This window comes from Bubalus kerabau, chromosome 16 (genome assembly GCF_029407905.1).
Source record: "Bubalus kerabau isolate K-KA32 ecotype Philippines breed swamp buffalo chromosome 16, PCC_UOA_SB_1v2, whole genome shotgun sequence".
NCBI classification, from domain to species: Eukaryota; Metazoa; Chordata; class Mammalia; order Artiodactyla; family Bovidae; genus Bubalus; species Bubalus kerabau.
In genome coordinates this window covers 76,715,460-76,832,336 of record NC_073639.1, presented here as the reverse complement: position 1 = coordinate 76,832,336, position 116,877 = coordinate 76,715,460, and the positions used below count along the sequence as shown (strand labels likewise).

The following is a 116,877-nucleotide window of genomic DNA, read 5'->3' as shown; positions in this document are numbered from 1 at the left end:
TTCTAACGCTTTTGCCCACTTTTCTGTTTGGTTGTTGGTCTTACTGAGCCGTGTAGAAGCTCATCATTTCTCTTGATAAGACTTAAAAATTTATTCTCAGGATTACTTGGCAAGTTACCAGCAGTAAGAATCTTCGAATCCTTTTCAAATCAGACATTTAGTTCCTCCACACATCTGGGCCAGGCCCTAACTTACTAAATGTCCTGTCATTTTGCCTGACTAAAATTGTCCTAAATCGTTTTCTTTTAGGGTGTGAATTCATAGTTTGGACCTCCAGAAACCCTGGGATGGTGCCAGGGGTGGGACGGGGAGATGCTGCAGTAGGGGAGGACACAGCACGAATACTGCAGGGCCCTGACAACACTTGGGGTGAAGGGTGTCTGCGGTCACAGGCCTGACTGCCAAGACAGCTTTGGGAAATGCGGTACAACCCACAGCAAGCCCACACGGTCCGAAGAGGATGCTGCTGTTGTCCAACCCGTGGTCTTCGCAGGTCGCTGCTCCTCCTGGAAGGAGATGAAAAGGCAAAGAGGACACTGAAAGAGGAGCTCCTCAGGTCGGTAGGTGCCCAATATGCTACTGGAGATCAGTGGATAAATAACTCCAGAAAGAATGAAGGGATTGAGCCAAAGCAAAAACAAGACCTAGTTGTGGATGTGACTGGTGATAGAAGCAAGGTTGGATGCTGTAAAGAGCAATATTGCATAGGAACCTGGAATGTCAGTTCCATGAATCAAGGCAAATTGGAGGTGGTCAAACAGGAGATGGCAAGAGTGAACGTTGACATTCTAGGAATCAGTGAACTAAAATGGACTGGAATGGGTGAATTTAACTCAGATGACCATTATATCTACTACTGTGGGCAGGAATCCCTTAGAAGAAATGGAGTAGCCATCATGGTCAACAAAAGAGTCCGAAATGCAGCACTTGGATGCAATCTAAAAACAACAGAATGATCTCTGTTTGTTTCCAAGGCAAACCATTCAAATCACAGTAATCCAAGTCTATGCCCCAACCAGTAACGCTGAAGAAGCTGAAGTTGAACGGTTCTATGAAGACCTACAAGAACTTGTAGAACTAACACCCCAAAAAGATGTCCTTTTCATTATAGGCGACTGGAATACAAAAGTAGGAAGTCAAGAAACACCTGGAGTAACAGACAAATCTGGCCTTGGAGTACAGAATGAAGCGGGGCAAAGGCTAATAGAGTTCTGCCAAGAGAATGCACTGGTCATAGCAAACACCCTCATTCAACAACACAAGAGAAGACTCTACACATGGACATCACCAGATAGTCAACACTGAAATGAGATTGATTATATTCTTTGTAGCCAAAGATGGAGAAGCTCTATACAATCAGCAAAAACAAGACAGGGAGCTGACTGTGGCTCAGATCATGAACTCCTTATTGCCAAATTCAGACTGAAATTGAAGGAAGTAGGGAAAACCACTAGACCATTCAGGTATGACCTAAATCAAATCCCTTATGATTATACAGTGGAAGTGAGAAATAGATTTAAGAGCCTAGATCTAATAGATAGAGTGCCTGAAGAACTATGGACGGAGGTTCATGACGCTGTACAAAAGGCAGGGATCAAGACCATCCCCAAGAAAAGAAATGCAAAAAGGCAAAATGGCTGTCTGAGGAGGCATTACAAATAGCTGTGAAAAGAAGAGAAGCGAAAAGCAAAGGAGAAAAGGAAAGATATAAACATCTGAATGCAGAGTTCCAAAGAATAGCAAGGAGAGATAAGAAAGCCTTCCTCAGCGATCAATGCAAAGAAATAGAGGAAAACAATAGAAAGGGAAAGTCTAGAGAGCTCTTCAAGAAAATTAGAGATACCAAGGGAACATTTCAAGCAAAGATGGGCTCAATAAAGGACAAAAATGGTATGGACCTAACAGAAGCAGAAGATATTAAGAAGAGTTGGCAAGAATACACAGAAGAACTGTACAAAAAAGATCTTCACGACCCAGATAATCATGATGGTGTGATCACTCACCTAGAGCCAGACATCCTGGAATGTGAAGTCAAGTGGGCCTTAGAAAGCATCACTACGAACAAAGCTAGTGGAGGTGATAGAATTCCAGTGGAGCTATTCCAAATCCTGAAAGATGATGCTGTGAAAGTGCTGCACTCAATATGCCAGCAAATTTGGAAAACTCAGCAGTGGCCACAGGACTGGAAAAGGTCAGTTTTCATTCCAATCCCAAAGAAAGGCAATGCCAAAGAATGCTCAAACTACTGCACAATTGCACTCATCTCACACACTAGCAAAGTAATGCTTAAAATTCTCCAAGCCAGGCTTCAAGAGTACGTGAACCGTGAACTTCCAGATGTTCAAGCTGGTTTTAGAAAAGGCAGAGGAACCAGAGATCAAATTGCCAACATCCGCTGGATCATGGAAAAAGCAAGAGAGTTCCAGAAAAGCATCTATTTCTGCTTTATTGACTATGCCAAAGCCTTGACTGTGTGGATCACAATAAACTGTGGAAAATTCTGCAAGAGATGGGAATACCAGACCACCTGACCTGCCTCCTGAAAAACCTGTATTCAGGTCAGGAAGCAACAGTTAGAACTGGACATGGAACAACAGACTGGTTCCAAATAGGAAAAGAAGTATGTCAAGGCTGTATATTGTCATCCTGCTTATTTAACTTATATGCAGAGTACATCATGAGAAATGCTGGGCTGGAGGAAGCACAAGCTGGAATCAAGATTGCTGGAAGAAATATCAGTAACCTCGGATATGCAGATGACACCACCCTTATGGGAGAAAGCAAAGAACTAAAGAGCCTCTTGATGAAAGTGAAAGAGGAGAGTGAAAAAGTTGGCTTAAAGCTCAACATTCAGAAAACTAAGATCATAGCATCCAGTCCCATCACTTCATGGCAAATGGGGAAACAGTGGCTGACTTTATTTTGGGGGGGCTCCAAAATCACTGCAGATAGTAACTGCAGCCATGAAATTAAAAGACCTTACTCCTTGGAAGGAAAGTTATGACCAACCTAGACAGCATATTAAAAAGCAGAGACATTACTTTGCCAACAAAGGTCCGTCTAGTCAAGGCTATGGTTTTTCTAGTAGTCATGTATGGATGTGAGAGTTGGACTATAAAGAAAGCTGAGCACCTAAGAATTGATGCTTTTGAACTGTGGTGTTGGAGAAGACACTTGAGAGCCCCTTGTACTGCAAGGAGATCCAACCAGTCCATCGTAAAGGAGATCAGCCCTGGGTGTTCATTGGAAGGACTGATGCTGAAGCTGTAACTCCAATACTTTGGCCACCTGATGCGGAGAACTGACTCATTTGGAAAGACCCTGATGCTGGGAAAGATTGAAGGCAGGAGGAGAAGGGAACGACAGAGGAGGAGATGGTTGGATGGCATCACCGACTCAATGGACATGAGTTTGGGTAAGCTACGGGAGTTGGTGGGAGACCTGGCGTGCTGCAGTCCCTGGGGTCGCAAAGAGTCAGAAACGACTGAGGACTGAACTGATAGTGTGAATACTGAAGGGTTTGTGTAACATTTGGGCTGAAGAGTCCTTGGGGTCATAGGCATTACTGCCAAAACAGCTTTGGGAAATGCGGTACAACCCACAGCAAGAGTCCAGCTAGTCGGAAGAGGAGGCTGCTGTTGCCCAACCCGCGGTCTGCACAGGTCGCCGCGGCTCCTGGAAAGAGATTTAATTTGAAAGTAAACAGCCTGATTTCTTTTTTACCATGCTTTGGGCTGCTAGAATGTGAAGCTGCTGTGCAAATAATTGCATCATCACTGTGTTATTCACGGGGTCCTATTCATTTCTTAGAATCACCGGGGAGCCAGGCGGAGCGCACGCGGGGCCTCGGCTTCCCTAGCGAGCATCCTGTCCGCGCAAAACACCTGCAAACTGTGCCTCGGGACCCGCCGGCCGTTCGGCGGACTTGCCACCATGGACCGAGGCCACCCGTGACCCCGCCTGCGGTGGGCCGCCTGCGACTTTCCCGCCCCCCTAGAGCCAGGAAGGGAGCGCCCTCGGGGAGCGCCTAGCACAGGGCCCGTCACACGGACTCCCCAGGCTTCGTTTGCATGTGTTTGGGCCATCCGTGCCGGAATTTAAGGGCGTGACCGAACTCCACGGTCCAGACCTCCCCCTTAACCCCCATCTCTGCACGGGGGGGGGGGGGCTCGAGCCTGGGGTGCAGGCTCCACCTGGAACCCCATCACTGGAGAGCCCGCGCGCAGACACCCTGGCACCTGCCGGCGCTGCCGGCACCCCTTCACCCGCCCTGGGTACCAGAGGGGCCGCGCAGACGGGGAGCGCAGGCAGAGTCGTCCCGGGCGCGCTCGGCCGTCAGCGCGCATGCGCGCCGCGGGCTTCAAGGACCTTCCAGGTGAGGCCCGGGCTCCGCGGGGCCGGGGCGCGCGCTCAGGCCCCCGCGAGGCTGTGGGCGCCGCAGACCCCGCCCGGCACAGGAGGGGCGCGGAGGCCGTGGGCGCGGCACCCCCCGGGGCTCAGACCTGGACGCAAGCGGAAGGCGAAGGTCGTCCGCACGAGCCTCCCGGCGCGCGCGAGTGTCCGGCCCCGGGCTTCGCGCTCCTCCGGCGGCGGGGGCGGCGCTGCCCCAGTCTCCGGGCGTCGTCCTCCGCCCAGGCCCCGGCGGAGGCGCCTTCCCGGAGCTCCGCGTCCGCTTCCAGTCCCTCGGCGGGCGGCCCCGTGCCCTGCCCCGGCTCCGCAGCCCCCACGCTGGCCCCGAGGCCGCGGCACGCGCCGCTGCCCCGCGTTCCCCGCCCCGGGCCGCTTAGCCTTCGGTTTCTGCCCTGGCGACGACCTCGGGGTGAGGGTCCCCTCCGCGCCCGTGGCCTGGGAGCTTCCCTGAGGACGCCCCTTCCCGTGCCGTGGTCACTGAGAGCCCGGAACCCCGCGGCCTGGGGCGGAGCAGGCCCTCGGATGGGGAAGGAGGGAAGGCGCTCTCCCGGTGGGCGTGAGGACACTGTGCCGGCCGGCTGCGGGGTCCTCTTGGCGCGCGCCGCCCGCCGCCTTCCCCGACCGCACCCCCGCCTTCCCACCCGCTTTGTGTCCGCCTGATCTCCGGGAGTTGGTGATGGACAGGGAGGCCTGGCGTGCTGCGATTCATGGGGTCGCAAAGAGTCGGACACGACTGAGCGACTGATCTGATCTGATCCTCCGCGGACCGGAAACCCGCTGGAGAGGGGACATGCGTTCTCCAGATGGACGCGGAAGACAAGAAACCCCAGTTCTGTCTGTTTAAATAGATTTTCCTCTAGATCTTGGTTTCTGTGCCACGTATAAAAAATAATTCCAGACGCTTTACGAATGATCTGATTGTTAGAATATTGATCTTTTTCTGTTTTTAAAGTTCCTCAGAGAAAAATAATACTTTGTTATAGAGGCCAGTGGGGAAACAGATATCCGCGTGTGGAAACCGCTGCTTCTCAAGCGCAGCGAGCAGAGGCCACGTGAGACACGGCTCCTGCGCGGTGATGAGGGGTCCCCTCCGCTTTGGCTGCAGGCAGTGGCGAGTTCTCACGTCTCTGGGCTTGGTCAGTGCCGCTCCGATCGCTGGGACTCATCAGCACCGCGAGGGGCCACCTCGGGTGGGGGGATCAGAGTCTGTGCTCAGCTGTGTTGGTTTCCAGACAAAGCTGTGAACCTCTCTGCTAGAGGTTTATGGTTATTTGCAGTTAAAGAGAGCAGTTCATGTTCATTTTTCACCTGAGGAGAGAAGATAGAACTCTGAGTGGGCACTGAGCTCAAACTGAAAACCTCTAGCACCCGAGACTGCTGGTGGGTGCAGGGTCCCCTGGGCCCCCAGGGACCCGGTGCTCACGCCCGGGACACGCTTGGTTTACATTGCCCGCTGACTTTGCAGACTCTAAGACACACAGCAGCGGCCTTGCCGAGTCCTAGGGTTGCCTCTCCACGTGTCTCTGAGGCTTTTTGTGAGGTCTTCTGTGACCTGTTGAATTTCACCTAGTGGCAGACGGATGGTCCTTGTGCTGGAGGAGGATCCCAGGCCAGTCACTTACACTAACAAGGTGTGTGTGTGGTGGGTGTGACCGAGCAGCAGATGGATCGAGTTGGGCCTCTTTGGAGCAACCAGGCATCCCTACAGAGCACACGTTCGTGTTCAGAACTGCAGCAGCGTCCCTCTCCTCTGAGTTAATTGGGTCGATGGAGGTATCATGTCCTACGTAATCCTAGCTAAGTTCCCCAGGCTCCTTGGCGTCCTATCGCCGGGGCAGAAGTGTCTGGAAGGAACTTTAAATAAAGAAGCTCCTGTGCCTGGAAGAATCGCCCTCGGTAGACGGTGTGAATGAAAACTACGCTGTGCGACCACGGGGTCTCTCGCCCGCGAGAGGCAATTGACATTAGCGTCGCAACAGTGATGCTTTAGTCCTGCCGTACCCTACTGCTGGGACCCCGTGGACGGCAGCCCGCCGGGCGCCTCTGTCCATGGGGTTTCCCAGGCAAGGATACCGGCTGCCGTCTCCGCTCCAGGGGATCTTCCCGGCCCAGGGGTAGAACCATAGAACCGCTTGCATTGCAGGCAGATTCTTGACTGTTTGAGCCACCGGGAAAGCCTGAGGTAAGCATTATATCTTTCAAAAACTGATTTAAAATATCGCAGTAAAAATACTCTCCTGGCCTTTGCTTTTGTAACTTAACACAGCTTGACGCTCTTTCTTTTAAAGTGCCACACAGATCCCAGCATGTACTTGACAGAGTCGCTTGCTAGCCCCCGCGGGACGGCGGTTGCTGACGCCCGTCACCCCGTCTGGGAGCGTGTCCCCCTGCACTCACGCTGTTCTGCGTTTTCTTGAGCCACCTCTCCTGCCGGAGGCCCGCCGGACCCCCCAGGCCGGGGAGATACCAGCAACCTGGGCTGCCTTAGGAAGGGCGCCCCAGAGCTGGGTGGCAAAGTTCTCGGGCAAAATTAGAATCCAGGCAGATTCTGACAGCCTGGGATCCAAGGAGCTGACATTTAATCCGGATAAATATAGGGTCTGAGGTGTTGGTGTTAAAATAGAGAACACGTGGAGAGGTGTCCTTTGAGAGGCCCGTGAGGCTCTTGCAGACGTAGCTTTGACACTGTCCCGGTGAGCTAGTCCGAGAAAGGCCTCAGAGTCACCGTTCTTCACGGGCCCTCGTTTGCAGCGCTGTCTCTAGCCTCAGAGGAGCCTCGCCGACGAGTGTGACCCGTGAAGTGTGTTCTGAGCCGCATGTGGTGCTGCCGGCCGGGAACAAGGGCCTCTCTGCTGTTACCTGTTTCACTCCCGTGTGCAAGGCCCTGGGTCCTCGGGCGGGCCTGGCGGGGGGCCGGCGCGGAGGAGCGGGCCACCGGCAGCCTGGGCTTGAGCCCTTGGGCGCCTCTCTCTCTGGCAGCAGCGGCAGGCAGGGTGCAGTAGCAGCCCTCCTGCCTGTTTGCAGAGACGGCGGGGTCTGGCCGGCTGGGAACATCGTGTGCTGCGCTCTGGTCCTCGGGCTCTCCGGCTCACTCCTGGGCCCAGGGTGCTCGGGTGATTAAACGCCGTCTTGTATCTGTGAGGCCTTCTCCCTGGTCCGTGAGTGTGTGTGTGAGCTCCCATGTGAGGAGCTGGACTCTGCAGTCGCTGGTTTCTGAGACCCTCGGGGGCTCCGGAGGTTAAGTAGAGTTTCCTGATGGTGTCTGGAGCCGAAATCACAGTACCATCGTCTTAACCAAACATTGATCCCCAAACTAAGAAAAAGCGATCATTTAGAAAACCCAGGCCCCACGGTGCAGCGTCCGTCTGTCCTCACACCCTTGTTCAGAGTCTGTGACTGTGTCGCAGCCCGAGTGGTCCTGCTTTTGGAGGAAGCACTGCTCGGCCCTGACCGCTCTCTCCCCGTGTTTGCAGGGCGGGAGGTGGGTGGCGCCCCCTGGTGGTCACTTTGAGGACCTCGGTCTCACCTGAGGTTGATTCCGCAAGATCTTGGGACCTTGTTTTGTCTCTCCTTTTTGTGGCTAGGTATTTTGTGCCGCAAGTGTAAAGCAGGTTATTTTTAGCCTGTCCTCTGACCGGGATTCCAGCTGGATGACGTTTCCCGCTGGAGAGGGTGGGGTGGAGGTGCTGGAGCGCTGCCCCGTCCTGGACTTGCGCTCGCAGCCCGACCTCTGTTTCGCCTTGGACCGCGTTACTCAGGTAGAGCTTGCAGGCCCCGGAGCTCCCTTATGCTCAGGGGACAGCTGAGCACTTGTCAGTCGGTTTATCAACTCGTGGTGCCCCGGGGTCCCTCTGTTCCTGTGTGGGTCACCCCCGCTCCCCGCCCCGCCAGCCCCAGCAGCTTTCTGCCCCTGCAGAGCTGCCTTTTCTGGGCGTTTCAGACAAATGCACTCGTGTAATATATACCTTTTATGTCTGGCCCCCTTCACCGAGCAGGGGCGTCTGAGGCTCAGGAGTCGGTTCCTTTCTGTTGGTGGATAGTAGTTTACAGCTGCAGCCATATCTTCTGCTCCGCCAGTTTGTGGACATTTGGGCTTGCTCCAAATGGGGGTGTTAGGAATATTGCAGCTATGACCACTTGCTTCTTGCAAACCTTATTGTATTTTTCTTGGGTGAATTGCTGGGCCCATGGTAAAGTTGTTCCACTTCTGAAGAAACCATCAGACTGCTTTCCAAAGTGGCTGTACCTTTTTATGTTCCCACCAGCGATGTGTGAGGGTCAGTACTTGATGTTGTCTTTTTATTATAGCAGCTATGATGATTGTGAACTAGTACCTTATTATGGGTTTCATTTGCAGTTTTCTAACGCCCAGTGATGCTAGCTTTGCCTGGTGGCTCAGCAGTAAAGAATCTGTCTGCCAAGCAGAAGTGAATTCAATCCCTGATCAGGAAGATCCCCTGAAGAAGGAAATGGCAACCCACTCCAGTCTTCTTACCTGGAGAATCCTATGGACAGAGGAGCCTGGTGGGCTACAGTCCACGGGTCACAAAGAGTTGGAAATGACTAAGCAGCTAAACAACAGCAAGTGATGTTGAGTGTCTTTTCACATGGTTATTAGTGATGCATTCATATATCTTCTTGGAGAAGAGTCTGTTAAACCTTTTGCCTGTTTCTTGCTTCTTGAATGTTAAGCGTTCTTTATATATTCTGGATATGAGCTGTTTATCAACCATGTGATTTACATATATTTTCTCCCAGTCTGTAGCTTGTCTTTCCATTGTCCTAATGGTATCTTTTTAAGGGCTAAAGTTTTAATTTTGATAAAATCCATCTTATCAGTTTTTTTCTTTTAATGGATCGTGTTTCTGGAGTCCTGTCTAAGACTTAGCCTAAGAGCACCAGCCTAATCCCAGGTCATGGGGATTTTCTGTGCTTCTTTTCTCGTGGTTTTGGAGTTTTAACACTTACATTTAGGTATGTAGTCCGTTTCGAGTTAAGTTTTGTGTGTGGTGCAAGGTAAGGGTGTCAGGGTTTTCTTTCTTTCCTTTTCCCCACAAAGAGCTGCACGCAGACCCTGAGCTGCCCCAGCACCAGTGGCTGAAAAGACTGTCCTTCCCCGTTGAGTTGTCTCGGCACCACTGGTGAAAATGAATTGACAGTGAGTATGAACACTTATTTCTGGACTTTCAGTTCTATTCCTTTGATCGGTGTGCTCAGCCTTGTGCCGATGACTGACTGACTTTATAGCAAGGTTGAAATCGGATGGTGCTGGCATTCCAAGTGTTTTTCAAAACAGTCTTTGAAACTAGATCCTTTGAATTTCCACGTACATTTTAGAATTTAATTCGTCACCTTTATGAAGAGCCTACTGGGAGACTGATACGGACTGAGCTGAATTTGTCAATCAGGTTAGCGAGCATTATCGTCTTGGCGATACTGAGTTTCTGGACACGCGACACAGAATGTCTTTCTATTTATTTTCTGTGCTGTCTCGCAATTTCAGTGTACAAATCCCGAAGTTCTTTTGTTAAATTTGCTTTCCATTGTGTTCTTACATTATTTTGTCCTGGATTGTTTTATTAATTTCAAGTTAGATTGTTTGTTGCTAGTGTATTGGAATATAATCTGTACATGTTTATTTGTATTCTGTGAACTTGCTAAACGCATTTATTAGTTCTCAGAGCATTTAGTGGATTTCTTTCGAGTTTTGATACACGGTCTCATGGTTGGCTGCATGTAGACAGTTTTACGTGCGGTTTCTAATCTGGCTTCGGTGCAGTTTGTATGTTTGTTTCAAGACTGCATCGACTGGAAAACCCGGTACAGTGTTGAATGGATATGGCGAGAACAAGAACGCACATCCTTGACTTGTTTCTGATCTTTGGAGAAGGATTTAATCTTCAGCATCAAATACGATGTTGGCTATGCATTTGGGTGGATGAGCTCTTTATTTGGCTGAGGAAGTTCCCATATATTTTGTTTAGAGTTTTTATCATGAAAAAGTGTCGGGTTTTGTCACTTTTTTTTCCTGCATTTGTTGAGATGGCCTCATGGTTTTTGTCCTTTGTTACTGTAATGTATTCTGTGAAGTGATTTTTTAAATTATTTATTTATTATTTATTTTTGGCTGCCTCGGGCTGTAGTTTCGGCTCAGGCCCAGGAGTTGTGGTGGGCTGGATTAGCTGCGGCACGTGGGATCTTGGTTCCCCAACCAGGGGTCAAACCCACGTGCCCTGCATTAGAAGGCAGACGCACGACCCCTGGACTCCCAGGCAAGTCCCGTGAGCTGATATTTGGTGTTGAGCAACCTTGCATTCCCGTGCTGAATCCCTCCTGGTCCTGATCGCTGTTTTATGTGTTGCTAGACTTGACTCAGTAATAGTTAAGGGATATTATCAGTCTGTATTTATGGTAGTTGGTTTGTAGTTTCTTTTCTTGTGATGTCTTTGTCTGACTTTATAATTAGATTAGTATTGGCATTACAAAACGACATACGAAGTGGTTCCTCCTATTCTCTGAAAATGTTTGTGAAAGATTTGTTATTTGTAACTGAATACACAACTTCTTGGATTATCTGGCAGAATCCTATAGTGAAAGCCTTCTGAGCATGGGCTTGTCTTTGTGCTGGGTTGGCCAAAAAGTTCCTTTGGTTTTTAAGTAAAAATAAAAGACACATTTTTGGTATTCACCAACAACCTTATTGAACAGTGTATTCAACATTTTGTTCCACTACCTTCTGCCATTTTTCAGGCCGCTTCGTAATTCCATCTTTCCAAAACTTTTTAATTTTTTGAGCAAAGAACTCTTCCCCATGCCTTTAACAGTCCTTTCACAGGGAATTGAAATTTTTTCCATTAAGAGAGTTTTGTAGGGACTTCCTGGCTGTCTAGCGGCTACTACTCCACACTCTCAGTGTAGGGGGACTGGGTTCGATCCCTGGTCAGGGAACTAGACCGCACATGCCCCAACTAAAGGCCCCACGTGCTGCACCTAAGACCTGGGACTGTCAAATACAAAAGAAAGAAAGATGTTTTAAAATTTTTTTAAAGAGAGAATTTTGTAAAGACCAAAATAAGTGGAATTCCAAAGGTGCTATGTCTGGTAAATATGGAGGATGAATCAGAACTTCCTACCAAGCTGTAACAGTTTTTGCCTGGTCGTCGGAGAAACATGCAGTCCTGGGTTTTCCTGATGGAAAATTATGTGTTTTCTGTTGACTGATTCTGGGCGCTTTTATTCAGTGTTCAGTGATCTGACTGGGAGCAGTACTTGTTGGAATTAATCACTTGGTTTTCCAGAAAGAGCTCATAAGACAGGACTCCTTCCACTCCCACCATGTACCCAACATCGCCTTCCGTTCCTGGTGGCTCGGTGGTGAAGAACCCACCTGCCAATGCGGGAGACACAGACACAGTCCCTGGGCCAGGAAGATCCCCTGGAGTAAGAAGGGGCCCCTACTCGAGGACTCTTTGCAAGCCACTTGGACATGTTGGATCAGTCACAGAACCTTCCCCTACACTGCACAAATCTTTTGTGTGTGTTTCAGTTATATTTTTACCTTTCTTGAAATAATAGAGCACAATATGCGGAAAATGTAGTTTCTTCTTCCAACTTCAATATTAAAATAGCTATACAAAAATCCACCAATTGCAATGTTGTTGTTTTTTTTTTAATGCAGGCTGGTATGACAGCTATCATGGTACAATATAACACAATTGTCTCAAATGAAATTAAAGACAAGCATTACTAGAGACATCTTACTGGGAAACCAAATGAACTTTTTGGCCAACGCAGTAAAAAACTTTTTAAATTAAAAAATAAAAATTTAAAAAGAGAAAAAGGGGAGGTCAGTATATACTTGATTTGGTAAAGGGTATATGCAACCAAGCACCCAGCAGGGCAGAAGGCCACTGCTAAGAAGAACATGTTATCTTAGTTAATGGTGTGTTAGTGCTTTTCTAATTACAGGGTTATAACTATTCAGCTGAAGCTGAAACTCCAATACTTTGGCCACCTGATGTGAAGAACTGACTCATTGGAAAAAACCCTGGGCAAGGCTGAAGGCAGGAGGAGAAGGGGATGACAGAGGATGAGATGGTTGGATGGCATCACTGACTCGATGGACATGGGTTTGAGCAGGAGTTGGTGATGGACAGGGAGCCCTGGCGTGCTGCAGTCCATGGGGTTGCAAAGAGTTGGACACAACTGAGCAACCGAACTGAACTGAAATTATAGGAATGGGCTTCCCTGGTGGCTCAGTGGTAGAGAATCCGCCTGCTGAACAGGAGAGACAGGTTCGATCCGTGGGTCAGGAAGATCCTCTGGGGAAGTACATGGCAACCCATTCCAGTCTTCTTACCTGGAGAATTCCATGGACAGAGGTGCCTGGCAGGCTACAGTCCATGGAACTGCAGAGTCAGACATGATTTAACAACTGGAACAGCAACAAGCATGAGACAAGGTGATAAACATTCATAAAAATTTTCTGAAAATGTCTAAGCCTCTTGGGGGCCGGTTCTGCCAGTTTTCCCAGGGCACAAGGTGCCTTGTCCAGATACTTGCCCTGAATTCCATTCAGGCACGCCAGCTACTTGGGTAGCTGACTCGATTCTTGGGTGATGACTTGATTCTTGTGTAGGAGACTGGCTGGTGGGCAGCGTTCTCTGCGTGACAGCCCTTCCCTTCAGTCTTAATTTTGAGCACAGTTTGGGAGGTGTTTCGTGACCATTTTGTCCCGTGGTGCAGTGAATGCTCATTCCCAGGTGGGGGGAGAGGGTTTCCTTGACAGGCCACTCGAGCTGCTGTCCCTGGACAGGGCCCTGTAACCAGCGGTTGCCCAGGGCAACAAGAGAAGCCATGCAGCGAGAAGCCGTGCGCCGCAACTGGAGAAGGCCTGCGCACAGCAGCAGAGACCGCATGGCAGGAAGATGGCCAGCAGGAGAAGCCGGTGACACGGGCAGAGATGCCTGTAGGGACGGTGATGCGGTCACGAGTATTTAGGCTGAGAATTCCGTTCGGTGTCCCCCGGCGTCTCCCCGGGTCATCTGAGCAGTCTTGAGGGGAGACGCTCTGTTGACTTCGTCCCTGAAGCCCACCAAAGACACGTGCACGTCCACAGCCCGCAGGGCCATCGCAGCCCGTCCATCGCAGCCCGTACAGGACTGAGAAAGCGGTGTTGTCTCCCGAGCGGCTCCGTCTGGCGCCAGGAGAGGAAAGTGGATCTTTACGGCTGAGCGGGTAATTCTGCTTCAGGGCGTCCGGATGGTGCATCCGCCAGAAGCACAGGGCACAGCTGGGGAGTGGGCGCGGTTGCCCGGCGGGCAGCTGCGCTGGGGCCCCGGGACAGGGTGGGTGTGGCACAGGCCTCGGCCTGCGGGTGCCAGCCCTGGCCTCAACAGCGTCACCCGCGGAGCTGTCGCTGTCCGCAGGGAGCAGGCCGGGGCGGGGGCGGTGGTCTGAAAGGGAGGGGCCCGTGTCCCTTCGTTCTCACCCTCAGCCCCTGCCCCGGCCTGGCGCAGGCCCAGAGGGTGGAGGTCCCTGGAAGTGGGACCCCCTTCTCTCGGTCCAGCCAGACCCACTGTCCCCCAGGCTCACCCCCGTCTCCCCCGCAGCCTCCCCGAGCCCCGCGTCGTGTCTCGGGTCCTCCTCCTGTGGTTTCTCCCGGGCGTGTCAGGACGGCACCTGCCCACACGACGTCCTGCCGAGCACAGGCTGGCCCCTCGTGCCCCGCTCGCCTTCCTCCAGTTCTCCCGACTGTCTCCTGTCCCCAGACTGACCTTGGACAGCTCGGGCCTTTGCCACAGTCGACTGTCTCACGGTCACGGGGTCCTGTCTGCTGCCTGCCTTGGCAGCCCGAGTGGGTCCAGGAGAGCAGAGCTTGGGGAGGGGCCTGGGCGGGGTGGAGGGTCCCCCTGGAGCCCAGAGTGGGGCGGGACCGGCTGTCTCCAGGGGGCCTGGCGCAGCATCTTGCTGCTCTTGCTGGGCAGTGGGTCAGCGAGCAGCTGAGCGTCCAACAGAGACCCCCATGCTGTCAGGCACAGGGTCATCTGCCCGTCAGCCCGTGGGCCTCGGGCTCACTCAGCCGGGTAGTCTGGGGGCTCACTGCCCTTCCTGCCCTCCTCTGTGGCCTCACCCCCAGCCTCGCTGCACCATCCCTTCTCACTTTAAAGTCGTTGTCAGAATGGTTGTTCAGTTGCTCAGTTGTGTCCAACTCTTTACCACCCCATGGATTGCGGCATGCCAGGCTTCCCTGTCCTTCAACATCTCCCTCAGTTTACTCAAACTCACGTCCATCAGTGATGCCATCCAACCATCTCATCCTCTGTCGTCCCCTTCTCCTCCCGCCCTTAATCTTTCCCAGCATCAGGGTCTTTTCCCATAAGTCAGTTCTTCGCATCAGGTGGCCAAACTATTAGAGTTTCAGCTTCAGCATCAGTCCTTCCAGTGAACACCCAGGACTGATCTCCTTCAGAATGGACTGGTTTGATCTCCTTGCAGTCCAGGGGGCTCTCAAGAGTCTTTTCCAACACCACAGTTCAAAAGCATCACTTCTTCGGCGCTCAGGTGTTTTACTGTCCAGCTCTCACATCTGTGCGTGACGACTGGAGAAACATAGCTTTGACTTATGTGGAGCTCTGCCGGCAACGTGGCGCCTCTGGCTTCGGGCGCCATCACGCTTTGTCATGTTCCTTCCAAGGAGCAGGTGTCACTTAATTTCACGGCCGCAGTCACCACCCACTGTGAATTTGTCCAAGAAAATAAAATCTGTCACTGCTTCCACTTTTTCCACTTATATTTGCTATGAAATGATGGGACCGGATGCCATGATTTTAGTTTTTTGAATGTTGAGTTTGAAACCAGCTTTTGCACTCTCCTCTTTCATGCTCATCAAGAGGCTCTTTAGTTCCTCTTCACTTTCTGCCATTACAGTGATATCATCTGCATGTCTGAGGTTACTGATATTTCTCCCGGCAATCTTGATTCCAGCTTGTGCTTCTTCCAGCCCAGCGTTTCTCATGATGTACTCTGCATAGAAGTTAAATAAGCAGGGTGACAATGTACAGCCTTAATGTACTCCTTTGCCCATTTGGAACCAGTCTGTTGTTCCATATCCAGTTCTAAATGTTGCTTCCTGACCTGCATACAGGTTTCTCAAGAGGCAGGTCAGGTGCTCTGGTATTCCCATCTCTTGAAGAATTTTCCACAGTTTGTTGTGATCCATACAGTCAGAGGTTTTCGCGTAGTCAGTGAAGCAGAAGTAGATGTTTTTCTGGAATTCTCTTGCTTTTTCCATGATCCAACCAATGTTGGCAATTTGATCTGCCTTTTCTAAACCCAGCTTGTACATGTGGAAGTTCTTGGTTCGTGTAGTGTTAAAGCCTGACTTGGAGAATTTTGAGCGTCACTTTACCAGCGTGTGAGATGAGTGCAATTGTGCGGTAGTCTGAGCATTCTTTGCCATTGCCTATCTTTGGGACTGGAATGAAAACTGACCTTTTCCAGTTCTGTGGCTACTGCTGAGTTTTCCAAATTTGCTGGCATATTGAGCACAGCACTTTCACAGCATCATGTTTTAAGATTTGAAATAGCTCAGCTGGAATTCCCTCACCTCCACTAGCTTTGTTTGTAGTGATGCTTCCTAAGGCCCACTTGACCTCACACTCCAGTATGTCTGGCTCTAGGTGAGTGATCACACCACCGTGATTATCTGGATCAAGTATCTGCTTGCTGATGCAGGAGAGGCAGGAGGCTCAGGTTTGATCGCTGGATTGGGAAGATCCCCGGAGGAGAAAATGGCAACTCACTCCAGTATGATTGTGTGAAAAACTCCATGGACAGAGAAGCCTGGTGGCCTACAGTCCACGGTGTTGCAAAGGGTTGGACAGGACAGAGCATGCACACGTGTTCAATATCCAGTAGTTCAGTATCAGAGACTGTCAAGCAAACTCCGGGCCTTCCACGTGCTAAATCCTGCTGTAAGGGTTTACTTTTCAGGCGTGGTTCGTAGGCCAGAAAGGCCGCACAGGCCTGTGCTGCCGTGTCTGAACTCGGAAGTGCTGCACAGTGAATCACGGGCCATGAGCTCACACTTGAGTGGGCTCATTCACCCGGGTTGGATCCCGCCTGCGGGAGCTGAGGTGCCCAGGGTAGTCTGCCCTGCCTCCGGCCGACCTCCTTGGGTGGGTGTCTGCCTGTGGACACTTGGCAGGAAGGGCGCTAGAGGTGGGCCTGACCACGTGCCGCCTCCCCCCACACGCCGGCCCTTCTCGGACCCGCGGGGTCCTGCCCACCTCATGGCTCTTTCTGTGACCAGCAGCCGCACAGGTGTGGCTTTCTGGCATCAGACGGGATGCCCGCAGGCCTATCACCGGAAAGCATGAAATGAAGGTGAAATGTGCGGAGTGCATCAGTGAGCCCCAAGTGAGCAGAGAAGCCTGAGACTCGAAACAACCGCCTGGGGAGGACGCGGGACAGTCCCCGATGAACCGGGCCTGCGGGACAGAGGACACACGGGTGCCCCGGTCAGCCCGGGGGAGGAGGAGGGACAGTCCCCGATGAACCGGGCCTGCGGGACAGAGGGGCCACGGGTGCCCCGGTCAGCCCGGGGGAGGAGGAGGGACAGTCCCCGATGAACCGGGCCTGCGGGACAGAGGGGCCACGGGTGCCCCGGTCAGCCCGGGGGTGAGCACAGCCGTGGTGGCCCCGGCCAGCCCTGTGCCCGAGACCAGGCGGAATGCACACAGGGCTCTGCGACCTGGTGCTAGGCGTGGGGACGGAGGCCCTGGCAAGCCTGCCTTCGCATGGGTTTTAGCAAAAAGTCATGTCTAAAAAAATCCTTCAGTGAAGGTTTCAGGTTTTTTTAATTGACTTATCCTCGGCCGCCCTGGGTCTTCCTCGCTGGGCGCGGCCTTTCTCTCGCTGCAGTGAGCGGAGAGTACTCTCTAGTCGTGGTGAGCGGGGGCTCCTCTCCGGCTGCAGTTCACAGCCTTCTCATTGCGCTGCTTCTCTTTGAGGCCCCCTGTACACACGGGCTACGTAGTTGGGGCGCACGGGCTGAGCTCCCCCGTGGCACCAGGGATCAGGTCGATGTCCCCGGCATTGCAAGCTGGATCCTCAACCACTGGACCCCCAGGGACGTCCGAGGACTTTCATTTAAAATGGTTGCTGACAGGCAGTGCCCTCTCCCCTCTGATTTCTGCAAGAGGTGAACACATATCCTCTTCGGGAGAACCTACGCAGCAAAGCTTCAAGGGAATCTGATGGGAAACGTTGCAGCAAGTGATGAGCTCGTCGTGAAAACACGACAGAACGTGTAAGGAAGCGGGACCCCCGTTCGTAAGGGCCGGACCTGCCCTGGACGAGCGCAGGGTGGGGCAGCGGGCAGAGCCAAGGACCACAGAGAGGGCCACCCCAGCTTCTAAAAGCACGGAGGGAGTTCTTGATGAAGCACTCAAGATGTGTTTGTATAAAGGCTGTTATCCAAGGAAGGCAAAGTGGTTCCCGGAGCTCAGACTCATTGGACTTGACCCCTGGGCCCCGCCAGACGTGGCCGCCAGGACTGCGACCGGTTCCTCGGGAGGCGGGAAGCCGGGTCCTCAACCGAGTCATTGCAGACTGAGGGGTAGATGTGATGAGACCGGATACAGCTGCTGGCCAGGGAACTCCCGTGTTGGCTAAGTGTCTCCAGACGTTGTCTTCAGAGCAGGGAACTCATCAGCGGGCAGAGGCTTCCCAGGGGGCTCAGTGGCGAGGAATCCGCCCACCGATGCTGGAGATGAGGCTTTGATCCCTGGGTTGGGAAGATTCCCTGGAGAAGGAAATGGCGACCCACGCTAGTACTCTTGCCTGAAGAGTCCCATGGACAGAGGAGCCTGGCAGGCTGCAGTCCATGGGGTCGCACAGAGTTGGACAGGGCAGATCACGTGTGCATCGGTGTACACGTGATGCCCACGCGTGAAGCAGTGTCTGAGGTGGTGTCACCTCACTGGCGTCTGTGCCGAGCATGTAGGCAGGTTGTGGAGCCCTCTGCCAGGGATCCTGCGTGTGGGAAACGCTGGAGAAGACGTGCAGTGACTTTGCATCAGTGAATGTCTGAAGCCGTGTGTCCTAAAATGTGCAAACCAAGCATCCGGTCAATAGCGAGACTTTAGCTAAAACAGTGTAGGTGTCTGGAGTCCACCTGCTCTGCCGTCCAGAATGAACAGAGGAAGGACGGGCAACAGTGCGGCCCCATCTGTGTGTGTGTGTGAGCGTGTGCCCTGTGTGTGTACACGTGTGTGCCCACAAGGGTTCCCGGGGTCTGTGACACCTCACGCAGAAAACACGCAGAGACCAAGCCTCTTCCGTGTGTTTCCTGCCTCTGGGACAGGGAGTGGGGAGGCTGAGCTGGTGGGGGGCCCTCTGGGTCACCCTGAGACGGGCATCCCAGTGGCCCCGTGGGGCCCTTTGGAGCAGAAGCCTCCTCCTGCTCAGGGACAAGGGTCTCCAGGCTCTTGCATCTTCCCACGTGCAGAAAAGTGCGAGCCAAATTCCCTACCTTGGTTACCTGGTTCCGACTCACAGTGACCTTTCGAGGTTCCGACTCCCTGCCCTTCGTTACAGACCCTAAGCTGGCTCCTGCCCTCGCCCGCTCACAGCAGCTCTCTCAGGGTTTCTTGGGATGCCGTCTCTGGACGTGAAGTCCTAAACATTTCCGCAGAATAAAACATAGTTCTAAAAAACAAAAGAAGGACAAGGGGCTCTTTCTTGGCTTCCTGCCAGTCCATCTGTGGGCAGCTGGGCCGGGGCACAAGCTCGTTCAGATCATCGTCAGCGCAGACCCTGTGCCCGGCCCCACCCGCTGACTGGGCCCGAGGCTCAGGGCACTCCTTGGCCCCGTCTCCACCACCCGCCCGGCCTGCAGGTCAGCAGGGGGCTCTGTCCCCCAGCCTTGTGTGGCCCTGACGTTGGCTTGTCCGGGAGCTGCGTGGGACAGCGCCGGAGCTGGTGGTCCCTGTGTGGGGCCCAGCCAGCTGGGATGCTCCGAGGCCCAGCCCTCCGCCTCTGGCAGTGCCCTGGGGATGTCTCCACATAGGCATCCAGGGTCCCCCTCTGGCCGGAGCCCATGTTGCTGGCACCTCAGTGCTGAAAGCATGGGGGTCGTGTGGTGCACAGGTAGCTGAGCCAGCCTGCACCCCGTCGCTGGCCAGACTGGGCTTTCAAGGTGCCCTCCCTTCTCTCGGCTCCGTGAACCTTCAGGAGCCTGGTCGGTGCCCAGGGGGCCACCCTTGGGTCCACCTTTGGGCAACGTGCCGAGACCACTGGGCCAGCGGTGACAGAGCCACAGCCGCCCCTGCGGGGCCCTGGGAACTGGGGCCGCGCCCAAGACCAGGAGGGGCCTGGGATCTTTAGGAAGGTGGGGCCTTCCCGCAGGTGCTGTGCTTGGACTCAGCCTTGGACAGCTGGCCGGGAGATGCCGTGGTGTGCGTGCCTGGCGCGATGGGCCTCCACGGGGCTGTGGTCACGGGAGCAGCCTGGGGAGGGGACTGTTGGGCAGTGTTCCCTGTGGACCCCGAGCCCCAGCCTCCCCGCCAGCAGTAGGGGCATGAGTCTGGAGGGGCCTTAATGAGTCGCAGGGCTCGGGTCCTGTGCAGGTGGATACCACTGAGGTCCGGTGACAGGTGCTTTCCTGCCGTGCAGAAGTCCTAGAAACAAATCATAAAGCAAACAGGGAGGGTGTTTAAGCTGCCCCGAGGCTTTTAAGTGAAACACTGTCCATTCGGCAGTGTTCCAGCCCCTACTGCGTGGCGGGCGTTATTCCAGACAGTGGTTATCAGTGGGCAAAACAGAAAACCCTCTTGGGTCGGATCCGCATTCAGAGATGTTGGCTGACGGGGGCAGTGTTTGGAGGGGGTGACGTGTGCTGGGTCAAGGCCAGAGTGCTTCACAGGGCAGGACTGTCAAGGCAACTCCGGGAGAAATCCAGGGGCCAGGACCAGGGGACGTTCGAGGGAGGGGCTCGCCCCATGTTCCGAGAGGGGTCACTGCAGCGGGACGCGGAGGTCGGGAGGGCCGGAGGTCAGGGCCTGGTGCTGGCCGTGGCGGGCGGGGGCGGCCATCCCCATGTGCACATGGACAGGCGCTGGGGTGACAGGAGCCCAGGTGGACTGTTTGCTCTGGGGCTTGAACGTCAGGAACAGGGTTATCACCAGTGATTGCAGAGACTAAAGGGGAAGCGGCTGGAAAGCAGGACAGGAGCTGCTCTGGGACGAGCTGAGGGGCGGCCAGGCTGACTGGACAGTGCTGAGGGGCCCCGACAAGAAGGCCAGGCCCCTCCTTTGCCAGTGGCGACCCAGGCCCTGGGCCTCCCGCCTGGTGAGGGTGCACCCTCTGGGAACCCAGGGGGGCCGTGGGTGCAGCTCCCGTGGAGGAAGGGCAGGGCTGGCTCTGCTCTGGCGGGCCGGCTCCCTCCCAGACCTGGGCACACGCCGGACGCGAGTCTTCTCACCTGGTGCGTGTAGGGTCCCAGACACACAGTTGCTGTTGCCCCGAGAACACGGTGTGTGTCCACCCCCACCCCAGGCGACTGGTCTCAGGGGTGGGCGGCCTGGGCTGGCTGAAGCCAGGCAGTGCTGCACTCGTGACCCCTGGTTAAGGGGCACTGCTCCGGTGCCCTGGTGGCCTAGTGTCCGCTCGAAGGCCCAAGACCGCAGCGGAGGCTGGAGTTCATCAGGCCGCCACCCCATCTCTGCCTGGTTATGGATGTCATGGTGGGTAGCCCGGGTGCCCGTCCTCTGCTCTCCCTCTCGCGCGGGCTGCATGCTCCTGCGTGCCCCAGGCACGCACACAGCCTGTCGTATGGGCACTCAGCACTCCCCTCTCTTCGCAGATGGACAGATTGGGCACCCAGAGAGCCTGAGGCCCCACCCCACTCCTGCGTGGTAGGTGGCAGCTAGTAGCCCCAGTCCCCTGTCCCTGGGGGGAGGGGAGGGGAGGAGAGTGGGGAAGCCTTTGGCTCTGCCCTCCCCTAGCTAGGCTCCGGGTGGGGCAGGCCTCCCGGAGTAGAAGGGTCAGTGCTCCAAGGTTGCTGGGCCGGCACCTCCTTCACTGTCGCTGACCCTTGTGCCCGGCAGCTGCCCAGCTGCAAGTGCCGATGTTCTGGCCCCGGCTGGCCCCCTCGTGCAGTGAGGCTTCGCTGACCTTGCTCTGGGCAGCTGCCTGGACGGCGTGCCCTCGAGCAGACAGGGTGGTTGTAGGAGGCTGCAACACAGAGGCTGCACGAGGGACACCGGCCAGCTGTGTGGGCAGGCAGCCCGCGAGCCTCAGGCCTCCCACCACGTGTCCTCCCTGCCCAGCACGAAGGTCAGCCTGTTTCTTACTATTTTGATTGGGCATGCCTGGACCCAGTGGGCTCGGCTAAGTATGTGCCTGGGTGGGGCCCCACAACAAGGCCCATGTCCCTGCGGCTTCTGTGTGCTCAGGGCTGGCCTGACACCCTGCTCCTTGGGCCCCTGGCCGCTCAGGGGCAGCAGGAGCTCTGCTCACCACCCGGGCCTCTCCCTCCCCGGCCGCCGCTCCGCTCGCTGACTGCGGGAGCACTGCAGGCCCTGCCTGCCGGCTCCCCCGCTGGCTCCCGGGCTCAGCTCTGCCCTCTACGGGTCCCTAACCTCCCCAAGGAGCGCCTCACCAGGAAGCACAGAGAACTCGGGGGTGGGGGTGGGGGGGCGGGGAACGCCCGGGCGTAGTTCATTTTGCCGGGGTCCAGTGAGTGGTGGCCCCGCCGGAGCCCGGGGCGGCCACAGACTGCTCGAAGCAACCGCGAGGGGTGGACTCCAACCCCCGGGCCCTCTGGCTGGAGTCCGCCCTCCTGGGGAGTGGAGCGCGAGGACTCCCGGGCGCAGAGGCAGGGAGCCCTGCCCACTGCGCGCCCGGGGAGCTCCCCTCCGGGTCACGTTGTGGCCCCGCTGGGCAGTGCGTGAGCCCTGCACGTTAAATGAAAGTCGGCGTGTCCCCGCTTCCCCGTCGCGGCTGGCGCGAGAGGGCGGGGCCCGAAGCGCTGAGGGGCCTCCTCGGGGCCGGGGGGGTTGGCCGGTGAGCAGAGCGTGTCGGGGCCCTGCACCCACAGTGCGCGCCGCCCGGAGCCCCAAGTCCTGGGGGGGCGTGGTGACCGCGCGGCGCGTCGGGTGAGGGGAGGCCCCGCCCTCCGGGCGAGGGGGGCGGATCCTCGGGGCGGGGGCGGGGCCGGGCCCGCGCGGCCATTGGCTGGGCCGCGGGGCCGCCCGACCGTGGGCGGGTCCTAGGAGCGGGGCCGGGCAGGGCCGCGCGGCCATTGGCTAGGCCGCAGGACCGCCTGTCCGCACGTCCCCGCGAGCTCGGGGTGGGCCGGGGGCGGGCCCGCACTCGGACCACGCTGGGAGGAGCCCTGGGCCGAAGCAGCGGCTCCGCCCCGGCCCATAACCGGTGCCGCCGCCGCCGCCGCGACCGAGCGCTAGAGCTCGGACCCGAGGCCGCCGCCGCCGGGCCCCCGCCCCGCCCGCCCGCCATGGCCGCACCCCGCGCTTTGGCGGCAGCCGCGCCCGCGCCGGGGAAGGCCGCACTCACTCACCCGGGGAAGGCGATCCTGGCAGGTGGGGCGCGCGCACCGCGCACTCGGACCCCGACCTCGCTGCGCTTCTGGGCGGGCCCGGGACACCGGCTCCGCCGCGCTTCCGGGCGGGCGCGGCCCCCGGCGCCCCGCCGGGACCGCGGGGGAGGGGGAGGCGCGGGCCCGGTCCCCGGGCGGCGGGCATAGTCCGGGCGGGGGAGGGGGTCCCAGCGCCGTCTGGGTCCCGGTCTTTACTCACAGGCGGCCTGGCGGGCGGCATCGAAATCTGCATCACCTTCCCCACCGAGTACGTGAAGACGCAGCTGCAGCTGGACGAGCGCTCGCACCCGCCGCGCTACCGGGGCATCGGTGAGTGGGGGCGGCCGGCGGGGGCGGGCGGGCCGGCCGGGGCCGGCGGGGTCGCTGAACGTCCCCTCCCCCAGGGGACTGCGTACGGCAGACAGTCCGCAGCCATGGCGTCCTGGGCCTGTACCGCGGCCTCAGCTCCCTGCTCTACGGCTCCATCCCCAAGGCGGCCGTCAGGTGAGGCGGCTCAGGCCCCGGGGTTCGCGGGAGGGAGAGAGCGAACCCCGGCCTCGCGGCGGCCCGGCTCACGCCTCAGCCTCCCGCCCCAGGTTCGGGACGTTCGAATTTCTCAGCAACCACATGCGGGACGCCCAGGGACGGCTGGACAGCACGCGCGGGCTGCTGTGCGGCCTGGGCGCCGGAGTGGCCGAGGCCGTGGTGGTCGTGTGCCCCATGGAGACCATCAAGGTGGGCAGGTCCCCGTAGGAGACAAGGCGCGAGACAGCACTGGGGCGGCGGGGTGGTGGCATTGTGCCCCGCGGAGACTGTCGAGGTGGGCAGGAGTCTGCCCGGGGATCCCGGCGCAGAAAGCCCGCCTGAAGAGCCTCCTGGGGGCTGGACTCTATGCTCGAGGCAGTGGGAAGATAACACTGCCTTAAAAAAACTTAGCACAAAACAAGGTAACACGTGTCTGCTGCCTAAGTTGTTTGAAAAACTAGTAAACATGACGGCAGAGGCTCCTTCGTAAGGCGGCCAGGTGCGCCCGCGCCCTGACCCCTGGAAGCCAGCGCCTTGCCGCCTCTTCCTCAGGTGAAATTTATCCATGACCAGACCTCTGCCAGCCCCAAATACCGAGGATTCTTCCACGGGGTCAGGGAGATCGTGCGGGAACAAGGTGAGCCGCTCGGCCTTGCCCTCTGGTGGGGTCAGGGACCTGGGCCAGGCTGCCCAGGGCCGCCACCGGCGCTTCCTGCCTTGGCGCTCCTGCGTCTGTCTGGGAGGCCGTCGGTGTGACGGCCGTGCCTGCTTGCCCCAGGGCTGAAGGGGACGTACCAAGGCCTCACGGCCACCGTGCTGAAGCAGGGATCCAATCAGGCCATCCGCTTCTTCGTCATGACTTCCCTGCGCAACTGGTACCGAGGTGTGTTCGCGGCCCAAGACCCCCACTCCAGGCCTGGAGCCCTGCCCTCGCCCGCTATCCCCGTCTGACCCCAGCCTTCACCCCCATCCAGGAGACAACCCCAACAAACCCATGAACCCACTGATCACTGGTGTGTTTGGAGCCATCGCAGGCGCAGCCAGTGTCTTCGGGAACACTCCGCTGGACGTGATCAAGACCCGGATGCAGGTGGGGGCGGGGCCGGCGGGGGCGGGGGCGGGGCCTGGGGCGACCCTTTACCGAGGCTCCTGGCTATTGGTGTCCTGCAGGGACTGGAAGCACACAAGTACCGGAACACGTTGGACTGCGGCCTGCAGATCCTGAGGAACGAGGGACTCAAGGCGTGAGTGGGCGAGGGGCAGCGGTGCCTTCTGCACCCCAGGCCCTCTGCACCTTCCCCCCAGGCCACCCGCACCCCGGTGCCCCCACTCTGGGCATCCCCAAAAGGGTCCACTCTTGCTTTCTCAATCTCTGACTCCTCCCCCCCAACACCCCCCAGAGCCGTGCCTTGTGCCTTCACTGGTCCTTCCACCGCCTCCCTCCCCAGGTTCTACAAGGGCACTGTCCCGCGCCTCGGCCGGGTCTGCCTGGATGTGGCCATCGTGTTCATCATCTACGACGAGGTGGTGAAGCTTCTCAACAAAGTGTGGAAGACGGACTGAGCCCTGGGGTCTGCGTGCGGGCTGTCCCCAGCGCCCCCTTCTTACAATTCCAGTGCAGTCGTGCCAAAAGGCCCCTTCCCTGTCCCGCGTACTCCGTGGCCTGGGTGTCCCCTGTGGCCGTCGGGTCCACACGTGCCCTGTGGGCTGTATACCCCCACCTCAGTGTCTGTGTGTCCAGCTGAGACTGTGTCCCTCTGGCCTGTGAATCTGCCCGCTTGTCCACGTGCTTGTGTGCCTGTGTTCCATGTTTCGTGTCCTGTGACCCGGGGTGCCCGTGTGGCCGGGGTCACGTCCCAGCCCGGTGCCTTCCACCCTGGGCAGCAGGGGCAGTGCCCCGGCCCACCACAGCTGCCTCCGGGCCTCAGCCTGGCCTCACTGCATTCCAGGGGCTGCGTGGCCCCCGCTTTTCCCGCCACTGGCCTTAATGGCCCTCGGGCCCTCCCTCCGCCCGGGACAGGGTGGCACCTGCCACTCTCAGGACCACCCTTCCAAGGCAATAAACCGGATCCTGTTGCAGCCTCCTGTCCCTGTTGTGAGCCCACATGTGGGTGGGCAGTGGCGCCCATGCCTCTGCCAAGAGCAGGCCCACTCCTCACCAAGGACACTGCCAGGGGGCCTGGTGGGCAAGCAAGCTGTGGCATGGCGCCAACCCCCGGGATGCCTGGCGCCAGGCCTTGCCTGTGAGCAGGAGGCAAGGTCCTGCAAGAGAGCCGGAGGGTGTGTCCTTGGGGGTCATCTGGCGGGCAGCAGGTGGTTGGGCCTGGAGAAGGGGCTCTTGTCCACCCTGCAGCCTGGGGCCCAGCCCACCTCACTCCCTCATGGTTTCTCGGTGGTCTCCTCATGGGGAACTGCTTTGGGGTGACCATTTTCTGGTGCCCTGAGACTAAGCAAGAGGCCCTTAATGCTTCACCGAGGCTGGGAGGTAGTGGGCACTTGGGGCCCTCACCCCACAGCACTGAACTTCAGAGTAGGGTGTCCCCCTGCTGGAGCCCACCTTCCGCCAGGGCCCAGGCACAGCTGGGAGCCCAGCCCAGCACAGGGGCAGAGAGCCTTGAACCGGAGGGTCCCCCTGGCCCAGATCTGGCTGGAAACCACCTGCGAGCCAAGTGGAGGAGGTGCCTCAGGCTGTGCGGGGGCAGAGGGACCTCGTCCAAGTGACTCTGCAGCAAAAGCCACACAAAGGACTTGGCTCAAGTAGCAGGCAAGCCCCACTCCTGGAGCTGTTCCCTTCAGGGGAGAGCCCCCACAGCACCTGGACCCCTGGCGTCGGGTAGATCTGGGCGCCAAGGGTAGGTTTGAGGGGTGCAAGGAGCAAACTGTGCCCTCTCCTCACAGGAGAGGGAGGAGAAAGGGCCTGGCAACAAAGCTTGACTGCTCACAGGCTGAGGCAAGCCCCGTAAACTCCACTTCCCAACTGTGAAGTGAGAACCCAGCCCTGTGGGCTAGGAGGAGGAATGCTGTAGTGTCTGGAGGGTGCTGAGAACACTCTCTTCAGAGGGAGCCCTCAGGGAGATTTAGCAGGGCCCCGGGGTCCCAGCTAGTTCCTAGACGTGGCGGAGCCCCAGAGCTGGGCCCTGAGGGGACACGCCACAAGTACCTCTGGGAGTGGCGTCTGCTCACTGATGCCTACCAGCACCCCCAGCCCTGTCCCCACCTCCTTTCCTAAAGAGGAAGGGGCCGGGCTGCACTGAGCCGGAAGGAAAGTGTTGGGACCTGTTCCCAGGAGGGGCAGGGCGCCCTCGCCTGTGCCAGAGCACAAGGTGGACGGCAGGGGACCCAGACGGGAAAGGTAGTGGACCTGGGCCTGCGTCCCCTGGGGCTGTAAGCGAGGAGAAGCCACCCGCCCCCCACCTACTCCACCTGTTGACAGAAGGTGGGATTAGTCAAAGCCTCGGTTCTGCAGCTGAGACTTCAGGGGAGTGGGGCTGGGGCACTGTCTGAGACAATGTCAGCAAAGCCGGAGGGAGCCAGTGCAGAGTGGCTAGAGAGGCAGGCAGGTGTCTGCAGAGAGCCCAGTGCACTTAATCAAGGTCTGGAACACCGCAGGGAGGAAAACGACGGCAGGGAACATTGCCCTTGCAGCACCAGGCCAAGGGGCAGAATGACGTGGGCAGAACTTGGAGCAGTTGAGAGGCGAAAAACTCCACTTCCAGGGTGGTTCTCCCCCGCCCCACCCTGGCCAACCTGGACACACAGGTCAGGGCCGGGGAGAACCCTGGGGGCAGCTGTGCCTGCATTATCAGAGGAGTTGTGAGCAGACTCTGGGTCAGGGTATCTGGCCCACAGCCAGAAACGTCTGAGCCCAACTGGAAGCCACTCAGCATTAAGCAACCTTCACCACCTGGCATTGTCTTGAGCCCGGGGTCATTAGAAAGTGTGCCCAGGACAATGGCCTCAGAGACAGGCCGAGGGAGCAAAGGGTGAGATGGTGGCCATCCCGGGGGGCAGGTCTTGGCCAACTCCCAGCCCCATCTCACCACTGTGTGGCTGAGGAGGGGTGTGCTACCCCGCCTCTAGGCAGGGCCCCCTGCCCGACTTATTTGAACCCTCCCCTACTCCACTACCCTACAGGCATCCCCTGGGGTTTTCCATGTCCTTGTGTAGGTGATGAATGGCAATCAGAGCTTAGTACACACACAGAATCCCCTTTTAGCCAACAAAGAGAATTCCCTGTTTTAGGTTGTCCTCAGCCTTCACAGCAAACAATCAGAGCTGAGGACGCCAGACTACTTTCCTCACTGACATTCTACTTCCTACGTGTTCTCAGCTTCCCTGCACAGAATCCGGTGGGTCTGAGGACCTGCGTCCTCAAGATCTGGGAACAGGGCCAGAGAGAGAGAGAGAGGCGGCCACAGCAGAGAAGGGACCGAAAAGGACCGCGGGCGGACCACAGAGAACAGCTAGGACCGCGGAGAGACGCGGCCTAGGCCGACAAAGCGGGTGCCCCAAGGAAAACACGGCGGCCCCTGGCCGTGGCCCGGTAGCTCGCCTCCTTCCACGCCCACCTGAGACTATGCGAGAACCACCTCGTCTGCGTGGACCGGGCCGGGCCCTGAGCCCACCCTGCCCACCACAACCGTCGTCACTTTTGTTTCCTCGGCCGGGCCGGCCACACCTATTTATTCCCCCGCTGGCCGGGCCTGGACCTGAGACCCCACTCGGCCAGAGGGGTGGCTGTCTCCCGAGGAGACCTCCAGGCAAGGGCCATCTCAGTCCGTGTGCTCAGACGCCTGCGGCGGCCCGCCGCCCAACCCCCAGCTGAAAACCGGCCTCGGGCTCAAGCTCTCGGGCCCGCCGCCGGTCGGCCCGCCGCCGGTCGACCTTTAGCCGAGGGCCCGGGGACCTCCCTCACACCTGTGTGACCCGGCGGGCGTCTGCGCCCGCGGGGCCTTCGGCTAAAGGTCGGCGCGGAGGCCCGGAGACACCAGAAGGGCCTTCCAGCCCCGTTCGTGAGGGAGGAGCCCCACGCCCGGGCCCAGTCACTGATGACGTAGGAGCGATGCGCCGGCCGATGGCGCCCTCGGGGCGGGGCCGAGGCTGGTGGGGGGCGGGGCCGCCGGCTCCCGGAAGTCCGGCGGCGCGCGCTGATGGCGTCATGGCGCTCCCGGGCGGTGCACGCCCGCGCATGCGCTCGGCCCGCCGCTGGACCGCCGCTCGCGCGGTACTTGTCGGGCAGCTTCCGACACTCGGGGCTTGTCCGGAGCCACCGCCATCGCCCTCCTCGACGACCCACTGCTCACGCTGGACGCCGCCACGGGCGCTCCTGACACGCTGGACCGGGGCTCGCGCCCATGTCTCCCTCCTGAGCACCCTTTGGCTCCCGAGTCCCCAGTGCCAGCCACGGGACCAAGGACACGGTCACGGGATGGGGCCGCGAGGGCCGCCAGCCTCCCCGCTGCTGGCCAGCTCCAATCCGGGCACCTGCTCCCACCCGCGGGCTCGAGTAGGGCGCGGGGGCCATGCCCCATCCCATCGCCATGGAGGAGGAGGCTGGGGCGGCATCGTGGTGCAGGCGCATCCCGCCGAGTCCTCCACCCCCGGAGCCCGTCGTTAGTGGGTCCGGGGACGCGCCCCTCCAGCAAACAGCAGTAGCACACCCGCACCATTCCTCCTTTCGGCCAGCCCCGCTCCTTAGATGGGGAAACCCAGGCAGAGACAGAGAGCCTGCCTGCGACCTATGAGAGCCAAGTCTGCACAGCCCCCACCGCCTGCCCCCTCAGCGAGGGAGCTGAAGATTGGGGTTGGGGAGGCTGCCGGTGAGACCACGTCCGCCGGGGTTGGGGTCCGTATCCTGGGGTGGGACCGTGGGAGGGATGGTCTGCAGACAGGGGCTCCTTGCTGGCCTCGGGCAGCCTCCCTTTGGTCTGCAGGACCGGCCCCCTGGCCTTGTGGGGTGGGGAGGGTGTCCCTTGCTGCGGAACCACACCTGAGGGCCAGCCGGGAGTGCAGAGGAGGAGCTGGCTGGAAGGGCGGGGGCCTCGCGGATGGACAGGGGCCAGTGCGCCCTGATCCCCAGCACAGGCTGCAGCCAAGACCCACTCCAACCTTCTGGGCCAAGTGCACACGGACCCCGTTGGTCTGAGGAACCGAGGGGTTCATCCCGCCCTCTGGGACTCGGGGCCAGGCTTGGCCCGGTGACCGCTGGGGAAATCGAGACCGGCCCCCGTGCTGGACTGCAGAGGTCCCGCGGCCGCGCCACTGAGGGGTCCACCACGCGAGCGGCCCGCTGACAATTGAGCGGCCAAAGCAGATTAACCCGGGTGCTAATCCCCGCTAATGGCTTCAGAATCCCCGGCGCCCGGCGGCTAAGCCGGCCTTTCTCCGCAGCGCGGCCGGCCCTCCCCAGCGGCCCCAGCCTGCGGCCGCGCGATGCTATCTCGGCCCCGCGGCGCTAATCCCCGCGCTCGCTTTCTTCCCGGGCCCGCTCGAGATCGGCCGATCGGCGCTTGATTATAGCCGCTATCGAGGGCCCCTTTGTGCCGTCGGCCCTAAATCCCCTAATTCCGTGATAAAGGAGGCATTAGCGGGCGTTCTCTACAGAGAAAGGCACCGGCATGAAAGAAAGCAATCAGGGAGTCCTGATGGCCTGGCCGCCTGGCCGGGAGGGGGCGAGGGGCGCGCCGCGGGGAGACGAAGAGGCGGCGTCCCACCCCCGTCCCGGCGAGCTGCGCCCGGGATCCTCCCCCGCCTCCACCCTCCCTGGCGGCAGAAGAGCCGTGCTCGCCGTCTCCCCTCTAGCCGCACGTTGGCATGTGCTGGGACCTGACTCCCAAACTCTCCCTGTGCCATGCTGAGCCCGCCTGGCGCCCCAGCCTCTGACTGTCCGAAGCCAGTGGTTTCTAGGGACTGAAGTCTCGGCCCTTGGCCCCTGGTGCTCCTCCCGCCCCCTCCGCCCTCCCTGGAGGCCCCGCCCCCACCATCCACTCCCTCTTTGGCACCGACCAGTTTGACCAGTCCTGGAAGCAACTTGGTCTGCTCTTCAGTCCGGGAGACAGAAGTGAGGGCGGCCAGGAGCTACTGGGACCGTGGAGGGGGTTGTGCAGGGACAGGTGGGGTGAGCAGGGAAGGCCGCTATACCCGGCCGAGAGCGCTGGGCCGCTGGCGGAGCTGGTCTGCCTCCTGGGCAACGGGAGGGAGGGGGCAGCCGGACAGAGGTGTCGGAGTCCAGGGGCCGGAGGAGCACCTCGAAGAGGCAGGCGGCTGATCCTCTTATCCTGAGCAGGGGAGCGCCGTGATTGGATCTGTGTGCAGAGAGGGGGTCAGGCCAGGAAAGTGGCCAGGAGTGCGTCGGAAGGCCGGTGTGGGGCCCAGGTGGCCGGGCATCGGCACCAGCGCTGAGAGCGGTGTTAGGACCTGCGAGGTGCGGGCGTGGGCGGGGCAGCCTCCCACATGGAGCCTGCTGCTCAGGCAGCTCTGAGGGCAGGGGTTGTCAGGAAGGCGCGTGGGTGGCTGGTTGGACGACTTACCTGGGTGGGTAGGTGTGCAAAGGTGGACCGCAGTGTAGGCGCGGTTTACCCAGGTAGCGAGGTGGAATGGTGGGCCATTTACCAAGGGGGATAGTGGGCGCGTGTGGACCAGCGGGTGGTATCCTGGAGGCGGCTGGGGCTCTGTCCCGACCACTTGAGTGCCCGGCTCGCCCATCCTGCACCTCTAGTTAGCACCCAGTGGCGGCCCAGCAGCGTCCACCTGGGAGCGTTGCCCTGGGTGATGGGGCCACGCGCATCATGGGGACTCAAAGCTGGAGCCTGCATCCTGAAGCAGCCCGTGTCCCTCCCATTGCCTCATGGGGGGCTTCCTGGGACACTGGCCTCTGACCCACGTGCCTTCTTGCCGAGCCCCCCTGCCCCTCCCCGGGCTCTGCCCTGCTGCCAGGTTGGCCACCCACGCCCCCCCTTTTGGTGAGCTTCCCAGCAGGCAGTGCTCTCAGTGTGCAAACCCCGATAGTCACCCCGGGCTTCTGTGTCTCCCCCAAAAGAGATGTTGAGGCCCTCGGCCTTGGTATTGATCCCCTTCTGGTTTCTACTGTTCACATCCAGTGTTCCCAGGTTTTCTTTAAAATACATTGTTCAGAGTTTACCGTTGCTATCCGCGGGGGTCAGTCCACAGCAAGGACTGCCATTACTGGAGGTGCAACTCGGCTCACTCATTTTAAATATCTTGTGAGGCTTTGCTAAATTGGAAAATTGCTACTTTTTTTTTTTTTTTGGCCAATGATGAAGACTGAATCTGATCCCTCTACAATCAGGAACATGAGAGTGCCCCCTCTCCCCGTTGTCCAGCCACTTACTGGAGATTCTAGCCAGGGACCTGCCAATGCAACAGACACAGACTCAATCCCTGGATCAGGACACTCCCCTGGAGGAGGGCATGGCAACCCCCTCCAGTGTTCTTGCTTGGAGAACCCCATGGACCGAGGAGCCTGGCGGGCTACAGTCCACGGGGTTGCAGAGTCAGATACAGCTGAGCAGCACACACTAGCCAGGAGCTTAGGCAAGAAAATGAAGCAGAAGGCATCAGCGCTGTAAAGGAAGAAGGAAAGACTCTGTTCACAAGTGCCGTTCTCTTATATATAGAAAACCTTTTAAATCCACAAAAAATTATTAGAATAAACAAATTCTGCAGGCTGAAAGATACAAGATCAATGTACAAAATCACTTGTATTTCTATACACTTGCAGTGAGCAGTCCAAAAATGAAATAAAATCATTCCATTTACAACAGTACCCAAAAAAACAAAATGCCGAAGGATAATTTTAATCAAAGAAGTGGAAAAAAAAAGTGTACTCTGAAAATTACAAACAATGCTGAAAGAAATTCCAGATGATCTAAGTAAGTGGAAGAAGTCCTGTGTTCATGGACTGTTAATGTTTAGATGGCAAGACTCCCCAAATGGATCCTCAGATTCAGTGTAATCTCTATCAAAATTCCAGCTGGTCTCTTCGAATAAACTGATGAGCTGGCCCTGAAATTCACATGAAAGTTCACGAGAACTATAATAGTCAAATCAATGTTGAAAAAAAAAAACCTGCGGAACTCACACTTCTCAATCTCAAACCTCCAAATCTCAATCTCAACCGCAAAGCTCCAGTAATCAAGACAGTATGGGTAAGGACTTCCCTGGTGGTACAGTGGATAAGAATCCACCTGCCAGTGCAGGGGACACAGGTTTGACCTCAGGTGTAGGAAGACCCCACGTGCTGGGAGCAATCAAGCCTGCAAGCCCCAACTACTGAAGCCTGTGTGCCTACAGCCTTTGCCCCGCGAGAAGGCGCTGCAGGAAGAAGCCCCACTCGACGCAACGAGAGAGAAGCCCGTGCAAAACATCAAAGACCCAGGGCAGCCAATAACAAATAAATAATAAAGCAGCTAAAAGAGAGTGCAGGTGCACAGGTAGGTCAGTGGAGCAGGACTCAGAATCCAGAAACAAGTCCTCACGTTTACAGTCAATTGATTTGCAGCTGGGGTGGGGTGGGGGGCGGGTACAAGTCAACGGGGAAAAGAATAATCTTTTCAGCAAATGGGACTGGGACAACTGGATATCCAGATGCAAAGAATGAAAGTTGGGTCTTTACCTACATCATAGACAAAATTTAAAAGGGGTCAACGTCAGAGCTGCCCCGCTCAGGTCTGGGGGCGGTCCTTCAGCCGGAGCTGCTCTGCGAGTCCCCTTCCTGTGGCTGCTGCAGAGCGCCCCCTGATAGAGAGGAGCTGTCGCCCAGCTGCAGGGCCCGGCCTCAGAAACCACAGGCTCACTTCTGCCTCCTAGCGGTTAGAAGAGAGTCACTAAGCTGGCGCCCGGACAAAAAAAGGGGGATTAGATTTCACCTCTTGAAGGGAGGCGTGCAAGGATTTGCTGACAGGTTTGAAGAGCATCACACTGGGCCGGGTGGACTGGTGGAGAGGTGGCATGTCCACCTAGGTGGGTAGGTGCGTAGGTAACCCATTTATCAAGGTGGGGCGTACAGGCAGGGGCCGGAGGTTTCCAGGAGATCCTGAGTCTCTCCCAAGGACAATGACTGAATCCTTGGTGCTGAAATGGGACATGGAGCAGGTGCTTAGGGAGATGCCGGCCTGGAGCAGAGGGAGCAGGCAGGCTGGAGGTATCACCTGGGGGGTCCTTGCTGCAGAGGTGGTATCTGAAGCTTCAGGGTTGTAGGAGGTCACCAGGGGTGAGGATGGAGAGGGCTGAAGGAACCCCAGGACCCAGCTTTCCTGGCCACTGGTCCCGGAGCCCCCATCCTTGGGGAAGTGACTTTGATAGGTTGTTGACTCCCAGACGCCTCTCTGATCTATTGGTTCTGTGAGGGAAGTTGGCTGGGAGATGTTTCTAGGGTGATCCAAAGGGATACATGGGACGAGATGGGAGGTCTGGGGGTGGTGGCAGCCATCTTGCAACCATGAGGTGGGCCACTCACAGAGGTGGTGGCGCCTCCCTGGAGCTTCCAGATTAATGAGTCCTGGGCAGTCTGTGTCAGGACTTTGTGACAGCGAGTCAGCAGGTTCTGTGGCTGGAAGTCTAGAGTCCTCACTGACACCAGAGTGGGGTCAACAACGGAGCTTGAGGGGCGTGTGAGGCGGGAGGAGAGGCACGAGGCTGCGTGTTGCCCCCCTCGTGGTGCCTTCTGTTCACGGAGGCCCCTGCCCAGCGGGGATCGAACCTCACACACAGTGACTAGTTGAGCCCACAGAGCATCTGACAGTTAGGGCGCAATGATGTCAGTTCAGAGATCAGAGATCGGAAAGCCGAGGTACAGGATGGGTGGAGCTGAAGGCACCTCTCGTGGAGCCAGGAAGGGCAGCTGGGGCAGAAGCCAGGCTGTCTGCCGCCCTGTCCTGCGAGCCGCACACTGACTTTTCAGCGGTCTGGAGACGGCCTGAAGCAGAAGTCCCTGCCGGCTGTCCAGGGCTGCATAGATGAAGGTGCAACAGGCTTCCTGGAATCTGGCAAAGTGCGGGTCGGTCCCCAGCGATGGTGGACAGAATAACCCTGAGGGGGGCTGAAGAGTGGAGGTGTGGGCACCAGTCAGCTCCCCGGAAGCCTGGCTCTGCGGAGGGTGGGGGGTGGTAATGGTTCGGGGGTGGATTCTGGGACCCAGAGGAAAGCGCTGGGAGCCCCCAGCAGCGCCCGGTGGGCTCCGTCACCCAGGAGAGAAGGCAGGGAATTGAAGGCACGGGCCGCCGGTTTGGGGATGGGCAGAGACAGCTTTCCGCCTGCGCCCCCTCTCCTCCGCGAGGTTGAGATCCAGATCCTGGGTATGGGAGCGGGCAGTCGGGCTGCGTGCGGCGGGACCGCGGGGTTGCCCAGGGTGCTGGGCCGCGTTTGAGGTCGGACCTCAGGACACTGTGCCGTTTGGGGCGTTTCTCCAGTCGCGCTTCTCCGCCCCTGTAGGGCGCGGAAGAGGACGAAGAACCACCCCTGGGCGCGGTGGCTAAGGGACCGGGCACCCAGGGCCTGCCCGGTCGGGGTGTCCTCCAGCCGCTGGGCCGGGGCCGACGGGCCGTGGGGGCGGCCCTGCGCGCGCCTGCCAGCCTTGCGGGTCGACGGCACGGGCTCGGGGCAGGGGGCTCCCCGCCGCCCCTCCCGCCGCCGCCGCCAGGGATTATCCCGCTCCTGGCCGCGCGGCGGGATTAGCCCGAGTGGACGCGGCGCCCGGCCCGGGGATTACGGCGCGGACCCCCCGCCCCCCGACGGATATATTCCCGCGGCGGCGGCGGCGGCGGAGGGCGGCATGGCGGCGGCGAGGGGCGCGGCGGGCCGCGGGGCACCCGGGCGGCCCTGCCCCTTCTCCATCGAGCACATCCTCTCCGGCCTGCCCGATCGCAGCCCCCAAGCCCGGGCCGCCCGCCCGCCGCCGCCGGCCCCTGACCGCCAGAGCCCCTCGGAGCCGGGGGAGCCCGGGGCGCCGGAGGCCGCGCGCTGCGCCTGCTGCTGTTGTTGCGGCCCCCGCGGGCCCCCGGAGACGGACGGGCGGCTGGGTGAGTGCACTCCGGGCGCGCGGGCTGGGGGGCTGGGTGGGCTAGAGGCCCCCGGGGCGAGGGGAGCCCAGCCCCCCAGCCCGCGCCTCACCGCGCCCTCGCCCCGCAGGCGCGCGGCTGGCGTGGCCGCTGCGGCTGGCACCTGAGGCGCCCTTGCCCTGGGCCGCGCCCTCCGGGGGCCCCGGGGCGCAGCCAGGCGCGGGTGTTCAGGGCCCGCCGCGGCGTACGCGGCGTCACCGCACCATCTTTAGCGAGGAGCAGCTGCGGGCGCTGGAGGCCCTCTTCATGCAAAACCAATACCCCGACGTGGGCACGCGCGAGCGCCTGGCCGGCCGCATCCGCCTGCGAGAGGAGCGCGTGGAGGTGGGTGCCCGCCGCCTCGGGAGAGCCAGCTCTGCGCGGCTGGCGGAGGCGCCGAGGCCCGGGCGCTGAGGGGCGGCCGGCGGGGCGGGGCCGCGGCGGTCAGGCTGCCTTAGTTTTAAACACCCCACCCACCCCTGACGAATCCAGCCCGCGCCCGCACCCCGGAATTCGGGGGGCTCGGAAGAGCGCGGGGCTGCGCGAGGGGCACCGGCCGGCGGAGGCGGGGGGAAGGGATTCCGGCCCGGGCCCTCGGCAGCAGATGACAGACGATGGAGCAGCCGCCCGGAGGCCTCCGTCCGTCCGCACTAGCGTCCCGAAGACGCGGCCGGTGCACTTGGGACCCGCGCGGGACCTGGGCCTGCGCTGGGCCCGCCTGAGCGCCCCTCCCCCTCAGGTCTGGTTCAAGAACCGCCGGGCCAAGTGGCGACACCAGAAGCGCGCGGCGGCGTCCGCGCGGCTCCTATCCGGACCCAAGAAGCCCCCGAGGGAGAGCTGCTGACGGCTCCAGAGTTACCTGCGCTGGCCTCCAGGAGCTGCTTCTTGGGGACCGGAGTCCTTGATTCCTCACTCCGGAGGTTTCTATGCAGGTGTGTCTGCCTCCGTAACAGCGGGCAGCCTCTGTCACCCTGTGGGGCTGGCCAGTTCAACTGGGGAGGGTCCCCCAGCCCCTTGGAGAGTGTCTGCTGTGCCCTCTGCCATCCTGCCCCCAGGGTGAAGGACCGCATGAAGACAAGGCTTCAGTTCCCAAGTTGGCACCTGACACCGATCCACCCGGCGCGGGGACTTTGTTCTGCCCCCTCACGGGTCCTGCAGGGAGTGGGGGTGGGCGGCATGTGGCCGGAAATACAGTCCCTCCATGGAAGGTCTAGGAGCCAGGGCTGCGGCTCCCAGGACCCTCCAAGGCAGGTGAGCCTGGAGAACACAGGGCGCTGGGGTCCCGGCCAGGACAGCAGCCCTCACCGCCGCCCCCAACACACACACAGCATGCACACTTGCAGCTGTCACGGAGCTCGTCTCCATGACTCCTGGCCTCATCCCTGGAGACCGCACAGCCTGCCTGCGGGGCTTCCCCCCAGCTGGGACACCGCACCCGCCTGGTCCCAGCTTGCCGGCTGACTGGCTTTTTGTCACGGTGTGGGGCACCTGTGGTCAGGCTCTGCGCTCCCGGGACCAGCCGCTATGCTGCCCTCCTGGTTTTTCCTTTCTCTCCAGCTGTTGGGCAGGCCGGGAACACAGGTGTCCTCGAGGCCGAGCCCACACTCTCCCGCTCATCTCCATCCGCGCCCTGGTCTGTCTCTTCAACCCCCAGCCTCCAGTCCCAGCTCCATCCGGTTACACTCGCCCCCAGGCCTCTCCCCTGTGCTGGGTAGTTATGTCCAGCTGTCCCTGTGGCAGCTCCATTTGGAAGCCCAGGGCTTCTCTAGTCACTCTGTCCCCAGCAGCTCTTGCCAGGCATCCCAGGCACGTGACCAGAGAGCTAGTGGCACACACTCTGCCCCCTCCCCTCCCTCACCCATGAAGCCCAGGCCAAGGCGATGACCTCCCCAAACATCCCAGAATCTGCCCTCTCCCTAGCCTCGACTGCACCAGCCTGATGAGAACTGCCGTCCCCTCTCGCTCTGTCCATTGCAGTTGCCTCCAGTTGGTCCACCTGCACCCACTCCGATTCCTCTGTGGCTCATTCTCATAAAACCCAGGATGCAAGTCCGAACCTGCCTCTCCCCTGCCTACAGCACTCCCAGGGCACCCACGGCTCGCAGAACAAAGACAAAACTCCTCGCTGTGACCCACGACCTGTAACCCACAAGGTCCGTGCAGCCTGGGCCTCCGGTGTGGGCTCCCACCCTGCTGTTCCTTGCACTCAGTGTCTCCTCCCACTGGTCCTTTGCATATGCTCTCCCCTTCCACATGGTCATCAATGCCTGTCCATCCTTTGGGTCTGCAACCACTCCCTTCCAGGGGAACGTCTCCCGAGTGTCCCCTAGGTAGATGTCCCTTAGGTAGATGCCCTGTAGGTAAGATGCCCCCTGGGTGGGATTAGTTTTCCTCGTGCCTGCCCGCTGTTTGTTTGTGGGTTGGTCTTCTGCATCTCACACTCAGCTCCCCGAGGGCAGGAACCATACCGTTGAGTCCCCACTGAACTGTACTGAATCCTTCTGGGGCAGAACCTGCTTGACGTAATTTACAACCTCCTTTTGGGAAGAAATGATTGTTCCTGGAAAATGCTCAGACAATTTTCTTGTCCATTTCAATAAGGATCAGCTTTCTGGGAAGCCAACTCCGGCATTTAGGGACCAGAGTTTTCTTGCATAAACTTTGAATAAAAACTTTGAAGCACAAATACAGCCAACGTTTCTGAAGCGTGTGTCTTTGTTAATAGCATAAAAGCGTATATAGTGATTAGGGTAGGGTGAAGTCGCTCAGTCGTGTCCTACTTTTTGCGACCCCGTGGACTGTAGCCCACCAGGCTCCTCTGTCCATGGAATTCTCCAGGCAAGAATACTGGAGTGGGTTGCCATTCCCTTCTCCAGGGGATCTTCCCGATCCAGGGATCGAACACGGGTCTCCCGCATTGCAGGCAGACGCTTTACCACCTGAGCCACCAGGGAAGCCCATATAGTGATTTCTTGCTAGAAACTGGAATTTCAAGGCCTTCGGATTCCGCAGAACTGGAGTTTTTCAGGGTTAACGGGAGCCACACGCTCCTAGCCCCTACCACAGCGCCCTCTGGCGTCCACAGCCCAGAGAGTCGTGACCAGAGCGGGGCGAGACGAAGACCACAGGTCCCATGAGGCGCAGGGTTCGCGGTGACGTCAGTACGTCGGTGAGCGCGGCTCTCCCATTGGGCGGCTGTTTCAGGCGCCTGCGCACCTGGCGCGCCCCGCCCCCGCCCGCCGCGCCTGCGCCGCCCGGGAGCTGCTGGGATAGCGATGGCGTCGCCGGGCGCACCGGCCCGCTCCCAGATGCTTCCCGCAGCGTCCGGGCCCCGGAGGAAGCGCGCAGCCGGCGAGGCTGGGGCTGCGACGGGCCGGCAGCGGGTCCTGGACGAAGAGGAGTACATTGAGGTAGCGTTCGCGCGGACGCCCGCGACTTCCGGGCCCCGCGCTCCCCGCCCCGCCCTCCCCGCCGGGTCCCGACGCTCCGCGCCCCCCCCCCACCCCGAAGCCGTGGGGCAGCCTGAGTCTTCGCCCCCGGCGTGTGGACAGGCAGGGGGCCGAGCTGGCGGAGTGTGGGGCGAGCTGTCTGCTCTGTCGGGGGGCCGCAGGGGTGGGTGTGTGCACGCGGCGAGGAGCCGGAGAGACATGCCTCTGTCAGGGGGTCAGCAGGGGTCTTGACAGCGGCGGAGGGGCCTTCTTGGGCAGCGGTGGTGGTGGGAGCTAGGGCCGGAGGCCCGGCAAGCCGGCTGCCACGGTGGCAGCATCGATGAGCGGGTGCGCCTCCTGCCACCGCCCCACCGCAGCTACGTAGGAGGTGCGAGGAGGTCACTTAGGTTTGGGAGGCCATTGGGGTGGGCAGGCAGGTGGTCTTAGTGGACAGCTGGGCGCGCAGACGCGCAGCTCAGGGGCGAGTCCGGCTGGAGGTCTGAAGCTGGGAATCTCCACCCATGCTGGTGGTGGGGTGAAAGGTTCAGATTGGAAATAGGAGGCCGTGGCCGGGGTGAAGGTGGCAACAGCCAGGTTGGTTCAGCTGATGTGGAGGTGAAGGCGTCAGAGGGGCATGAAACTGAGAGACAGAAGGCTTTGAAGGTGCCTGTGGTCAGGATTCTGTGGTCTCACTGCTGCAGGTCTGGGTTCAACCCCTGATCGGGAACTAAGATCCCATATCACACAAGCGCACAGCGTGGCCAAAAAAAAAAAGGAAAAACGGAAGTGTTCCCAAGCTCTGGGGATTTTTGGGCTGGAGGGAGGTTGGGGTCTCAGCACACACCCCATGGGGTAAGCGGCCGGGGGAGGCAGACAGAAGCTCTGACTTGTGTTGTGACCTGTCCTTCAGGGCCTCCAGACGGTCATCCAGAGGGACTTCTTTCCCGACGTGGAGAAGCTGCAGGCACAGAAGGAGTACCTGGAGGCTGAGGAGAATGGAGACCTCGAGCGGATGCGCCAGATCGCCATCAAGTTCGGCTCCGCCCTGGGCAAGACATCCCGAGAGCCCCCACCACCCTGTGAGAGGAGTCCCAGGGGCCGGGCACGGCTGCCCGCCAAACCGATGCTTCAGGCCCCCTGACCCCATCCCCTCTGTCCCCCAGATGTCACGCCAGCCACGTTTGAAACCCCTGAGCTGCACACGGGCCCCAGCGTGGTGGGCGGCAAGGCCAGGGCCCGGGGCCGCGGCCTGGAGGACGGTGATGGTGAGTGAGCGGCACGCAGCCCTCGCGCCGGCAGGCTTGCCTGGGGTGTTCCCGACACCTGTGCCCTGGGAATCTTGCGCCCCGTCTCCCGGCCGCTGACTGTGCCACAGGGGACGCGCTGTGGTCTCGTGACTCTTAACGCCCAACACCCCATCCTGGCCCGAGCCAGAGCACACACTTCACCGCCCTCCAGCGGGTGGGGAGGTGGGCAGCTTGGGCTGTTGATTTCACCCCCGGGGTGTGTGGGGTCTCACGGACGGACCCATGGCCAGGCAGAGGGTGCCCGGGACTGAGCGGACGCACAGTGGCGTTCACGCCGTGGCACCTTGGACAGGAGAGGCTGCGGAGGAGGAGGCGGCGGAGCCCCTGCCCAGCCTGGACGCCTTCCTGAGCCGGTACACCAGTGAGGACAACGCCTCGTTCCGGGAGATCATGGAGGTGGCCAAGGAGAGGGGCCGCGCGCGCCACGCCTGGCTCTACCAGGCCGAGGAGGAGTTGGAGAAGGTGCCTGGGGCGGAGTGGTGATGCCCTCTCAGGGCGGGCTTCCTGGGCTGGGGCTCAGGGCCTCCCTGACCCTCGCTTCCCCGTGACACAGAGGCAGAAGGACAGTCTCGCGCTCCCATCGGCTGAGCACCAGGCAGTCGAGAGCGGCCAGGCCGGAGTGGAGACCTGGAAGTACAAGGCCAAGAACTCCCTCATGTACTACCCAGAGGGTGAGCGTGGGACAGGGCCTCTGGGCTGGACTGCCTCTGGGGTGTGTGTCTCTCTGCTCCCTACTCTCTGGGCCTTCAGGGGTCCTGATTCTCAGGGTCAGGTGGGGGTGTGTGTGGGCGGAGTCAGCACGGATGTGCAGCCTACCCCGGCCGCCCCCAGGCTGTGTTCCATGGGGCCCAGCTCGCCTCCTTAGGGCCTGCTCCCCTGACACCAAGGGCTCTGCTCTCGCCGCCAGGCGTCCCCGATCAAGAGCAGCTGTTGAAGAAGCCACGGCAGGTGGTGCATAAGAACACGCGCTTCCTCAGGGACCCCTTCAGCCAGGCCCTCAGCAGGTCGCAGCTGCAGCAGGCAGCCGCCCTCAACGCGCAGGTGAGGCCCGGGGCCAGCACCTCTCTCTTAGGTGTCCTTGGGCTCGGCAGGGCTCGGCAGTACGGGCAAGGCTGGGTCTGTTCTCCGTCTGGGGGTTTGAAGTCAGGTCTTGTCTTGGTCAGACAAGTGGGTCAGGTGTGTGCCAGCCCATGGGGCAGGGGTATGAGAAAAGGGAGGCAGTATGGAGCCAGACCCACGGGCTGGGCCGGGCTCGGGGTAGCAGACCGCAGAGCTTCCGACCCCGGGAGTGGTGCAGGGCAGTGACTCCAGTGATCGGGGGGTTGAAGCCGGAGCGGGGGCACCGTTTGGGAGGTCTTCACAGGTGCCTTGCCCCACTCCCCGCCCCGGGCCTCAAGTTGGGGCCCCTGAAGGTAGCATGTGTCGGGGTGGCTCTTGTGGAAGGCTGGGGCACGTCCCTTGGCCGCTGCCCCGACAGGGTCTCAGGCCTTGGCAGTGCTGGGGTCCTCCTCACTCGCCCTGGGCTTGAGTCGTGTCGCCGCCTCAGCCCACGGCGCGGCCTGGCCCTGACCCCACCTCCCCTCCGCTCCAGCACAAACAGGGCAAGGTGGGCCCGGACGGCAAGGAGCTCATCCCCCACGAGTCCCCCCGAGTGGGTGGCTTTGGATTCGTCGCGACACCTTCTCCTGCCCCTGGTGAGAGATGCGCCCTCTGCTGGGGTGGGGGGTCACCCGGCTGGCCGTGGCCTCTCATGGGCCTGCCCAGGTCCCATCTGTGCAGCGCCATGGGCCATGGGCTCTCAGATGGGCCCGACTTCAGATGCCTGGGGCCAGCTGCTCTGCAGGGTGGTCCCTGTGCCTCACCTGACCTCAAAGGACAGCCTGGCTTGGTGAGGGAAGGCCCGGCTGGGCCCGGTGAGCAGTGATGCTGGGGGGATCAGGTGGGCACTGTCCTATGTGGCCACATGTTTGGAAGCCAGGCTCAGTCTGCAGGAAGCTGCATGAGGCCCCTTCAGGGGCTGAGGGACCCTGGGGACGTGCACGCCTCTTAGGCCGCCCACCCGTGCTCCCGCTGGGTGTTGGCCGTGGGTCCTTGTCAGTCCCGGGAGGCATTTCTCAGCCGCAGGTCTCATGCCAGCGGTGCTGACGTACCTAAGTGAGGTCATGCGGCTCAGGGCAGCCTCCTGGGCGTGTGCTGGCCTCCGGGCTGGGAAGGCACCACGGTTTGGCCAGGCTCGGGGTGGGGGGCTTCACCTGGAAGACTCCGGATCTCCTCCCTAGGGGCGGGGTCCTGTGGGTGTCACCTGGGTAGCCCTGTGCTAGCCTGAGGGTCCAGTCACCCAGCCCGGCTTCTCTGGAGGCCCCTCCGTCAGGCTCAGCCCGGCGGACCAGGCCCTGGGCTGGCCACATGGACCCTCTCACAGCCAGATGCATCTGGGGTCCCACCCTGGGAAGGAGAGGGGCCAGCGGCCTGCCTTGGTGGCCCCTGGCCTGAGGCGGCTATGGGCACTCCACGTGCAGGTGTGAATGAGTCCCCACTGATGACCTGGGGGGAAGTCGAGAACACGCCCTTGAGAGTGGAAGGGTCAGACACTCCCTACGTGGACAGGACGCCGGGGCCAGCTTTCAAGGTGGGTCGGCACGGTGGGGGTCACACAGGTGGACACAGGGTCTGCTGCGCTCCCATGGCTGTGCACGGCAGACGGGGCTTACACCAGGGCGGGCGCTGTGGTTCCTTGTGGGATCTGGGCCTCCACTGAGGACCGCCATGGGCGAGGCTTGGGTCGGGTGGGGAGACGGGGGTGGGGAGATGGGGGTGGGGAGCCGCCATGGCCCCTTTGAGCCTGCAGGCCCAGAGGACGGGGCCGTTCAGAGACAGGGGTCTTGGGCCAAGAGCTTTCCCATGTGCTCCAGCCTGTGGCTGGGGAGGAGCCCCGAAACCCCAGCATCCGTGGGAGGCGGCCCGGCTGAGTACTTGCAGAGGGAGGCCTCTGGTCACGGGGGAGCCAGACCAGGCCCTGGCCAGGGTCCCAGGAGCAGTCAGAGTGGCGGTTCCCGAGGTTGGACACTTACAAGGGAGGCCCTTGTGGGCCAGGTGGGCAGGGCAGCAGGGTGGCAGGTGGTTTGTGGGGATGGGAGGCCCAGGGAGGTGCCAGCAAGCGGCTGGTAGGGCCCAAGTGGCTCTAGGAAGGCAGGTCCCCGGTTTGTGGGGAAACCCGGCACTGGGCGTGGCTTGTGGGGGAGGCCCCCGGAGCCGGGGGGGGGGGGGGATGTTGGGTGCAGGTGGGGGGTGCTCCGAGACCGGAGGGTCCAGGCTCACCTGCTCTGAGGTCCAAGAGAACCGGTGCAGGATCTGGAGTCCGCGTTTGTTTGTGGAGCAGGGCGGGGTCCCCTCAGGGGCCGCCAGCAGCAGTGAGGCGGTGAGGGGGTGAGGCGGTGAGGCGGTGAGGGGGTGAGGCGGTGCGGGGGTGAGGCGGTGAGGGGGTGAGGCGGTGAGGGGGTGAGGCGGTGCGGGGGTGAGGGGGTGAGGCGGTGAGGGGGTGAGGCGGTGCGGGGGTGAGGCGGTGAGGGGGTGAGGCGGTGAGGGGGTGAGGTGCGGAGAGCGTCACCGTGGCGACAGGTGGCACAGCAGCAGCTCCAGGAGCGGGGAGCTGTGGGCCAGGGGCCGGGGGTCGCGTGCTCACCCGAACAGCGGTGATCTGTCCGGATCCCAGCTCGCCCGCGGGGTCCTCAGCCTGGGACATAGCAACAGCTGAGCAAAGCCTGGGGCACCACTGTGTGCCCCAAGGCGTTAAAGCTCGCCCCTGCGGCCAGCGGGTGAGGACCGAGCCCAACGCCGGGGGCCAGGGGGCACCGGAGCCCTGTCCTCGCGGGCGTGTGGAGACAGGAGCAGCCGGGTCCTTGGTGTGTGGCAGGACGGGTTCAAGGGAGACGGGAACGCTGAGCATTAAGATAGTGAGCGTGAGCCTTGGGCCCACACACCAGGGAGGCAGGAAAGGGGTGTCCACACGTCAGCAGAGGGGTGGGCGCTGGGCCCTTGGCGCCTCAGTGCAGCGGGAGCCCTCCAGGTCCGACTGCAGGCTGACCCCCAGACGGCAGGAGGGTGCACGATGCGCTTACGCAGCCGGCACACTGCACCAGCAAAGAGGAGCCCGAGGCCGGTGGGGAGATGGGCCAGGACGTGCATCTTGACGTTCTTTAAAGAAACGCAGATGCCGTCGCACCTGGTGGCCAGTGGGAAGCAGGCTGAACAGGCCCTTTCCTGGACGGTGGTCCCAGTGCCTGGCTGGGTAGTGCCGGCTTCGTGAGAACCCGGCCCAGGGGTGGGCTGCTCAGGGGGCTGGGGCTGGGGAGGCTGACGCCCTGCAACAAGCCCGGCCTGCCATCCTCTAGATCCTGGAGCCAGGCCGCAGGGAGCGGCTGGGCCTGAAGATGGCCAACGAGGCCGCCGCCAAGAACCGGGCCAAGAAGCAGGAAGCCCTGCGGAGGGTGACGGAGAACCTGGCCAGGTGAGGGGCGGGCCTCGCACTGTGGCCACACTCTTGGCACCGGGGTCTGGGCCCGTGGCTGCGGCTTTGAGCCGGGCCCTTTCCGCTGCGTCTGCACAGCCCCTCGCACATCCCTAGTCCCTCTTGCGCATTTCTAGGGGGCGCTTTTAGGCCTTGTCCCCTGTAAGCTCCCATCCGCCCGTGGAGTCAGGGTCGTCGCCACCCTTGGAGAGGGTCAGGGTCCCCTGCAGCTCCACGGCCCAGGGCGCGGCCATTCAGCATCCCAGCCCAGAACAAGCACGTGTCTCCCAGGCATCTTCCCGGGGACTGAGGGCCCTGCTGCCAGGCAGGCCTGACCCTGCCTCTCGCCACGCCTTCCCCACTGCAGCCTCACCCCCAAGGGCCTGAGCCCTGCCATGTCCCCGGCCCTGCAGCGCCTGGTGAGCAGGACGGCCAGCAAGTACACGGACCGAGCCCTGCGGGCCAGCTACACCCCGTCCCCCGCCCGTGCCAGCCACCTCAAGACCCCGGCCAGCGGGCCCCAGACCCCGACGAGCACACCGGCCCCCGGCTCGGCGACACGCACCCCACTCAGCCAGGACCCAGCCTGCATCACGGACAACTTGCTGCAGCTCCCCGCCCGGCGCAAGGCCTCAGACTTCTTCTAGGCCGGGCCCAGAGCTCCACAGAGCCTGCAGGGCGGCTCTCCGCCCAGCACGGGACTCCGGCTTTCCGGGGCACTGGGCCTGCCTGGCCGATACCCTGTTCTGTAGAACCCCGCCTGTTCTATTTGCCTATCACTAAAGAGAGCCTCTGGCCTGACGGGGCTGCCTCTCTGCCCCAAGGCCACCCTCGTGCCTGCGTCGCCCGCTCAGGGCCGCTGGGCGGTGACCTCGGGGGCTGGGGGTCCAGGCTTTCCTGCATGGCCTCATCGAGGCGGGGGCCTGCCTTCTGAGCTGAGTCGGCCCCTCGTTCCCCGTGCCCCCCACTCCGTTCCTCTAGGGGGTCAGAGCCCTCGGCCCTCATGCTTGCAGGTCCACAGGCTCCCTGGCCAGGCCAGGCTTGCTGGGGACGTGGCTGCTCCCCACAGGAGGCCCTTCCCAGTGGCCTCAGCCATCACCTCCTGAGCGCCTGACTTCCAGCCGGGCAGGGCTGACCCCGCCCCCTCGCTCCTCTGCTGGGGCCAGCTCCCCAGGAGGTGAGCTGGGTCCCTGCGGGCTCTTTAAGCTTTCACAGAGGCAGCGTGGGGTCCGCTTAGAGGAGCCCCTCGTGCGGGGAGCAGGCAGGCCCCAGCAGGCCACCCTCGGGCTCCCTGGAGGCTGCCTGGGGTCCGGCTGGGCTGCGCTTCTCCACGTGGAGCTCCTGCAAGTTCCTGGGCGGAGCCCTGGCTGGGCACCAAGGGGGCGGGGCTGGGGCCACGGGGTCAGGAAACGGCTGCTTTTGATGCTTTGTCCCAGTAGGGAAGGGTGGGCGTGGGCCTGAGGGAGCCCCAGGAAGTGGGGTCAGAGGTCTGGAGGGGCCGAGTGAGACGCAGAGGGCACACTCCAGGCAGGGCCATACCTGGAGGGGGCGGGAGGGGGGCTGCCAGAAGTTCTAAAGGGCCAAAGGGCAGGGAGGCGTTGAGGACGGGCTGCCTGAGGGGCGCGAGCGGGCTGGGAGGGCAGCAGGGGCCTGGTGGGAGGTTGCAGACTCCGTGCCCACGAGGCCGGCTCCCCAGAGCCCCCAGGCCGCAGGGAGTGGGTGCTGAGTCCCAGAGAAAAAGACTCTGCGCGCCTCTCTGCTGTATACTGTGGTTTATTTGGTGGTCAGGGTTTAAGGTCTCTGCCATGAAGTGGAAGAAAGCTCACAGAACGTAATCAAAATAGCGGTTTAATTGACGGACTTTACTTGTTCTCACACCTGTGGCTTCTTCGGCTCCTACCGCCCACTTAGCCCCCCGGGCGCTCAGCACCGCTAGGGGCTCGCCTTCCCCACCTCAGCTCCGGAGACGTGGGGGTCCTTCGCCCTGGAGGCTTCGGCCAGCCGCTCCTCCATGCGGTCCTCGGTCTCGGGCACCACGAGCAGCCGGTGCTGGGTCTTGGCCCCCAGCTTGTGGTCGGGCCGCGAGCCGGGCCGCGGGTCCAGCTTGCAGTCAGCCCGGTACTTGCCCTCGCCCTCCCGCTTGAAGGAGGCGGAGGGCATGGCCTTGGGCTTGGGGGGCTGCAGCCACACGTGGCTGAGGATCTCGTCAATGTGCAGGCGCCGGGTGACGTCCGGCTGCAGGATGCGGTAGATTAGGTCCTTGCACTCACCCGTCAGGTTCTTGGAGCGCGGGAAGTCCACGCGGTGCTCTTTCTGGATGCGCAGCATCTTCTTGATGTCGGAATCGTCGTACGGCATGGAGCCGCAGACCATGATGTAGAGAATCACGCCCAGGCTCCAGATGTCGTACACCTTGGGCTGGTAGGGGATGCCCTGCAGCACCTCGGGGGCCGCGTACGCCGCCGACCCGCAGAAGGTCTTGCTCAGCGTGAGCCGGCCACTGCCGTCCCGCAGGCAGCGCTTGGAGAAGCCAAAGTCGGACAGCTTGATGTTGAAGTCCTTGTCGAGGAGAAGGTTCTCGCACTTGAGGTCTCGGTGGACGACGTCCAGGTCGTGGCAGTACTTGACGGCCGAGGACAGCTGACGGAACATCTTGCGCGCCACATCCTCGTGCAGGGCCCCCCGGCACTTGATGAACTCGAGGAGGTCGCCCTGGACGCCGAGCTCCATGACGATGTAGATGCGGCCGTCGGATGTCTCGAAGATCTCGTAGGTCTTGATGATGGAGCGGTGGTTGACGGTCGCCAGGATGTCCATCTCCCGGGGCAGGAATCTCTCCACGAAGTCCGTGGGCGTCTTCTTGCGGTCGATGATCTTGACCGCCACGTTGAACTTGAGGCGCTCAGAGTAGGCGGACTTGACCTTGGCGTAGGAGCCCTTGCCCAGGTTGATGCCCACGATGTAACCCTTCTTCCTCAGGACCGCGGCATCGTCCATGGTGCCCAGAGCGGCCTGCGCCGCTGCCCTCTACATCCCCTCCCCACACGGACCAGCGGGCATCGTCCTCGTTTGCACTGCGGGGAGCCGTCTGGCCAGGCTGGGCCTGCACTTGGAGGTGTGGAACGCCCAGCATTGTCCCTGCGTGACTTCAGCCTGTGAAGTCATAAAGCCAGGCTGCCTGGAGTGGGAACTAGGTGGGGGGGACAGGCCCTGGAGCCCTGGAAGGCTTACTGGGCTGGCAGAGCCCAGGCGCGAGAACAAAGCAGGCTGACGCTGCTTCCTGGCCCCCCAGGAAGGGAGGAAGCCGGCGCCCAGGACCATTGCGAGCTCGCCGTGCCACCCTGTGCCGAGTCAGGCCAGGGCCGCCCAGGTCCAGCCAGCGTGCCAGGCCCCTGCCGGTTCCCTCTCCTGGGCGTGGGGCTGACCCCGCAGCGGATCCTGTCCCTCGAGGGAGGCCTGCCTTCCCACCGCTGCCTTGAGGTGGGATGAGCACCACCTCTGGGGCCGGGCCTGGGAGGGACCGCCCCGATCCCGGGGGGCGAAGGCGGCTGTCTAGGGTGGAGGGCAGCTCGGACTCTGTGAGTGCCCAGCCCAGTGGCCTGGAGCGCTGGTGGGCTGGCGTTCCGAGAGCAGGAAGAATTGAGGTCCAGGCAGGGAAGGGCCTGGGGGAGGTGGACGTTGTGAGAATGGATGGGTCCCGGCATCGGGGTGGGGGGATGTGGAGGAGAGGGTCGGGGGGTCTGATCCCCGCTTTAAGACAGGTCCTGCGAGAGCACATAGCCAAGGGTGGCCAGAGCCCGTGACCGGGCAAGGGGCGGCTGGCCGGGGCAGGCCGGTGGGGAGTGCACGCAGTGGGCGGGCCCCGAGGTGGGGGCTGGGGGCTGGGGAGAGCTTTTGTGAGCACCGGGAGCCTGGGCAGGCATGTCACCTTCGCATCTTAGACTGTCTCTGCATCTGGAAACAGCGTCAGCCTGCTTTGTTCTCGCCCCAGGAACCACGGCCCCCGTAGGTGCAGGTCCTTCGCCAGCCCCGTGTGTACTTGTCCTCGCGGCCTGTCGCCAGGACAGGTGCTCGGAGGAGGGGCGTCCTGTGTTTGGGTGGGTGGGAGTGACCCAGAAGCCCCGTGCCGGGGTTCAGTGGGGCTCGCCAGCTGCTGGGAGGGGAGTGTGCGCACACACCTGGGCTTCACAGACCTCCCTGCAGGAGGTCCACATGGAAGGCCCCCGAGCAGGGCAGCCAGGCCCAGAGGCCAGCAGCAGGGACCTGCCCTCGCCTGCAGTGTCCTGAGGGCTTCGATAAGAACCAGGGAAACTTCAGAGGGGCCAGCTCTGAGGCCCCCAGGCCAGGCACCCTCCCCGCCTGTCTCCCTCGCCCCCAGGACTGTCGGGGTTGCCCTTTGCTGTGGTTCCTGCTCCCCATGCCCTCCCTCGCCCGGGATGCCATGGTCTCTGGTTCTCTGGGGACGTCAGGCCTGCAGACTCAGGCGAGCCGCAGGGGCCCTGCCCAGAAGGTGTGTGCCGGACTGCCGGGGGCCCTGGGGCGGGGTCAGACTGGACAGGCTTCAGGGTGCTCCTGGCTGCAGGCCTCTGAGTGCCAGGCCGCAGGCCCTGGGACGCTGCCCTTGGAGCTGTGAGGGTGGGTGACGGGAGTGGGCCCTGCCTTCCCGGGGCCCAAGGTGGCTCAGCATCACCCAGGGTGTGGGTGCCCTGCAGCTGGGTCATGGTGGGCACGCACAGCTGTGGACTCGGGGAGGCTGAGGGCTGAGGTCAGGCCCTGCAGAGGACAGGGACAGAGGTGCCGCTGAGGGTCTGAAGGGCCAGGTGGTGAGAGAGTGCGGGGTGGGAGGGGCATGGCTGGCCCAGAGGCCCCCCCAGGGGTCGCTGTGGGGGCTGAGCCTGTCTGGGGCAGTGGGGTGGCTCAGGCCACCTCAGGAGGGCCTCGCGGTGGGGCCTGCTCCGCGCTGGGTGGGTTCAGGCAGCCACCCACCCCCTCTGAGCGGTGCCCCCGCCTGGGAAGCACACAGCTGGTGCTCCTTCCCGAGGCCCCTCCCTGCAGTTTTGACCCTAGGCCCCGATGATCACTGCTGACCCGGGGAGGAGTTTGCAAGCTTCCCGGGGGGTCTGCACCCCTGCTGGCCCCACGCACCCTGGAATCCTGCTCCCCCACCGGGCAGGCGTGTGACCCCACTGCCAGGACTGCTCCGTCTTGTGCCCTCGCCCGCCTGCCCGGGCAGTGGCCCCCAAAGACTCTGTGTGTGGAGGCTGCGGCCCCTTGGCGGAGCCTGGAGAGGTGGGCAGGGGCTCAGGGACCGGTCCGCCAGCAGGGCTGGGGCCCATGGTCAGCGGCCAGGCAGCCAGGAGGAGGCCAGACCCAGGAGGAGGACCTCAGGGGCCAGGTGTGGAGATCCTTCCCGCAGGCAGGGAAGCCGGACTGGGTGCAGGAGGGAGGCCTCCGCTCCCGCGGGAGGTGACGGACACGGGGGAGGGACCCGGGCGGCGGCCACGCTGTGTTGCCCAGGGGTGCGTGGCTGTGACCATGAAGGGGCTGGGTGGGGGCGGGAGGAGGGGCCGTCTGCAGGCCCCGTTCCCTTGGTGTGTCAGACCCGCAGGTGCATGTGTGTCCGAGCACAGGCAGATCAGAAGAGGAAGCGGCAGCCGCTCACGGCCAGGTGAGGGCCGCTTGGTGGGTGGGCCCCCCGCGGCCGGCACTGCCCCCGCAGGCCTGCTCCCCTGTGGACACCCCAGCTCGCCAGCATCCACCTACCTGCGCTGGTGGGAGCGTCACCCCTGGGACAGCTAGCTGGGATCAGAGAGGAGCAGGAGGGTCCTGCTCAGTGATCGGGGGACACGCAGGCCCGGGGGCAGTCCAGGCAGGGATGCTCCGGGCGCTGCGGGGAATGGGGTGCTGGCTGGGTGTGGGGCAGACCCTGGAGCCAGAGCAGCAGGAGGAGAGGGGCCCTGAGGGAGGCCCCCGCAGGCAGGCAGCCTCGGGGGCGGTTGAGGGCCGGGAAAGCCCGCCCTGGCCCCCTAGCCCGCAGCCCCCACACCGCCTCCCCGCCCAGCTCGGCACTTGTGGGCCCCGCACTTGAAGCAGCGTCTTCCTTGCTCGGCTCTCGCTGGTCCAGGGCCCGAGACCATCGTCCGCACTGGACACGTGGGGCTTTTTCCCCAGCAGGAGGTGAAGCGCAGCGTGGCCCATGGAGGGGGCCACGGGGGTGCAGGGTCCTCTCCCTGGGTGACCAAAGCCGGCAAGGCACACACAGCGACCCCAGGGGCTGCAGTAATATAGTGATTTATTGCTTCTTTAGCCACGTGAGTTACCAAGTTCAAAGGGAGGGGAAGAAACTGACGAAAATAGCGGCACGTCCGGGACCCTCTTCCTTCTCGGCTGGTCCCGCGGCCTCTCTGGAGCTCGGGCTCGGGGCCCCAAGCTCGGCCTCATTCCCTGCCGGCCGCCCGGGCCGCAACAGGTGGGCTAGGTGTGCGTCTCTGAAGGCTGCGGGGGCGCCCCCTCCTCGGTCTTGCTGGGCTGCTCACTGGGCAGACCCACGGCCTCTGACTGCTGGGACACCTGCACCGTCGCCATCTCCTCCTCAGGGCTCGGCTCAGCCCGGGGCTCGGGCCGCACCTCTTCCCGGGGCTCCAGCTTGGTGGCAGACTTCTTGTCGGAGCTGGGTTCAGGGGTCCATGGGGGCTCGGCGGCCCGGGAGCTCTCGCCCTCCTTGTTGACGGCCGCAGAGGACAGGCCCCGGGCCTTGGGCTGGACCCAGCAGTGGCTGAGGATCTCGTCGATGTGCAGGCGCCGGGTGACGTCCGGCTGCAGCATGCGGTAGATGAGGTCCTTGCACTCGCCCGTCAGGTGCTTGGAGCGCGGGAAGTTGACGCGGTGCTCCTTCTGGATGCGCAGCATCTTCTTGATGTTGGAGTCGTCGTACGGCATGGAGCCGCAGACCATGATGTAGAGAATCACGCCCAGGCTCCAGATGTCGTACACCTTGGGCTGGTAGGGGATGCCCTGCAGCACCTCGGGGGCCGCGTACGCCGCCGACCCGCAGAAGGTCTTGCTCAGCGTCAGCCGGCCGCTGTCGTCCCGCAGGCAGCGCTTGGAGAAGCCAAAGTCGGACAGCTTGATGTTGAAGTCCTTGTCGAGGAGAAGGTTCTCGCACTTGAGGTCTCGGTGGACGACGTCCAGGTCGTGGCAGTATTTGATGGCCGAGGACAGCTGGTGGAACTTCTTGCGAGCGTCGTCTTCCTGCAGGGCCCCCCGGGTCTTGATGAACTCAAGGAGGTCGCCCTGGACCCCGAGTTCCATGACGATGTAGACCTTGCCGTCTGACGTCTCGAAGATCTCATAGGTCTTGATGATGGAGCGGTGGTTTAGCATGGCCAGAATCTCAATTTCCCGGGGAAGGAATTTCTCCAGGAAGTCCGTGGGGGCTTTCTTGCGGTCGATGATCTTGACCGCCACGTTGAACTTGAGGCGCTCAGAGTAAGCGGATTTGACTTTGGCGTAGGAGCCCTCTCCCAAATTGATCCCCATGATGTAGCCTCGTCGCTTGAGGACGGCAGCGTCATCCATGGTGCCGGGAGCGCCCGGTGCCCCTGAGGCTGCCCTCTACATCCCTGCGGGACATGAGCCAGCGCGTCCTCATCTACACTGTGGACAGAGTCCTCTGGGCTGCCCCGGCCTCCCGTCCCTGCCTCCTAGAGGCCAAGACTCTGGGGTGGAATGTTCAGCACTGTTTCCCGGGTGACTTCAGTGGGTGAAGTCATAAAGGAGGAGTGCCCTGCTGAATGGGTCTCCGGCTTGAGCCCCTCAGACTCGGAACCTTGCAGAAGACGGAGGGCCAGCGGAGCGTAGGGGCCGAGGTAGGAGGGGGTGCGGGGACTGTGTCGGCTCACCCAAGCCTCCACACCAGAGCCAGGACTGCTGGGGCGGGGGGCGATGGGCTGATATCCTGCACCCCAGGGAATCCCTAGAAACCCAGGGCAACCGTCCCAACCATCTAGGTCTCAGCAGCAAAGAGGAGACGCTCAAGTGAGAACTGCCTGCGAGGGTTTAACAAGAGGATGATCTCCCCACATGGAGCCGTGTCGAGAACCCCGAGTGGGTGATGGGCCCTCAGATGAAGGGATGGTCGTTTCTGGAACCCGGGGACAGTGGTGCCGGGAGGGCCACCTTGACCAAGGCAGTGACCTAGATCATCTCCCCCAGGGAAGGGGCTGGGGAAAACCTCCCTGACCTCTTGCTCCCTGCAGCCCTGGAAATCCTCCGCAGTGTCCAGGCAGGTGGGCTGAGAAGGGGGCTGGGGCAGGAAGGGTCCCCTCCGCCCTCTTGCTGCATGGTCTGGCTGGACTTTTCACTGCCCCGTGCTGCTCTCATCTGAACCTTCTCTGGCCAGCTCTGCTGGGGACAACTGATCGGGTTTCTGCCCTTGGCTGTGAGCCCCCTCCCGGGGGCCTGCCCTGCCGTAGCCCTGGTTGGGCTCCCAGGGCAGGTCTGGGGGTTGGGGGAAGGTGGGCCTGGACTCTGAGAGCAGCAGCTGCTCCCGGAAATGTCCTCTGAGGACAGGCAAACAGGGCCTGTTGAATGGGAACCACCCTTCCCGCCAGCAGTGGGTCCTCTCTGCTCTGGGCCTTGCTGTAGGGAAGGGCGGGGTGGCACAGGAGGGCAGGAGCAGGCAGGCTCGGAAGAGCCTTGGGGTCAGTTTTGGCTACATCCGTGCATCCGGAGCGGGTGCCTCTCTCAGATGACCCTGAATGTCCCAGGCTGGGATCCTGCGGTGCTCAGGAGGATCATGGCTTGGGGTGACTGCTTCTGGGGAGCCAGCTGCTGATGGCCTGGGTGCACTGCTCACCCCCGCCTCTGCCCTCCCTATTTTCTCCTCTCCCATCTTCACCTTCTTCCCACCCTGACGCCCCAGGCCGGGCCTCCTATGCGTGGCTGGTGGTCCGTCCTTCGGAGGGCTTGCTCCTCCCTCTCTGGTACTCTCCATCTGTTGGGTCCCCTCCCGCGGTGACAGGTGCGCGGCCAACGCTTCCCTCCGTGCGGAAGAGCCTGCTGTGGCGGCAGCTGCGCCAGCGTCTCCCCCCACCCCCGGCCCCGCTCCGCCCCCACTGTGCAGCGGGGGCACCCCCCCTCCAGGGGATCGGGCGTCCCAGTCAGCTCTCCGCGCGGGACCCTCCTTGAGCCTGCTTGCTTGTCCGTCTGCAGCACTCCAGTTGCACGCGCCGGTGAAGCCGCACCTGCGGAAGCGCCTCCCGGGACCACCTCAGAGGTTCTCCAGGTCTCCTCTCCCCTCATCGCAGCGGTTCGGCCTTTAAAGCGCCACTTTGGGACGCAGTCTTCCAAAGGCACTTCTCAGGGATTCCCAACTCCGCCTCCGCCCCCGGATCCCTCGGTGCCGCGCCCCCGCGCCGCTCCGGCCCCTCCACACTCGACCCCGCAGCTCCTGCTCCGCCCGGCCCTCCGGAGGCCCCGCCCCTAGCCCCACCCATCTCCGATCAGCCAATGGAGACCGCGGTTCCTCGTAGTCCCGCCCCGGCGGGCACGCCCCCGCCCCGCCCTTGGACCTCGCCCCTCTCAGTCACTGCGCAGGCGGAGTGCGCAGGCCCCGCCTCCGGCCGGCACTGATTGGCTGGCGGCGGCGCGGGCGGGGGCGGGGCAGCGCGGGCCGAGCAGGACGACCGCCATCTTGCGCGGAGTCGGAGTCGGAGCCCGAGGCGGCGGCCGAGAGCGCGCGCCCGCCCGCGGCCCCCCGGAGCCCTCTCCCTGCGGTGCCCTCACCTGGCCCGGCCCCGGCCCGGCCCGACCCCTCGGCCCGGCCCGCGCGGCCGCCCCGGGGACGATGAACGGAGGATAAATGGTGCCCAAGGCGGACAGCGGCGCGTTCCTGCTGCTCTTCCTGCTGGTGCTCACGGTCACCGAGCCGCTGCGGCCAGGTGCGCGCCGGGGGGCGGCCGGGCCGGGGGCGCCCCGGGGACCGCGCGCTCCGCGGCCGGCGGGCTCGGGCCGGACGCCTGGAAGCCCTGGCCGCCCGTAGGGGTCCCTCAGACGCGTGAGGAGAGCCCGGGTGGGGAGCTGGGATCCGGGCCGCAGAAGGTCCCGCACGAGCCTTACCTCTTGTTTCCGATGTGTCCCTCCCCCCCACACACACCTCTGTCCGCTAGAAATCAAGAGCTCGAACGCAGGGCCGATTCTCCAGTCAGGCGCAAGAGGCCGGGGCCCGCGGTGCTCTGGTGCCTTGCAAAGGTGTTCTAAAATCAGCGGGAAGGAGCTCCTGAGTGTTCAGGTTGAAGGAGATGCTGTAACACGCACGTATAAATGCGCTCGTTTTTGTATCGATGCGGTTGCAGAGTGAGCTTCTTGACCCTGTTTAGTGGAGGGAGGGGCCCGTGCAGGCAGAAGTGGCCAGGGCCCCTTTTGTGGGTGCTGTCAGGACAGCGTGTCTCCAGCAGGTAGGGGAGCACGGCAGTGTGCAGGCCCCAGGCCGGCTCCCGGCTCGGGCACTCTGCACCTCGCTGCCCTTCGCCATCTGCCTCCGGGCGCCCCACCTCCTCCCCGGGGCCCCTCGGCAGCCAGGGCCCTGGCCCACACTCAGTTGCAGGGGCCAGTGATGCTTCTGGGGCGGCGGGGTGACTGGCTGCCGGGTGGTCTTGGTAGAAACTGAAGCCAGCATGTGTGAAGGAGGGTGCTATATGGGCTGTGAGGGACCAGAGCCCACGGGTTTGTGCTTGCTTGTTACTACATTCTTCAGAAAACATGTCTACACCTGTGGGGAGGCGCGAGTCATCCCCTCCGAGTCCTGGGTCTTCTGTTATGTCGCTGGACTCCGAGGGGCGGAGCCACACCGCGCTTGTGTCCTTGTTGGGGGGAGGCTCTGGGTCCACCGAGGGATGTGACCAAGGTCCCCAACTCCCTTTCCTTTGCTGTCTGTCCACACATCCTAACAGCCGGCCGGCAGCAGTTCAGGAAACATCTTGGCCTGCCTGCCTGCCATTAGGGATGCTCACCTGAAGAGACGGTGCTCTCTTAGTGGGCGTGCTCTTCAGCTGGAAGCAGGGGCGGGGAAATTGGTCCCCCGCCGGCCGCGGCAGAGGTGGGAAGCGGTGGCCTGCAGCAGGCCCGAGTTGGGGCAGGGAAGCGACTGGATGGGGAGCAAAGCTGTCCTTTGCGCCCATGGCTGCCCAGGTCGGGCCTTCACAATAACCCCTGTGGGTGTCTGGAGTTGAACTGAGAAACCTGGGCCTCCAGCTGGCTTCCTGACTCGGGCTCAGCAGCGAGTGGAGTCTCCCTCTGGGGCCTGTGTGCGCTCTGTCCTGCCAGGCCGGGGTCTGTGGGCTGGCACCTGGGAGGGGCTTTGCCAGTCTTAGCCTGCCCACTTTTTGTTGGAGTCCTGGCTCAGACCCCCCACTGGGGAGTGAGGAGGGGAAAACGGGGCACCCCTGCTTCCCTGGAGGGCCCCTGCCAGGGGGAGCGCCCATGGCCCCTCCTAGCCCAGGCTGGGCCTTTCACAGAGCGGCCTCCAGGAGAGCGCCCAGCCAGGCCTTTGGGCAGCGTGTGTGGTCTTGGTGGTTGAGGACGTGCTGGGTGCCTGGGTGCCGGGGCTCTCGGGGTCCCTGTGGGGGAGGTCCTGCTGCTAGCTCCGTCTTACAGAGAGGGCCGCAGGATAGAGCTGGAGACCCCGGCAGCTCTGGGGAGGATTTGGTCCCGAGGCTTGGCCTCTCCCCGGCAGCCCCACTGCCCTCCCCTCAGGCCCCCTGCTCCCAGAGCCAGCTGAGGCTCTCGCGGTGGGTCTGCGGCCCGTCTCCCATCCGAGCGCCCTGATCTGAGCGCCAGAACTCCCCTCCCCTTGGGTGCCCGCTGTGATGGTGCGTCACGAGTAGGGGCTGGTGAGGCAGGAAGGCTGGGACCTGTGCCCGCAGCTGACGGAGCTGGACCCCAGTGACTCGGATCCGTCTGCAGCCAGTCCTCTGGGAGTGCGGCTTCAGGCGCGCTGGGAAAACTTTCTCGCCTCAGCTGTGGAAGGAGACCCTGCATGGCTTTAGCCCCAGCTGCATCTGGGCGACCTCTCCGCCACCCCCACTTGCCCTGCTGGATGAGCTGAGGCACGCAGGTGCTGTCCTTGCGGGAGAGGCCAGCGATGGGGAAGGCCGCAGCGGGGAGCCATGGGGCCGGGTTTGGGCCCAGGGAGGGGCTGCCTGCAGGTTCAGGTCCTTTCCTGCGTGCCGCTGGAGACCCGAGGTCAGCAAGCCGCAGACCTGCGCTGGGGACCAGGGAGCGGATGGGTGTGTCCCAAGCCCGTGCGCCGTGGCTGGGCTGGATGCCGTGGGGTCTGTCCTGGGGCTGGCCAGGCACCCCCGCCCCAGCTTGGAGCCCGCGCTCAGCCCCGACCCCCACCACGCGGAGCTCGTCCTGTGGGCCTCCGGAGCGCTGGGCTGGCCACTTGGGTTCTCTCTAACTCGGATGGTAGCGTAGTGCTCTTTCCTACTTCACTACCTTTTTTTTTTTTACTGAAGAAACTTTTGTTTGGGGATAATTTCAAACTTACAAATGAGTTGCAGGGAGAAAGTGAGCTCAAAGAGCCTGGTGCACGTCTGCCCAGACCTCCCTGCTATCGATTGGCTTCCTCTGCCTTATCCCGCCCAGCCCTCTTGTGTGCGCGCGCGTGAGCATTGATGCCGGCACGCACAATTGTTGGGGAGCGAGGGGCGGGCGTCATGGCCTGCTCCCCGAGGGGGCAGCCTGTGAGGGTGCGGTGGGCCGGGGCCAGGGCGGGGTCCCACTGGTGACAGGCTCGGGGGTGGAGCCCGCGCGGCGGCTGCCCTGGACAGGTGCCCCTCTGCGGCTCCTCACCCAGGGTGCTGTCACACAGCCCACCTCCCCGGTCCTCTCACCCCTGGCCCCAGGAGCAGCTGTGCCGACGGGGTGCCCTGCCCTGGTGCCCAGCGTCTCCCCCTCTGGCTGCCACGGGGCTGCCCCCGTGCTGGGCGTGGAGTCGGGGTGGAGGTGGCCACCTGTCAGGCTGCCGAGCCAACTTCAAACTAGTTGGGTGTTTGCAGGGTGACGGGCAGCCTTGCAGGCGGTTGTCACCCAAGACTGCATCTTGGTTTCCGGCGTGGCTCGCAGCTGGCTTTGGCTGTTCTGTGGAAGTGGGGCCTCGACAGGAGAGGGGCGCTGACAGGGCCTGCTTCCGGGTCCAGGCAAGTGCAGGCTGGTGGCTCGAGAGCGTGGAGCCCTGCATGGAGCTGCCCGCTCGCTGTCCTCGGCTCTCTCCTGTGACCTGGACGTGGTTTGCGGGCACACAGGCTCAGCGTGACTTGGTCTCTGGTTCTGAGAACTGTCCGATATAGGACAGATGCTCCCTAAGGGCCATGAGCGTTGAGAGGTGGGCACACAAGGGCGTGTTTCTCAGAGTCCCCCGCTCCCAGGCGGCGAGCTCTGTGGCTTGGGCCGCGCAGATGCCTGGTGTGAGCTCGGTGAGTCCAGCTGCAGCCGGAGGCGGGGGCCTGGCCGGGTGCCCCGGACACCCTGCACCGTGGACAGGGCCGGGATTGTTCCTGTGGGTACACTTTGCGCTCAGGCACGTTTGAGCTGGGGCTCCGGCCTGGTCTGGCACAGAACGGGTGCTCGGAAATCGGTGACGGAGCTGACGCACAAACGGCTCCTTATGTTTGACATAAAGAGCGGCGGCTCCCCGCACCCGTGGGCCTCGCAGCTGCCTAGTGGGGGTGGTGGGGACCTGGCCAGATGGCCTGGGGCTCAGGCCGGGGGGTTGCTCCCCGGGTGCGAGAGCTGCCCTGAGAGGCGAGGACGGGTGAGGCTGCTCACCACAGAGGGCTCACCAGGTCCCCGGCCACACAGGGCGACAGGCTGCCCCTCCGATGGCCACGCCCGCCAGCCCCGTCTCCCACGCTTTGCTTCTCTGCCTGGCATGGCCGTCCCCCCAGCCCCTTTCCCGTGCTCTTCTGTAGGCTGGCTGCTGGGCAGCTGGCTGGCCGTCCTCAGCTGTGGACAGCTCCGTGCCGGGAGAGGGTGGGTCTGAGAGCAGAGTCCGTGTGGTCGCTGGACAGTGAGGGTCTCCACGTCTAGCCTGAGCCCCGCCTTGCTGCAGGCTGCCTTCCACCCTGGGCCCCCTGCTCAGGCGCTGGGCAATCTGGGGAGTGTCCGGGACTAGGGCACTGGGCAGGGGCCTGCTGGAGGGTCAGCAGGAGACGCAAGGTGCCAAGCCCCCGGTGCACCCAGCATCCACGCGCTGCCGGCTCCTCCGTGGGGCCCCTGGGTTGGTGGGGTACCCGCCATGCCCTGCCGTCACATGGGACGGGGCGGGGGCCTGGAAGGCGTCTGCGGGGCCCTCCTCCACCCAGCCCTGCACGGGAAGGGGTCCAGGCCAGGGTGAGCTGTGGGAAAGCCCAGCAGAGTCTCCCAAACTTGGAGAAGCTCACGCGTATCCAATCCCAGCGTTAGACGAATGGAATTAGCCTTTGTGTGTGCTGGTCTTGCCTTTTCAGTTGGCGGTGTTGAGAGGTCTGTAGGTCGGTCAGCACAGCTTTGAGTCGTTCTTCTTAAACAAGCCTTTATGAGAATTTTGCTCCGTCTTCTTTTGCCCGCAGGCGCCTTCCAGGAGACCTCTTAGCAAAACTTTTCCTCCAGAAGCTGCGGTTTAGAGGGCACCCTATGGGGGGAGGCGTGGCAGGTGCTGGGGACCCAAGGCCACCTGCCCGCTGTGGATTGGCTGTTGACCTGTGTGCGGCCGTCACTGGGGTTTCTGTGCCTGCTTGCCTCAGGGGGACTGAGACTCAGAATGACCACGCAGAGGAGCTCCAACGTGAACAGAATCGCTCAGCTGGAGGTGCCTTAAGGGCAGACTCAGAGCCTGGGACGCAGCGACCTGCGTCTCATTGTCCCGTGGCTGTGCAGTTGCTCAGTCCTGTCTGCGTCTTTGCAGCCCCAGGGACCACAGCCCGCCAGGCTCCTCTGTCCATGGGACTCTCCAGGCAAGAACACTGGAGCGGGCAGCCATGCCCTCCTCCAGGGGTGTCTTCCTGACCCAGGGATCAAACCCACATCTCCCGCTTTGCAGGCAGATTCTTTACCACTGCGCCACCCGGGAAGCCTTTTATTCCAAAAAGAACTAAGATTTCAAAGTACTTTTCTTCAGAGGGAGGCGGAGGATTATTGCCTCATTATTTTTCCAAAACGTTTAAACTTTGGGAGCGTTTCGTGCCCCTGGAAACGCTGCAGGCCTGGCCCTGCGCGCAGTGCGCTGCCCTCACCGGCGTCGACGCCCGCCGCGCCCACAGCCGCCTGCTCTGTGTGTGTGCGCGGCTGCACACCCAGGGCCCTGCGTTTGGGAGCCCCGCGCTCCTGTTGCCTGAGCACGCCGCGCCCCGGGGCCCAGCGCAGGAAGCAGGGGCGCGCTGAGGCGGCAGGACCCTGCGCTGTGCCATCTGTCACCCCGGCGCCCTGCCCCGCCCCGCGGGCAGCCCCGAATTTGCTTCTCATCTGTGAGTCGAGCTGCTTCTTTGGATGTGTGTGTGGCTTTCCAGTCGTTTCCCCGCCACCTGCTGAGACGTCCTCTCTCCACTGAGTAGTCTTTGTACGTCTGTCGAAAGGCAGTGGCCGTGCCAGCATGAGTGTGCTCTGGGCTCTGTCTTCCGTTGGCCCAGGCACTTTCTGTGAGCTTTTGATCAAGAAGTTTTACTGACTCTGAAGAAGTTCAGTATAGCAGCCGTGCTTGTTTGTGCGTCTGATAGATTTTACCGAACAGCACACTGTGGATTTTGACTTCTTGAGCTCTGCGTGTTTCTGCACGTTCCTGTGCTGCGCTCGAGCCTCGCTCTGGAGCGTGGCTGGGAGACAGTGCGGTGTCTCCAGCTCTGTCTTGGGCTCGCTCAGGCAGAGCCAGGGCAGTCCCTGGCCTGGGGTCAGGTTTTCCCACTAGTCAGGCAAGGCTCTCGCGTGTCTTGGCCCCACGCCCATGACTTAGGCGGCTCTGGTCTGGATGCTGAGAGCCGCGCTTTCGTGCCTGTGGAGCTCCGGCTGTTGTCCTCAGGGCAGGCCCTTCTGGCCTGGGCGGTATCTGACCCTTGCGGCTCCCCCAGGCCGAGGCGCTTTGCTTCTCCTGCAGGTGGAGGACCGGATCTGCCCTCGCTGCCGTCTCCCTGGGCTCCTGGGGTGGCCCTCAGCTCAGGAGTCCGCAGGCTGCGTCCCGAGAGCTCGAGAGTTAGATCTCCAGCTTCGGGTCACTCTGCAGCGGCCACCCTGCTCCTGGGCGCCCCCGTGGGGAGCCCGGGCAGGCGGAAGGCAGGTGCCGGTCCGGGCAGGCCCGTCTGTCCTGTTGGGTCCCATTCCAGGTGCTTCCGGAAGCCTCCGCCTCTGTTCTTCCCTTAAGTGCAGGTCGTGCCTTGTCACACCCTGGCCCGCGTGCCTGGAGGTCAGGGCACCTTCCCGCCTGAGCTCCGGCCCCTGGCGGCCCCTCCTGCTCCCTGCTCCTGCCCCGCGCGCCTCCTGAGCCCTGGGTGCGCCCGGGCGACGCACTCAGGGCCCCTGCGTTTGCCCCCACAGAGCTGCGCTGCAGCCCCGGGCAGTTCTCCTGCCGCAGCGGCGCCATCCAGTGCATCCCCCTGCCCTGGCGGTGCGACGGCCTGGCGGCCTGCGAGGACGGGAGCGACGAGGCCGCCTGTCCAGGTGAGTGCGCGTGCAAGGCGGGGTGCAGGCGGGGCTCTGCTGGGAGCCTCCTGTGCGGGAGCTTCAGTGAATCCGTGGGACAGCCTAGCCACGTTCGGCCGGCGGCTTTTGCGCTTGGGCTGCAGGCCTCCTGGAGTGACCACACGAGGCTGTTTCATGGTCCTGCTGAAAGCCTGCTAGAATTACAGCTAAAGGCGTAAAACCACAGGGACCGAGGAAACGGGGAAAGACGACCTGGGGCTCGGTCATGCCAGCAGTGTCTTTGGAAGATGAAACGCAGACGGCGTTCCGGACAGCCTGCCTGCCAGGGGCCCGGAGGGGGGCCGCAGCCGCCGTGCCCAGAGCTGCTTCCAGCGCCTGCTGGTGTTGCTGAGCGGCGCTGGGAGGGCGTGAGGGACGTGGGTGCTGGGATCGGGCCGGGGGGCGTGGCCGGCCTACAGGGGGCAGTGGTCCCGGCGGCGCCTCCCTCCCCTGAGGGCAGCTGGCGACTGGAGGTGGCGCGTGTTTTGTGGGCTCCCTCCAGCCTTGTCAGCTGGTGGAAAGCACAGGCTCCAGTTGGAAACGCCTTTTGCTGGCAGTGGCTGCCTGGCCCCCGTTCTCCGCGAGCATCTCTGACGCACGGGGGGAGCAGTGTGTCGGAGCTGTGATGGAGAAGCTACAGCCGCATTAAGAGGCGTTAGAGGAGACTGGAATAAAGAGGGCGTTCTTGGCAAGGAAGGCTCGGCGTGGTGAAGCTGCCTGTTGGTCCGTTAGTTTGTGGGTTCAGTGCATCCCTGGAGGGTTTTTGGGGAAATAGGACGAGTCAGTAGAGACGTCTGGAAGGATCAGGCCCCGAGGTGGGGACTTGGAGAAGAGTCAGCACGAGGCCTCCTTCACAGCTGGCCCAGGGAAACCAGACTGGCTGTGCGATGGAAGAGCTGCCTGAGACAGAGTGGAGAGACTCGACACGCGGCAGGAGGCGGCCTCGACCCCGCGCTGCGGCTGGGGCGCTGTGGTCCCCAATGCCCCTGTACAGGGATCAGCCGCAGGCTCCTTGGAGACAAGCTCCTGGAAGACAGGGAGCATACTTGGATGACTGCGGTGTAGAGAAGGGTCATTTTCAGGTCACAGAAAAGGTTAACTCCGAAATGAAAGCAGGGCGTCCCTGGTGGCTCAGGGGTAAAGAATCTGCCTGCGATGCAGGAGACACGGGTTCGATCCCTGCTCTGGGAAGATCCCATGTGCCTCAGAGCAGCTTAGCCGTGCACCACGACTACTGAGCCTGGGTTCCACCACGAGAGGAGCCACCCCAGGGAGACACCCGTGCGCCGCAGCCAGACGGAAGGCCAGGTGGCCACACAGGCCCAGAACAGCCAAAAATAAATGCTATGGACATGACCAGTTTTACCAGATTAAAGTTAAGTCTCCCTTTTGTCAAAAAGTGCTGATAAACAGTGTGAACGGGCACGCCTCCGAGGGAGATGGCGTCGCCCAGAAAGGCTTGTGGTGTAGCAAACAGAGAAGGCCTGCCAAGGGACAAGAGCCGATCAGGCGTGTCACAGAGCAGCGGACACCGATGTGCAGGGCCGGGCAGAGAGGCGCTCTGCCCGGTGTGGTCAGGCGACAGCGAGCCCCTCGCAGCAGCTCAGGTGGGCGGGCCTCGGGGCGCTGGCCGCCCGGAGCCGGAGAGCCTGCGGGCGGCTTGCGAGTCTGGGCGCAGCTGAGAGGAGGTGCCAGTGCCGCTGCCGCGGCAGACAACTTCCTGAGCTGCCTTGGGCTTCCCCGGAGGCAGGGAAGGTGTCTGGCATTCCCATCTTGTCAGGCATTTTCCACAGTCCTTGTGATCCACACAGTCAAAGACTTTAGTGTAGTCAGTGAAGCAGAAGTAGATGGTTTTTGGAATTCTTTTGCTTTTTCTGTGATCCAGTGGATGTTGGCAATTTGATCTCTGGTTCTTCTGCCTTCTCTGAATCCAGTTTATACATCTAGAAGTTCTCGGTTCATGTACTGCTGAAGCCTGGCTTGGAAAATTTTGACCATTACTTGGCTAGCGTGTGAGATGAGTGCAATTGTGCGGTGGTTTGAGCATTCTTTGGCATTGCTTTTCTTTGGGATTGGAATGAAAACTGACCTTTTCCAGTCTTGTGGCCACTGCTGAGTTTTCCAAATTTGCTGACATATTGAGTATAACACTTTAACCACATCATCTTTTAGGATTTGAAATAGCTCCACTGGAACTCCATCACCTCCACTAGTTTTGTTGGTCGTGATGCTTCCTAAGGCCCCCTTGACTTCACACCCCAGGATGTGTGGCTCTAGGTGAGTGGTCACACCGTCATGGTTATCCGGGTCATTAACATCTTTTTTGTATAGTTCTTCTGTGTATCCTTGCCAGGTCTTCTAACCCTCTTCTTCAGGTAGATCCTTACTATTTCTGTCCTTTATTGTGCCATCGTTGTGTGAAATGTTCCCTCTACAGCTCCAGTTTTCTTGAAGAGATCTCTAGTCTTTCCCATTCTGTTCTTTTCCTCTGCTTCTCTGCAGTGTTCATTGAAGAAGGCTTTCCTGTCCCTCCCAGCTGTTCTCTGAAACTCTGCATTCAGTTGGGTGTGTCTTTTCCTTTCTCCTTCGCCTTTTGCTTCTCTTCTTTTCTCAGCTACTTGTGAAACTCCTCTGACACCCACCTTGCCTTGTTGCGTTTCTTTTTCTTAGGGCTGATTTTGGTCATTGTCTCCTGTACAGCATCGCAAACCTTCGTCCATAGCTCTTCAGGCACTATCAGATCTAATCCTCTGAAGCTCTTTGTCACCTCCACTGTGTCATCATAAGGGATTTGATTTAGGTCATACCTGAATGGCCTGGTGGTTTTCCCTACTTTTCTTCAGTTGAAGACTGAATTTTGCAGTAAGGAGTTCATGACTTGAGCCACAGTCAGCTCCCGGTCTTGTTTTTGCTGACTGTGTAGAACTTCTCCATCTTCGGCTGCAAAGAATAGAATCAATCTGATTTTGGTGTCGATCATCTGGTGATGTCCACGTGTAGAGTCATCTCTTGTGTTGTTGCAAGAGTGTTTTTGCTATGACCAGTGTGGTCTCTTGGAAAATTCTGTTAGCATTTGCCCTGCTTCATTTTGTACTCCAAGGCCAAACTTGCCTGTTACTCCAGGTATCTCTTGACTTCCTACTTTTGTATTCCAGACCCCTGTGATGAGAGGGACATCTGCTTTTGGTTTTAGTTCTAGAAGGTCTTGTAGGTCTTCATAGAACCGTCAGCTTCAGCGTCTTCACCCGTAGTGGTCGGAGCACAGACTTGGATCACTGTGACGCTGAGCGGTTAAGGACGTGCTATGTTTTTTAGCCAGGCTCTTACGCGTGGGCCTTTAGTTTGTTGTCGTTCAGTTCAGTTCAGTCGCTCAGTCGTGTCCGACTCTTTGCCACCCCGTGAATCACAGCACGCCAGGCCTCCCTGTCCATCACCAACTCGCGGAGTTCACTCAAACTCATGTCCATCGAGTCGGTGATGCCATCCAGCCATCTCATCCTCTGTTGTCCCCTTCTCCTCCTGCCCCCAATCCCTCCCAGCATCAGGGTCTTTTCCAATGAGTCAACTCTTCGCATGAGGTGGCCAAAGTGTTGGAGTTTCAGCTTTAGCATCATTCCTTCCAAAGAAGTCCCAGGGCTGATCTCCTTCAGAATGGACTGGTTGGATCTCCTTGCAGTCCAAGGGACTCTCAAGAGTCTTCTCCAACACCACAGTTCAAAAGCATCAATTCTTCCGCATTCAGCTTTTTCACAGTCCAACTCTCGCATCCATACACGACTACTGGAAAAACCATAGCCTTAACTAGACGAACCTTGTTGGCAAAGTAATGTTTCTGCTTTTGAATACGCTATCTAGGTTGGTCATAACTTTTCTTCCAAATAGTAAGCGTCTTTTAATTTCATGGCTGCAGTCACCATCTGCAGTGATTTTGGAGCCCAAAAAAATAAAGTCAGCCACTGTTTCCACTGTTTCCCCATCTTATTTCCCATGAAGTGATGGGACCGGATACCATGATCTTCATTTTCTGAATGTTGAGCTTTAAGCCAACTTTTTCACCCTCCTCTTTCACTTTCATCAAGAGGCTTTTCAGTCCCTCTTCACTTTCTCCCATAAGGGTGGTGTCACTTGCATACCTGAGGTTATTGATATTTCTCCCAGCAGTCTTGATTCCAGCGTGTGCTTCTTCCAGCGCAGCGTTTCTCATGATGTGCTCGGCGTTGTTCTCTGTACTCGGCGTTAGTTTGCTGTTATAAATAATGTCACGGTGAGTAACCTTGTGCATATGTGGGGTTGGGGGGAGACTGTTCTATTTGGGGGTTGGAGAGGTATCATTAATGTGAATTCTTACATGTCAGATTGTTGGGTTGGGTATGTAGCTTTGCAGATTCCTTACCCTGCCACTGTGGGCCTAGGGTTTAGCTTTCAAGGTTCAAATAAGTCGACAGTGAGTTCCTGCTACGATAAGAGAAACTTGAGGCTGACAGGTGCTAACGGGACCGGGTCCTGGAACAGCAGGGATAACCAGGCTCCTTTGGACATGCGGCGCCTTCTCTGAGCTGCGGCTCATCCTCCTGCCCGCCAGTCTTCAGGCCTCTGTCATCCTCTGTGCTGCTGTTTGCCTCTGTGACTGCGCCTTCTTTAAAGTCTCGCTGCTGGCCGCTCTCGCCTTCTGAGATGGCCCTCACTCTGTGGAGTGTTCCTTTCTAAATATCACTCTGTGTCTGGAAGCCGAGCTTCTTGGAGTCCTGTGCGCGGGGGGATCTCAGCTTCAGGACCGTGGCTCCATGTCCTGCCTGGGTTCCGCGTCTCAGGAGCTCATGCTGTTAACAGTCGCTGGATGGGACGCACCCAGTTCAGGAGTCACCTCGTAATGTCAGTAGGAGCTTCACCTTCACTCAGTTGGATTGTTTTTTAACTAGTTTGGCTGGTAAACTGTCTTTGTGGTTTTGTCTGTTAACCTTCACAAGACTCACTGCAGAGAGGACAAGCCTGTATCGTCTGGGAAGGGGCTGCCTGGCTCCTCAGCCTGCAGCCTGGCAGCAGCCCCGGGACGGGCGGGACAGACGCGTTTTCCAGCTACAGGCTCGCTGAACACTAAGTGACAGAACCATGCAGGGAGGCTGCGTGACTGGTGACGGGGGTGGGGCTGAGTGCTTGCAAATGGCTCGTCCTTTGCTGTTCGGATGGCAGTCCTAAAGGCCGCACCTTTCTACAAACTGAAAGGAAGTCTGTCCAGAAAAAAAGCCAGCTCTGACCAGTTCTAAGCAGACCAGACAAGGATCATAGGTCCGCAGTGCTCCTGGTGTGCTCTCGGCTCCGTTCCTCCCCATGTGCTGGCGGATTGTCCCTCCCCCTCCCCCCTCGGTCCCTCCCCCTCCCCCCTCGGTCCCTCCCCCTCCCCCCTCGGTCCCTCCCCCTCCCCCCTCGGTCCCTCCCCCTCCCCCCTCCGTCCCTCCCCCTCCTCCCCCTGTTCCTCCCCCTCCCCCCTCCGTCCCTCCCCTCCCCCCTCCGTCCCTCCCCTTCCCCCCGTCCCTCCCCCTCCTCCCCCTGTTCCTCCCCCTCCCCCCTCCGTCCCTCCCCTCCCCCGTCCGTCCCTCCCCCTCCCCCCTCCGTCCCTCCCCCTCGGTCCCTCCCCCTCTGTCCCTCCCCCTCCTCCCCCTGTTCCTCCTCCTCCCCTCTCCGTCCCTCCCCTCCCCCCTCGGTCCCTCCCCCCTCCTCCCTCCGTCCCTCCCCCTCGGTCCCTCCCCCTCCTCCCCCTGTTCCTCCTCCTCCCCCCTCCGTCCCTCCCCCTCCTCCCTCCGTCCCTCCCCCTCGGTCCCTCCCCCTCTGTCCCTCCCCCTCCTCCCCCTGTTCCCCCTCCTCCCCCTGTTCCTCCTCCTCCCCCCTCCGTCCCTCCCCTCCCCCCTCGGTCCCTCCCCCTCCTCCCTCCGTCCCTCCCCCTCGGTCCCTCCCCCTCCTCCCCCTGTTCCTCCTCCTCCTCCCTCCGTCCCTCCCCCTCCTCCCTCCGTCCCTCCCCCTCAGTCCCTCCCCCTCTGTCCCTCCCCCTCCTCCCCCTGTTCCTCCTCCTCCCCTCTCCGTCCCTCCCCTCCCCCCTCGGTCCCTCCTCCCTCCCCCTCGGTCCCTCCCCCTCTGTCCCTCCCCCTCCTCCCCCTGTTCCTCCTCCTCCTCCCTCCGTCCCTCCCCCTCCTCCCTCCGTCCCTCCCCCTCGGCCCCTCCCCCTCTGTCCCTCCCCCTCCTCCCCCTGTTCTCCCTCCTCCCCCTGTTCCTCCTCCTCCCCTCTCCGTCCCTCCCCTCCCCCCTCGGTCCCTCCCCCTCCTCCCTCCGTCCCTCCCCCTCTGTCCCTCCCCCTCCTCCCCCTGTTCCTCCTCCTCCTCCCTCCGTCCCTCCCCCTCCTCCCTCCATCCCTCCCCTCCCCCCTCGGTCCCTCCCCCTCCTCCCTCCGTCCCTCCCCCTCCTCCCTCCATCCCTCCCCTCCCCCCTCGGTCCCTCCCCCTCCTCCCCCTGTTCCTCCTCCTCCTCCCTCCGTCCCTCCCCCTCCTCCCTCCATCCCTCCCCTCCCCCCTCGGTCCCTCCCCCTCCTCCCCCTGTTCCTCCTCCTCCTCCCTCCGTCCCTCCCCCTCCTCCCTCCATCCCTCCCCTCCCCCCTCGGTCCCTCCCCCTCCTCCCCCTGTTCCTCCTCCTCCTCCCTCAGTCCCTCCCCCTCCTCCCTCCATCCCTCCCCTCCCCCCTCGGTCCCTCCCCCTCCTCCCCCTGTTCCTCCTCCTCCTCCCTCCGTCCCTCCCCCTCCTCCCTCCATCCCTCCCCTCCCCCCTCGGTCCCTCCCCCTCCTCCCCAGTGCTCCAGCGCCGTCACAGGCAGTAGCAGACTCGGAACTCGCTGTGTTTGCGGTTTTTCTCTCTGTGCCTCACACATTGTCCATGTCAAGCGTGTGTCCCCAAGGGAGCAAGACAGAGGTGGCGGCCCTGGGCTCCCCTGACCGTGAGACTCCTCGAGCGCAGTGCCTGGCCCCGGCTGAGGGCAGAGAGAATCAGTTGCAGGAACACGTGCAGCATAACAGAAAGCCGGCTAGTAACCGTGTATCTGCAGGCTCTCTAGTTTTAGAAAGCCTGCGCTGGCTAAGGAGGCGTTGGATTTTGGACCACAGTTCTCGACCTGTTTGGTGTGAGACAGGAAAGCAGCAGGGGTGCCCACAGCCCGGGGCGCCGGTGGCGCCACGCTCAGAGCCCACACAGGCGTGTCTGGACGCAAAGTGGACTCACATTTTGTCCTTTATCCGCAAGTCCTCTCCACTTCCGACCAGCCGAGTGCCCCGCATGCTCTACCGCTGCCCTGGGCGGGCTGTCCTAAGAGGAGCACCCCTTCAGAGCTGTCAGGGCTGGGCTCAGGCTGGATTCCAGGCTCGGAGCAGCGCCGACCCCACTTCGGGAGTGAGGCCCCCACTCAGGGCTCAGGGCCCCCAGCTCCCGGGACTCTCGGGCCGTGTGTGCTGGGCGGGGGGAGCGGGGAGCCAGGAGGGGAGACGCGGGCGTGTGGATGTGCAGAGGATCGGTGCGGACACTCCCCACACTGGGCCGCCTGCCCTGCCCCCCACGGGCTGCAGATGGCTTCCCCACAGGCTGCCTCCTAGCCACCTGGTGCCTGGCGCCCCCGGCAGGGCTGGGCCTCCCCCTCCCCTGTGCCCCAGATTCCTGTCTCTGAGCAGTCTGACCGGTCCTGACCGGGTGCCCAGGGCTCTGCATGGTGGGATCCAGTGGAAGCACAGGTCTTGCTCGTTGGAGCGGCCAGCAGGGAGTGTGCAGTGCAGGCGCGTGGGTGAGCCTCCGCACACCCATGTCCCAGGCATGCCCATGCTGCGCCTTGCCTACCCCTGAGCCCCACAGGGACCTGCCAGCCCCTCTGCCGACCGCCCTGGGCCCTGGCTCTGCAGCCTCACCCTGCCTCAGAGCCGCTGGTCACAGTCTCCCCCAGGAGGAGAGCAGCGGCGCCCAGGTGGGAAAAGGGCGCTGGAGCTTCTCTCAGGCCTGGGGGCACTGTTGATGGGTGGCAGTGCCCTCTCTGTTTCTGACACGGGCTGTGGGAACTCCAAAAGCACCGCCCAGCCGTTGGTGCGGGTGGTGGCAGAGCTCTCGGGTCTCGGGGTTGCAGACACAGCCTCTCCACCAGCCGGGAGTCGTGGGGAGCCCAACAGAGAACCCCTCACGGGGCCTGCGCGGCTGGCAGAAGTGACTTTCCCACGCCTAAAATGATCAAAGCTGTCGTGGTCTTAAGCTCACACCGCAAACCGTGAGCTCGTGTTGGACATGGTCCCAATTGTTTCAAGGATTTGTATAGAAAAGAGTGTTTGGAAGGGCGGCCACCTCTGGAATAGTAACAGTTGGTCTGTTTTCCTCTATCCAAACTTTTGTGTTTCTCAGATATTTTATATTGGATATGTGTTATTCTATAACGAGAAAAAGTAAAAGTGACTAAATAAAAACAACATCGGGGAATGCCCTGGTGGTCCAGTGGTCAGGACTCCTGTGCTTTGCACGTGAACCTCTGCCGCTGCTTGGAGAATTAGGGTCTTGCTGCCACAATCAGGAGGGTTTACAAGCACCTCCCACCACCCACCGGGCTCACCACAAGCCCAGAGTGTGTGTGTGGTGGGGGGTGTCTCTGCAGACTAAGTTGGGTGCCGTGTGTGTGTCTGTGTGTGGGTGGGGGTGTCTGCAGACCGTGTTGGCTGCTCTGTGGGCCGTGCAGCCGTGTCCTCTGTTGGGCCCGTGGGTGGGGCGCAGCGCCCCGGGGATGCGGCCTCTGAAGGTCCTGCTGGTGCCCCAGGTGAATCTCACTCCCCTGGGCCTCATCGCTCAGGCCTGCGAGTCACCCTTGGACCACATACACAGAGCTAGCGTTTGCCTCCCCCTGCGCCTCTTGTTCATACTTGGGCTGTGCTGCAGGCCTGCTGCACGGGAGGGTTGCGTGGGTGCCCGGGTCCTGGCCTTGAGGGTGAGGGAGGGGCGGCAGGCAGAGAGGGATCCCCGCCTGGGCTCTGCAGGGAGCCCCTGGGCTGGAGCTGCGGGGGTTCCGCAGGGGCCTGTTAGGAAGCACAGTGTGGAGGCCCCGTTTCGTGAAGAGTGAAGACTTCCCGGGCACGCTCAGTGAGACGCACGTGTGACCCATGAGGCGTGAACTGCACATGAGAAGGGTTCTGAGGAAGCCTGAATAGACGGGGTCTCCAGCGGCCCCTCCGGCCCGCCCGCCCGCAGCCCTCTGCCTGCCGGCAGCTCCCTGCGGCACCTTGCCCTCCAACTTGTCTGTAGCCACTGCTCTCTGCTTTCAGAAGTGAGCGGGCAGGCACGTCCCTACCATGGGAAGGAGGCTGCAGACCCGAGGCCGGGCCGGGCGCGCGGCGGCGACCCCTCGCACCTGCACGCCATGAGCGTGGCACAGCCCGTGCGCTTCAGCAGTAAGTTGCAGGCCTGCCCTGGTGATGACCTGGGGCCCACCCCACGCGTCCCCCTGAAACCCCACTTCAGGCTCCTCCGGTGGCTGGGGCGGCAGGATGGCCTGCCCAGGGCCTCCCTGCCGGGTGGGGAAGCTGAGACCAGCACCAGGCCCTGGAGCTTTTCCCGCAAGATGCTTGCCACGTGGGGCCCAGGTGGACTGCCCTTGGTTCATGGAGGAGGCTGCCCTGCCTGTGCTTAAGAAAATAATCAGTAGCTGGTTACTTCATGAGCTTCCTACAGCGTGCGCGTTTTAGAAGCGTTCAGGAAGACTGAGACCGAGGGCGCAGCACAGCTGACCCCCTGAGCAGACGGGCGCAGGCCTGGGTGGGGCGCTTCCACCGCCCACCCGGGGGGCCCACCGTCCTGTCCACCACTTTACCCAGTGGGCACAGCACGCCATCCTGACCGCCCCGGCCCCCCAGCAGCAGAGCCCCCCCCCCACCTCAGCCTCCCCCCTCCCCGGCCTCATCATCCCCCCCTAGGCTCAGCACCGCCCCCCCCGGCCTCAGCATCCCACCCCAGCCTCAGTATCCCCCCGGCCTCAGCGTCCCCCCCAGCCTCAGCGTCCCCTCCAAGCCTCAGCATCTCTCCCCGGCCTCAGTGTCCCTCCCTGGCCTCAGCGTCCCCCCCAACCTCAGCATCCCCCTTCAGCCTCAGTGTCCCCCCAGCCTCAGCATCCCCCCCGAGCCTCAGCGTCTCCCCCAGCCTCAGTGTCCCCCAGCCTCACTGCCCTCCCTAGCCTCAGCGTCCCCCCCAGGCTCCTGAGCCGCACACATGCTGGTGTGTGGTGCCCTTGCGGGTGCTGACTGGGGCCACCCCGTCCTGCATGTTTCCTAGGGAAGTGCCCCACGGGGTGGCACCACTATGAGGGGACAGCCAGCTGCTACCGCGCCTACCTAAGCGGGGAGAGCTACTGGGACGCCGCACAGACCTGCCAGCGCGTGAATGGCTCCCTGGCCACCTTCTCCACCGACCAGGAGCTGCGCTTTGTGCTGGCCCAGGAGTGGGAGCAGCCGGAGCGGAGCTTCACCTGGCAGGACCAGCACAAGTGAGCTGCTGGGCCCAGGCACCAGGGTGTTGAGAGCGCATGGAGGGGGTTGGGTGGGGGCTCGGGGCAGCAACTCTTGGAGGGCAGGGGTGGTGCCTGCTGTGGTGCCTTGGGCCAGCCCTTCCGGCTCTCCCACGGGGATTATGATGCAGCTCCAGGGGGTCTGGGTCCGAGTCAGGACGGGCTGCTGCGTGTGGGACTCCGTGAGCCTGGCTCGCGGGCCGTGCCGGTGGACAGGATCCTTCTGAGAGCCTGCCATGGGCCTGCTCATCCCTTCCCGAAACACCATGGGGAACCAGGGTTGACCAGGGCGCGTGCTGGCTCTGAGCCTGGCTCTAGGCCCGCAGGCTCTGCAGGGTCGGAGAGAACGTGTGGACACAGTCAGCCTCTCCCCACCCAGCACTCAGGGCTTTGTTCTGGGGCCAGTGGGAGCTGAGGACCCACCTACGCTGCTGGGGCAGGCCCTGGGGCACCCTCCCGCGGGGCATGGACTGCAGGGCGGCCAGAGCCCACGAGGGCAGGCGCTGGCGCAGTGACTGGCGGGGGAGGGGGTGGGCTCCATGGTCTGCCTGGTGACCTTAGAAGCGCCTAGCTTTCGGGTGGTGGTGAGTGCTTGCAGAAGGAGGAGGGCAGGCCGTGCCCTCGGGTGGGCACACGCACGTGGGGCTGCAGGGACCGCGGGCACCCCCAGGGCCGGGGCTGGGGGCACACAGGGGCCACCCCGCAGCCCTGGGTAGCTTTGCTTGGATGTGGATCTGTCTGATGAGACCCGCTGAGAAGAGCAGCGTTAGCAGGACGCCCGCCGGACGAAAATGACGGGTGAACTTGTATAGAATTTTAATACATTTTATTAAAATTAAGTATCAAACCTTGAAAAGACCATTCATGCTTTTGAGGCTCGCATTGTAAAGGTCAGCGGAAGCATCAAAGGCGCACATTCAGAGCGGGCGCCTCCTGCGATCTGCCTCCTGCAGGCTGTGGGTCGGGTACCAGTACGTCGTCACCGGCCGCAACCGCTCCGTAGAAGGACACTGGGAGGTGGCGTCCAAAGGTGAGGCTCCCTGGCCTTTGCGGAGACACGCTGGGCTTGGCTGCCCGAGCTCTCCTGGCAGGCGGCCGGGGGTGTGGGCGCCGAAAAGGACGGCAGAGCCCGCGGGGCCCCGCCCCCAGCTGCTGGGCCCGCCCCTCGCCCGCAGAGCGCCCGCCGCGTCCCCCGGGGAGGAAGAGGCGTCCTCCCCCTTCCCGTGGGCGCTGCCGACCCCCGCAGCGTGTCCCTGCCCCACTGGGGCCCCCGGGCACGTGCAGAGCTGCGCGCAGAGGAACGGAGGCGGGCAGTCCCCATGACGCCGTCCGTCCGCCCCGCAGGCTCCTCAGAGGTGCTGCTGCCCCCGGACCCCATCTTGGCGGCGGCCACGGCGGAGGGTGACGGCGTGTTCTGCGCGCAGCTGCAGTGCTTCCACTTCCCCACGCTGCGCCACCACGACCTGCACAGCTGGCGCGCCGAGAGCTGCCAGGACAAGTCGTCTTTCCTGTGCAAGAGGAGTGAGCTGGGGGGCCCCACCCCCACCCCCACCCCGGGGCCTGACCCCTAGGGGGGCCTCTAAGTGCACCTGACCCTCGGGGGCCTCTGACCTGGAGATGGCTGGGGCCTGGGCGGTAGTGTCCCCTGTGACCCCTCACTCCTCCCCAGGTAGACAGAGGCTTTGCCCGGCTGCGCAGTGAGGAGACTGCGGCGGCCAGAGGCCCCGCCACGCCTCATGCATCCGGAGCCCTGACTCCCTCCTCCCCTCTCCTGCTCTCTGCGGCCCCCGCAGCCCTGGCCTGTGGTGCCAGGACTCTCCCAGGCGGCTGACGCGCAGGTCCACTGTGCCTGTCGCAGGTCAGACGTGTGTGGACATCAAGGACAATGTGGTGGACGAAGGCTTCTACTTCACCCCCAAAGGGGACGACCCGTGCCTGAGCTGCACCTGCCACGGCGGGGAGCCTGAGATGTGTGTGGCCGCACTGTGCGAGCGGCCGCAGGGCTGCCAGCAGTACCGCAAGGACCCCAAGGAGTGTTGCAAGTTCATGTGCTTGGACCCAGGTGAGCCTGCGCCTGGGGCTGGGGCCCGGCCTGGGCGCCCCTTCACCGGAGCCGGCTTCCACCTCAGCCTCCACTAGGGCGCTTCTGTGTCTGCATCTGGTGCTGAGGGGAACTTAAGCAAAAGATGAGACGTTGTCCACGGGCCTGCCGTAGCACTCCCCGCTCAGTGGTGCCCCCTGGGTGGACGCCAGGCGGTGGGTGGTATGTGGTGACCTGTCCTTCTACCTCCTTATATTGCACTGAGGTTTAAGTCTCATAGAGTAGGCAAACCATCTGTATGCTACGATCATAAGATGCTGATGAAAGAAAGGCGTGAGTATACCATGTTCATGGATCAGAAGACTCAATCATCAGTAGGAGGTGAATTCTCCCACGAATTACCTATGGATTCTGCACAGTCTCAGCCAGAATTCCAGCAGAGTTTTTCGTAGGTGTTGACAAGCTGATTCTAAAATTTCTGTGGAAAGGCAAAGGAAGTAGAATAACCAAACCAGTTTTAGAAAAGAAGAAAGTTGGAGGGTTCACGGTACCTGATTTGAAACTTACTGTGTAGTCATAGTATCTAAACAGTGATTTCAGCGACTGACATGCAGATCAGTGGAACAGAAGAGTCTAGTAATAGTCCACATGCATGCAGTCAGCTGATACTCAACAGAGGCACAAAGCAATTCAGTGAAGAAAGGCTGGACTGGGAACAAACGGTGCTGCAACAATTGGAAATCCCTAAGCCAGAAACAAACAAGTGAGCCTTATACTGCACTCCCTGCTGTGTATAGAATCAATGCCAAGATGTTCATACACCCATGTAAACCTTCATACAACTTCCAAAAGAAAGCACACGTTCTTTTATTTTTAATTTTTAAAAATTTTACCAAGGTTTAGCTGATTTGCAATGCTTCAGTTTCAGGTGTACAGCAGAGCGAATCAGTTACACACACGCCCACTTTTTTCAAGGTTCTTTCCCCTGTAGGTTCTTAGAGAGTACGGCGTGGAGTTCCCCGTGCTGCCCAGTAGGCTCTCATCGTCTGATGATAGTATACTGTGCCGTCTGTACGTCACTCCCAGCCTCACAGTTGATACCTCCCCAGCGTACTTTTAAAATTAAGTCTTTTAAAAGAATAAGAAAAACCTTTGTGACCTTGGGATACACAGCATTTTTAGATCAAAAGAAACATTAATAGATCACACTTCATCAAAATCAGAAACTTCTGCTCATGGAAGACCCTTGAGGAAATGAAGAGATAAAGCACCAACAGAGAAACACAGATGAGACCCCTAAGCTCTTGTGTGCAGAGTATGGAAAGACCCTCAACTAAACAATATGCAAATGGGCCACCCTGGGGAAGAACAGGCTGCCGCCCCCCTCGAGGGTCTGGGCCGGGAGGGGAGGGGCCCGTCCCAGAGCCGCCTCAGAGGCTGGGCCCGATGCCCACTGCCTGTGCCTGGACGACAGTGGGCAGCCTCGCTGGGCATGGCCCGAGCCCCCACAGGGCCCGGGAGGCTTCTGTCCCCGAGGATGCTGTTCTCCTCTGCGTCTGCCTGCTGGTGCCTCCTGCCGCCAAGCACCGGGGACAGCCACTGGGGACCTTGACCGTGTCCCGGGGTCTACCTTGGGCCGAGTAGGAATTCGTCGTTGCAGAGAGAACGCCCCATGCTGGGACCTGAGCTGACCACAGGCCGGCAGACGCCCTGGCCACCCCCGCCGACGGGCGGGATCTGGAGGGGTTGTGCCCTTTCGCACGCTGCTCCCCGGTGTCTCAGCAGGACACCCAGCTGCAGGGAGCCCATGTGAGCCTGGCCATGAAGTGTATCCTCGGGCTGCAGTTGGGTGCCTGTCCACGCGGCAGAGGCAGGGCTCGAGAGAGGACCTGGAGCCTTCACACTCAGGCTGCCCCTGCCCTGGAAGCCCTCTGGTCTCCACTCGGTCCAGGGGCAGGCATTCCGATGCTGTGACACGATGCCCGTGACCCCTGCGTGGGTGAGAGCCTGGGGCTGCCGGCCCTGCCCTCTGCCCCCACCACGCCCAGCAGGCCTGGTGTGCATCGGGCAAGGTGGCCGGGCTGTGGGCCGGTGCCACCAGGGTGCTGAGCCGCGTCCCCGCCAGGCCCACAGAGGTGTCCCCGGACACTGCCGCGGTCCCCGGGGTGCAGAGGTGCTGGCCCAGCCCGCAGCAGAGCAGCAGCAGCCACCTCCCAGGGTGGAGGACTTCAGGACTCCGGGCTGGCAGCGTGCCTCTGCTCCGAGGCCTCTGGTACAGGTGCAGGGCCAGCCCTAGCCCCAGGGAGCTGCTGGGGCCCTGGGCCTCCCCCGCGGGGCAGGCCCTGCCAGACTTGCTGGGGTCGGACCATGACCTGGGGGAGGACGTCCTTTCTGGCTGGCCACCTCTCCCTCCTGCAGGACCCCCGGTGCGCAGTGGAGCCCCGGAGGAGGCCCTGGCTCCCCACCCCCAGAGAGGGCCAGCAGGAGGGTGGGCGCTGGGAAGTCAGGAATCAGAAGAGCCACTGGCGGGGCGAGGGGAGGTGGGGGCTGGGATCCGGGACTCTCAGGTCCAGGGGGCGCGGCCAGACGCTCTGGTCAGCTGCGGCTCCGGTGAGCCTGGCCTCGGTGTGAGGGCTGTGGTGCAGGGCAGGCGGAGCTCTGGCCAGGCCTAAGCTTGGACGCTGATACGGCCTGGCTGGCCTCAGCTCCCTGCCCGGGGACGCTCCTCCCTTCTGGGCCCTGTGGCCACCACGGTCCTGCTCAGCCCGGTGAGATGGGCGGGTGGGGCGGCGCTGGGGGGCGGAGCGCGGGGCCCCTGAGCGCTGCCCTCCCGCCCGCAGACGGCGGGAGCCTGCTGGACTCCATGGCCAGCGGGATGCGCCTCGTCGTCAGCTGCGTGTCGTCCTTCCTCGTCCTCTCGCTGCTGCTCTTCATGGTCCACCGGCTGCGCCAGAGGCGCCGCGAGCGCATCGAGTCCCTGATCGGGGCCAACCGTGAGTGTTCTGCCCCCAGCGCCGGCCGGCCGAGGCTCCCGCCGGAGGAGGGAAGCGGGGCTGCCCGCCCCTGCACTCGGCGTCCGTGTGGTGGGAGGGGCGCCGGCCCCCGGGCCGTGTGGGCAGCTGCCGGGCCGCCTGCTGTGGATACCCGGGTGCGCTTGGCTGGTGGCCGTTTGGGGGCGTGGCCCACCCTCGGCGCACGTAGTTGCGCGTCTGCCCCCGCCGCGTAGTTTCCGAGATCCCGCCTTGCAGTGTGGGGAAGGGGCCGGGCTCCGGATCCGGGACGCTGGGCCTCGGGTGTGAAGGGCCCACCTCACGTGGGCAGCGAGGCTCTCTACGACCCTCCTGGGGGCGGAGCTGCGGGGTAGGCGTCAGGCGTGGGGTCAGGGCTCTGGTTTCGGCAGGTGGCCGCCGTGGTGCGCGGCTCCACGCCTGGGACGTGCAGCCCGAGTGACGGCCCCGTGCCCCTCTTTCCGCCCAGTGCACCATTTCAACCTCGGCCGCAGGATCCCCGGCTTCGATTACGGCCCCGACGGCTTTGGCACGGGCCTCACGCCCCTGCACCTTTCCGACGACGGGGAAGGTGGGACTTTCCATTTCCACGATCCGCCTCCGCCCTACACCGCGTACAAGTACCCTGACATCGACCAGCCCGATGACCCACCGCCACCCTACGAGGCCTCCATCAACCCGGACAGCGTGTTCTACGACCCCGCAGGTGATCCTCGGGGCGTGGGAGCCGCAGTGTGGGCCCCATTCTTGCCGTTAAGGTGGCCCCGCTGCAGGGGTGGGCGGGCTCACCCTGCCCCTGCCTCCCTCCCGGGACCCCTCAGCTGGGCCCTGTGGGGAGGGGGTCCTGGGCGGGGTGCACATGTGGCGAGTTGAGGCCACGCCCCACGGCGGGCCGTCCTGTACAGTGGGAAGAGAACCTATGAGTGAGTCTGGTCCGTCTGACGCTGTGAAAACCAGCCGTCAGCTGTGGAGCGGTGGGACACCGGGTGCCCATCCACAGCCTGGCCCGGCCCTGTCCCAGGCGCACGCAGGAGTCCCTACGGAGTCCCCGTGTGTCACACTTACGTGCGTGCGCTCACACACACGCACAGACACGACGTAGTAGGCGGGCTTTGCAAGGCCCGCGCTGCTGTGACCTGGTCTGTTAGGTCAGCGTTCCCCCGGGTGTGGCCCCCATAGGCAGGAAACACTTGGACCTGACCTCTGCCCTGGGGAGAGGCTGTCGCCGCCTGCTGGCAGGGACGGGGCAGAGCGACGGGTGCTCCTGGGGCAGCGGGTCCCTGACGCCTCCGTGGGCGGGACAGCAGGAGTGCGCGTGCGCGGGGCCCCCGCTTCCAGCGCGCGTGTGGGAGTCAGGGCTGCCGCGCCCCCCTCAGGCAGGCTGTTCTGGGGACCCCTGCCCAGGCCGTCGCCCTCACCTGCCCCGAGGTCCGGCCCGCGCCTCGTGCGCGTGCGTGAGGGCCCCCTTTGTTCTGCTGTCAAAGCGTGTTCCTCCCCCCGCACACACCCGCCGGGGTTTGCTCACAGCCAGACCCCCGCTTGCCCATGAAGCCCCCGCACGGTGCAGCTGCAGGGAGGAGCCGCTGGGAGCCGCCCCGCCCCGCTGACCCCCGTCTCCTCCCGCAGATGACGACGCCTTTGAACCGGTGGAAGCCGCCCCTCCCGCCTCGGGAGACGGCAGCGGGGAGGGCACGGTGCTCCGGCGCCCGGAGCACACCCCCGGGGCCCCTCTGGCCGACCTGGAAGACTCGGCCGACAGCAGCAGCGCCCTCCTGGCACCGCCTGAGCCCGGCCCGGGTGGGGGTGTCCCCACCCCAGAGGCGCTGCCAGGGGGCAGCCAGCACAGCCGAGGTTCCCTCAACACCGTGGTGTAGAGGACGGCCCGCAGCCCCGAGGGGCACTTGTCTGCCCTGAGAAAGACACTGGTGCCCGTGGGCAGCGTGAGGACCCGAGGCAGCTTGGGCCTCGGCCAGGCGCACATGCGGTCCCCAGGGAGCACCCCAACCCCCAGCTCCGGGGGCTCCGTGAGGGCTCAGACACGTGCGGCTTCCGGTTCCTGTCTCTCTCTCAACGGCGGAAGACTGGTAGAGTTCACAGAGGAGGCGCAGCGGCTGCCGTGGGGAGGGTCACCCTGGCTCTGCTGGGCTTGGCTGTTGCCCCAGTGTGGGCACACCTGATCTGAGGACTGTCGACGGTCTGGGCAGGTGCCTCGGAGGCTGCTCTGGGGGTGCCCCCGGCTCCCGTTGTCACATGGTGGGCCTGGCTGGGGGCCCTTCTGCTGAGGCCCTGAGGTGGGGCTGCCGGCTCTGTGCTGTCTTCCCTGCTGGGCTCAGTGAAGCTCGGTGCCCGCCCCGAGGCTCCCCCAGCACCGTGCATGGCGCCCCTGTAGCCCTGGAGCCAGGCCGAGGCCTCTAGCCTGCCCGGGTGTCCCGCCCTGGGCCTCGCCGCCGCTGGAATCTGGGTGCCCCTGCTCCTGCTGACCCTGCCCCACCCCACCTTGTTTGTGCCATAAAGGGTCGTGTCCCTGAGGGGAGGGGCTGAAGCTCACGTCCTGGGCTGTCCACCTGGAAGCCCGATGCCTGCCCAGCACCGCCACCCCGGAACCCGGTGGCTGCATGCCGCCTTGCTGTGCCAGCAGCAGGGCGCTGGGTGCCCTGCCCCAGGGGGCCTTGACTGAGGGTCCCTGTTGCCTGCTTCTGGGCAGTGGTCTTGTCTCCTGACATGGGGCTTTAGCGTTTCTGAGGTTTGGAGATGAAGCGGGTTTTGTGCGATTTTCAGCACATCATCTTTTCTACATCGAGTGTCTGGGTTTTTCTTTTCCGTGTGCATGTGTGTCTGGGTCCATGTGATTGCGGGCGGTGGCCAGCCAGGGGACTCGCCTGGGGCCCCTCGCAGCCTTGGCGGGCCGGCAGCAAGGAGGGTGACGGAGAGGGTGGCGCCCGGCCGTGCCAGCACAGTCTCCCGTGGAGACCGCTTTCTTCCCAGGTGGTACGAGGTGCTCACGTTGCCCACAGAGCAGGGCTCGGCCCTCAGGAGCCAGTTCTGGAGGCCGCGCCGTGCAGGGGGCTGTGTGCCATGTAGGCCTGCACCCCCCGCGGAGGACCCGGCTGCTGAAGAGGGAGCAGAAGGTGCGTCCTGCCGCCGCTGTGTGCTGGGCACAGCGGTCACCACAGGCCTAGTTGCTGCGGGTGAGGGTCGTGAGCACTCTTGCTTTGGGGTGGGCACCCCAAGGGGCCTGGCCCAGGCCTCAGACCCGTGCACACAGGACATGTGGGGACCGAAGGCTGCCAGGCCAGTCAGGCGGGTGAGGGTGTCCTGGGGCAGCCATGGGGGCCACGGTCAGACAAGTCCTGGCCAGCCCTGCTTGAGAGTCGGGTGCGCCAGGGGCCTCCTGGCTGCCTGTTCCGGGTGGGTGTCCATACTCCACCGTCTCAAGGCCTGTTCCTGTTTTCGTTTCACTAAGCGTTTCTAGTTTGGGTTTATTTTTGGTTGGGTTGGCACTAATTCTTTTCTTAAGATGCTGTGAGAACCATTTCATCCAAATGCCAAATAAACCTGTGTTCTGGAAGAAGTGTGGGCAGTCCTTGGTGCGACCCCAGCTAGGGTGGGAGGCCCCAGCTGCCTCCAGAAGCCGGGACAGCTGTGGGGCTCAGAGACCCCCGGCCGTTCTGTTTTCTGATCCTGTTCTTTAGTGACTCACCAGTTGCTGGTGTGGGGACCAGCGGGCGCCCAGCGGACTCGGCCTCAGGCAGTCCTCCTGCGGTCCTAAGCCACCCTCCCGCAGCGCGCGGGGTCGGGGGAGGCCCTGGGGTTTGGGGAAGGCAACCTGAACGCCGGCAAGCGGCAGACGGCCCCGTCAGCACCGCGGACAGCGCCAGGCGGGTAGGGTGCCGGCCTAGCCTCCAGAGCGACTGAGGCACGGACCACAGCCCGGGATCCGCTGGGCGCGGAAGCCGGGGTCCGAGCCCGAAGGCGGGGTGGGGGCGCAGCGGCCCCCCGGACTCTTTGGTCAGGCGGCCGTGTTCTTGGGACGTCCTTTCCAGCCAGCCGCCCGAAAGTCAATGGCCCTGGGACCCAAGGTGCCCTTCCCATCGAACGTCGTCCTTGCTGATGGCCGTGTCACTCCTGGTCCCCAGCCTCCGTTCCCTGGTCTGTAGGGGCATGACAATAGCACCCCGATCCAGGACTAATGGGGGAGGGGGCGGCCGTGAAAGCGAGGCGTTCAGGCGGAGACCGGCCGGCGGTGGTTGCAGGCAGCTGGCGCCGCCCAGCTGTCTCCCAGGCTGGAGGAGCCGCCCCTGCGGTCCTCTCCGGGCCTGGAGCCTCGAGGCCTCAGCCACGCCTCTGGCCCACCCTCCCAATAAAGGCACCGCCCTTGCCCTCCGCCTGCGTCGCCTGCTGCTCACCACCGCACCATGCAGGCCAGCCCTGGCGCTTGCCTTCCTCACGGTGCGGCTGGCAGTATGCGCTCTGACTCTGAACCTGTTTGTCTCTGATCCTCACCTCGTGGGATGCTCCCTCTTCTCCACGTGACGCCCTGCCCCTGGCGAGGGGCGTCGTTTGAGAAGGAAGGTGGAGTCGGGAAAGAGGAGACCAGGGTCTGCCTGGCACCCGCTGGCCCAAGACGTGGCTCCCACCCTTGGACGGCGCTGGGTCAGTGCTCAGGCCGGGATGGCCCATGTCAGTCCGCAGGTGCCTGGTGCTACGACTCCCTGGCCCTAAGTTGTGCTGAGAACACCAAGCTGCTTCTAGCAGGTGGACCTGTGAGCCTGCGGTGTGGCCAGCCCAAGTGGGAGCAACGGTGGAGGCCCCTGGAGTGGGAGACCCTCCCTGCCCCCCTTCCCAGGGAGCAGCTGCCCGAAGAGCTGCCCCTGAGACAGTGCTGCGCGCGCTCTGGCCAGGCCACTTGGCGGGAAGGGCAGTGGTGGCCTGTCCGGTGGGGCCTGGGTGTGTGTGGGGGCCACCTTCCTCTGTGCCCCCACGTCTCCTGAGCCCCGCTAGAGACCCAAACCTGTTCCTCCAGGCCCCACCTGTTGGAAGGAGACAGCCCCAGCCCATGGGGCCCAGCCCAATCCCCATCAACATCGACCTTCACCAGGTCCAGCTAGACCCCGCTTTCGGGCTCTTCATCTTCCAAGGCCATGACTCTGCACCTCCAGGCCCGTGGATCCTGGAGGATGATGGTCATACGGGTCAGCACCCCCACCGACAGGAGCACAGTCCCCTGCACAAGGATCCCCACCCTCACACAGGAGATGAGACGCCATCCAGGGACCAAAGGCCCCACACACACACAAGGGTCAGGAAGCCCCACAAATGGATGAAGAGCCTCTACATTCGGGACGGGATGCCCCCCCAGGAACCAAAGTCTCCATAAACGGCACAGGAACCACACTGGTGGAGTCCCCAGCAGAGGTCAGGGACCCCGCCCCCAGGAGCAGGCAGCCGCTGTCCCCCGAGGCACAGAAGTGAGGCTGCACCCAGAGCTCAGAACGCCTGGGGTGCCTCGCAGTCACCCCAAGCCAGCATTCACGGAGCCGAGGTGGGTCAGGACCCAGACTCCTCCCCTCCGTGCAGGGCAGGGGCTTCCCCCACCATCCGTGGACGCAGCTGGCCAACAGGGGGGCCCAGACACCCGTGTGTTGTGGTTCCACAGAGGCCCAGCCAGGGAGCATGCCTGCCAGACGGAGACCTTTGCTCTCACCTTGTGCCCTGGTGGGTGAGGGGAATAAGCACTCTGTGCCCCTCCCAATGGGCGCAGACCCGCACAGGCCCCTGGAGATGCGGGGCGCCGAGGTCCCCACCTGCCTACTCCACCCTGCAGCTTCGCTTCCCCGGGGGGCCCTGGGCGAGTGGGCTCCGAGCACAGCCTGCACACACGGGCCGCGCTGCCACATGGAGGTGGGCGGGCATGGGGAGGTGGGGCCGGAGTGCCCCACGGAGGCCGTGCCAGGGGACCTGGGTGGGGGCGGCTGGGGACCTCCCAGGGTCTGTCTCCCCAGATGCAGGCGGTCCACGTGAACATCCGGGGACACCCTGAGGGCCTGGGTGGGGGGCGGGGGCGGTGGGGAGGTGGCCACGCTGTTGGCGGTGAGGCAGGGCCAGTGTGACTCCTGGCGGGGAGGGGGTGCTGGGCCAGCTGTGTGATGGCCTGCTTCCAAGCAAGGGGTCTTGGCTGGGCCATTGGCGCCTCGAGGATGAACAGGGTCTGTGGGCAGGTGGCCCGGGAGAAGCTGCGGACCCGCAGGGTCAGCGGGAGTGGCTCTGCCCCCAGCGAGGCCCCGTTCTTCTCTCTTCCCACTTGGTCTGCCCTGCACCCCTCTGAGTGTCCGCCTGTTGAGAGCCACCCCCACCCCAGTCTCTCACTTGGAACCCCCTCCCCAGGAGCAGGACTCACAAGGCCAACTTCTGGGAGGTCTGGGGCTGAAGAACCGGCGGGGGATGGGAAGGCTGGCACAGGAAGCCGGTTCCAACTCGCTGCCGCCCCTCACCTGGGGGCCTTTGTGAATCTGGCATCCACTTTCCCACTGGTCTTGCTGCTACCCGGCACCTCTGGCCTCTCGCGCTTCTACGGCTATGGCGGGGTCGCCAACCACAGCGGACTGCGCGCCCGCGGTGCGCTGGACAGTCTTCGGGGACGCGGTCCCCCTCCCCCAGCCCTTCCCCGGCCACAGCAGCCTCTTGGCGAACGCAGGGTCTTCGCTTCCCACAGCACCTCGATCTGCGGGGCAGCCCCCACCCCAGTCGGTGGGTGCAGGGCTCTGCTGGCCCTGGGGCTCAGCCTGTGGCTCTGGCAGGGCCCCTGGGCAGCAGGCAGGACCCCCTTCCCACAGTAAAGGACTCACGCAGTGACCTTGGCCTCCTGTGGCTGGGGGAGGGACGGCCTGGGTGCACCTCCGATCTCCCCAGCCTCTCCCAGAAGCCCAGACTGCCCTAGTCCCTCTCAGAGGCAGATTGTGCCTGCCCTGCCACCCTACACTTTGTTTGAGTCCCCAGTGAGATGGAAGGAGAAAGGCCGCCTGCCAGTTGGTGCCTGCTAGCACACGATTTATTCCATAAAGGAGCGGGCTGCCCAGCCTAGACACCGTGTGGCTTGGTGATGCCTCTGGCTGCCACTTCACTGAGGCCAGGAGATGAGACAGTGCCAGTTCCTGGCTCTGTGCTGGAGGCCTCGCTGGGCAGGCGGCCCCTGGGTAAAGTGTGCTGTGGAGTCTGCTGTGGGTGGACACTGGAGAGACTCTGCCGTCAGGTGACTGCCCGCGGCGAGGGTCCGTGAGGGCCTTGCTGTCAAGGCGAAGCTGATGGTCCTGGAGGCGCTGACCAGATGTGCAGCATCCAGGAGCGGGTGGGCACAGCCGGGGGAGTGAAGCTGGCTAGGGTCAGGCTGCAGTCCAGGGCCCGAAGTAGAATGCTCTGTGCATCAGAGTGACATTGTCCCAGGTGAGCCGGTGTCCTGGTGACGGTCCCTGCAGCCCACGTGTCCCCGGTGCCTGTTGGACTTGGTGTGTGGGTCAGGCTCGCCACCCCAGCACCGGACAGCCGGTCTCCTCCCTGAGATCATTCAAGGAAACACACGTACAACCCCTCCCCCAGGCGGGGGGACCCTGGGCTCTTGCTCCGCGGTCTCCCGGAGGCTGGCAGACCTCCACCCCGGCCTTTCTCCAGCGCTGCCTGCACCAGCCGCGCTCCCCAGCCCCTTTCGGTGCCAGAGCGCTAGCGAGCGGCGTCGGAGGACCCTCCTCTCTCCGAGCCACGCCCCGCAAGCCCCGGTCCATTTCGGAGTAGCAAAGCCGGGCGACCCACGGCGCTGCCCCAGGCTTAATCCCCGCCGCCCTGCGGGGCCCCGGGCGGCACCGGGGTCTTCTTGAGGTTCTTCCTGGCCGGGGCCCGGTTCGCGCCGCCGTCGGCCGGGCCGTCTGAGGCGTCGTCGGTGGGCCTCGCGCCCGCGGCCAGGGCGTTCACGGTGCCCAGTGCCCGCAGCAGGGCCGGGCCTCGGGGGACGCGGGGCTCGCGGCAGGCGGCCGGCGGAGGCGGCAGCAGCGCGCGCAGGGCGTCCAGCTCGGCCCGCAGCTCCGCGCGCAGCGCCTCCAGCCCCGCGCCCAGCTCCGCGCGTACGGCCGCCAGGCCCTCCTGCAGCTGCCGCTCGCTCACCTCCAGGACGCCCGCCGGGTAAGTGGCCCCGCCGCGCGGCTCGCCGCACACGGAGCACACGGAGCCGCGGCTGCGCTCCTCCGCATGCTCCCCCGTCTCGGCGGCTCCCGCCGCGGCCCCAGCGCGCTCCACCAGCCGCAGCAGTCGGGGCGCGTCGGCCCGAGCCGCCGCCTCAGCCCGAAGCTGGCCCCGCAAGCGAGCCAGGCGGCCCGGGCCGCGGGCTCCGTCGGGGCCCGGCCCATTGGGCTGCGGCTCGGGATCCCGCCGGCGGCCCACCGCGCGCCGTAGCGCCTCGCTGGCGCCGTAAGCGCTGCGCGCCTGGACCCACGGGCTCCGGGGCTCCGCCGCCATCCGCTTGGCTGCCGCCTCCACCGCCGCTTCCAGAGCCCGGCCGGGCCTGAGCCCCAGCCTGCAGCCTAGCGACCAATGGGGCCCGGGCGACGCTCCGTGGAGAGGGCCCCGGGGGGACGGCTGTGGGAACGACCGTAAGCCTCGGGGGATCCGGCCTGGGGCCCGGGGAACCCCGGCAGGCCTGAGATCCAAGGAACCAGGGGAACAGCGCCGCGGGTATAAGTGTGCAGGGCTTGCCCGCGAGACCACGCTGTCAGTGGGTCCCCAGAGGGGCTTGGACAGGCGTCAAACAGAGGCGATGGGGACGTGGAGACACCCAAACCCAAACGGGGAGCCGAGCTCAATCCTCTGCTCAAAGCCACTGTCCCGGCCCAGTCAGGGCAGGAAGGCAAGCGCGGTCCGGGCCCCCAGCCCCGCCCACTGGCCGAAGCCCCTCCTCCCACACCAGGTCCAGGCTCTATCTGGAACCCATCACTCCAGTGCACTGCCGCCCCAGCCTTCGAGCTCCGCAGGGTCCCTGGTGCGCTCCGCTGGGTCCCCGCCTCCGGGGGCTGCCGGAGGTCGCGCAATCTCTCGCTGTGTGCTGGTCCCGTCCTCCTCCTCCTAGCGACCCTCCCCACCCCCTAGGCCTTTGCCTGGCCTGCCTGGGGGGAACCCCAGGTCCCCCCCGCTCCTGGCTGCCCCCACGCCTCCCGCTCGGGCAGGGCAAACTTCCTCGACCAGCGCCCCCCACTGGGTACCTCGGGCCCCTCCCGTCGGAGCACCCCTTCCAGCACCCTGGAAGTCACAGGTAAGCGGCTCTGTTCTCCGTCCATCCACGGCAGGGTCCTCACCACGGCCCGTGGTGCCGAGTCGGCTGAATGTCGTCAGATAGGGTCCTTGGCTGAATGCATCTGGGGCGGAGGGTCCCAGGTGCAGCTACCCGCGGCCAGCCGTGCACCTCCCCGTCCCTCACAGTCCCCTGCTGGCTCCCCCTTCCCTCACCTCCTCACCGCTGCACCCCCTCCATTCTCTGCTGCCGTGGCGCCTGCACCATTGCCCCGCCCACCCCCGGGCCACGGACAGGGCGCAGTGCGCCCCTCTGGAGGGCAGGGTTCCCACCCCTCGCCCTGGGCATGTTGTGCTCACGGCACCAAGGGACTAGTTAGGGCTCTGGGCGCCCTGGGGCCGCCCTGGCAAACTGTGGGCAGGGAAGGCCTGGCGAGGATCCAGGCTGGACTGGGAAGGGAGATGGCAAGACAGCTGCTGGAGCCTGTGTCCCCGGGGCCCCTGGGGGACTCTCTGCAGCTCTGTGCTCGTGTGTGTGTGATTGGGGGTGCAGTCAGCCCTGTCCATGGGCAGCCCTGGCCCCAGGTTACCCTCTCATTCACTCACTAACTCATTCGTTGGAGCCTGTCACCCTGGAAGGTCCAGGGGGAGGGGAGAATCCAGCCCTAGGTCCACCCCTCCAGCCCCCCCTTCCTGCTGAGTCACCTGGCCCCCCAGGGACCCCCAGCATCTGGCCCAGCTGCTCCCTGGAGCCTCGTTAACCATACCCCCGCCAACCTCCCCTCCGTAATTAAAATCAGGCTGACACAGGAGCCCTGGATGGCGTGGCCCATCAAGCCCGGCTGTGTGACCCAGGCCTCTGTCCTCTCTGAATCTCGCCTGTGGCACCCAAGAGGCCCTCAGATCCCCAGGAGGGGGCTGCAGGGAAGCCCTGAGGGTGTGAGCAGGCGTGGGGGAGACTCCAGGATTGCTGACAGGTAGATGGGAGTGTGAGAGCCGTGAGGGATGAGAGTGGGCAGCCTGGGCCCTGGGCAGACAGAGGCCAGTGGATCCGGTGTGACAGGGGCAAAGACAGACGGGAGGAGAGGCCCTGGGGGCCCCATGGGTCCTGGGGGGATCACAGAGGTGTCGGCCAGGGTGAACAGGACAGGCAGTCAGCACAGCTCTGATCCCCAGAGGCTGTGTTCAGAGTCAGGAAGCCGGTTTCGGAGACCCCGGCCTGGGCTTCATAGGTACAGGGCCAGGGCGAAGGCGAGGCCTGGGGCAAGAGGCGGGCCGGGGCGCCCAGCGGAGGCTGTGACCACGGCTGTCGTCCCTGTGGGGGACGGAGCTCTGGGTGGGGGCCACACCCAGGCCTGCTCTCCAGTTCCTCCCAGGAGCTCCTCAGGGTGGGGCCTGCCCAGGGGAGAGGGGGTCCTTGCACGGAGGTGCTGACGGGCCCAGCTTGTGCCCCACGGTGTCCCCGGCCGAGTGCCAGGGCCAGGCCAGCCATGTCCGTGGACAGCCACCAGCTCGGGCGTCCCCAGCCCGGCTCTGCCTCACACTGGCCCTCCCACCGGGCCCGGTGGGTGAGTAGCTGCCCATTAGCTCAGGGAGCCGAGAGGGCCCTGGGCTTCTCTGTGCAGAGGAGGGGGGCCGTCATGCCCTGGGATTTCCCTGTGGCCCACCCCGGGCTGTTTTCAGAGCGGCCACCCAGCCTGGAGGTTTTCTTTCCCAGGGTCCGAGGGCAGTCAGGAGCCAGGGTGGTGTCGCATGCTGACGGGGTTCTGGTGGCCGGGGGGCGGGGGGGAGCCACAGGGCTGTAGCCTCGAGGTCCTCAGGGCAGTATCTGAAATGCAGGTGCTCAGGTTCCACCTCTAGGAGGCAGAGGGGGGGTGGCTGAACGCTTTTCAGCAGAGCAGTGGACGCGGCAAGGCAGGCGGTCCTGAAGCCGGCGGGGACGCGGCACAGGGGCCCGAGGGTGACAGGACCTCTGAGCAGGGCACCCACCGTGGGGGGTGCTCTCGGAGCTGGTCTTGGAGGGCACGGTATGGGCCGGGCTCTAGGCGGTGGGTGGCACTCTCTGTCTGGGAATTCTGGAGGGTGAGCAAGCGAGGCCGGCTGGGCGGGATCTGGACCACGGGCCCTCCCGGGAGGGAAGCCAAGGCTGTGGTGCCCCTCAGCGCCCAGCGTGCAGGTCGCGTGGCACAGCCTAGGCAGGCTCAGCTGCAGGTCTGGCTCGACCCACTGCGCACACAGGAGGCGGCTTCATCCTGCCTCATGGGCCACGGGTGGTCCCTGGGGCCTGGCCTGTCTCTCCCACCCCCCACCCACGTCGGAGCCCAGGACGCCTGAGGCCCGAGGGCCACCCCCTCCAATACCAGCGTCTCCTTTAAAGATACGGTCAGAGGGGGAGTGACTCGCCCAGGATCCCAGGGCAGGAACGGGGCTTCCTGTGGGGGTGGGACGCGGGCGCACCGTGCCTCGGAATGCCCCCTGCCCACCAAGCCCTGGGACTGGGCCCTGGCCTCTTGGAGGCCCTGGCCACCCCGGCGTTCCCTGGGAGCCGCCCTGGGTCAGCTGGCTCTGCAGGGAGCAACTCACCACCCAGCGTTGACCTTGGCCGGCCTCAGTACCTGGCGATGGCCTTGTCTGCCTAGCCCTGGCGTCCGCGGCCCTCACTGTCTGGCCTGGAGTGGCTCTGACCTCACCCTGTGGCCAGGGGTCACCGTCTGTCCCCATCGGATCTCTCTGCATCGACAGGCTGGCCGTGCCCTTCCACTCATGCCCTGTGGGCCGCCCCAGAGCCTCCACCGGGCCCACTTCTCCAGGCCTTGGCTTCGGCCCCGACCCTTTGGGTGGGACGCTTACATCGCCCCTCTGCCTGCACCCTCCCACCCAAGGGCCCCCCGCCCCCCACACAAAGCCCAGGCTCAGTCTGGCCCACCCCAGGGACTTGCCTGCCCCGTGCCAGGAGCCTCCTGCCCTTGGGCGGTGTGAGCTGCTCCCAGAGCCTCAGGTCACGGCCGCTCCCCAGGAAGGTGTGAAGAGGGGCCTCCGCGTGTTCCTGTCTGAGGAGAAAGGCCCGCTTGCGCCCGTGTGTCTCTGCTCCTGTTTTCCTTTCCCTGCACAGAGGGCACCTCACTCCTGCTTCTGGTCACCACCCGCGCGGAGCCTCCTCCTGGGGAACGGATTCCAGCCCAGGCGGGGCATCCGAGGACTTGACCGCCGCCAGCACTCTCGGCCCCGAGGTGGCGTCACACCCCACGGGCCCAGGCGTCTGAAGAGGGCTCGGGGTGGTCGTGTGGGTCCTGAGCCCTCAGGCCCAGTGGCGGTGAGCTGAGGCCACCTCGGGGCCGAGGAGTGCCTGGCGGCGGCTCCGTCCCTCCGGACGGACTCTCGCCCAGGGCTGGTACCCATCCCTCAGGGGAGGCTCCCAGTCAGGCCCAGCGGTGTCTGAGCCCCAGAACTCCCGGCCCCTCAGCGCGGCGGGGTCTCTACGCAGATGGTCAGGCGGCCGTCTGCAGACGCCCCCAACCCCCATCAGAAGCATGGCCGGCCACCCTCCAGTTCCCGGGGGTCCCGGGCAACGTGCCCTGGAGGGTTGTCAGCCCCACTCATAGGTCGTCCAGCCGGAAGTCTCCACACTCACCCGCCAGGGCGCACACGGACACACACCACACAGATACACACACCACACAGATACACACCACACACACCACATACACACCACATACACCACACACATACACACACCACACAGATACACACACCATATACACACACCACACAGACACACACATACACACATATACACCACACAGGCACCACACACATACACACCATATACCTAGACCACACACCAGACACCACACACATGCACACATCTTGCATACACACCACACATATATACCATGCACAGGCACCATCCATATACACCACACACAGACATATCACACAAACATCATACATACACCACACACAAACCATACCCACCACACACCATATACACACCACACAGACCCACACGCATCACACACACCGCACAAACAGCACACCACTCATACACACCACCACAACACACACACACACCACACAAACCACACACCACACACACCGCACGTACCACGCACACAGACACCACACACACACACCACACACACAGTGCACGTATCTCACACACGCCCAGATGCAGGGGATTTCCGCAGCCTAGGGGGAGGGGGCGGGGCCCGAGCCCAGCGGTCCTGGCCCCGTAACTACACTTCCCAGAAGGCTGTGCGGCACGCACGTCAGACGGGCTGCGCCCCACGGCGCCCTCCGGCCCTGACGCCCCTGCGCGGCGCAAAGGCTCCTGGGAGTTGTGGGCGTCCGTCCCGCGCACGCGCGCGTCCCGCAGCGCCCCACGGGCGATCCTTTGTGGCAGCAGGCTTTCCGTGGGAGGCGGGTCGGTTCGGCATTCCGGCCCTTCGTTGGTCCGCCGGTCCGCCCCTCACCTTTGTGCCACCCTCGCGACCCTCAGCTCGGGGCGGCCAAGCCCGAGGCCTGGTCGGCCCGCGCGGACCCGGGAAGCGTGACTGACAGGCTGGCGGGGCGCGCCATGGGGCGGGAGCGCAGCCGGACGCGCCCAGCGCCTGCGGAGCCCGCCTGACCCCGACCTGGGGCGCGTAGCCGACCCCGCGGGGCTGCGCGAGCGTCCCCAGCCCCGGGAGCCTGGCCCGGCCCGCCCCCAGCCAGGGCGGCCGTCGAGGGAGGGCGCCATGGACACCCCGGAGACCCGGGAGGCAGGTACGGTTGGCCTGTCGGCCGCGGGCCTGGGTTTGCACGGGGAGGGCGCGCGGGGTTCCCGGAAGCGCCCCGGAGTCATGCTGCCGCCGCCCCCTCCCGGTGGGCACGGGGACGGGAACGGCGGCGCGTCTCCTCCGTAAGCGGGGTGTCCGAGACGCCGAATAGCAGGATTAGCCCCAGGTTCTCTGGTTGTGCCGAAGCTGGGGCTCGCCTCTGATTCCCCCTGATTCTCCCTGGGCTGGGGGTGCCTGGTGGCTGTGGACAGACCAGCCCCGTTGACTCATTCGTCCTTTCCAGATCCTGTTCGTCCCCTCAAAGAGATTGCAGAAGATACATTGCCTCGGGGTCTCCTGGAAGCCAGGTCCGAGGTGAGTGGCTGTCTTTTCTTTTTTTTCAACATCTTGTTCTTTATGAGGAGGGTTGGCATCGTCCTTCCATCATTCAGGCCGTGGGTCATCCAGCGACCCCCGATCTGGGTGCCTGTGCTCCAGTCCTCAGGAAGCTCTGGGTCCGGGCGGGGGCGGGTCCGGTGACGCCCGGGTGCGCCTTCCAGGCGAGTGTCGCTTGCAGCCGGGCGCAGCCCAGCCGCGGGCCGTCGCTCGAGACTGCTGTGTGCCCAGCATGTGTCGGGAGCCCTCGGTGGCGGATTTAGTGCCGCGCACACTTAGTGGGTGGCAGCTCCCATGAGACCACTTGGCTCATCTCCACACGCAGGCCCATGGGACGCTTGCTGCGGTTGATCCTTGTTCGGGGGCGTTTTCTGGGAGTAAGTTAGGTAGAAGGATGTGGAACAGCTGATGGGAGTGTTAAGTTAGGTAGAAGGATGTGGAACAGCTGATGGGAGGGCTGGGTTGCAGCGCTGGGGGTCAGAGTGACGGTAGAGCGTTCATCCCGATATGCTTTTTCTCTGTACCCAGTTCCTGACACAAGGCCTTCGTGGAAAAACATGGAATTACGGAGTCTTTGGGGGCTCTGACGGGAATTGGCCTTGGGGCCGCTTCTGCAGCTGAGTGAAGCACAAATCACTCCTTTTACAGACTTTGGGGTTTTGCTCATCATTTTGTTCCACCACCTACCCCTGTCTGTCCTCCCCAGTGTTCAGAAAGGTGCAGTTGATAGAGACAGTATGGGTGAAAGGCTTGGAGGGTTGAGAGTCCTTTGTCATTTTTAGGATTTGGTGATTCTGCTAACTTGTCGCTTGAAAGGTAGGAATGACTGGGAAACATGCGTGGTGAGCCGGGCCTGGCTTCTGCGACGCTAGAATGTTTTGTGAAACCTCAGGAGGCATGACGAGCACATGCGTAGGTACATGGCCCCTTAGTGGGTCATAGATCCAAAAGGCCTGTCAAAGGCGTTCGGAAACGTATTTCAGGTTGCGGGGCAGATGACGGCACTGTGACTCTGTAGAGAACGTCCATGGCAAGTGCAGGCTGAGGAATGCAGGCTGGCATGTTCTGATGTCTGCAGCTGACCTTGAAATGGAGGAAAAAGCGGGGTGTGTGTTGAGAGCGCCACCTCGGAGGCACGCCCCTTCTTGTGCACAGATGTTGATCCTGAAACACCAGCTTCCCAGGCTTTGAATAGCTGGTCCTCTCTCTGAAGTGCCCTCCTCCCCCAGCAGTCTCGTACTGTGGCAAGGGTTCTTCCCGGCTGGGACATCCCCCATGGTCTGTTCTGACTCCTCTGCGGGTTGCATTACCAAATCTGCCTTTGATTCCACACCCTTTTGCTCCCTGCCCTGCAAAATGAAGACACACCGGACGTGGGCTTCTCCAGGCAGGTTGGGAGTGCCCCTAGAAAGGCCTCAACGTGGCTCAGGTCCTGCTCTTGCCTGTCGACACCCCCACACTGAAGCCACGTAGTCGCTGAGAGCTCTGTTAGCAGCTTTGCGTTCTGAGATCTTGTCTCTGTCCCTTCCGCCTTCTGCCGGCACCGTCTCGCTCCATCCCTGCGCCTTAGGCTCAGCGTGCGTCCTCACCCCCACCTTCTTGTCTCCCTGAAGTCCACTGGGGTTTTCGTATCAGGCTTGTTGTTGCTGTTCAGTCGCTGAGACGTGTCCGACTCTGCAGCCCCGTGGACTGCAGCACACCCGGCCTCCCTGTCCATCACCAACTCCCGGAGTTCACTCAAACTCATCTCTGTTGAGTCGGTGATGCCGTCCAGCCATCTCATCCTCTGTCATCCCTTTCTCCTCCCGTCTTAAATCTTTCCCAGCATCAGGGTCTTTTCCAAGGAGTCAGTTCTTCACATCAGGTGGCCAGAATATTGGAGTTTCAGCTTCAGCATCAATCCTTCCAATGAATATTCAGGACTGATTGCCTTTAGGGTGAGATGGTTGGAACATTGCATGCAATGTTCCCTTGGTATTTCTAATATTTTTAAAGAGATCTCTAGTCTTTCCAAAGTATTGGAGCTTCAGTATCAGTCCTTATAATGAATATTCAGGGTTGATTTCCTTTAGGAGTGACTGGTTGGATCTCCTTGCAGTCCATGGGAGTCTCGAGTCTTCTCCAACACCACAGTCGAAAGCACTGATTCTTTGGCGCTCAGCTTCTTTATGGTCAGACTTCCTGCCGTATGGTTACACACAGGAAGAGTTCTCCAGTTTTGTACACGTGGGATGTGCTGAGTGTTGGCACCACACTCAGGACAGGGCTCCTCCATCTCCCAGAAGGTCCCTTCATGCCCCTTTAGAGTCCATCTTCTCCACCCGTCCCCTCGGCAAGCAAAATAATTTTGCCTTTTGGAGAATGTCACATGGAATTATCCTTGTGATTGTTTTTAATATTCATTTATTTATTTGCCACCAGGTCTTTGCTTGCGGCTTGCAAACTGGTTGTGGCCTGTGGGATGTGGTTCCCTGACCAGGGATCGAACCCGGGTCCCCTGCACTGGGAGCATGGAGTCTCAGCCGTTGGACCACCGGGACGTCCCTATACATGTGATTTTGTTCCTGATTTATCTCACTTAGCATGATGCTTTTACACCCATGTCCTGATTTGAGTCAGCAGCTTGTTTTTTGATTGCTGAATGAGACTCCACTCCGTTTTAGGTTGCTGGGCTGCCCTGATGAGATGCCACAGAGTCAGTGGCTCAGGACAGACATGCCCTGTCCCCTGGTTCTGGAGGCCAGAAGTCTGAGGTCAGGCTGTTGGTGGGTTTCTTCTGAGCTGCTCCCCTTGGTCTGTGGATGGCGCTTCTCCGTGTCCTCACGCGTCCTTCCCTCTGTACGCATCTGTGTCCAAGTTTCATTTCCTTATCACGACACTAGTCTTATTCAGGGCCCATGCTAATGACCTTATTTACCTTAATTACCTCTTTAAAGACCCCATCTTCAAGTCGAGTCACATTCTAACACAATGGAGCTTAGGGCTTCAACAAACTGATTTCCACACATGACACCACTGTGCACGTCCCCCCCGTTTGTTGATCTGCTCACCAGCTGATGGACGTTCAGGGGGTGAGTCCAGGTTAAGGCTATGACCAGTAAGCCTGCTGTAAGTATTGGCGGCCACGTCACGGGTGTGTTTTCTCGCGCGTAAATACCCAAGAGCAGGATGGCCGAGTCATACGCTCAGCACGTGTCTCCTTGTTGGTCTCTGTTGGTCTCGTTGACTGCTCTCTGTTGCTGCTCTTTTCTCTCTTCACTGATTTCTGATTCTTCTTCTTTCTTTCTTTCACTTTGGTTTCTTCAAGTTGAAACTTAGGTATTGTTTTGATACCTGTTCTCACATACCATTCACAGCTATAAAGTTCATTCTAAGTCCTCTTCAGGTTTCTGCTGAAAATTTTGATATGTTTTATTTTCCTTTTTCAGTTCAAAGGATTTCTCCTTCCGCTCTGTATCATTTAGGAGTCTGTTAATTCTGAATAGGTGGAGGGTTGTCCAGGTGTCTTCTATTGTTTCTAATTCTGCTGTAATCAGAGAAGGAAATGTGTGTGACTTGAAATCTTTCAAATGTACTGCGGCTTACTTTCTCACCAGCATGTGGCTTCTCTTGGTGAATGTTCTGTGTGCGCTTGAGAAGAACGTGGGCTCGGCTTTTCTTGGCTAGCGTGCTGTGGAAATGGCCAAGTCAGAGTTGAATCTTGGTGTCATTTGGGTGTCCCACGTTCTGACGTTTTCTGCTTATATATTGTGTCAGTTACTGGGAAAGACTGTCGTTAAGACCAGCTAGTGTAATTGTGGGTTTGTCTGTTTCTATTTTCATTTCTTTTTAAACGTATCCTGTGTGCCGGGTGCTTGTTGCCGCGCGGGCTCGTCTCTGCTTGTGGTGGGTGAGGGTCACTCTCGAGTTGCGCTGTGTGGGCTTTTTGTTGTGGAGTGTGGGCCCTAGCGGAGAAGGCACTGGCAGCCCACTCCAGTGCTCTTGCCTGGAGAATCCCGGGGACGGGGAGCCTGGTGGGCTGCCGTCTGTGGGGTCGCACAGAGTCGGACACGACTGAAGCGACGCAGCAGCAGCAGCAGCAGCAGCACTGTTTCATGGATGCTTAATTCTTCTGATCTTATTGGCTTTTCCTTTTAGTCATTTGGCTGGACTCTGGACAGAGAGCACTTTCTGAAGCTTTTGCTGCAGCGCAGTTACTTGACAGTGTTGCCAGCCTCTGCTGTTCGCAGAGTGAATCACGCGTAGGCGCACGTGGAGCCTCTCTTGGATTTCCTTCCGCTTAGGTCGCCTCAGAGCACTGAGTGGCGTTCCCTGTGCTGTAGAGCAGGCTCTCCTTAGTTAGGCTTATACGTAGCCCCAATCTCCCACTTTGTCCCTCCCTTTCCCCCTTTGGTGTGTGTTGGTGTGTGTATGAGCGCTGGATTTAATTCCTTACATGTGCTGGGATGTGGTGAAATTCCTTAGTATGTAGTTGGATCTTTCTGAGACTTTTAAGTTTCGGTGTGAGCCCAGAGAAGCCTTTAATCTCCGGCTAATCTTGCCCAGAACACCGGGGTTCCGGACCAGAGTCACACGGAGAGTCATGGGGCCTTTCAGGACACTTGGAGCTGGAATGACCGAAGGGGGCACCGCAGACCAGGGGCCAGCGTTGGGGAGGGTAGGAGCAGGTGAGGGCAGGCACGTGGCCCAGGGAGAGCACGGGGCCTGGCGGGAAGAAGTGGGTGCAAGCAGGAAGGACACGGAGGGGTCCGTCCGCCCTCAGGGCGCGGTGCGGGCCTGTCTGGGGCCGTTTATGTCTACAGCACAGCCTTTCGGCCACGCTCAGGACGGCTCCCGAGGTCTCTGATGCTGAGCTCCTGCGTCACCCAGGAACACAGGTGGACTCTATCGTACTGGGTGAGAGAGAACGAACACGTGTGTCCTTCCAGGAGTCCGTGACTTTCAAGGACGTGGCCGTGGACTTTACCCAGGAGGAGTGGGGCCAACTGGACTCCCCCCAGAGGGCCTTGTACTGGGATGTGATGCTGGAAAACTACCAGAACCTTCTCTCCCTGGGTAAGATGGTGCCCAAGGTGAGGAGGCCAGGTCCGGCATCTCTCCTTGGGGCCAGGCCTGGCAGGATGCGGCCTCCTGTCTCTGCCCTGGAGACAGGGCATCTGCCCATCTTTGCCTGCAGGTGGGGCCTGGAGGAGAGGGAGGGGTGGACAGGCCCTGGGAGCCCAGCCTGCCCTGGAGGGGGCGTCAGTCTCCGTGGGGTCCTCCTCTGAGCCCCCTTCCTCAGCGCTGATGCACAGAGCGCCCAGAGCCACGCCGCTTCCTCCCCGCGCAGGGCCTCCGGTCTGCAAGCCAGACGTCATCTCCCACCTGGAGCGAGGCGAGGAGCCATGGCAGGCTCCCAGAGATGGGCCTGCAGGGCCCGATCCAGGTGAGCGGGGCGCGGAGGCGGAGCCCCTCCACTCCGCTCCTGCGGTCCGCTGCTGCTCCCTCTGCGCCTGCCCAGCCCCTCCTGCCTCCCTTCCCTGAGCACACATTGAGCACCGACTGTGTGCCAGGACCCGTGCTGCGGGCACAGTGACCAGAACGGACACAGCCGGTTGCCTTGAGCTGGAGAGAGACAGGAGCATCTGCACGTAGAGTGTTCACACGAGGGGCTGTCAGTGTGGACTCAGAGCCCCCAAGGGCTCCTCCACCCCCGCCCGGCTCTTTACAGAGCGGCCTGGCTTCTGGCTTCTTATGAGACTCCGGCCTCCCCGCCGCCCCGCCTCCTCCCCGCCGCCCCGCCTCCTCCCCGCCGCCCCGCCTCCTCCCCGCCGCCCCGCCTCCTCCCCGCCGCCCCGCCTCCTCCCCGCCGCCCCGCCTCCTCCCCGCCGCCCCGCCTCCTCCCCGCCGCCCCGCCTCCTCCCCGCCGCCCCGCCTCCTCCCCGCCGCCCCGCCTCCTCCCCGCCGCCCCGCCTCCGTGTACTTCGCCTGCCCTGCTGCCCCGCCCACCGCCCTGCCCCTGCGTCCGTCCGCGCTTCCGGCTCACCGGAGCTCTGGGCACACCCCGCCTTGAGCCCTGGCGCCGCCCCTCCGCATGCTCTCAGAGGGTGGCCTCTTGCTTCCTTCCAGAACCAGGATGTGAGCCCGGGCCTGAGGCGGAGGAGACGCTTGTGTACAAGGAAGAGCCTCCCTGGGAGCTGATCGCAGTCGGGCTGGCGAGGTCCGGTGTGCACAGCCCCTGGTTCGGCAACGGGTGTACCTGGGGGGCCGGCGCAGGGGGCCCGGCGACTGCTCTGACCCGAGGCCAAGCAGCCTACGCTAGTGCTGGGCCCGCCGAGGAGCGCCGGCGGGGCAGCTATGAGTCCAAGGAGGCCCTTGGCCTGCAGAGCGCCCTGCCGGCCCAGCCCCGCCTTCCCGCGGAAGGAGCCTTCCCGGAAGGCCAGCCGGGAAGAGTGCGGTCCGCCGGCGCCGGGAGCCGGCGCCGGAGCCAGGGTGCAGGGAGCGGCCCGTTGGCGTGCGGCGAGTGCGGCAAGGCCTTCCAGCGGAGCGCGGCGTTGGCGCTGCACCGGCGCTGGCATGCGCGGGAGAAGGCCTACAAGTGCGGCGAGTGCGGCAAGGCCTTCAGCTGGAGCACCAACCTCCTGGAGCACCGGCGCGTGCACACGGGCGAGAAGCCCTTCCTGTGCGGCCAGTGCGGAAAGGCCTTCAGCTGCCACTCGTCCCTCAACGTGCACCGGCGTGTGCACACGGGCGAGCGGCCCTACAAGTGCGGCCAGTGCGCCAAGGCCTTCAGCTGCAGCTCTCTGCTGGGCATGCACCTGCGCGTGCACACGGGCGAGCGACCCTACCGCTGCGGCGAGTGCGGCAAGGCCTTCAACCAGCGGACGCACCTGACGCGCCACCAGCGCGTGCACACGGGCGAGAAGCCCTACCGCTGCGCCGCGTGCGGCCGGGCCTTCGCCTGCCACTCGTCGCTGGCGGCGCACGAGAAGCTGCACAGCGGGGACAAGCCCTTCCGCTGCAGCGACTGCCAGAAGGCCTTCAGCAGCCGCTCGCGCCTGACGCTGCACCAGCGCGCGCACACGGGCGAGAAGCCCTTCCAGTGCGGCCAGTGCGCCAAGGCCTTCAGCTGCCACGCCTACCTGCTGGTGCACCAGCGCGTGCACAGCGGCGAGAAGCCCTTCCGCTGCGACGAGTGCGGCAAGGCCTTCAGCTCCCACTCCTACCTGATCGTGCACCAGCGCGTGCACACGGGCGAGAAGCCCTTCGACTGCAGCCGCTGCTGGAAGGCCTTCAGCTGCCACTCGTCGCTCATCGTGCACCAGCGCGTGCACACGGGCGAGAAGCCCTACAAGTGCGGCCAGTGCGGCCGGGCCTTCAGCCAGAACCACTGTCTCATTAAACATCAGAAGACCCACTCGGCGGAGAAGGCTTTCAAGTGTCACGAGTGCGGCGAGGTGTTCAGCTGGAGCGGGCCCCTGGCAGAGCACCGCAGGCTCCACGGCGGCGAGAAGCCCTTCGCCGTCCAGTTGGACCAGCGCTTGCTGAGCCCCTACTACGTGCCCGGCGGCCTACTGGGCGCGGGAGCCTCGGGCGGGAGCAGCGTGGGCCCGGTCGATGCCCTGGACGTGGCCGAACTCCTGGGTGTGGCCCCGCCCTCAGGCAGCAGGAGTTTCTCCCTGGGGAGCAACCCTAGAAATTAACGTGTGTGTGACACACCCACCTGCCACCTGAAACACGCCTAGAGGTTGTGGGCTGCTGGAGAGGGAGCTGGTGGGAGAGCGCCGAGGGCGTCCTGTCCTCCCCCTGATGTTCGGAAGGCGGGGCGGGGGCGCTCTCCTCAGGCGAAGGGGGGCCCTGTCCTCACGTCCTTGGACAGCTGCCTCCTCGATTTGCATCCCGAGTTTCTTCTGTAAACTCTTTTTTGTTTAACATGATAATTAAAGGGGAGAGAAAACTGGAGAATCACAGACAGTATTACTTCTAAGTGAACGCTCTGTGCCAGGAGGGGAGAGTAGGCTCAAATGGTGGGCCTTTGGGAAGAAGCAAGTTCCCCGGACTCGCCGCACTCATGCGTTAGTGGCCATGCAGCCCAGCGTCCCGTCTGGCCACCCCGTCCATGGTGGAAGCAGGCTTCATACCCCAGCTGGCGAGGCCACCTGCAGGGCAGCCCCAGACCCCACGGTGCTCAGCCCCCAAGAGGAGGCGCGCCTGGTGGACCCAGAGAGGGGGAGAGATGGCGTCCTTCTGGGGCTTGGTCATGACTCGCTCATCCTGCTCAGTTTAAAGCAGAGACCAGCTGCCGGCTCACATCTGTACAGAGGACTGGAGTCTATGACACACACTTTATTAAAGTATGTATGGAGGCTGAATAACCACATTTCAGAAAATAGAGAATTAAGGGAAGAGATGCCCATCGTTCTTAATAAAACTGCATCTTGCGCTTTGGTGCGTCTTCACGGTTCTGTAAGCACAGTGCGCGTCTGTCCTTCTGGTCCCCCAGCGTCCTCACCGCATGGCCGGCCTCTCTCCAGCAGAGCCTGCTGTGTTTGGAGCTGAGGTTCTGGAGAGGGCGGGCTGTTCTGTTAGCTGTTCTTCCATTGGATGCGAACGTTATTTCCAAGCCGTCACTATTATAAACCATCCTTCACACACCATCTTTTTGCATTCTTCTTCAACGTGGTCCTCTGGTAGCTTGCTAGAAGTGACAGTTTTGAGATAAAGGAAATGAACTGCGTGCTGCATCGTTCCGGCGTGCTTCTGGTTGTGTGAGGACAGTGACACCGTCTCTGTGAGCAGAGCCGATGGCAGTGGTCGGGCACCGCCCGGTCCTGGAGGCTCAGGCTGGTCCTGCCGGGCTGGCTTCTGGGCCCTCGGTGCCGACCCACCGCTCCTCCAGCGTCCCTGAGGCTGCAAGCCCTTCCCTGCGGCAGACAGGGACGCTCTGACAACGTCATTGGCAGAAAACAGAATCTAGCTTTGATTGTTACCATAGTTATTTCTCTTAGTTTAAAAGAAATTCACATACAGATTAGCACATACACACACTGCTGCTGCCTGCCCGGCAGGGCTGCTGGCAGCCTCAGCTGACAAGCACCTTACCGCTTCAAGCGACACCTTTTGATAATGTTCAGTTGCTCAGTTGTGTCTGACTCTTTGTGACCCCATGGACTGCAGCACGCCGGGCTTCCCTGTCCTTTACCAACTCCTGGAGCTTGCTCAAACTCAGGTCCATTGAGTCGGTGATGCATCCTCTGTCATCCCCTTCTCCCACCTTCAATCTTTCCCAGCATCGAGGTCTTTTCCAATGAATCAGTTCTTTGCATCACCCGGCCAAAGTATTGGAGCTTCAGCTTCAGTCCTTCCAATGAATATTCAGTATTGATTTCTTTTAGGATTGATTGGTGATCTCCTTGCAGTCCAAGAGACTCAAGAGTCTTCTCCAATACCACAATTTGAAAACATCAATTCTCTGGCATTTAGCCTTCTTTAAGGTCCCACTCTCACATCCATACATGGCTACTGGAGAAACCATAGCTTTGACTAGATGGACCTTTGCCGGCAAAGTAACATCTCTGCTTTTGAATATACTGTTGATGCTTGTCAGCTTTTCTCCCAAGAAGCAAGTGTCTTAATTTCATGGCTGCGTCACCATCTGCAGTGATTTTAGAGCCCAAGAGAATAAAGTCTGCCACTGTTTTCCACCATTTCCCCATCTATTTCCCATGAAGTGATGGGACCAGATGCCATGATGTTAGTTTTCTGAATGTTGAGCTTTAGGCCAACTTTTTCACTCCTCTTTCACTTTCATCAAGAGGCTTTTGAGTTCCTCTTCACTTTCTGCCATAACGGTGGTATCATCTGCATATCTGAGGTTATTGATATTTCTCTCGGCAATCTTGATTCCAACTTGTGTTCATCGAGCCTGGCATTTCGCATCATGTACTCTGCCTAGAAGCTAAAGAAGCAGGGTGACGGTACACAGCCTTGACGTACTCCTTCCCAAATTTGGAGCCAGTCTGTTGTTTCGTGTCTGGTTCTAACTGTTGCTTCTTGACCTGCATACAGGTTTCTCAGGAGGCAGGTAAGGTGGTCTGGTATTCCCATCTCTTTAAAAATTTTGAAATGGAACATGTTATTAGTGTTCTTCAAGAAAACCGTTGGAAATACCCTTTGGCCCCTCTTCATTGATGTCTCAATGCTCTTTTATTTACATGAAAACTTTGTGTTCTCATCATACACATAATACATGTATATTGAAGAAATTGGGGGGGAATAGGTGTACAAGAATTAAAACAATCCTCAGTTCACAGTCATGGCCTGGAGATGCATTTACTCCTGTTTTTTTCTCTGCATGTATACACTTTTTTTTTTTAAGCGTAAAGGGCTTTATTATAGGCAAAATTATTTAAGTCAATAAATTTTTAAGAACTTAACACATGTTCTGACTCCATCTACTGCCGCCACCGTAGCGCCCCCAGTGTTTGAGCCGTAACCTTCACGATAGCCCTTTTCCACAAAGAACTCGGCTCAGTCCACAGTTGTAAGAGTCGGTCCACGATTCTTTCAGGTGGACTTCTTTGGTCTCCAGTGGAATATGGACACGCTTGAAAAATTCCCCACCTGTAATCACTGGAATCCAGTGTCCTCGAGGAGTTTACTGTAGGACCGTATTTAGGGTCAGCGGAGATGGCTCTGCCTGGTTCTGAATTTCAGACATCCTCTAAACATGTTTTAGGGCTTCTCTGGTGGCTCAGTGATAAAGAATCTGCCTATCAATGCAGAAGACAAGGGTTTGATCCCTGGGTCAGGAAGAGCCTGTGGTGAAGGGAATGGCTATCCACTCCAGTATCCTTGCCTGGGAAACCCCACGGACAGAGGAGCCTGGTGGGCTACAGTCCATGGGGTCGCAGAGAGTCCGACATGACTTAGCAACTAAGCAACAAACGTACATTAAGTGCAAACCGTGGTCACTCCTGAGTGTCCAGCCGAGGGCCGCTAGTATGTGAGCCGCTAACACGTGAGATCAAAAGCAGTTTGGGGATGCCCCCGGCAGTCCAGCGTCGCACTGCACACTTCCACTGCCGAGGGCACAGGACCAGCCCTGGTCAGGGAACTAAGATCCCACAGGGCACAGTGCAGCCAAAAGGAAAGCTTGTTAGGTTTTCGGAGTTTATTAGCGACTCTGTTTGCCATTTCCACACAGCCTCTGAATAAACGGAACCACGTGGTTACTCTGTGAGGTGACCACAACCATGTCAGTCTACTGAAAAAGCTCCATCAGGATACAGTTCAACTACACACGTTCCCTCTCTTTCTGGCCGTGCCACGCGGCATGTGGGGTCTCAGGTCTTCAATCAGGGATCGAGCCCGCGCCCTCGGCATGAAGGCGTAGTCTTAACCCCTGGCTCACCAGGGGGCTTCACCAGGAGGTGCATGCAGCAGCAAAGCCCAGGCAGCCAAAGAAGCAAAGCATTAGAAATAGAATTATTTGTTCCTGCATTTTGACAGTTTAGTTCTCTTTTGTCCACTAGTCCATCTTTGCATGTACACAAATACATGCAATATATAAACATGTAACACACGCGCACACACATGCAGCACAAATATCCACATCAGTATATACGCTGGTATACATGTATAATACATACAGGGCCTCCCAGTGGCACTCCAGTGCTTAAGGATCACCTTGCAACGCAGGGCACACCGGTTCAATCCCTGGTCCACGAAGATCCCACACGCCGCGGGGAAACAGCCCGAGTCCCGCTGCTTCTGAAGCCGCACACCCTGGAGCCCGCGCTCCACAGCAAGGGAAGCCGTTGCAACGAGAAGCCGTGCTCCACAGCTGGAGGGCAGCCCGCACTCACAGCAACTGGAGAAAGACCTCCCAGGTGATAAAGACGCAGAGCAGTCAGAAACAAAAAAAATGTTTTTATTAAAATTAAAAATAATATTAAAGCAGGACACCTGTAAAATATACGTGTACCTATACACAATATGCACATATACATATCGACACACACACATGTGTATGCAATATGTACACACTTATTGCCCTAGCATCAACATTTTCTGTTACTGTGTTTTCAGTGTACAGAGGTTTTTGAATTCTGTGTAGTCGGGTCTATTCAATTTTTCTTTCCTTTATCCTTTGCCTTGGCTCAGATGCCCTTCCTTACATCCTTTTTTGGTTGTATTTTATATTTACTCTTAAATCCACCCAGCTGGGATATAAGTGTCCGAGGTTCCGCATCTTTCTTGAACTTCATCCCCGACTGTTCCACAGACCTGCCTGTCTTCCCCATTCCTGCTGCTCTGTAATTCATAGAGAGTAGGACTGGGGTCACATTTTTAGGAGGTTTAAAAAAATTTTTATTTTCAAATTTTTCTAAGTGAGCCAGGCAGGAATCATTTTCTCAGAACTTGGCCTCTTCACGCCCCTGCAGCTCTCCTTGGGGTTTTGATTATAACTGGCCAGCTTGGAAAGAATTAACATAGTTCTACATGAGATTAGGTCTTCACATCAAAGAACATGGTAGATGACTGTTCATTCTAGTCTGCCTCTAGCCATCAGAAAAGGCTTACAGGGCTTCCCTGGTGGTCCATGATAAAGAATGCGCCTGCCAATGCAGGGGACGCAGGCTCGGTGCCCGGCCCGGGGAGACCCCACTTACTGCAGGGCAGCGGAGTCCATGAGCAGCAGCTCCTGAAGCCTGCACACCACAAGCCCGAGCATAAACCAAGACCCAGCGCAGCCAAAACTAAATGAAAAGGAGACGTAAAAGGAGAGAGCGCTTATCATCGCCTTCGTATGTGCTCACATACGGATTGCTGACTTCAGTGTAATTTTGCGGGGTTTGTAAATCAGCCACAGGATGAGACACAGAGGCAGCTCTTTCTGTCTATTTCACACCGAGCAGATCTGCTGGGTCATTCCAGAAAGTCCCTAACGCGTTATTGGTTTATCCTGTTTTCTAAGTAAAGTCATTACTTGGAAATAAAAAGCTTGCCTATCCTTTTTTGTATGATAGCCTTTTATTTCATTTCTTCCTAAAACCCACACTGTCCAGCACTTCAGGACAACACCGAGCTGGTAGCAGCGGTCACCTGTGGCAGACTCTGGGGCAGGGCGACTCAGGACGTGTCCACCTCAACGCTTCGGCCTCTGAAATGGGTGCAGCTGTGGAGGCCACGTGGCCGGTGCTGACAACCAAGTCTGCTAGAGGTTTGGGGCAAGTGTTGGCTTTCTTGATAGGAGACTGCTCCTTCCTCTCCCCGGAACTCAGATGCAACGCTTGGAGGCGTAGTACCCATTTTGCACCCGAGAGGCAACTGAGGACAAAAGCCACACACAGTGGACGACACACGAAAGAGCCCCGGGCCTGGGGTGGAACCGAGTGGCTGTTTCACCACCGACATCCAACTTCCTAGTTCTTGTTGTGGGCTTTCAGCTGTTTTTCTCACATCGGCCCTTCCCCGCAGCTGTCCTCCTCACCAGCACAGCATCTGGGTCTGTAACCAGACCAGGCTTGGTCTTGCCCCGTGCACAGCAAGCCGAAATCCTGAGACGCCCAGCCTTGTAGCCAAGCAAGAGCTAGTCTCAGACGCGCCTTTCCCCAGCTCAGCTCAAATGAGACGCAGCTGACCCCAAGGTCCTAGAAACAAGGTGGGCAAATCCCTCAAAGTCTGCCTCCTGGAGGACGAGCATGTTCTGAAGGGCCCTGAGGGGCTTCCCAGACGGTCCAGTGGCCAGGACTCCAGGCTTCCAGCACAGTGGCACGGGGTCAATCTCTGGTCAAGGAACTAAGGCCCCCCATTCCGTGAGACCTGACCAGAAAGAATTTCTTTTCTCAATTAAAAAAGAAACAAAAAGAGAAACGATTCTGTTCAGTGATGGCAGGGGGAATGAATTTGACCGATCACCCCCAGGTTCGGCCTCCCCCACCCGGCCCCACCTTCTCTGTTTCTCAATGCTGAGGATGACACGTGACGGCCGCTCTATCTGCTTCCTCTGATAGGGGGCTCAGACCCAACAGGGGCTGAGAAACGGCACACTCGGCACTCACCCGAGGATATTCTCTTGTCTGGTTTCAAGTTAACATTTGATCCCAATAAACATACCACCCACAGGCCAGCTGTTAAGGCGTTCATAGGCCCCACACCGTGGATAAAGTGCCACAGGGCACACGGCCAATGCCAGACACACAGTTAAATGTAAAATTTTTTTTTCTTTTTTTTAAATTAATTTTTATTGAAGTTTAGTTAGACTCCTTTACATAGGGGTTTTGTCTAGGATACGTCATGAAGTTATTTAATTTTATCGGAGGACAGGAGGAGAGAACCAAATTTCAGCTGAATCAAGGAAAAAGGGGACAGGCGATTCATCTAATCTTATATGTTAATCTGAGGAGGTTAGGGATGGTGGAAAAATGAGTCACAAGATGTCAGCGTGATCAAATGCAGGCAGAGGTTTCATTGATAAATTCAGCATCTAGAGAGATGACCTGCCAGCGTCTGAGAAATCCTAACCATTGAATTGTTTTCCCAAGCTGAGAGGTTAAAAACAAAGAAAACATCAAAGAGAAAAGGACAGTCTTTCTGGCAACTGAGCAAGGTTTGTAAATTGCCTTTTGGAAGAGCCAAATGCGCTGGGCTGCACTTAGTCACTCAGCCGTGTCCACCTCTTTGTGACCCTGTGGACTGCAGCTCACCAGGCTCCTCTGTCCATGGGATTCCCCAGGCAAGAGTACTGAGCGGGTTGCCATGCCTTTCTCCAGGGGATCCTCCCAACCCAGGGATCGAACCCAGATCTCCCACGTTACAGGCAGATTCTTTACCTTCTGAGCCACCAGGGAAGCCCAAGAACACTGGAGTGGGTAGCCTATCTCTTCTCCAGGGGAACTTCCTGACCCAGGAAATGAACCAGGGTCTCCTGCATTGCAGGCGGATTCTTTACCAGCTGAGCTACCAGGGAAGCCCATATGCAGATGATGTGATACTACATATAGAAAACCCTAAGGACACCACACAAAACCCACTAGAGCTGATAAATGAATTCAGCGAAGTAGCAGGATCAAGAGTAACATTCGGAAACTGACTGCATTTCTTTATACTAAACATGAAATATCAGAAAGGAAATGCAAAAAAAAAAAAAACAAACCTGTTAAAATCACACCAAAAGAATACTAGGAATAAACATGACCAAGGCGGTAGAGGAGGCTCTCGGGAGGGGCTCAGAGGACCCTGGGCAGGGAGCGTGGGGCCGCCTCACCGCATCCCACGTTTTCTCACGGAAGCCACCAGACTAGCCACTTGCCCTCCAAGGAGGGAGGCGGCCCAGACACCCCTTCTGCCCCTTTGCCCACCTTGACCTGAGTCCCTGAGCGCCCTCTCTGCACAACAGGCAGGAGCAGGACGCGGACACCCTCGCCACGCTCCCAGCCACTGTGCGTGTGCTCCCGGAGCCCTGGGTTACTTGCTTCCCCAAACCTAAATAAGTGAAAGTGAAAGTCACTCAGTCGTGTCCAACTCTTTGCGACCCCAGGGATTTAGTCCATGGAATTCTCCAGGCCAGAATACTGGAGTGGGTAGCCTTTCCCTTCTCCAGGGGATCTTCCCAACCCAGGGATCGAACCCAGGTCTCCCGCATTGCAGGTGGATTCTTTACCAGCTGAGCCACCAGGGAAGCCTAAACAAGTGAAAAGGCAAACACACATCAAGCAGCTCTCACAAACTTAACTTTATTCCTGCTTTTCTCTCTAGTTTGCCACAGCTTACAAGACCAGAGATGAGAACACCAACCAGACTGTTATTTTTAAGCAAGGCGACCAGAGCAGCACTGAAGGCGGGGGCCGTCTGCTCCCGGGCGTCCTCCAACATCGGCTCCAGCCTTCCCCTGACCCACTTCCCAGACACTCCAGCAGGGCCTTTGCCTAGACTCCCAGCCGCACACTGACCGACACCCGGCGGCCACTGAAGGTTTACGCACTCACAAGACCAGCAGTGGGCCAGCCCAGGCACGTCCTCCCGCTGAGATGAGCGGCTGAGGGCTCAACCTGCTGGGTAGGGCCTGACAAATCATGTCAGAGAAGGGAATGGCAAACAACTTCAGCATTCTCGCCCTGAGAACCCCACGAACAGAATGAAAAGGCAAAAAGATATGACACTGAAAGATGAGCCCCCAGGTCGGTAGGTGCCGAATATTCTACCGGGGCGGAGTGGAGAAAAAACTACAGAAAGAATGAATGAAGAGGCTGAGCCAAAGCAGAAACGACACCCAGCTGTGGTTGTATCTGGTGGTGAAAGTAAAGTTTGATGTTTAAACAACAGTATTGCAAAGGAACATGGAATGTTAGATCCATGAAACAAGGTAAATTGGACGTGGTCAAGCAGGAGATGGCAAGAATGAACATCAACCTTTTAGGAATCAGGGAAGTAAAATGTTTGGTATTGGGTGAATTGAATTCAGATGACCATTGTATCTACTACTGTGGGCAAGAATCTCTTAGAAGAAATGGAATAGCCCTCATAGTCAACAAAAAAGTCTGAAATGCAGTACTTGGGTGCAATCTTAAACATGACAGAATGATCTCAGTTCATTTCTAAGACAAATCATTCAACATCACAGTAATCCAAGTCTATGCCCCAACCACCATAGCCGAAGAACATGAAGTTGAACGATTCTATGAAGACCTACAAGACCTCCGAGAACTAACACCAAAAACAAACAATGAAAGATGTCATTTTCATCACAGGGGACTGGAATGCAAAATTAGTAAGTTAAGAGATACCTGGAGTAACAGGCAAGTTTGACCTTGGAGTACAAAATGAGCAGGGAAAAGGCTATCAGAGTTCTGCCAAGAGAATGCACTGTTCATAGCAACTGCCCTCAGCAACACAAGAGACGACTGTACACGTGGACATCATCAGATTGTCAGTACCGAAACCAGACTGATTATATTCTTTGCAGCTGAAGATAGAGAAGCTCTAGAGAGTCAGCGAAAACAAGACCAGAAGCTGACTGTGGCTCAGATCATCAGCTCTTTATTGCAAAGTTCAGGCTCAACTTGAAGAAAGTAGGTTAAACCACTAGACCATTCAGTTCAGTTCAGTTCAGTCGCTCAGTCGAGTCTGACTCTTTGCGACCCCATGAATCGCAGCACGCCAGGCCTCCCTGTCCATCACCAACTCCCGGAGTTCACTCAAACTCATGTCCATCGAGTCGGTGACGCCATCCAGCCATCTCATCCACTGTTGTCCCCTTCTCCTCCTGCCCCCAATCCCTCCCAGCATCAGAGTCTTTTCCAATGAGTCAACTCTTCGCATGAGGTGGCCAAAGTACTGGAGTTTCAGCTTTAGCATCAGTCCTTCCAAAGAAATCCCAGGGCTGATCTCCTTCAGAATGGACTGGTTGGATCTCCTTGCAGTCCAAGGGACTCTCAAGAGTCTTCTCCAACACCACAGTTCAAAAGCACCAATTCTTCGACACTCAGCTTTCCTCACAGTCCAACTCTCACATCCATACATGACCACTGGAAAAAACATAGCCTTGACTAGACAGACCTTTCTTGGCAAAGTAATGTCTCAGCTCTTCAATATGCTATCTAGGTTGGTCATAACTTTTCTTCCAAGGAGTAAGCATCTTTTAATTTCATGGCTGCAGTCACCATCTGCAGTGATTTTGGAGCCCAGAAAAATAAAGTCTGACACTGTTTCCACTGTTTCCCCATCTATTTCCCATGAAGTGATGGGACCGGATGCCATGATCTTTGTTTTCTGAATGTTGAGTTTTAAGCCAACTTTTCACTCTCCTTTTTCACTTTCATCAAGAGGCTCTTTAGTTCTTCTTCATTTTCTGCCATAAGGGTAATGTCTGAATATCTGAGGTTATTGATATTTCTCCCGGCAATCTTGATTCCAGCTTGTGCTTCCTCCAGCCCAGCATTTCTCATGATGTACTCTGCATAGAAGTTAAATAAACAGGGTGACAATATACAGCCTTGATGAACTCCTTTTCCTATTTGGAACCAGTCTGTTGTTCCATGTCCAGTTCTAACTGTTGCTTCCTGACCTGCATACAAATTTCTCAAGAGGCAGGTCAGGTGGTCTGGTATTCCCATCTCTTGCAGAATTTTCCACAGTTTATTGTGATCCACACAGTCAAAGGCTTTGGCATAGTCAATAAAGCAGAAATAGATTGGAACTCTCTTGCTTTTTCCATGATCCAGCAGATGTTGGCAATTTGATCTCTGGTTCCTCTGCCTTTTCTAAAACCAGCTTGAACATCTGGAAGTTCACGTTTCACATATTGCTGAAGCCTGGCTGGAGAATTTTGATCATTACTTTACTAGCGGGTGAGATGAGGGCACTTGTGCGGTGGTTTGAGCATTCTTTGGCATTGCCTTTCTTGGGATTGGAATGAAAACTGACCTTTTCCAGTCCTGTGGCCACTACTGAGTTTTCCAAATTTGCTGGCATATTGAGTGCAGCACAGTAGGACCTAAATCAGACCCCTCGTGATTATACAGTGGAGGTGACCATTAGATTCAAGGGACTAGGTCTGATAGACAGAGTGCCTGAAGAACTATGGATGGAAGTTCGCAACATTGTTCAGGAGATGGTGACCAAAACCATGCCCAAGAAAAAGAAATCCAAGAAGGCAAAGTGGCTGTCTGAGGAGGCCTTACAGATAGCTGAGAAAAGCAGAGAGGCAAAAGGCAAAGGAGAAAAGGGAAGATATATTCATCTGAGTGCAGAGTTCCAAAGAATAGCAAGGAGAAATAAGAAAGCCTTCCTCAGCGATCAATGCAAAGAAATAGAGGAAAACAACAGAATGGGAAAGACTAGAGATCTCTTCAAGAAAATTAGAGATGCCAAGGGAACATTTCATGCAAAGATGGCTCGATAAAGGACAGAAATGATATGGACCAAACAGAAGCAGAAGACATTAAGAAGAGGGGGCAAGAATACACAGAAGAACTATACAGAAAAGCTCTTAATGACCCAGATAATCCTAATGGTGTGGTCACTCACCTAGAGCCAGACATCCTGGAGTGTGAAGTCAAGAGTCCCTAGGAAGCATTATTATAAACAAAGTTGGTGGAGGTGATGGAATTCCAGCTGAGCTATTTCAAATCCTAAAAGATGATGCTGTGAAACTGCTGCACTCAATATGCCAGCACTTTTGAAGAACTCAGCAGTGGTCACAGGACTGGAAAAGGTCAGTTTTCATTCCAATCCCAAAGAAGGGCAATGCCAAAGAATGCTCAAACTACCGCACAATTGCAGTCATTTCCCATGCTAGCAAGATTATGCTGAAAATCCTTCAAGCCAGGCTTCAGTAGTAAGTGAACCAAGAACTTTCAGATGGACAAGTTGGATCTATAAAAGGCACAGAAACCAGAGATCAAATTGCCAACATCTGCTGGATCACAGAAAAAGCAAGAGAGTTCCATAAGAACATCTACTTCTGCTTCATTGACATCATTAAAGCCTTTGACTGTGTGGATCACAACAAGCCGTGGAATACTCTTAAAGAGATGGAAATACCAGACCACCTGACCTTCCTCCTGAGAAATCTGTATGCAGGACAAGCAGCAGCAGTTGGAACTGGACATGGAACAACAGACTGGTTCACAATTGGGAAAACAGTATGAAAGTCTGTTTACCGTGACCCTGATTATTTAACTTACATGCAGAGGACATCATGCGAAAAGTGTGCCGGGGGAAGCCCACAGTGGAAGTAAAATTGCCAGGAAAAATGTCGATAATCTCCGGTGACAGAGTTTGATGATGCGTTTTACAGATGATAACTCTATTGGAAGAAAGCCAAGAGGAACTAAAGAGCCTCTTGATGAAGGTGAAAGAGGAGAGTGAAAGCGCTGGCTTAAAGCGCAGTGTTCAGAAAACGAAGATCATGGCATCTGGTCCCATCACTTCACGGCAAACAGATGGGGAAAAAGTGGGAACAGTGACTGATTTTGTTTTCATGAGTTCCAAAATCAATGCAGACAGTGACTGCAGCCATGGAATTAAAAGAAGCTTGCTCCTTGGAAGAAACGTTGAGAAACTTGACAGAATATGAAAAAGCTGAGACATCAACTTGTCAACAAAGGTCTTTTTGGTCAAAGCTATGGTTTTTCCATTAGTCATGTATGGATGTGAGAGCTAGATCATTAAGAAGGCTCTGCGTCAAAGAACTGATGCTTTTAATTGTGGTATTGGAGAAGATTCTTGAGAGTCCCTTGGACTGCAAGGAGATCAAACCAGTCCATCCTAAAGGAAATCAGTCCTGAATATTCATTGGAAGGACTGATGCTGAAGCTGAAACTCCAATACTTTGGCCACCCAATGCGAAGGACTCATTGGAAAAGACCCTGATGATGGGAAAGATTGAAGGCAGGAGGAGAAGGGGACGACAGAGGATGAGATGGCTGGATGGCATCACCGACTCAATGGACGTGAGTTTGAGAAAACTCAGGGAGATAGCGAAGGACAGGGAAGCCTGGTGTGCTGCAGTCCATGGGGTCGCAAAGAGTCAGACGTGACTTAACGACTGAACAATCCAAAGAAATCTACAGATTTAGTTTGATCCCTATCAAATTTCCCATGAAAATTTCACGGAACAAAATAACCAAAACTCTATACGAAACCATCGAAGACCAAGGATTGCCTAAGCAAGTCTCAGAGGGGAAAAAAAAGAAAGTAGGAGCCATAACCCTCCAAAAGCTCAGATAATAGTACAAAACCAGTCAATGCAGCGTGGCAGCGGCACAGAAACAGACACACACATGAGCAGAACAGAGAGCCCGGAATAAACCCGCACGTCCACGAGCAATTAATTTTCAACAAAGGAGGCCAGAGTATAAAATGGGAAAATGACTGTCCGTTCAGCAAGTGATGCCGGGAAAGTTGGCAGGCGCATGGCCCTTACACCAGGCACAAAAATGAACTCAAATAACTTAAAGACTTAACCGTAAGATATGATGCTATTAAACTCCTAGGAGAGAGCATGGGCATAACATTCTCGGACATAAATCATACCAATGTTTTCTTAGGTCAGGGTCTCCCAAGGCAACAGATAATAACAAAAGTAAAAATAAATAAATGGGGCCTAGTCAAACACAAGCTTTTGCACAGCAAAGGAAATCATAAACAAGATGAAAAGACAATGTACGGACTGGGAGAAAATATTTGCAAATGACGTGACTGACAAGGGCTTAATCTCCAAAATATATAAACGGCTCATACAACTCAGGAACAACAACAAAAAACCAGACAACCCAATCAAAAAATGGGCAGAAGACTTTAACAGACATTTCTTCAAAGAAGACCTACAGATGGCCAACAGGCAGATGAACTACTAGAGAAATGCAAATCAAAACTACAATTGAGCACCGCCCCCTGCCAGTCAGAACGGCCATCGGCACACAGTCTACAAGCAGCAAATGCGGAGAGGGTGTGGAGAAAAGGGAGCCCTCCCACAGGGCTGGCGGGGGGCACAGTGGTGCAGCCACCACGGGAAATAGTACGGAGAGGCCTCAGGAAAGAGAGCTGCCGCGTGATCTAGCAACCCCATTCCCGGCATATACCCGGACAAAACCATAACTCAAAAATACACATGCACCCGATGGGCACTGCAGCACTGTTTACAACAGAAAGACACGGCAGCGACCGAAATGCTCGCCAGCAGAGGGATGGGCAAAGGGGGTGTGGTGCACACACGACGGAATATCCTGAGCCATGTGAGACTCAAAGTCGTCAGTCGTCTCCAGCTCTTTGTGACCCCTGCGGACTACACAGTCCATGGGATTCTCCAGGGCAGAGTACTGGAGTGGGTAGCCTTTCCCTTCTCCAGGGGACCTTCCCAACCCAGGGATCTAACCCAAGTCTCCCGCATTTCAAGCGGATTGTTTATCGGCTGAGCCACAAGGAAAGCCCATGAAAAAGAATGAAAGAATAGGCATTCTCCAGCTGTCCAGTGGAGACTTGACAGTTCCACAGCACGGGGCCTGGGTGTGATCCTTGGTCGGGGAACTAAGCTCCTGCGTGTCATGTGGCGCAGCCAAAGGACAAAAAGAAAGAAAGAAAGAAAGAATGGTATTTGCAGGGACATATGTGCAACTCCCCTAGAGCCAGACACCCTGCAATGTGAAGGCAAGTGGGCCTTAGGAAGCATCACTACGAACAAAGCTAGTGGAGGTGATGGAATTCCAGTGGAGCTATTTCAAATCCTGAAAGACGATGCTGTGAAAGTGCTGCACTCAATATGCCAGCAAACTTGGAAAACGCAGCAGTGGCCACAGGACTGGAAAAGGTCAGTTTCCATTCCAATCCCAAAGAAAGGCAATGCCAGAGAATGCTCAAACTACCGCACAATTGCACTCATCTCACATGCTAGTAAAGTAATGCTCAAAATCCTCCAAGCCAGGCTTCAGCAATACGTGAACTGTGAACTTCCAGATGTTCAAGCTGGTTTTAGAAAAGGCAGAAGAACCAGAGATCAAATTGCCAACATCCACCGGATCATGGAAAAAGCAAGAGAGTTCCAGAAAAACATCTATTTCTGCTTTATTGACTATGCCAAAGCCTTTGACTGTGTGGATCACAATAAACTGTGGAAAATTCTGCAAGAGATGGGAATACCAGACCACCTGACCTGCCTCTCGAGAAACCTGTATGCAGGTCAGGAAGCAACAGTTAGAACTGGACATGGAACAACAGACTGGTTCCAAATAGGAAAAGGAGTACGTCAAGGCTGTATATTGTCACCCTGTTTATTTAACTTCTATGCAGAGTACATCATGAGAAATGCTGGGCTGGAGGAAGCACAAGCTGGAATCAAGATTGCCGGGAGAAATATCAATAACCTCAGATATGCAGATGACACCACCCTTATGGCAAAAAGTGAAGAAGAACTAAAGAGCCTCTTGATGAAAGTGAAAGAGGAGAGTGAAAAAGTTGGCTTAAAGCGCAACATTCAGAAAACTATGATCATGGGATCTGGTCCCATCACTTCATGGCAAATAGATGGGGAAATAGTGGAAACAGTGTCAGACTTTATTTTTTGGGGCTCCAAAATCACTGCAGATGGTGATTGCAGCCATGAAATTAAAAGACGCTTACTCCTTGGAAGGAAAGTTATGACCAACCTAGACAGCATATTGAAAAGCAGAGACATTACTTTGCCAACAAAGGTCCATCTAGTCAAGGCTATGGTTTTTCCAATGGTCATGTATGGATGTGAGAGTTGGACTATAAAGAAAGCTGAGCATCGAAGAATCGGTGCTTTTGAACTGTGGTGCTGGAGAAGACTCTTGTGAGTCCCTTGGACTGCAAGGAGATCCAACCAGTCCATTCTGAAGGAGATCAGTCCTGGGTGTTCACTGGAAGGACTTATGTTGAAGCTGAAACTCTAATACTTTGGCCACCTGATGAGAAGAGCTGACTCATTTGAAAAGACCCTGATGCTGGGAAGATTGAGGGCAGGAGGAGAAGGGGACAACAGCGGATGAGATGGCTGGATGTCATCACCAACTCAATGGACATGGGTTTGAGGGAACTCCGGGAGTTGGTGATGGACAGGGAGGCCTGGTGTGCTGCGGTTCATGGGGCCGCAAAGAATCGGACATGACTGAGCGACTGAACTGAACTGATGTGCAACTGGAGATTATCATACTAAGTGAAGTAAGTCAGAAAGAAAAAAATAAATATCTGGGCTCCCTGATGGTGCAGTGGTGAGAATCTGCCTGCCAATGCATGAGACACAGGTTCGATGCCTGGTCCAGGAAGATCCCGCGTGCGTGGAGCAACTAAGCCTGCCTGCCACAGCTGCTGAGCCAGCGCTCTAGAGCCCCCGAGCTACAGCTACCGAAGCCCAGGCCCCTGGAGTCGGTGCTTCGCAACGAGAACTCACTGCAGTGAGAAGTCCATGCGCCCCAACTAGAGACAGCCTGCACTCAGCAACCAAGACCCAGAGCTCCAAAAATAATAGCCATTAATCAAAAGAAAAGACAGACAAATAGCACATGATATCATTTATGGGAAATCTAACATATGACGCAAATGAACCAATCTCTCTAAAGGGGTTTGGCTACAACTTGGAAGTTGGGAATCCACGTGCAATAGAACCCAGTCATCCCCAGGTCGTGTCCTGGTGAGAACGGCCACCCTGGCGAGGGCGTCCCTGCCCCCGAAGCAGCTCTGTCCTGTGTGTTCAAGACCCACGTGTGTAACAAAGGTTGACAATCATGTTGCCAGGATTTCTCCCAATCCGGGGGTGGGGAGAGACTTGCTAAATCCCCAGGAAGTGCTGCCCAACTGTCCTTGTGCGGCTTAACTGTTCTTTTTTGGCTGTGCTGGGTCTCGGGCTTTCTCTGGTTGAGAGCAGGGCTACTCTCTAGCTGTGCATAGAGCTGGTTGGCTTCTCTTGCTGCGGAGCGTGGGTTTCACGGTCTGCAGGCTCAGTGGCTGTGGCGGGCTTCTTGGGGCGGTCGGCTTCTCTTGCTGTGGAGTGCGGGTTTTAGGGTCTGCAGGCTCAGTGGCTGTGGCGGCCGGGCTTAGCTGTCCCGAGGCTGGTGGAATCTTCCCACCCGTGTCCCCTGCATTGATTGGCAGGCGCACTCTTTACCACTGGACCACCAGGGAAGTCCAACTTGTGTGGCTTAACTCTTGTATCTGGATCTCCCCATTTGAAAGCAGACAATACTTGGGATTCAACACTCACGTTATGCAAAAAAAAAAGACCTCCTTCAGATCCGATACAGTAGCAAGTAGAGTGCCTGACTCAGGGATTGTTTATTGTTGCTGTTTCAGCGGCTAAGTCGTGTCTGACTCTTTGTGACCCCATGGATGGCAGCCCACCAGACTCCTCTGCCCATGGGATTTCCCAGGCAAGAATACTGGAGTGGGTTGCCGTGCCCTCCTTCAGGGGATCTTCCCGACCCAGGGATCGAACCTGTATCATTGAGGCAGATTCTTTACTGCTGAGCCACTAGGGAAGCCCATATTCACCCAAAAGCGTCTTCCAGACCCCAATCCCCCCAAACCAAACCATCTCTTTGCTGCAAAAAAAAAAACTAAGCAAGCAAGGTCTCAGCACCCGCTAAGAAGGTCCGCGGCAGTCCTGGAGCAAAGGGTCCAGGCCAGTGCCCAGACTCGGCCATGGCCTCTCGGTACCGGCCTCGGACGAGCCTCAGCAGAAGGTCCATCTGGACTCACCTCTCCGCTGGCCTCATTAGTTCCCTGGAAGCTGAGCTGCTGAGTTTTGCCGCAGCGAGGAGAACCAGCCAGAGCCGCCTCCCCGAAGGCCAGGGCCAGGGTGCTTG

At 60.3% G+C, this 116,877-nt stretch overlaps 8 protein-coding genes across 14 annotated transcripts; 5 read left to right on the top strand and 3 right to left on the bottom strand.

Annotated features, from left to right (window-relative positions):
* The first annotated feature begins 4,329 nt into the window (after nucleotides 1-4,329).
* On the top strand, nucleotides 4,330-25,615 carry SLC25A1 (solute carrier family 25 member 1). Of its 2 annotated transcripts, none has more exons than XM_055549860.1 (9): nucleotides 4,330-4,375; nucleotides 23,234-23,341; nucleotides 23,416-23,515; nucleotides 23,608-23,746; nucleotides 24,089-24,173; nucleotides 24,315-24,419; nucleotides 24,511-24,626; nucleotides 24,707-24,780; nucleotides 24,985-25,615. In XM_055549860.1, exons 1-9 carry the CDS (start codon nucleotides 4,345-4,347, stop codon nucleotides 25,097-25,099), a joined length of 873 nt encoding a protein of 290 aa, XP_055405835.1. In that variant the 5' UTR covers nucleotides 4,330-4,344; the 3' UTR covers nucleotides 25,100-25,615. The 2 variants fall into 2 exon arrangements, with proteins under 2 accessions (XP_055405835.1, XP_055405834.1); XM_055549859.1 differs by lacking the exon at nucleotides 4,330-4,375 and adding an exon at nucleotides 22,614-23,015.
* Nucleotides 25,616-35,327: 9,712 nt separating this feature from the next.
* GSC2 (goosecoid homeobox 2) lies at nucleotides 35,328-38,276 on the top strand. The gene is made up of 4 exons (XM_055549976.1): nucleotides 35,328-35,610; nucleotides 35,684-35,937; nucleotides 36,332-36,524; nucleotides 37,570-38,276. Exons 1-3 carry the CDS (start codon nucleotides 35,328-35,330, stop codon nucleotides 36,434-36,436), a joined length of 642 nt encoding a protein of 213 aa, XP_055405951.1. The 3' UTR covers nucleotides 36,437-36,524; nucleotides 37,570-38,276.
* Nucleotides 38,277-38,851: 575 nt separating this feature from the next.
* Nucleotides 38,852-45,635, top strand: ESS2 (ess-2 splicing factor homolog). Of its 3 annotated transcripts, none has more exons than XM_055550210.1 (10): nucleotides 38,852-39,002; nucleotides 39,931-40,069; nucleotides 40,184-40,285; nucleotides 40,620-40,789; nucleotides 40,881-40,998; nucleotides 41,235-41,368; nucleotides 41,919-42,021; nucleotides 42,847-42,956; nucleotides 44,719-44,834; nucleotides 45,202-45,635. In XM_055550210.1, exons 1-10 carry the CDS (start codon nucleotides 38,868-38,870, stop codon nucleotides 45,479-45,481), a joined length of 1,407 nt encoding a protein of 468 aa, XP_055406185.1. In that variant the 5' UTR covers nucleotides 38,852-38,867; the 3' UTR covers nucleotides 45,482-45,635. The 3 variants fall into 3 exon arrangements, with proteins under 3 accessions (XP_055406185.1, XP_055406184.1, XP_055406186.1); XM_055550209.1 differs by having other exon boundaries at nucleotides 39,931-40,099; XM_055550211.1 differs by having other exon boundaries at nucleotides 39,931-40,099; nucleotides 45,248-45,390.
* A 1,131-nt stretch (nucleotides 45,636-46,766) lies between these two features.
* TSSK2 (testis specific serine kinase 2) lies at nucleotides 46,767-47,881 on the bottom strand. Its single transcript, XM_055549975.1, has one exon. The coding sequence runs from the start codon at nucleotides 47,829-47,831 to the stop codon at nucleotides 46,767-46,769; it is 1,065 nt and encodes a 354-aa protein (XP_055405950.1). The 5' UTR covers nucleotides 47,832-47,881.
* Nucleotides 47,882-51,272: 3,391 nt separating this feature from the next.
* Nucleotides 51,273-52,475, bottom strand: TSSK1B (testis specific serine kinase 1B). The gene has a single exon (XM_055550212.1). It carries the CDS (start codon nucleotides 52,410-52,412, stop codon nucleotides 51,309-51,311), a length of 1,104 nt encoding a protein of 367 aa, XP_055406187.1. The 5' UTR covers nucleotides 52,413-52,475; the 3' UTR covers nucleotides 51,273-51,308.
* A 2,032-nt stretch (nucleotides 52,476-54,507) lies between these two features.
* DGCR2 (DiGeorge syndrome critical region gene 2) lies at nucleotides 54,508-80,721 on the top strand. 4 transcript variants are annotated; one of them, XM_055550129.1, is made up of 10 exons: nucleotides 54,508-54,775; nucleotides 61,401-61,523; nucleotides 70,870-70,992; nucleotides 71,870-72,080; nucleotides 73,055-73,131; nucleotides 73,446-73,622; nucleotides 73,960-74,163; nucleotides 76,983-77,135; nucleotides 77,620-77,856; nucleotides 78,777-80,721. In XM_055550129.1, exons 1-10 carry the CDS (start codon nucleotides 54,697-54,699, stop codon nucleotides 79,022-79,024), a joined length of 1,632 nt encoding a protein of 543 aa, XP_055406104.1. In that variant the 5' UTR covers nucleotides 54,508-54,696; the 3' UTR covers nucleotides 79,025-80,721. The 4 variants fall into 4 exon arrangements, with proteins under 4 accessions (XP_055406104.1, XP_055406102.1, XP_055406103.1 ...); XM_055550127.1 differs by having other exon boundaries at nucleotides 70,870-70,994; nucleotides 71,863-72,080; XM_055550128.1 differs by having other exon boundaries at nucleotides 70,867-70,992.
* A 4,247-nt stretch (nucleotides 80,722-84,968) lies between these two features.
* On the bottom strand, nucleotides 84,969-86,688 carry LOC129629810 (protein FAM246C). The gene is made up of 3 exons (XM_055549974.1): nucleotides 86,645-86,688; nucleotides 86,486-86,545; nucleotides 84,969-85,833 (listed from the first exon to the last, which is right to left on the bottom strand). Exons 1-3 carry the CDS (start codon nucleotides 86,686-86,688, stop codon nucleotides 84,969-84,971), a joined length of 969 nt encoding a protein of 322 aa, XP_055405949.1.
* Nucleotides 86,689-90,762: 4,074 nt separating this feature from the next.
* Nucleotides 90,763-99,997, top strand: ZNF74 (zinc finger protein 74). The gene is made up of 5 exons (XM_055550206.1): nucleotides 90,763-91,184; nucleotides 91,482-91,552; nucleotides 96,502-96,628; nucleotides 96,903-96,998; nucleotides 97,682-99,997. Exons 1-5 carry the CDS (start codon nucleotides 91,157-91,159, stop codon nucleotides 99,253-99,255), a joined length of 1,896 nt encoding a protein of 631 aa, XP_055406181.1. The 5' UTR covers nucleotides 90,763-91,156; the 3' UTR covers nucleotides 99,256-99,997.
* The last annotated feature ends 16,880 nt before the right edge of the window (nucleotides 99,998-116,877 follow it).

Excerpts from the sequence above, each read along its gene's own strand:
- GSC2 (XM_055549976.1), top strand. The coding sequence starts at position 35,328 with ATGGCGGCGGCGAGGGGCGCGGCGGGCCGCGGGGCACCCGGGCGGCCC. Across the intron at positions 35,611-35,683 it reads CGCGCGGGCTGGGGGGCTGG|GCGCGCGGCTGGCGTGGCCG; the intron begins GTGGGCTAGAGG and ends CTCGCCCCGCAG. Across the intron at positions 35,938-36,331 it reads TGCGAGAGGAGCGCGTGGAG|GTCTGGTTCAAGAACCGCCG; the intron begins GTGGGTGCCCGC and ends CCTCCCCCTCAG.
- SLC25A1 (XM_055549859.1), top strand. The coding sequence starts at position 22,931 with ATGGCCGCACCCCGCGCTTTGGCGGCAGCCGCGCCCGCGCCGGGGAAG. Across the intron at positions 24,420-24,510 it reads CCTGCGCAACTGGTACCGAG|GAGACAACCCCAACAAACCC; the intron begins GTGTGTTCGCGG and ends ACCCCCATCCAG. Across the intron at positions 24,781-24,984 it reads AGGAACGAGGGACTCAAGGC|GTTCTACAAGGGCACTGTCC; the intron begins GTGAGTGGGCGA and ends CTCCCTCCCCAG.
- DGCR2 (XM_055550126.1), top strand. The coding sequence starts at position 54,697 with ATGGTGCCCAAGGCGGACAGCGGCGCGTTCCTGCTGCTCTTCCTGCTG. Across the intron at positions 54,776-61,400 it reads CACCGAGCCGCTGCGGCCAG|AGCTGCGCTGCAGCCCCGGG; the intron begins GTGCGCGCCGGG and ends TTGCCCCCACAG. Across the intron at positions 77,136-77,619 it reads GTCCCTGATCGGGGCCAACC|TGCACCATTTCAACCTCGGC; the intron begins GTGAGTGTTCTG and ends CTTTCCGCCCAG.
- TSSK2 (XM_055549975.1), bottom strand. The coding sequence starts at position 47,831 with ATGGACGATGCCGCGGTCCTGAGGAAGAAGGGTTACATCGTGGGCATC.
- TSSK1B (XM_055550212.1), bottom strand. The coding sequence starts at position 52,412 with ATGGATGACGCTGCCGTCCTCAAGCGACGAGGCTACATCATGGGGATC.
- LOC129629810 (XM_055549974.1), bottom strand. The coding sequence starts at position 86,688 with ATGGTGCAGGCGCCACGGCAGCAGAGAATGGAGGGGGTGCAGCG. Across the intron at positions 86,546-86,644 it reads AGAATGGAGGGGGTGCAGCG|ATGCATTCAGCCAAGGACCC; the intron begins GTGAGGAGGTGA and ends CCTCCGCCCCAG. Across the intron at positions 85,834-86,485 it reads ACTCGGCACCACGGGCCGTG|GCCTGCCGGGGTTCCCCGGG; the intron begins GTGAGGACCCTG and ends CTTGGATCTCAG.
- ESS2 (XM_055550209.1), top strand. The coding sequence starts at position 38,868 with ATGGCGTCGCCGGGCGCACCGGCCCGCTCCCAGATGCTTCCCGCAGCG. Across the intron at positions 40,100-40,183 it reads CCGAGAGCCCCCACCACCCT|ATGTCACGCCAGCCACGTTT; the intron begins GTGAGAGGAGTC and ends TCTGTCCCCCAG. Across the intron at positions 41,369-41,918 it reads CAGCCGCCCTCAACGCGCAG|CACAAACAGGGCAAGGTGGG; the intron begins GTGAGGCCCGGG and ends CCTCCGCTCCAG.
- ZNF74 (XM_055550206.1), top strand. The coding sequence starts at position 91,157 with ATGGACACCCCGGAGACCCGGGAGGCAG. Across the intron at positions 91,185-91,481 it reads CCCGGAGACCCGGGAGGCAG|ATCCTGTTCGTCCCCTCAAA; the intron begins GTACGGTTGGCC and ends CGTCCTTTCCAG. Across the intron at positions 91,553-96,501 it reads TCCTGGAAGCCAGGTCCGAG|GAGTCCGTGACTTTCAAGGA; the intron begins GTGAGTGGCTGT and ends GTGTCCTTCCAG.